Source organism: Hemiscyllium ocellatum, chromosome 34 (assembly GCF_020745735.1).
Source record: "Hemiscyllium ocellatum isolate sHemOce1 chromosome 34, sHemOce1.pat.X.cur, whole genome shotgun sequence".
Classification (NCBI taxonomy): domain Eukaryota; kingdom Metazoa; phylum Chordata; class Chondrichthyes; order Orectolobiformes; family Hemiscylliidae; genus Hemiscyllium; species Hemiscyllium ocellatum.
The window spans coordinates 23,717,067-23,834,849 of NC_083434.1; the positions used below are offsets into that span (position 1 = coordinate 23,717,067).

General features: G+C 41.1%; 1 protein-coding gene across 1 annotated transcript; it reads right to left on the minus strand.

Moving 5' to 3' along the window:
• Positions 1 to 1,094: 1,094 nt before the first annotated feature.
• LOC132832154 (collagen alpha-6(VI) chain-like) lies at positions 1,095 to 116,672 on the minus strand. The gene is made up of 34 exons (XM_060849903.1): positions 116,588 to 116,672; positions 105,738 to 106,355; positions 102,152 to 102,739; positions 94,940 to 95,560; positions 90,291 to 90,911; positions 86,552 to 87,112; positions 83,171 to 83,731; positions 82,043 to 82,618; positions 79,337 to 79,906; positions 75,452 to 75,810; positions 73,420 to 73,498; positions 72,282 to 72,427; positions 71,126 to 71,218; positions 67,334 to 67,387; positions 62,143 to 62,214; positions 62,026 to 62,052; positions 56,688 to 56,741; positions 55,515 to 55,577; positions 53,004 to 53,069; positions 49,252 to 49,305; positions 38,043 to 38,105; positions 35,738 to 35,800; positions 26,994 to 27,056; positions 22,642 to 22,704; positions 18,966 to 19,028; positions 15,318 to 15,353; positions 15,190 to 15,226; positions 14,516 to 14,530; positions 13,508 to 14,001; positions 8,511 to 8,610; positions 7,659 to 8,333; positions 5,064 to 5,166; positions 4,846 to 4,958; positions 1,095 to 1,676 (listed from the first exon to the last, which is right to left on the minus strand). The coding sequence occupies exons 1-34, from the start codon at positions 116,670 to 116,672 to the stop codon at positions 1,504 to 1,506; spliced, it is 7,929 nt and encodes a 2,642-aa protein (XP_060705886.1). The 3' UTR covers positions 1,095 to 1,503.
• Positions 116,673 to 117,783: the final 1,111 nt, after the last annotated feature.

Genomic DNA, 117,783 nt, shown 5'->3' on the forward strand with positions numbered 1-117,783 from the left:
CTTTCGATAGGAAGGAGACCAGAATTGTACACAATATTCCAAAAGTGACCAAACCAATGTCCTGTACAGCTGCAACATGACCTTCCAACTCCTATACTCAACGCTCTGACCAATAAAGGAAACCATACGACATGCCTTCTTCACTATCCTATCTACCTGCGACTTCACTTTCAAGGAAAAATATGAACTCCAACGTCTCTTTGTTCAGCAACACTCCCCAGGACCTTACCGTTATGTGCATATGTCCTGCCCTGATTTGCCTTACCAAAATGCAGCACCTCACATTCATTTAAATTAAACTCCATCGGCCACTCCTCAGCGCATTGGCCCATCTGATCATCTGACTATCCCATTGTTATCTGAGGTAACCTTCTTTACTCTCCGCTACATCTCCAACTTTGGTCTCATCTGCAAACTTACCAACTATACCTCTTATGTTCACAGCTGAATCATTGATGTAAATGATGAAAAGTAGTGGACCCAACATTGACCCTTTGTGGCACTCCACTGGTCACAGGCCTCCAGCCTGAAAAACATCCCCCCACCACCACCCTCTGACTTCTACTTTTGAGCCAATTCTGTATCCAAATGGCTAGTTTTCCCTGTATTCCATGTGATCTAACCTTGCTAACCAGTTTACCATGAGGAACCTTGTTGAATCCCTTACTGAAGCCCATATCGATCACGTCCATCACTGTAAGTTTATTTATATTCAAGTCAAAGTGTAATATCTTCACAACTGGAACAAATGTGCAGCAGAACTAGAGACAGAAAACATAATAAAGAAATCTAACAGTTCTCACCTTTCTCCTACAAAATACCTGTTTCTATGAAATGAGACTCACCCTTCCTATCTGAAATGCCCTCTCCTCATCCAATGTCAGATTCCACTTGTCTACAGAACATGTGACAAAGGGCACAGGTCAAGTTACATGGTGAAACATTTAGCTTTTCAAATGTTGAACACAAAAGACATTGCTCTCTTATTTTGAGTACCATGATAATAACACGTGTGATTTAATAAACAAGTCAGTGATATTTGCACAAATGACAATGCATATGCGTATATGTAATGCTTGGTAGATTTTATTTTCAACATCTTCACCTGATTTCCCCCCACCCACCTTTCCTGAACTTTCTGGGCAATGACCCCATATCCACTATTCATGTTTGAACTTCAAGTGTAAGTATAATGGGCTATTACAATACAGAAGATTTTACAGCCAAATAGGTTTCTTTCTTCACCAAAGCTCTAAGCAAACAGGCATTTAACAAAAGGTACTTTGTTATCGTTGTCTGGAAATTCCTGGCTGACTTATCACTCTGCAACTCAGGTGAGCCAAACCTCTACCAAAGGCCGAGTTGTAAATAAGATGTTTGCACAATTCAAATACACTGGCCAGGTCCGCAGAGCTCTTGGGTTTATTCATTATGATGAAGTAATCTCCCAGATATTTATTTTCAAAACCTGATTCTTGTTGAAGATCAGTCCTGTGGCATTTCCTAGCGTGATCTGGGGCATGAGGCTTCACATTCTTCCAGGGTGTCGAACCGATTCTTGTTTCCTCCACATCCGCCGTACCAGAACTGTCGACAGCCCTGCTGCTCTTGGTCAAAGTACCATTTCACGGCATAATTCTGACAGATCCCTCCATCTCGATCAAGCGAGCACATGTCTGGAAAAGAACAAGGAAACAAAATTTATTGCTGGAAGAGTGAATCATTATAATGACTCAGAATTTGTGCCAAACAAATGCACCAAAAAGGAACAAGCCACTCGGCCCTTTGAGTCTGCCCCCCTCCCCACCCCATTCAATAAGATCATGACTGATTCCTGAACTCCATCACAGATTTTCTATTGGCTTTTGCAGTATTGCAATTGTACCAGCCTCCACCACTTCCTCTGGCAGCTCATTTCATACACGTACCAACCTCTGTCTGGAAACGTTGCCCCTTAGATCCCTCACAAATCTTTCCCCTCTCAACCTAAACCTATGTCTTCTAGTTTTGGACTTGCCTCCCCTTACCCAGGGGAAAAGGCATAATAGAATATGCAGTAATTCAAAACAATAGAGTGTTCTGAATAAAGTGATCAGAGACCTGTACAAACCTGACGAAAGGGAGCTGTAACCTAAAGCAGGAAGTATAAGCAAAAATGTTTAATTCATGATTATATCATAAATGGCAAATTAAATAATGAGAGATAAAGGTGGGATTAAAATAAATAAATAAAAGTAATGATTAATATGATAAGGTTAAACATCCCCAACTTTAAGTAAAATATGAAGGAATGATACTTCACACCTGTAAAAATTCATTTTCAGTATCCGATAGGTTGCTTGGCAGTATTAGAGTCATTTAGTCACATCGTGTAGAAACAGGCTCTTCAGCTCACTATGTCTATGCCAAATAACAAACACCTACTACATGAATGCCATTTACCTGGTCAATAGCCTATTACACCCTGGCTTTTATAAGCACTCATCCAGATGCTTCTTAAACGTTGCAAGAATATCTGCCTCACCACCCTATCAGAGCGTGTTCCATATTTCTACCATCTCTAAGTGCAAAAGTTCTGTCTCAGATCTCCTCTAAGCCACTTGCCCTCTGGTCTTAGGCACATCTGCCATGAGGAAGAGATTCTCACAATCTACTTTGTCTATATCTTCCTTTATTTTGTAAACCTCAATCACATCCCCTTCAGCTTCCTCTGCTCCAAGGAAAACTAACCCAGCCTATCCAGTCTCTCCTCATAATGGAGACTTTTCATCCCAGGCAACATCTCAGGAATCTCCTCTGCACCCTTTCCAGTGCAATCACTTTCTTCAGAAAGTGTAGCGACAAGAACTGCACACAGTGTGACCTAACCAATGTTTTATAAAGTTGTAGCAAGACTTCCTTGCTCCTATGTTCTACGCCCCGTTCTGTATGCCTTCTTCACCACCTTGTCTACTTGTGCTAATACCTTCAGGGATCTATGGGCAGGTACATGGCAGTCCATTTGTTTCTCAGTACTACCTAGACACCAACCATCCATTGTGTGTCCTATTATTAGACATGCAAAAATGCATTACCTCACAATTATCGGGATTAAATTCCACCTGCCACTGTTCTGCTCAATTTAACCAACTAATCAATATCAGACTGTAGCCTGAGACCAGCAACAACATCACCAACTTATGTATCATCTGCAAACTTACTGATTATACCTTCTATATTCACATCTGAGTCATTAACACAAATAACAAACAGCAAGAACCCCAGCACTGAACCCCATAGTTCACCACTGGTCACAGATTTACAATTACAAAAATAACCATTTACTATTTCTTTTACCTCCATTTGTAAGCCAGTTTTCGATCCAGTTTGCCAACTTGCATCAGATCTCATGGGCTCTTACTTATTAGATCAGCATTCCACGTGGGATCTCATCAAAGACCTGAGTGCAGTCCATGTAAACCATATCAACTGCACTGCCCTCAATATATTTCACCAGCCTTTGAAGTAACTCAATTAAATTAGGAAGATAGGATCTCCCTTTAACAAACCCATGCTGACCATCCCTAATCAACACCTGCTTATTCAAGTAATGATTAATCTTGTCTTTCAAAACATTTTCCAATAATTCCCACCACTGACGTCAGATTAACTGGTCTGTAATTACCTGGCCTATTTATTCAACATAGGAACCACATTAGCTGTTCTCTGCTGTGGCCAGCGAACTATTAAATGTTTCAGCCAGGGCCACAGAATCTCCTCTCTTGGCTCCCAAAGCAGGTTGGGAAACATCTCATCAGGCCCTGGAGATGTATGCACACTTATGTTCACTAAAACGTTTAATACCTCCTCTTTGTTAATCTTAACATGTTCTATGACCACACCATCCCAACTGAAATCCTCAGCTAAAACGTCTTTCTCCTCTCTGAATACAGATGAGAAATATTCATTTAAGATCTCACCCATATCCATTGTCTCCAAAACAAGAGAAAAAAAATGATCAAATTTAACAAAAGTTTTGTTTGGTTTGAAGAGAAAAATATACATTTGCATTGCACTTTTCACAATTTCAAGGGATCCCAAAATGTTTCCAGCCAGTGTTGAATTTCTTTGAGGTGCAGTAACTTTGTTATAAGGAAACAAGGTAGTCAATTTGTGAACAGCAAGTCCCAACAACAGCAGTGAGCATCTCTTGGACGCGTTGGTAGAGGGATAAATTCTGGACAAAACTCTGGAGGAAAGGTTCCTGCGCCTCTTCACAATGATGTCACGTGATTTTCTATTTCCACATGAGAGGGTGGACAGGCCCTCAATTTAATATCCCATTCAAAAGACAAATCCTCCAACAGTATAGCACAGCCCCAGCATTTGACTGAAAATCAGATGTTGTTCTCCAATCCCTGTTGTAAGCCTTGAAACTATGCCCTTCTTACTTGAAAAATGAAAATGATTCTTTAAAATCAAGATGACTTTAGTCAGAACATTCACATATACTTGTTGAAGGAAGCTCAGCAAAAGGGAATTAATGGCAGTATAATGGAAGTAATCATGACCTCCCTTGTGAGGGAGGCTCCCCATTCACTTGGGTATAGATCTAAATGACTATTCACGATGACGGGGAATCATGGATCCGGAAGCTCATCACATACACACACCCATTCAACGGATGATAAACGCCAGAATAGAAAAGTCTTATACATTAACTTCCAGTAATTGGGACACTCACGCAAGTAAAACTGCTGTAATGCTATGATTCTCATTTCAGGACCGTGTACACAAAATCATGCACAGTAAATGGATTTAGTTCTTTTTTTAAAGCACTGTGCAGCAATGTCCCATCACGCCTACCATAAATCATGTCTGTTGTACTCTCAGCTTCTGCTCCTCCTGGGAATTCTATCCCTTCTTCAAATTCTTCCTCCTCTACAGGTTGTATGGTTTCTGGTCCCCCTACACTTGCACTGCAAAAGAACCGCAAGTTAAATCATATGCACATAAATCAATGAAAAAGTACTGAAAATTTATTGAAAATATAATCCAAAAAGGTTTTGCCAATGAAAACATACGCTCCTTCTAAAGGTTGTGGAGTTACTTCCGGCCTAAACCGAACTAGTGCTGCTCTCTGACATTCTCTCTGTAAAGCTGGATATGGGTATCTGTTGATTCTAACTGTAAAATATAAATTGTAATTAAATCACCATGGTCCACACACTTCAAAGCTGCCAAAAATTATTTCTGCATGCATCAAGAACCAGCAGTAATAATTTCACAAGTTCAATAAATTTCATTCAGTAATTTATTTTTCAGTTTTCAAATGTGATGGCCTTATCTATCTCAATTTAATTTAAATAGCACCTTTCACAACTCAGGATATAGCCATACATAACACAGCCAAGGTATTCTGAAGTGTACTGAATTGTCAGAAACACCCATTTGTGCACAGTGCAATGTGACAGCACAAAGCTTGGTAGTATTTGTTGATGGGTTAACTCTGGCCAGGACTCTAGGACACCAAATCGTGCCCTGGGATTTTTTCAACCCAGGGTGTGGCATAATTTTGTATTCTAAAAACATTACTTCTAACAATATACCACTCCCCCTATAAATAAATTGTTGTGGTTCTGTTCGCCGAACTGGGAATTTGTATTGCAGATGTTTCATCCCCTGTCTAGATGACATCCTCAGTGTTTGGGAGTCTCCTGAGAAGCGCTTCTGTGATCTTTCCTCCGGCGTTTGTAGTGGTTTGAATCTGCCGCTTCCGGTTTGTCAGTTCTAGCTGTCCGTTGCAGTGGCCGATATATTGGGTCCAGGTCGATGTGCTTATTGATTGAATCTGTGGATGAGTGCCATGCCTCTAGGAATTCCCTGGCTGTTCTCTGTTTGGCTTGTCCTATAATAGTAGTGTTGTCCCAGTCGGATTCATGTTGCTTGTCATCTGCATGTGTAGCTACTAAGGTCTCATTCGATGTAACGGCAGTGTTCACCTCTATTGACAAAACCCTAGCCAGAGACACAATAGCCAACCTGCTGGACATACAGAACAGACAACAGGACGTTGAACCTATCAACAAAGACTGCATTCTCAAACTACTGGACCTGTGCCTCACAACACATTTCACATTCAACAACCAAATATATGAACAAATCAACGGCACACCCGTGGGCTCACCCATCTCTGGACTCAGAGCAGAAGCGATAATGCAAAGATTAGAACAAACAGTCTTACCGCAAATTCAACCCTAACTCTGGGTCAGATATGTGGATGACATCTTTGTAATCATTAAAAACACAGAAACAGAGAACACACACCGGATCATCAACGCCACACTCGCAGGAATCAGATTCACTAGAGAGGAAGAAAAGGACAACCAACTCCCATTCCTAGACATGATGGTACAGAAAACACCAAACGGAGAATTCACCACAAAGGTATACAGGAAATCCACACACACAGACTAAGTCCTAAACTACGAAAGCAACCACCCCAACACACACAAAAGAAGTTGCATCAAGACACTATTCAAAAGGGCCACAACACACTGCAATACACCAGAACTGCAAAAAGAGGAAGAAGAACACCTATACAACGTATTCGTCAAAAATGGATACCCGTGCAATTTCATCAACAGATGCCTAAGGGAAAGACAACGGAATGAGGACATGCCACAACCCAAAGGACGAGCCACACTACCATACATCAAGAGCATTTCCGAACTGACAGCCAGATTACTGTGACAACTAGGATTCATAACAGCACACAAACCAACAGCCACTCTCAGACAACAACTCACCAGGACAAAGGACCCGATATCCAGCATGAGCAAAACCAACGTAGTGTACAAAATCTCATGCAAGGACTGCAGAAAACACTACATAGGACAGACAGGAAGACAGCTAACGATCCGTATCCATGAACACCAACTAGCCACGAAACGACATGACCAGCCATCCTTAGTAGCCACACATGCAGATTACAAGCAACATGAATTCGACTGGAACAACACTACTATTATAGGACAAGCCAAACAGAGAACAGCCAGGGAATTCCTAGAGGCATGGCACTCATCCACAGATTCAGTCAATAAGCACATCGACCTGGACGCAATATACTGACCACTGCAGTGGACAGCTGGAACTAACAACCGGAAGCAGCAGATTCAAACCACTACAAATGCCGGAGGAAAGATCACAGAAGCGCTTCACAGGAGGTTCCCAAGCAGTGAGGATGTCACCTAGATAGGGGACAAAACGTCTGCAACACAAATTCCCAGCTCGGCGAACAGAACCACAACAACGAGCACCCAAGCTACAAATCTTCTCGCAAACTCTGTAAATAAATCTCTGGAGTGGGAGGCTCAAGGGAGTGTGTACTATCAACTGAGCCATGACACCATGCCGTCAGCAGAATGTTGGGTTTCCCCAGTCCTTTTAGCAGATGGTCTCTGTGGTGGATTTAAAGGAAAATATAGCATTTGCAATATCCAGCAGGTTATATAGTTTAAAAAAAAATTTAGTGCATCCTGAAGTTTTGAAAGGCACTTAATTAATTAATTTTTCTTTAATATAATCTAGTTTACGTTAGAAAACCAGTCTCTGGAGAATATTTTCTGTCAAAGATATTTACACATATGTCGCTACTTTTTAAATCATGCATAACTTACGTGTGAGACTTTTCAGAAAGGCTCGTACAAACTTCTGGACGTATATCATTTCATGATTCAACAGAGGATCCAGGTGAATTAAATGTTGATCAGAAGGAGCACTAACAAGCTCCTGCAGATTAGTTCTAGGGGCATCCTTTCCAAGGAAGAATGCGAAGATCACAAAACCTCTACACTTAGCTTGTAATGACACAGCCCTTAGCTTCTCTATATCAAAGGCATTGGTTTCTCCTGCAAGTATTAAAAATATCACCTTATGTCGTCGTGGATTTGGAGCGCTTAAGAAAATGTTATTGAGCGTCCATTCAATGGCATGGCCAGTCCATGAAGAACCTTCTAACTTATTAAATGAATTCTCGATATATCTCTTCATCATGCTTTTGGTGCCATAGCTCAAGAATCCAAACTCCAGTTTGACTGGCATCTGGCCAGTTCTGGGCAGGTAACCTGCTGGTGAATACTGGACAAGGGCTACCCTAGCACGATTATCCAAAGTCTTTGGGTTTCTTGAGATCATAAAAGTGTCGAGCATTGAGCTGACGAAGTCCTTTATTCTCTCAAAGTCCATCATTCTCAGATTGCGTGAGCTGTCAACAATAAAAGCAATGTCCATCTGAATGGGGATTGGAGGTGGAGAGATGGCCTGTTGACACTGGGTATTTGGTTCACACCTATCTGTGAAGGAAAATTAAAGCCCAAAGTTGAAATGCTGTAAATGTAAAATACTCTGTTTAGCATGTATCTTCAATTTCACGACTAATTAAAGCCATTTTGCTGCTGCTTCATTTTAACTTCATTTTTGTAGATAATTTCTCATCTACAAAATTAAGGGAACACAGTTAAAATACGTACCAAAACAGAAAGTACATAACCGGATTTTGCGTAACTGTTCTTGTGCTTCTTGCTGTTGTCTTGACAATACAACCACTTGAAACATTCTTGTATCGTCAACCTTTTTCAGAGGAAAAGGAGGGAAATTTCCAAATTCAGTTACAAAAATTTAATAATGGATTTCAAAATGCTGTCAATATTGAATGTCCAGCTTAGTTAGATTCGAGGCCAGTGCTGCCTATCCAATGGGTTAATTAATTTAAAGCGTCAAGAGAGGAAGTGAGGTCATTAGATTTTTCCTCGAAGCACTGCAGGCAGAAATGTCAGATGCATATATTTAATTTCAATACATTAGAACATAGAGTTGTCTTGTTTCTTTGACAGCTGTGTTAATATTTGTTTTTCTCCACTTCCATGGGAAATCTATATACACACACATATACGTGAAAAAACAACACTAGTTTTTGCGTGAGTATCAAGCTTGCAGCTGTTATAATGGAAAGGAATGCTTGATTTATATGGCAACTTACACAGTCTAAATCAAGATGTCCTAAAGCATTTTACAGCTAACAAAGTACTTCTGAAATGTGTTCAATTATACAATAAAAGAAATATGGAAGCCAACACGCAGATAGGAAGGTTACACAAAATGAGCAGATGTTCTGATTTTCACAGGTTTTGTTTATGGAATATTGTCCAGGACATATACGAATATATGAAATAGGGGCAGGAATACACCCAGCAGCATAGTGAATCTATTCTGCTGTTTGTTAAGAATATGGTTGATTTGATTTACCTCCTCTTCTTTTTGACAACCTTATCAATTGCAAATTTTTCTAACAGAGTCATAAAAATATTGGAATCCCCTGCCTCCAGTGTTCCCTAGGAAAGAGAGAGAATTCCACAGAGCAAGAAACCTCAGAGGGAAAAATTGTCCTGATAGTCATCTTAAAGGGAAACCCCTCACTTCTAAGGTGCATCCCTTAGATCTACACACGAGGAAACATACTTGTGTCAATTCCCTCAGCATAAATGATTCAATAAATCACCTCTCAGTTTTCTAAACATATAGACTTGACCAGACCAAAAGTTTGTAACTGATAAGGAGGAGATATTAGGTAGGCAGTCTGCACTAAGAGTTGAAAAGGAACCACGACTGATTGAGGTGCATCCAAGGATCCAGATGGAAGTGGGAGTGGAAACTGCAGAAGCACTTCCAGATCTTCGGATTATAAACCCTTCCAATGATTGAGTTTCCTCCTCCTTTACCATGACCTGGATAAAGTCTTTTTCCTTATTAGAGACACCTTTTCACATCTATGCCTAGAGAATAATTTGGTATTCCCTCTTAATGTTATCTGCCGGTCTCATTTCATATTCTATATTGTTTCTCTTTGTCACCGCTGCTCTTCATTATTCAGCCTGATTTTAAAATTGTATTTTCCAGCTAACATCTATCATAAACACACTTTTCCTTTTATCAAAGTTTTTCAATTTTTATTAATCTCAGATGTGTTGTCAAAGGTCTAGAAATGTTCAAACACGATGCTCCTGTTCAAACAAAAGGTGTAAGAATAAGCAAAGCAACTACCAAGAAGGCAGTTTACCTTTGAAGAACTTTGGGAAACTTCTAGAAATAGTAACGAAGACAAAATTAACAGTCACATAGACAACTGTGGGTGAATTAAGGACAGCCTGCATAGTTTTCTAAAAGGAAAATAGTGTTTAGCTAAGTTGCAGGTGTTTTTGAAGAGGTGACAGAGAAAATTGAACTGGGCAATGCTGCTGACCTGGTATAGATGGACTTCCAGAAGGCATTTGATATAATGCCACTCAGCAGATCCAAGAGCAAAGCTGAACGTCATAGAATGAAAAGGACAGTAGCAACATGAGAGACAAAACTGCCGAGTAACAGGAATTAAAGAGTAATGGTTCATAGAAATTGTCTACGGTGGGCAAAAGTTAGTACAGGAGTCCCCCAGGAGTCAGTGCTAGGATCCTCATATATGTTAATGACCTAGACCTGGTTGTAGAGGGTACAACTTAAAAATTTGATAAGAAATTTAGAAGCATTGTGGACTGTGAGGAGAATGATGTAGAACTTCAGAAAGACATTTTTAAAAAGTGGAATAAAAACAGAAATTGCTGGAGAAACTCAGCAGGTCTGGCATCATCAGAACGTTATAAAGACGGGTCACTGGACCCGAAATGTTAACTTTCTCCCTGCAGATGCTGCCAGACCTGCTGAGTTTCTCCAGCAATTTCTGCTTTTGTTTCAGAGTCCCAGCATCTGCAAATCTTCGTCTTATCATAAACAGAGTTGGCAGACAAAGTTCAATACCGATAAGTCTGAGGTGATACATTTTGATAAAAACATAGAGAGAAAATTTAAAAGGGCAGAATTCAAAAAGGGGTGCAAGAACTAAAGGACCTAGGTGCATAAGTTATTAAAGCATACAGCACAGTTGAGAGCGTAGTTAATGAAATATACATTATCCGAGTCTTTATTCACAGAGTCATTGAATATAAGTGTAAGGAGGTAATGTGGATTGGATATAAGTATTTAGTCTGGCTACAGCTGCAGTATTGCATCCAGTTCTGAGTTCCACTTTAGGAAGGAATTGAAAAAGAGGGTCATGAGAATGGTTCAATGAATAAATTCAGTTAAGATGATGCATTGGAAAAGCTAGGACTATTTTTCTTTAGAAAGGAAGGCTCAGACAAGGTCTGTTTGAAGTATTTATAATCAGGAGACATTTAGGTAGGGTGAATAGGGAGAAAATATTCCCACTCAGGAACTGATTGAGAACAAGAGGGGATAGATTTAAAATAATTGATAAAAGCAGTAAAAATGATGGAGGAAAACATTTTTCAAGCAATGACTAGTTAAGCTGCAGTGTACCGCCTGACAATGATGGAGACAGGTTCCATCAAGGCATTCAAATGAGAAATAGATGATAATCTGCAAAGGGTCAATGTGCAGGGTTACAGACTGACAACAGAAGAATGGCACACAGTAACAGGTTCATACAGAGAGCTGGCTTGGACACAATGGACCGAATGGTCTCCTTCTGGCCTGTAACAACTTGGTGATTCGATGAGTGAACACAAAGAATCCAAGAGCTTACGTAACTTTTACTTGCATGAGGGCACCTCATGACACCATTCCCTCCCTTTCCTGCTGGACCGCTGTGCTCAGTCAATCATACTCTACAACCTAAATAACACACTTATTGCACAGCTTTCAATGGGCTCTTCATCCTTTTACTAAAAAATTGAACTGCTCAGAACAAATGAGTTTCTCTCCTTCAATGACGTAACAGAACAATCCAAACAAGTGAGGAAGTTACGTAGGGGAAAATACAATGTTGAACATCAAATTACTATTTAAGCCGAAGTGCTATTGATGAACTACACTTCCCCTTTAGGTACACCTTTCGTATTTTAAGTGACAAAGTATGAAAGTACTAGTCAACCTTCTGTTGTATTATACCAAGGGACTTGAACAATGTTGTTTTCATGTGAAGCAGGAGATAAATAAAAATGGAGTTTAATTCATTTAGTCACTATGTCAAAGACATACAGCACAATTTTCCCTTGACTGAAGGAGGCCAGGAAAGTTGCGAGAAGGGCAAATAATTGAATAATTTGGCCTTGCAGTGATATTCTTTTTTGTTTCCCCACTACAGTTGTGACATACTGGGAGAGACGTTTTAGTGGAGTCCCTCTCAACTCGCTCCAAGCAAAGTCCAAAAATGGTCGATTAAGAACCACGCAGATGACCTGGTTGGCATTTCCCTCAGTCTGGGGCCATTTGGGGCAGGGATGGGGGAAATGTAATGGTTACTGATTGCTGACCACTCATCCTGCACCCCCATGACACCCACCTCATGAGATATAAAAGAAAAAGGATCTAAAACTTCTCTTTGATCTCCTTATGTCTAAGCCTCAAGCAACAATCTTTAAGATGCAGAAGCTGCCAGCCTTTGACTGGTTGGTAGCTTCTTTGAAGGTGGGAGTCAATGTTTAAAAGACATTTGGGTAAGTACATGAATAGGAAAGGTTTGGAGGGATATGGGTCAGGAGTAGGCAGGTGGGACTAGTTTAGTTTAGGATTATAGGCAAAAGTGAGGACTGCAGATGCTGGACATTAGAGTGAGAGTGTGGTGCTGGAAAAGTACAGGAGGTCAAGCAGCATCCGAGGAGCAGGAAAATCGACGTTTTGGGCAAAAGCCCTTCATCAAAAATGCAGCTGGGACCCTCAGGGGTGGAGAGATAAATGGGGCTAGGGCAAAGGTAGCTGAGAGTGCAATAGGTGGATGGAGTTGAGGGTAAGGGTTATAGGTCGGAGGGGAGAGTGGTGCAGATAGGTGGGAAGGAAAATGGACAGGTGGGACAGTTCATGAGGGCGGTGCTGAGCTGGAAGGTTGGAACTGGGATAAGATGGGGGGAGGGGAAATGAGGAAACTGGTGAAATCCACATTGATGTCACGGAGTTGGAGGGTCCAAAGGCATAAGATGAGGCATTCTTCCACCAGGCACTGGGTGGTAAGTGGACTGGTTGGACTGAAGGGTCTGTTTCTATGCTGTATGATTCTATGTGGACCTGTGACTTATTGAGACGATCAGCAGTCAGCTCTTAACAAGTTGGTTGGAGCTCAATTCACCAAGTTCTCTCACTGTGGAGGGAGAGAGTCCATCATTACTGAAAATGCTCACCACCCCATATTTCGGCATGAAAGTCGAAAATCTCAACTTTAGAATTTAGCACCAGTTTTAAGCTGTTATAAATTGTTACATCCCAATTTATATTGAAACTGCCTCTGTAAATATGTCATGCTGTGGTTATACTTTGTCATATGTTGTGGAGCTATACAGTCTCCACCTGCAGGTGACAAAAACATGCAACACAAGGTTCATATTACTAATGCGGACATAGACATTCACAACAAGGTAAGTTGACAGAAGTGCACATAAGTGAAACATTTTTAAAATAATCAGACAGATAGGTCTCTTACCTCAAAGGCACGTTGAATTTCAGGGACATTACCAAAAGAAATGACAACTGGAGTGATATCCAAGGCACTGAACTCCAGGGCAGCAGTCGCCACCTCTGAGATTTCACGCGATGAGCCGTTAGTAATAAATACTGCCACCTTCCTGCCAAGAACACCACTGCGAACACGCTTGAAAGTATTTTTTGCAGCAAACCTCATTGCAGTCCCTACATTCCGCCTGCTGCTCGATCTCTCGAAAGCTAAATTCTGTAGCCCTTCGAGAAGTTTTTGCTTGCTTCTGAAGTCTGAAAATCGGATGAATGTTTTTGCCGAGGAACTGTAAGTAAGGATCGCCACACGGGCTCCCGTTGGACAGTTACTTTCAGTGATTTTAAGATCCTGCACAAAGTTAATGACTATTGTCTTCATTCGATTAAATATGGTTGGTGTGATATCTGAGGACATGTCCACAGCGAACACCAGCTCAGTTGGATATACAGGACATTCCATTCCTCCTGAAACAGGTCAAACAACCAGCAAATAAAAATTAAAATTAAAAAAGGAAAGATTTATGTGACACGATTCATAACCAAGATTCTACAGCCAATTAAATACTTTCGAAGTGTAGTCACCTTTGTAACTGTAGAAAACACAGGACCCAATTCACACACAGCATGCTCCAACAAGTAGGAATGTGAAATTGACCTAAGGATTATTTTTGTGGTGCCTGTTGATAAATAATGACCACGATACTAGGGAAGACTCTCTTGCCCATCTGGAAATAATATCATTTGGAGTTTTTTCTATGTGCAACTCTGAGGCCATGTGGAGTCTTGGTTTAATGTCTGTTTCACATGATGACACCTCTGACAAAGCAGCCCTCCCTCGGTGCTGCACCATGTGCTCTTGTCCCTAGAGTGGGATTTGAACCCACAGTCTGCTGACTAAATTGTGACAATGCTGAAATGGGGGGGACTGCTAACACCGATAAGTGTTATAAATAATCATAAATGAAGAAAAAATACTGACCTGATGAACAACAGGCTAAAAATTGAAGAGAAGGGAAAAGAATTATAAATATAGACACAAAAGTTTAAAAATTATGTAAGAATGTAGAGGTACATTTTGCCAACTTTACGACATGTCACATTTCTTGTTTTTATAAGAAGGGTTGTCTCTAGCGCAGTGCTTTGCAGTATAACTCACAGAGCAAACATTATGTTAATAAGGAAAGCAATAGATGCACAGGCTAAGATTTTATCTGTGAGACATATTCAATGAAATAAACTAAAGGATGTCTTCTAAGGAATCAGTTACAAAATAAATTTTCAGACTACTGGCAATTTGGTTTTCGGGACTTCAGTTAAGCCTGAGGAATTTGATCATCTGAGACTTTAGCCATGTGCAACACTGCTCCTTGGCATATAGGACAATTCGTCAATGGGAAGATTGATCATTTGGGAGTTTGCCCACCTGCAAGTCTGCTTCCAGGGGACATAAGTCATTTGGAGAAACTGCTTACCTAGGAGATTGGTTACCAGTCCAAATAATGTTTTGCAGTCTCAAACTCCAATGTACTAATTGTTCTGTACATCTTCCACAGATATCATTGTCATGGTTATCATCATGTGCTACAAGAACATATTAAGACTAACTGTTGTGGAGGAAATCATTGTGACTTAATGATGAAACAAACTACTTACAACATTTTTCTCTAACATATGACACAAGTTCACATGGCTGCAAAACAAAAATGGAGAATTCAAGTTCTAGTCACTGATGTTAAATTCTATGTTGATATGAAATCTCCATATACACAGATATAACTTACTTTCATAGGTAGGATCCCTGGTGGCCCTTTGAAACCCTGAAATGACAAAGCAAATGGAAAAATCCTCAGCAGTTTTGCGGATTGCGATTTCACATCGAGTCATAGAGATGTACAGCACGGAAACAGATCCTTGGGTCCAACTTGTCCATGACAACCAGATATCCCGACCCAATCTAGTCCCACCTGCCAGCACCTGGCCAATATCCCTCCAAACTCTTCCTATTCCTATACCCATCCAGATGCCTTTGCAATGTTGCAATCATATTAGCCTCCACTACTTCCTCTGGCAGCTCATTCCATACACATACCACTCTCTGCGTGAACATGTTGCCCCTTAGGTCTCTTTTATAACTTTCCCCTCTCACCTTAAACCTATGCCCTCTAGTTCTGGACTCTCCCACACCAGGGAAAAGACTTTGTCTATTAATCCTATCCATGTCCCTCATGATTCTATACACCTCTGTAAGGTCACCCCTCAGCCTCCAACACTCCAGGGAAAACAGCCCGAGCCTGTTCAACCTCTCCCTATAGCTCAAATCCTCCAAACCTGGCAACATCCTTGTAAACCTTTTCTGAACCCTTTCAAGTTTCACAACATCATTCAATAGGAAGGAGACCAGAATCTTGTCCCATTTGCCAGCATTTGGCCCATATCCCTCTAAACCTTGCCTATTCATATACCCATCCAGATGCCTTTAAATGCTATAATTGGACCAACTTCACCACTTCCTCTGGCAGCTCATTCCATACACAATCAACGTTGACAGTTGCGATTGAAGAATGCTCCAAATTGGGAGACTTCATTGAAAGCAAGCTTTGAGGTTGAGAGTTAGGGTGAGCTAATCATACAGTCATTGTTTCATCTAGGAGAAAGTGAGGACTGCAGATGCTGGAGATCTGAGCTGGAAAATGTGTTGCTGGAAAAGTGCAGCAGGTCAGGCAGCATCCAAGGAACAGTAGAATCAATGTCGATTCTCCTGCTCCTTGGATGCTGCCTGACCTGCTGTGCTTTTCCAGCAACACATTTTTCAGTTGTTGTTTCATTCACAACTCACACAGCACAAGGTTGATCCTCTATACACTGAATACAGTGGCCTGGAATTTAGTAAAGTTGGGATGAGTCAGGAGTCCTTTAAGAATGGCAGGCAGAAGCTTCACCTGAAGCACCATCTCAGTTTTAAAACTGTCATCCTTCCTTTTATATCCGTCTGAGATCTTGCTCCACTCTCTCTCTGGAATTTCACCCTACAACCTTCTGAGCTACTTTCGCTAAGTTCAGATTAGATTAGATTCCCCACAGTGTGGAAACAAGCCCTTCGGCCCAACCAGTTCCACACCTACCCTCCGAAGAGTAACCTACCCAGACCCATTTCCCCTCTGACAAATGCACCTAACACTATGGGCAATTTAGCATGGACAATTCACCAGATCTGCACATCTTTGTGACTGTAGGAGGAAACCGGAGCACCAGGAGGAAACCCACGCAGGCACCGGGAGAATGTGCAGACTCCACACAGACAGTCGCCCGAACCTGGGACCCTGGTGCTGTGAGGCAACAGTGCTAACCACTGAGCCACCATGCCGCCCCAGTGCTTTAGCTAAGATCTTCGAGTAAAAAATGAGGTCTGCAGATGCTGGAGATCACAGCTGCAAATGTGTTGCTGGTCAAAGCACAGCAGGCCAGGCAGCATCTCAGGAATAGATCCTCCACCTTTGGTAGCCGTGCCTTCAGTTATACATGGCCTAAGCTCCAGAATTCCTTCTTCACTGAAGATATTCTTTATAGCCTACCTCTTTAGCCAAGTTTATCATTATCTGATCAAAAATCTCCTTATGCGCTTATTGTAATATATATATAGTACTGTACCAGTGAAGCACCTTGCGATGTGTTGTTACATTAAAAGCATACAAAAATATAAGTTGTTGCTCATGTTGAAATGCATATTCCCCCTCATCAGGGCTTAAGCATTATTTCAAGCTTGGAGTAAGTTTCAAATCACACCACTGCTCATGAAATGATCAGACAGACCCCAGCAAAATAAATCTGGCTGCTAACAATTGGCAAGGTTGGCCTCAAGAAAAACTGGTGCTGTCGGCATTATGTTAACTCTCTCACACTCTCTCTCTCTCAACGTATAAACGTTGCTGCTGCCAGTTCACTGTGTGAAGATTTCTCAGATGTTATTTTATCAAGATAATCTCTCATAAACTCATTCAGTAAGATTTCCACATAGCTAAATTTCTACGAATTCAAATGAGTGAAGATGTTTAAGAAAGGATTTTATAGACGATTGCCCTATTACCACAGTAGTGCAACAAAAATAAATCCTCTTTGTCCTCTGTTATTAATTTGATGACTCTATTCATTAGCTGACAGAATATTTTCTCTGTGGCTAATTGTGGCAGTTATGACAAGCCTGTTATCCAGCATTTCAATATCACTAAAGTCGCATTCAGCTTGTTATGCTCTGTAACCCTACAATGAAATTCTTCAAGGTCATTTATTCTATCAAGTAAACATGAGTGGTGATGAATCATCCAAACTTTAATCTTGCCATAGTCAAGTTGAGGGTTTTCCTTTTCAGAATAAAATTCTCATTTGTTACTCCCATGATATTTCACTCTCAGTCAGATATTGCGTACGTTGTGTTAGAGGTCTCTGTTTGACTAAGATTTTTAAAAGATATGAAATCAAGGCAGACAAAGTGAACTAAGATACAATTCAGCTGTGACCTGATGGAACAGCGGAATAAGTTCAAGGAAGTCTCCAATGTCCCTACGTGGTTAAAATTTATTATTCTGCAGAATCATTCCACACCCCTATGTCATTTCTGTTGTAACACGTACAGATTTCACTAATATTGCTCTTCTCTTTATCGATGAGCTTCAAATATTTCTTGGTAGGGTAAGCTTTGCGCGATGAGCAAAGGAGTATAGTACTGAAATAAAGGACTGCAATCCCAGGGCCTGAGAACCTGAGGTAGACAGCACAGCAGTCAGACCTCCTGTGGTTGAAGAACACTAACATTTGCGTTTGATGTTTTTGAGAGAAAGGCCAGAGGGAGGTTGCCTGATCGTGGAGGCTGGATCAGTGGTGCTGGAAGAGCACAGCAGTTCAGCCAGCATCCAACGAGCAGCGAAATCGACATTTCGGGCAAAAGCCCTTCATCAGGAATAAAGCTGCTCGTTGGATGCTGCCTGAACTGCTGTGCTCTTCCAGCACCACTGATCCAGAATCTGGTTTCCAGCATCTGCAGTCATTGTTTTTACCTGATTGTGGAGGCTTCTCAGTCAGGTAGCTTGATCCAAAGTCACTTAACTTAGGAATCACCAAATCCTCAACTGACCAGTGAAGCTGCTGGGTATCCCAATGTCCTGAAAACCTAGTCAGCAGCAGCTAACATTAGAAAACGTCATGATTGTAAGTCTCACAGTGTCATTATTATACTTACAGAGACAACCATCAAGCTGCAGTTAAAACCAGACCTAGTGCATCAGAAACAAGTTTAGTTCAGGATAATTACTCTTCATACTTTCAAGTCACCACCATCCCAAATCCATGTTTACTTCAGGTTAAAAGTTCAGCAGTATGTTAAAAAAAATCAATCACTGGAGATAATCCAGAACCACGTTCATTAGGCACCTTACCCTTACTCCTGGAAATCCTCCTTCTCCTGGGTTTCCTCGATCACCAGAAAGGCCAGAGTCGCCCTCAAACAGAAAAGATTAAGCAACAGTCATTTGAAACACTGAAGACATCTCATTTTCTTGAAACATTTAGTGGATGTAATGGCTAATGCAAGCTGGGATATTCCAAATTCATATATTAATGAGAGACCTTTCATTATAGTTCAGCTAAATTTGCCCAACTTTAGGATCTGGAATGGATTTGTTCACGATCTTTGTGAGGTTTGGAGTATATTGTGATGTTCAGCAGCGTCACCTTTTAAAGCTTGTCCTTTAGGATCATGGTCTTAAATGTGCGAAATCCAGGAGAAAAATGGCTCAGATCCACCAGAGGGCAATGGCAATTTTTTTTTAATACCTTCACAGAATGTCGATGCTGCTAATCCTTTTTTGGCTTTGAGATGGTGGTGGTGAATGTTTCCCTTGACCATTGCACTTAATGTGGTATAGTTATCCCCACAGTGATTTTAGGGAGGACATTCTATGATATTGATCTTGCAATGAAGAAGCAAGTTTAGTTGAAATAAAAAACAACTTAAAAATATTTCCAAATTAGTATGATTTGTGGTTCAGAGAGGAACTTGCAGGTGATAATGCTCTTATATGCTTCTAAGTGGCAGAAAGTTGGGTTTGGAAAGTGCTATCAAAGGTGAGCAAAGCTTTTTTGAATTTCAGTAATACACCTTGGAGATGATCCACACTGATAGCACTGTTCAGCAGTGACTGAGGAACTGAACATTCAAGATGTATTGTAACACGTCCAAAGAAGTTGATTAATAAAAAGGACAAACTGCAATAAAATGGGGATGTTTTGCAGTTACGCACATGAAACTGGGTTGTAAAATCTGGACTGTTGTTTTGTTGTGCTGTATTTATGTTCTTGGCCATAACTAGGTAAGTCACTCTCCTTTGTAACTGACAATATATTAATCTGCTAAGGGAAAGCTGTATCATTTTAGAAGTGCTGCAATTGAGCACTTGGGGCTTACAATCAGCATGGACAGAGTCAAAATGTGTGGCGCTGGGAAAGCACAGTAGGTGAGGCAGCATCCAAGGAGCAGGAGAGTCAAAGTTTCAAGCATAAGCCTGATGAAGGGCTTATGCCTAAAGCATTGACTCTCCTACTTGTCACATGCTGCCTGACCTGCTGTGCGTTTCCAGCACCACACCTTTCAACTCTGATCTCCAGCATCTGCAGTCCTCACTTTCTCTCAATCAGCGTGAACAGACATATTCTGCCAGAATTACCTTTTGGAGCAGGGAAGGATCTGGTTATGACTGACATAGACATCAACAGTTCAGAAGTAAGCTTATATTTCCAGGAAGTACGATCAGCAGAGCCCCAATTCAGCACATAAACTTCAGGCATTTAATACAAAGTGGCCAACAAGGAACAAGTTTCTCAATTGTTTGATGAGTTTTACAGCATTTCCTAGACACTACTGTGAATGATAACTAGTTCATTATTATGGGATTCTTGCATTAAAATTGCAACTTCTATCTTTAAACTTTCAACTAGGAGGAAAACCAAATAACATCACATAAAAGTGATACAATTTCATTGATACCTATGGATGGCTCTCACTCTTGTTGTTTGATGATAACCTGTTATACAACTCTCAACACTATTGTAGTCAGTTCTGCTATAACGTGCATTTCTTCAATGCAAATTGACTTTAACACGATTGAAGAATTTAGACTGTTATTTATAGAATGCGAAATTTCCTTACCTGTATTGGCTATAACGCGACTCAGTTCACTTGGATTTAAATGGTGCTGCTATTACGTGATTCTCCTATAACCCAAGATCACACAGGAACGGAACTGTCATGTTATATCAGAACAGGCTACACTTGGAATTGCTACTCAGGTCAACTCTGCTAGAGCTAGAGCTAATCAGCATGGCACTGAGTTACCCCAACTGTCATCAATTGAAATCAAATTAACCAAACAAAAATAGATAAGTTAAAAACTCTATAAATAAAAGCGAAGAATCTGATCACCTTGAATCAAAACCCCAAATAAGCCGCACTAACAGGGAGGCTGCCAGAACTTGCTGCTATTTTTAGATAAAAGTGATGGCAACTCTGGCTTCCATAAATGCTCTTTAAAATAGAAATCTGGATGTTGTTGTCAATGAGAATGAAATCTCCGCAGAAAATCACTGCCAAAGCAAGAGCCTAACTGAGTATTATTACACCACACATAAGAACTAAGAGCAGGAATTCCAGCCCCTCAAGCCTGCTAGGCCATTCAATATGATTATGACTGATCTCACCTCAGCCTCATTTCCCCTGCCCACTCTCCATAACCCTTCAACCCAATACTAGCTAAAGGTCTATCTGTTGATCTCCACCTTATATGCATTCAGTGGCATTCACTGCATTCTGGGGTAGTGAATTTCACAGATTCATGGCCCCCTTCAGAGTGATGATTCCTCCTCATCATGCTCTTAAATCTGCTGAACCATAGCCTAAACCAATGACCTCTCATTCTAGATGGGCCCACAAGGGGAACATTCACTCCATGTCTGCTTTGTCAATCCTCTTTCACCTGTCATACACCTCAATTAGATATCTTCTCAAACTTCTAAACTCGAGCAAGTACAGGCCTAAACTGATCAAACTCTCCTCATAAAACAATTGTTTAATCTCTGGGATTAATCTAGTAACTTTCTCTAACTGTCTCCAATGCAATTACATCCCCCCTCAATTAAGAGGGGCCAAATCTGTAGGAAGTACTCCAAACGCAGTCTCACCAATGCTTTGCGTAGTTGCAACAACACTTCCCTAATTTTACACTCGATTCCTTTGGCAATAAAGGCTGAAATTCTATTTGCCCTCTTTATTACCTGCTATACCTGTATGCTAGCCGTTTGCAGTTCATGCACGTGGAGGACCAATGAAAATCTTCAGTCTTGTTCAATGAGGAATAACGGAGGTGTGTAAAGCAAACTAAGTCATATTCACTTATTAACTAGATTCCTGTATCTGAAAAATTAACTATAAAAATGTGGAGTCTTATTCCAACAGGAGAAAATTAATTATCCAGATCTTTCTCCACAAAATTGGCCATTAAGCATTTGTGCTCTTATATACAAGTTTCTCCCTTAATCCTGTGTGTGTACCCCAAACCCAATTGATTTTCTCTGCAATTATTTAAATGTATTTTATATTTCCTATCTTTGACTTTCTTCCTTGGTGATTTATAAGAATTCGACAATATGATTGGTAAATCCTGCTACTTGCCTTGTACACACATTCTATGGGTCCCCTATAGAGGACACCACATTCAAAATAACACTGAAAAAGAAGAACTCTGTGCTCTCCAGCCTATTAAAACCCAATAGGCAGTTTACTCAACCTGAGCTGTGAGCAATATGCTTCCACTGCTAGCTCTAAAATCTGAGCCAATGGTGTCAACAATGCACTGTAGTCTCATATTTCACAATACGCCACAAAATGCAACTCCTTTTGAAATTCGGGGTTTCCCGTAAACTTCAGTACTTGTAAATTTTGTCAAAGAGAAGGGAATTTCTACGATCTTTCATTTGCCAGAAGAGCTAGATTACCTTATTAAATCATGAATGGATGATCCACAGGTTCAAAATATTTAATGAACTCAATAAATATCATACCCTGCGTCCTCTTATTCCTTTGGGTCCTTTTCTGCCCTCGATTCCAGAAGGACCATCTACTCCCTAAAATTTCAGAACACAACGTACACAATAACTGTTAATGTCTTTTAATTGAAAAACAATCGCCGAAATGTGGACATATTTTTACAAATGTAGCCAATACCTGCTGACCAGGATAACCAGGGGGTCCCTGTATTCCCTTGAATCATAACAAGAGAGAAGAAATTAGACATCTTTGTTGCAGACATTGGCATTGTAATCATCACAGCTTAGCTCCTGCTTAAATTTGAAGTGTTTTCTTCAAAAAGGAAGCCATTTATCTGGCACCTATAATGATGTTACAAGGTACTTCACGAAATTTGCCTCTGAATAATGAGGAGGTAGGAGGTCAGATAGTCAAAACCTTGATCAAAAGGTCCTAAAGATATGGGCAGACATGTGCCTAAGTTTCTGGTTACAATCTCTGGATAGGGAGCATCAAAAGCAAAAATAAACTCCCCACTTACTGTGAGAGTAATAGAATAGTGAAAGCATGCAATTGTTGAATTTTGCTCATCACCTTTTGTCCTTTTGATCCAGGCCTTCCAGTGCTGTCATACCCATCCAAACCCTGTGTGACATCAAACAGAATTCACGTCCTTCAACATCTTTAAATTTCTCAGTGCCTCGAGCGATTAATTAATAAATTTATTTGCGCAACATTTTGGTGGTGCACATTACCAAGAATCCATAACTTGTGGAATTAGCTCATCATGTACAGAAAGCAACAAAACACCTCAATCTTCATTTTCTGAGTGATACTCGAAAGCATGGATGGAAAGTCAAGACCACTGTAATTGATGGCATTGAGCTCTTTTCAGATTCCCCTTCCAGGCTCAAGTCAAGTATGATCCTAACACTGAATGCATAATCTTCATGATTGTACCACGTCTATTACGCACAGACATACATACATATAAACACTAGCTAACAAGTAACTTGTCTTCCTAACTATTCTAGGTCTCTGTCTTTTCTGCTTCTTGAAGTGAGATTGCTAATCCATCTGAAGTATTTTAAAAAGATGTGAAAATTCACTGGGGATAATTTTGGTTGTGTGCTGTAATATGGAGAGCAGCAGAGAGGATTGGGTTAGGAGGCATGAAGGCTACTAAAATGGTATGGAAAGGAGTCAGTTTACATGCCAGGCACATTCCTGGGCCATTCTATTTTGCCAGTTCCCCGAGTAAGCTGGTGGGCCATTGTAGGAGCCCAGAGGAGTCAGGCAGGTGGCTACTTCTACTCTTCTCCACCAACATTTTACAAACAGTAAGGGCATGTGACAACACCACCTGGTAAATTCTGGGACCTTCCCATGCTTCAGTAAATAGGTGGAGTCCTTTTTTCTCGAATCCCTACAGTGTGGAAACAGGCCCTTTGGCCCAACAAGTTCACACAGACCCTCTGAAGAGTAACCCACCCAGACACATTCCCCTCGCTACTTTCCTATATTTACCCCTGACTAATGTATCTAACCTACACATCCCTGAACACTATGGGCAATTTAGCATGGCCAATTCACCTAACCTGCACATCTTTGGACTGTGGGAGGAAACTGGAGCACCCAGAGGAAACCCACCCAGACACGGGGAGAATGTGCAAACTCCACGCAGACAGGTACCTAAGGTTGGAATCGAACCCAGGTTCCTGGCACTGTGTATTTTAAAAAGATTCATAACTTGAAAGAGGAGTCCATTTTCAAAAGGAGTTCCTGCTTATTAATGTGTAAGTGACAACACTACATTTTTTAGTCAGCTTCAATCAGCTGCACCACAGTAACTCAGACAGCAATATGCAAACCATCCATAATCCACAACTGACTTAACAACGTCCCAGAATCATTCCAGGCACTGAGCTAACAGCACAATAGAAATAGATCAATCATTTCCCTTGCCAATTTCCTGGCAGTTATCGAAGCCTTCTAGTGCCTCAAATGCATGTAAATATAGTCTTGAATATGTAAGATATGACTTTGGTTTGTTTGGATAGAGTCAAACTCCAATTTTTGTTTCCTTGATATGGTACTGTAGAAAACCGAATATATACACACACATACACAAAGATGTTTTTTATGAATAATGCATATTTATGAAATAAAAAAGAATTCCATGCAGTCCAAGAATTGAAGTAACACATCATAGAATCACTGAATCCCTATATGTGTACAACAGCCACTTGGTCCATCAAGTCTGCACTGATCCCACTTTGACCCATTCATTTAACCATAGCTAAATCACCTAACTTGCACAACCCTGGACTAAGGGGGAATTTTTAGCATGGGGCCAGTCCACCTAATCTGCACATTTTTCTACTGAGAGAGCAAACTAGAGCATCAGAGGTAACCCACGTAAACATGGGGAGATTGTGCAAACTCATCTTGATCTATATATCATTCTGACCTTTTGCCCCATGTTCAATCAGCTTTCTCTTTGTAGAGCACTATGTTATCAAAGTCTGAACCTCAGTTAACACAAACCTATTGTTGACAAGAAACTGTACCAACCTGTGGTCCACGAGGTCCAACTGTTCCAGATTCTCCTTTCTCACCCATATCTCCAGTTACACCCTTCAGACAATTTCAAAGTGGCAATAAATGGCAAGTAAGAACAATTGTCAACATGATTTTTACTTGCTAATATTGTTTAGCACTATTGATGCAATAAATAATTCAGATCCACAAACATTGCTAGATTAACTAAAGTTCCTTTAACAATTATAGAAAGACTGCCATTTGTGCGTGACAATTTTCACGACCTCAATATATCCAAAAGCCCTTTGCAATTAATGAAGTATTTTCGAAGTGTAGTCACTGTTGTAACGTCATAAACATTCCAATCAAGTTTTGCACAGCAGTTCCTCACAATTAGCCATGTGATAATCGATGAGATGAATTATTTTAGTGGCATTGATTGAGGAATAAATATTGTCCAGGACACCTTTAACTGAATGAGCAGGTATGGCCCTGGTTTAATGTCTTATCCTGAAATCAGCACTGTGACACTGTCCTGAGAATTGCATTGAAATGGCAGCCTAGATGACATGCTCAAATCACAACAATTAAATAAACAAAATGGAGTGAACTATTTTTGAGAAAAAAGAAAATAAGGAAGTTTGGTACAATTGGTGGAGACATGTAAGCAATAATTGAGATGTTTTGCCGGCACGTCCACCAACAAATGTGGTGGGTTGAATAAACTTACAGCTTCACCAGAAACTATGCAAAGCACTTGCTTTCACATAGCATATCATAAAATCTACTCAAAGTGCTTCACAATAATTCAACGATGTAGCAATTTGTAATTATGTGCCACGTTTGTCAATCTTGGTTTCTCTTCAAATAGTCTCATTAAGCAGACAGCCTCAGTTTCACTCCTGACTCTGATGTACTTAGGTCCTGAGGTGGGTCTTGAATCTGCAATCTGACTCAGGAGAAAATGACAATGACTGAGTCAAACAGGCCAGAGAAAATCTATTATTTGTTTATAATATAATGATATCAGCAACAGGAGGGAATCTGTCAAAAACTTCTAGAACTTTGATCTGAGCTAAAAATTAAATATTACATTGTGAACATAAATAGTACCCTGAAAATTAAAATCAATGTGCCCAAGAAAATATGTGACAGCTTTAAGTACGTCATGTACACACACACTCAAGAATCCAAGATTCTACTTACGTCAGTATGTTAAAGCTTGAAAAGTGAAAACTTCCAGCTTGAACATGTTTATGATAAAATTAGCTGGACGTTCAAGGACGCAAGCAACTCAATTAGCATTATATTAAATCATAAACACACACAGATTCCATATTTAGTTTATCGGTTCACAAACCTTACCATGCTCTTAGCACCCCCTGTGACTACCAGCAGTATTGCAACTGTTCTATCCATTTGCCTGCAGCAACCAAAGGCAGTGCCTGTGCAGCAAACTGGTTCCATTCAGAATGTAGGCTCAGTAGTTGTACACAAGTCTGAATGCAAGACCAGACTGTGTAAAACAGTTGTTTGTCAAGTACAGGAAATTTTTTATACATCATGTCTTTAGAATTGCACCCCTGTATGGGATCACGTTCGTAAATACAAGCATTCATAACTCGGAAGTTCACAAATTGGAGACCCTCTGTACTTTGTAAATACAAAAAGCAATTCCAGTAAAACTCATAAAAGGGATTGTTACTTCAGATTTGGTTAAGTGACCTACATCAGAAGGTGAGTTTTGATTCAGGGGAAATTGTTCCTTCTGAGTTTTTCAGTTGACCTGTTTAGAAGCTCCATTTTACTAAGTATCAATTAACAGCTAAGAGATTGTTCCACATACCCTTCGCCCTTGGAGCCCTTGGCTGCCTTTGGCACCCCTGAAGCCAAGCAATCCGGGTGTACCCTGAAACACAAGGAAATAACGCTAAAAATAAATCAACTGTTGGTCAACCAGGCATCAACAATTAGAATTTATATAAAACCTTTCATTTGGCAAAACACCCCAAAGTGCTTCACAGGAACATAATCAAATTGAAATGTGAGACTGAATCACAAAGACATATTGGGACAATTTACTAAAATAATTGGTTAAAGGGTTGGATTTAAAGGAGTATCTTAAAGGATTAAACAGAGAGAGATCTAGGGACAGAATTCCAGTGCCTTAGGCCTTAGCAGCTTAAGAACTTGAACAAATGGTTAAATAATTAAGCTCAGCACTGAAAGAGTAAGGAGATGTATCTTGGAGGTCAAGAGATTACGGTAATAGGGAAGGGGAAGAACATGGAGGAATTTGAAAAGAAGGATGAGCATTTTAAAATGGTAGCTTTGCCAGTGTAGCTCAGTGAGTGATGGGTGAGCTGGACTCAGTGCCAGTTAGCACAGGGGTGGCAGAGTTTTCTACGATGTGAAGTGTTCAGAGAAGGTTAAAATTGAGACACTGTCCAGGAATAAGATGGAATCAGCAAGTTTAAAAATGACAAAAGAATCAGTGAGGGTTTCAGTAGATTCAATCAAACCATAAGATACAGGAGTGGAAGCAAGGCCATTTGGCCCATCGAGTCCACTCCACCATCATGGCTGATGAGTATTTCAATTCCACTTACCTGCACTCTTCCTGTAGCCCTTAATTCTTTGTGAGATCAAGAATTTATCAATCCACTGTGCTCCGTGGCAATGAATTCCACAGGCCCACCACTCTCTGGCTGAACAAATGTCTCTTCATTTCCATTCTAAATTGGCACCCTCTAATTTTAAGGCTGTGCCCATGGGTCCTTGTCTCCCTGCCTAAGGAAACAACAGATGAGCTGCAGCAGGGTCAAACTCCGAGTTGTTAAGGTGCTGAAGAGAGGCCATCATAATGATGATGGTTTGTCTATGGGATCACAAAGTCACCTTGACGGCAAATGTAACACAAGCTTACGAACATTCTAGGTTCATCTCATACACTTGCCACGTTGAGGGATGAAGTCAGTAGGCTTGGATTGAAGATTGCGCCTGGAAACAAATGGCTCCAGTCTGCCCAATTTTCACAGTGATTTTCTGCTCATCCAGAGTTAGATGTCATATGAGCAGTCTAATAACATGGCAATAATGGAGGAGTGAGATGGTTTTGTGGTGTAGCTGAGTGCCTTCAGCATACAGGTGCAAACTGATGCCACATTTTCAGTTGATGGCATCGAATCAACCTTTAGATGAGAAAGAAGAGGGCACCAATGGGAGATATTTGAGGCACTCCAGAGGTAATGGCACAAGAATACGAAAAGCTGTTGCAGGTGATTCTCTTACAAAGAATGGAACAAAGTAAGGGAAGTTCTTCCCACCACGCCAATAAAGATGTAGCATTAGAAATGGTCAATTTTGTCAAAGATAAATGAAGAAGGGTATGGTGGGATAGCAAAGACTGTCATTTGTGCCTTTAGTAATGACCAATTTCCATACTGTGCAAGGGCTAGACACTACTCTGCAAATATTCCATTATTTGGGCCATTTGCATTTGACAGAAACAGCAGCATACATTTTTAATAACAGGCCTGTCAATTAAATAATTATTTTTTTGCCTGGGGCCTCAGTAGTATTGAAGGGAACTGAGAGGAGAGTAGTGTAGTTCGGGAGACCTGTTGTCATTTTCCCCCACTACTGGCTGCAGAGTAAAAATTTAGAAGTTACAGATTGAGGCAGATTGAGTGCAATCTTGAACAAAGTGCAGGAGGTCAGATGAGTGAGGGTTATCTTAATTTCTTTGTTATTTAATTGTTTTTACATTTCACATTCAACTGAGATCTGCTACTTAACTTCTAAATTTTATCCAGGCTTAAGCAAAGGAATGTAACTCTTCACCGAAGATCAGTTCAGTTAGTTATAAAGTCATAGAGATGTACAGCACGGAAACAGACCCTTTGGTCTATCACATCCATGCAGACCAGATATCCTAAATTAATCTATTTGCCATTCTATCCCTCTAAACCCTTGCTATTCATATACCTGTCCGAACGCCTTTTAAATATTGAAATTGTGCTAGCCTCCACTACTTTCTCTGGCAGCTCATTCCATACACGCACCACCCTCAGTGTGAAAACGTTACCCCTTAGGTCCCTTTTAAAGCTTTGCCCTGGTACACTAAACCTATGTCTCCAGTTGTGGACTCCCCACCCCAGGGAAAAGACCATATTAATTAAAGAAATTAACTTAAACCTTTTCTTTTTGTACTTGGGGTTGAGCTAAGTTGAGTATATGAATACAGAGCCCTCAGTGACCTTAGCACTGAGTGTGACTTTAAACACTGTTCTGAGGTTTGGGTAAAGATTTAGAGGAAGGAAATGCTTTGTTTTTTACTAGTTAATTTCCTCTGTAAGAATTGCCTTTTGCCCTACTACAAGGGAAAAATCAACCTCACAAGAGTTTATAACCAAACTCTGATCCTAAAAGTTTACATTGTACGGGAAAGGTGGCAAGGTTAATTGGAATAAAAATAGAATGGTTGATTATAAAAAATTAAGGATGCCAAGACAGGTGATATATCACGGCTGCAGCATGTTGGAGCCCATTTGCCTGTATGATCCAGACCTGCAGTTAAGTGGTTCAAAAAGTTCAACTCAGAGCTATTGAGTTGAAGGACAAGCTGCAGATCATCAACACAAGCAATACATCAGAGTGAGGGTTATCTAGCTATTTGGTACCAGGAGGTAGTCACACTCCTTAGGTTAGATTTGGAGATGCTGGTGTTGGACTGGGTTGTACAAAGTTAAAAATCACACAACACCAGGTTATAGTCCAACAGGTTTAATTGGAAGCACTAGCTCCACTTGATGAAGGAGTGGCGCTCCGAAAGCTAGTGCTTCCAATTAATCTTTAGGATAGGATCTTCTGTGCAGGTACTGAGGGATTGTGTCTGCAGCTAAAGGAAACCAGAAGGCAGGAGTACAGCTGTCTCAGCCTTTGTAACTGCTCAATAGGTTTAAGGTTCTTTCAACTTGTTGGGAGGAGAATGTGGGCTGTGGGCTGGAATGGTTAACTGACTGTGGCACCACAACACAGAAAGCCACACAGGTTGGCGGTGGGAAGATCGAAAAGGAACATCATTGACTGGAGGATAATACAGTGTTGACACCATACTCTGCAGCAAAGAGCTGAGACTGTATTGTCGCTGCCAGGGTTCATGACACCTGCTTAGGGCTGGACAGCAACTAATAACCGAAGGGTGAGCATCCAATTGTTATGGTCCATCGAGGTGCCAATGACAAAGCAAGAACTTCTGCGACAGCAAGAATCAAGAAGCAAAACTCTGAAGTGATGATCTCTGGCTTATTACCTGAGCCACGTGCAAATTGGCATTAGGCAAATAGGATCAGAAATAAATGCATGTCTGGGAGGGTAGAAGTGTGTTCCACATCATAAGGTGCTGGTACTAGGACCAGGGAAAGTGGAGATTGTACCATTGCAATGTCCTACACTTGAACCATGCTGGGACCAGTATTCTAACAAGCCGCATGAGCAAAATAAAAAGGGTTTAAGTTAAACAGCCAGGAGATGAGGAATCATAATTTTGAAAGATGTGCTAAATCAAAGAAACTCCTGTCCCAGCTGGATTCTTGGAGATCTTGACATGGTAGATACAGGGAGGTTGTTGCCCCTGGTGACAGAGTCTAGGACAAGAAACCATACACTTGGTGTAAAGGGTCACCCAGTTAGAACAGATATGAGGATGAATTTCTTCCATTGCAGATTAATGAATCTGTAGAACTCTTTACCACAAAGGGCTGTAAAGGTTGGATCATTGTATATATATTCAAGGTTAAGATAAAACAAATTTTGAGTTAGTACGGGAACCAAGAGTAATGGGAAAAGGCAAGAAAGAAGAGTTGAAGATTATAAGATTAGCCTCATGGAATGGCAGAGCAGACTCGATGGGCCAAACAGCCTAGTTCAGCTTGTACGTCGCAGTCTTGTGATCTTAACAGCACATTGTAATGACAACCAGACAGCAGGCCATACTAGACTGGCAGAATGCGACAAATTGGAGAAAAATAGAGATAATATTTCAGATCTGGTATGGCTTTTCTTCAGAATTAGCTGACTAGTGAAGAGATAGTGACTAGTTCAGAAGAAGAGTCATACTGCACTCGAAATGTTAACTCTATTTCTCTCTCTTCTCTGCAGATGCTGTCAGAAATGCTGAATTTCTCCAGCATGCTCTACTGTTCCAGCTTCCCAGCATCCACAGCATATCGCTTTTATTCAGGTGAGATAGTTGATGTGTTGGGGTCTTAATTTTTCAAGTTTTACCTGATTCAGAGAAGGTTCCATCAATTACAAAGAAGTAAATGGAACATTTTATTAAGAGAAGGGACACAGAAAACAGAATTCTTCAGTTTAAATACCTTAACATCTATTATCAGGAAAATATTAGATGTCTTAATTAAAGAAGCTACAGCATTTGGAAATGGCATTTAGAAAAACTCAAAAGTAATCAGACATATCCAAATTGTTTTCGTCAATGGTAAATAATGTTTGACTAATTTATTGAAGCTCTTGGAAGAAGTAACAAGTGCTATGGATAAAGGGGCACTGTGCAATTAACAGACTAAGATTTCCAGAAGACATTTAATAAGGGGTCACATCAAAGAGTTATTATGGAAAATAAAATCTTATGGTATTGGTAGCAACATTTTACTAGAGTAGGAGGGGGAGTTAAAGTGTTCAGCCACAGGGCAGTAGGGTTGGTTGGTGCAGGAGTCCCAAATATGTTCTCTGAAAAGATCTGAAATGTTTATCGGGGTGGGGAGGGAAATATATCCCTATGGGTGGGGTCTGCTTGTAGGTGGTGGAAGTGGTGGAGGATGATGCAATGTATATTGAGGTTGGTGGGGCGGAAGGTGACGACCGTTGGGTTCCATCCTTGTTGCATTGTTGCATTGAGGCAGGTGTGATTCTAGGGGGGAGGTACAGGAAGTGGAGGAGATGCGCTGGAGGGCATCATCAACCACATGGGATGGGAAAATGTGGTCTTTGAAGGCGGCCATCTGGCATGTGCTATGGTAGAACTGATCATCTTCGAACAGATGCAATGAGGCAGAGGAATTGGGAATAAGGGATGGCATGTTTACAGGGGCAAGGCGGGAGGAGGTGTCGTCCAGGTAGCTGAGGGAGTCAGTGGGTTTGTAGTAGATATCCGTGGTCAGTCAGCCACTGGAGATGGAGATGGAGAGGTCCAGGAAAGGGAAGGAGGTGTCCAAGATGGTCCAGGTGAATTTGACTTTGGGATGAATGGTGCTAGTGAAGTTGATGAATTCTTCAACCTCCTCGCGGGAGCATGAGGTGGCGCGGATACAGCCATCGATTTAGCAGAGGAAAAGGTGGGGAATGGTACTGGTGTAGCACCTGGAGGAGGAATATCTCATCTTCCGCTTTGAGACCCTGCAACCACATGGGTTAATGTGGATATCACCAGTTTCCCCATTTCCCCTTGCCCCACCTTATCCCAGACCCAACCTTCCAACTCAGCACTGCCGTCTTGATCATCCTTCCCATCCATCTACTCCAACCTCCTCTCCAATCTATCAATCATCTTCTCCTCTACCTTCATCTACCTATCGCATTCTCAGCTACCTTGTCCCCAGCCCCACCCCCCTCCCATTTATCTCTCAGCCCCCCTGACCCACAAGCCTCATTCCTGATGAAGGGCTTTTGCCTGAAACGTTGATTCTCCTGCTCCTCGGATGCTGCCAGACCTGCTGTGCTTTTCCAACACCATAATCTTGACTCTGATCTCCAGTCCTCACTTTCTCCTAGTAGGCATAAATGGCTATTTTGTTTTCTGATTGGCATGATGTAACATGTGGTGTGCCATAGGGATCAGTCCCCTGTCCTTGAGTTTTTAACAATATCTACAAATTACTTTGATAAAGGGACCAAAGATAGTATGGATAGATAATTTAATGATGACACCAAGATAGCTAAGACAGCAAAACTGTAAAGAAGTTACAAAAGACATACAGTTGGATTAAACGAATAGGCAAACATTTAGCAAATGTAGTATAATGTGGGGAAATGCGTAGTTGTCCACTTTGGACAATCATCCATTTTTAGGTGAGGTTGCACAAACTAAGTTTGTGTCCACTGGAGATTACAGCAATAAGAGTAGATGCATTGATCTGCAACATGCTGAGGAGTTTTGACAGCTCGATGTAGAAAGGAGATTTCCTCATGTGGGAAATCTAGACCTAGAGAAAACTGCTCAAAAATATGGAGTTGCCCATTTAAGACAAAGATGAGGATGCCATTTTTTACAAAGAGTGGTGAGAGCATTTGGAAGACTTCAACAAAAGATGATGGAAGCAGAATGTTTGAATATTGTTAAGGCAGAAGTAGACAGATTCTTGTTTAGCAAGGGGGTGAAAGGCAGTTTGGGATATCTCGTCATCAGATCAGCTTTAAGCCTGGTGAATGACAGAGCAAGCTCAAGTGGCCTACTCCTGCTCCTAATTCACAAGTTCATGTGTCAGTACGTTCATAAAAGTCATAAATATTAACATTATCATGATAGAATATATCTGTTGTTAACAAGTGCTTCTGGCAGATCCTTTCAGTGAGGGTCTGCCAACAGCTACTATTTCAAGGAATCTTTGTCCAAAACCAATAAAACACTGCCTTCTGGGACAATATTACTTCAGATGTCAAGTTAGAGTCAACATGGCATTGTCATTTTAAAATGACAAAGAGCATCTGTTCTTTCAGATTCTTTTTCTTTCTTTCCATAATTCTCCACATCCGTCCAAAAAAGAAATTACTGACACTTAAATACTTTGACCAATAACTTCACCAGTTATCTGAAAAGGAAGTAGGTGTTAACAACAGAATGGCTGTAAATAAATTTCAATCAAAGATTTACTGCTGATGAAAAGAACATTTTTGTTCTCACACTTGGGAATCTCGGGCTTGGCAGGAAAGGATCAGACAACTGTCTCACACTATGCCAGATTTTATTCTTGGATGAAGTCAGTAGAAGTCTGAAATAAACACAGAAAATGCAGGAGAAACTCAGGAGTTCTAGCAGCATCTGTGGAGAGAGAAACAGAGTTAACATTTCATACCCAGTATGCCTCTTCATTGCTGATTGACTGTTATCCACCCCTTATTTACTGCATCCATTGCTCTCGATGTAGTCTTCTCTACATCAGGAAACCAAGTGCCAAGGTTCAGGGAACGCACCAAAAAACCCCACTGCCCTGTGGCCGACCCACTTCAACTTCCCCTCACACTCCCCCAAGTACATGCAAATCCTGGCACTCTTCCACCATCAAATCAAAGCCACCTGCCAAGTGGAGGGAGAACGCCTCATCTTCCACCTCAAGACCCTTCAACTACACAGCATCAACATTGACTTCACCAGTTTCCAAATCTCCCCTCCCCCTACCTCATCCCAGATCCAATCTTTCAACTCAGCACCGCTCTCTTGACCTGACCTGTCTAACTTCTTTCTCACCTATCTGCTCCACCCTCCCCACTGACCCATCACAATCACTTCCCACCTGCATCTACTTACCTCCTTCCGACCTACCTTCACCCCAGCCCCACCCCAACCCCTCTATTTATTTCTTAGCCCCCTTCCCCCTCCACATTCTTGATGAAGGGCTTATGTCCGAAATGTCGACTCTCCTGCTCCTCAGATGCTGCCTGACTGTGCTTTTCCAGCACCACACTTTTCGGCTCTTAAATACTTTGATAATGAATGTCACCAGTGATTTCCAAATAAAACAGTTCTTCTGAATGAGCTGTAAATAAATGCCTTTTCAATAAGTATCATTCTTCTTTCAGTTCTGACAAATCTTACCAGACTCAAATTTTTTCTCTCCACAGACCTGCTGAGTTTGTCCAGAATTCTGTGTTTGTTTGAAACTGGAATCAGGTCAGATGCAAAAATGTCACAATTACAGCTGCCTTTCCAGCCAAAGATGTGACAACTTTTCACTTTCATTGCCTCAACTTATATTAGTGAGCTACTTGCTGGATAACACTCTTGTTGATTAGGAGGTTGTGGGTTCAAGCCCCAATCCAGAAACTAAAGCATGAATGTCTAGGCTGACAATACAAACAGGACAGAGGGCCGTTGCTCATGTTGACGGTGCTCCATCTGTCCTCTCTGAAACAGTGTATTTGGCCATTTATCTCCGTACCTCTGCGACATCTGTACTTCACTTGTCATGTTTTGTGATGTGTAATACAGTAAAAGGTGCTCTAAAGTCTAAGTCCTTTACTTTCTCAGTAAGAAATAATCATTTAATCCATCGTACCCAGGTCAGTCACTACGATATATCAAAGTAACCTCACTCTCAAACATGTAATCTCAAGGAGGGTAAAAAGACCTCAACATAATCAAGGATAGGTTAATAAATTGTTGCCCAACTCTTGACAGCAACTAAGCCTCATTAACCCACTAAACCTACAATTCCTAGCTCTCAGGAAATTTGCTTTCTTTGACTTGAAATGCCTTGGGAATCAGTCCTGAAATTTTGAGAAATACAACGTTGAATCTAAAGCCACTAGACAGTGCAATCATATGTTGACACATTTAAAACTCTTACTAACCGGAATCCCTGGTAATCCTTGCTCTCCTTTTACTCCTTTCAATCCAACAGTTCCTGCAGATCCCTGGAAAATTATTAAAGGTGCTTAGTATATGAAGAAAACCAGTCAAAATCTAACCTATAGGTTATGACTCAGGTGGGGAAATGTTAGATTTCTCACATTGTTGGAAAACATCATACAACGTTAAATGAGACACCACTTCTCAGTCTCCTGACTTATCCTGTATCAATATTGTCCATTAATCAATAAAAATAAATACAGTGCCTACCTGTAAACCAAAAATAAAAATAACTGACTGAGAATTCACTAACATCAATATCAGCACTAACAAATGAGTTAATAAATGGAAACTATATTTAAACATTTTCACTACTAGTTTGGCTACTCCATTTTGTGATTATGAATGTTTCCAAGATTTGAGTCAGGAACAATTGCTCTGACATTGAAGTATTGCAAACTAAATGGTATAATTATAAACAGAGTTACTGCTGGAACAGAGATAAATCTTTTGAAGGAAACAGAACAAGTTCTAAAAGCTGTTTTAAAAACAAGCATATGGAATCATCAACTTTCTAAATCGAGACATGGGGAAGATCTATGGGCTCTGCCAAGGTCGAGAACAAAGAGAGGGTTCAAATATAGTCACACCAGCCAATGTACCAACCAATGTGCCAGTTTCCTGACCCCATTCTCAGTGTGAGTCCTTTTGATCGAGGGAGGTTCAGGATTCACAGGGCTGCCAATGTCAATTCTAAAACCTTTGTTAAAAAGGTGAGGAATGAAAGCTGAGGAGGAGCATCTGGTTGGTCCAAAGTTTTCCAACACAGTGGCACACGCCCAGCAACAGATCTCTTTTCCGACTGGGTGCAGCTCCAACCAAAGGCTGCCTTTACAAGAATTCCCCTGTGCACTTCCCCATGTAATGATGCTCCCCCCAACCCCCAATGCTGTTTTGTCCACCCCCAAGATTACAGATTTGAGGTAACTGGCAAAAGAATTAGAAGGGCAATTCAAACAGTAGAAATTGTAATGATCTGAAATGCATTGTGTAAAAGGGCAGCACAGTGGCTCAGTGGTTACCATTGTTGCCAGGGACCCGGCTTCCATTCCAGCCTCGGGTGACTTTAAAAACTCCACAGACATTCTCCCCATATCCAAGTGGTTTTCCTCTGGGTGCTCTGGTTTCCTCCCACAGTCCAAACGTGTGTAGTTTGGGTGGATTGGTCTTGCTAAGTTGCCCACAGTGTCCAGGGATGTGTAGATTAAGTGAATTAGCCATGGGAAATGCAGAGTTAGAGAGATAGGGCCGGGGGGAGGTGGATAGAGGTAGAGGTGGGTGGGTCTGGATGGGATGCTCTGTGGTGGGTCAGAGTGGACTCAATGACTGAATGGCGTGCTTCCACACTTTATGGATTTCATGATTGATTGATTCCACCAAGGCTGTTTGATAGTAGTTGTCATATTCAGGTGAAAAATACAGAGCTGTGAGGATTTTGTTTTTACAAAAATCTTGCGATCTTCGCTTGTGCAATTTTAATTAACAGCCAGATGGTGCTGTGTCTTTTGTGAAAACATAGGCAAATGTGAGTACTGCAGATTAGAGTCAAGAGTGTGGTGCTGGAAAAACACAGCAGGTCAGGCAGCATCGGAGGAGTGGGAAAATGGACATTTCGGGCAAAATCCCTTCATCAGTTCTTCTTGATGAAGGGCTTTTGCCCAAAATGTGGATTCCCCTGCTCCTCGGATGCTGCCTGATCTGCTGTGCTTTTCCAGCACCACACTCTCGACTCTTGTGAAAATATCCTGATTATCCTTTTAATTAAAGCAGTGAGAAAGAAAATGGAGAGGGAAATCAGATTGCAGGAAAAAAGCATGCCTCAACTCTTAATGTGAAACAATCTGACTATAATCCAAAGTCAACACCTTACTTCACCTGTGCTTTACTTCAGTTTGTTATTATATTAAAATTTTTCACTTGAATCAGGGACCAAATTACATTTTCATCACCTCAAATTTGATAACCAGGGAAACAAATAATATTCTTAAGCATCATAAATTGGAATTTCTGTAGTCAGGCCACTTCTGGACTCTATCCCACACTTAACCAATAGGAGTAAATGAAGAAACATGCTGACAAACAAAACAAAATACGATCCAACTTTAGAGGAACAGTTCAAGTCAGAATCACATCAATCTTAACTGATATAAAAGCCTCAGAGATTGAGACTTGCAAATTAGCTATTCAGTTCATACAAATCTAACCAAACAGCATTTCTAGAAGATACATTAGAAAATGCAAATATACCTGTTGGCCATGGAGTCCAGAGGGCCCAATGGATCCTGGGTAACCAGAAGGTCCCCTGACACCCTGTAGAAGGAAATTTAAATATTAATGAGGGGATTAAAAACTGTTTTCAATGAGATTCAAAGCCAGTGGAGAAGCTCAGATACGCTTCTTGGGAACTGCATTTATTGATATGGACTCAAATCGTATCAGCAAGAATTACCAGAGGATGGACTCTCATGGCCTTCTAGCTTGGAAGTTAGTGCCATACTCTGCTTCCTTGAGGAAGGGTCATAACCAAAACGTTGACTTCTCCTGCTCCTGATGTCACGTGGCTTGCTGTGTTCTTCCAGCCTCCTACCTGTCTAATTTGGATTCTAGCATCTGCAGATTTGTTTTGTCCATGTACTGTACAGATGGGTGGCCAGAAGTGCAATTTACATGCGCTTCTCTCAATTTTAGTTCTTAACATGCCAGTAAGAGCAATAATTGGTGATAACTTGATTCTACCACATTATACTTAACAGATTAATACTTACTTCCTCAAGCAAAATTTATCAAAGTTTCAGGTTAATATTGACCAGCTCAAAATTGACCTCTATCATTAAATCTTCATCGTCTCCTGAATAGCAGATATTCTCAGAGTAATAGCAGATATTCTCAGGGACGGCATGGTGGCTCAATGGTTAGCACTGCTGCCTTACAGTGCCAGGGTTCAATTCCCACCTCAGGCAACTGTCTGTGTGGTGTTTGCACATTCTCCCCCTGTCTGCGTGGGTTTCCTCCCACGGTCCAAAGATGTGCAGGTCAGGTGAATTGGTCTTGCTAAATTGCTCATAGACTTAGGTGCATTGGGAGGATCGGTGTGGATTCGTTGGGCCAAAAAGCCTGTTTCCACACTGCAGAGAATCTAATCTAATATTTTGCAATTCATTTCTTCAAATACTGATTCAATGCTGCAATATTTTGGTGAGGTAGTGGGGAAAGGGTTAAGTTTTATTAATCTGCCTCATGAAAAACTGATGCAACAAGATCAGCTGCTTGTTTTTCAGCTTGAAGATCTTACTTTCGTTTCAATACAGGTGTAAAATCAGGCAGCCACACTACTAAATTGTGGGCGGCATGGTGGCACAGTGGTTAGCACTGCTGCCTCACAGCACCTGAGACCCGGGTTCAATTCCCGCCTCAGGCGACTGACTGTGTGGAGTTTGCACGTTCTCCCCGTGTCTGCGTGGGTTTCCTCCGGGTGCTCCGGTTTCCTCCCACAGTCCAAAGATGTGCGGGTCAGGTGAATTGGCCATGCTAAGTTGCCCGTAGTGTTAGGTAAGGGGTAAATGTAGGGGTATGGGTGGGTTTCGCTTCGGCGGGTCGGTGTGGACTTGTTGGGCCGAAGGGCCTGTTTCCACACTGTAAATCTAATCTAATCTAAATCTAGATGGTCACGTTAAAACAACGATAGTTTTCAATGTGACAATCTTTCACCTACTTTTGACTTCAGTGGGGATAAAGACTTTGATTGATCTGAGTGCTTTCCTGATGCATCCACAGCACAATCTGTAATCTTATACTGGTTCCAGTTTTTGTGGACCAGGATGTGTTAAACTGCACAATGGTAATGTATGTTTTAGGCATGAGACAAAAAAGTTCTGTATTGAAGTAAATGTTTTAATGATAATCAGTTTATTTTAGTTTACTCATGGAATGTAGTTATATGGGTATCACTGGCTTGGCCAACACTTATTGCCCACCCTTAGTTGCCCTGGAGAAAGTGAACTGTCCTCGAGCCACTGCAGGCTAAGAGCAGAAATATGTGGTTATAAAAGATCCTGTCCACTTATTCAAAGAATGGGAGTGTTCTCCCTATTAGCCTGGCCATTATTTATTCCTCAAACAACAACTAAAACAGATGACCTGTTCATTATCTAATTCCTGTGGAACATTTCCAAGTCCAAATTGACTGGCCCATGTTCTGCCTTTTAACAGTGACTACACATCAAGAGTCACTCATTGACTGCATTGTACTGTGGATAAACTGGCGTCATCACAGACACTGTATATATACAAATTCTTTCTATTTCTTTTTACAGGTAAAGTAACAATGTCTTTAGTAGTCATCCGGAGTCAGGGTACATCTGGGTAAAGCACATTCTCACCAAGATTAGGGCACAGAAAAGCTGGAAATCATCTTCTAATCTAATCGAATTCTAATCCAATCAATACCCAACATCTCTCACCATATTATCTCCAATTATTAGGGCACTCCAGAAAGCCTGATTAAATGGGTTCCTTTTTAAAGATAAGTTCACTTCCTCTGGGAGAAAGGCATCTACAAAGGAATGGAATCTCTTTAAATTAATCGTGTTGTGGCCATTTGAGGGGAATGGAGAAAGGCAGCCAATTCATTTCTCCTAATTTGGGAGCACAGCAATTTGGCGAATCCCATCCCGAATCATACAAAATTGGTGTCTGGTTGCAGCACCCTGCATAGTGATTGCGGAGTGAACTTTGATGTCATGTTGTTCAGCTGTAGTGGATGACTCTAACCCGTTGCAAATATTCAAACTAAAATTACATGCTGCTCCCAATTCTCTTTCGATATGCCCATAACTAGAAAGTCTTCTCTCCTGGAATTTAGCCTATGTTGAAAATTCCAACCCCACCAATCACCAGGTCCCTGTGCTCTGCTCAGCTTGCTGAGCCGAGCGGAGCGAGGATGGCCCTGAAACTTTCAGCAGAGGCCTCGGCATCCTGAAAACTAGGAAAGAGCATGTAATTGTAATGCAGGTTTCATATAAAAGAATATATTGTCAGAGGGAGAGGGAGAGAGGAAAAGAGAAAGAGGGAGAGGTAGGTGGGGGAAAGGAGAGTGGGAGAGAGGGAGAGAGAGCAAGAGAGAGTGAGAGTGTAAGAGAGAGGAAGGGGAGTGGGGGAGAAGAGAAGGAGAGAAAGTGAGGGTGGGTGATGATGTGATGTTGATCAGGAAATGTTGTCATGGTATTAGCAACAGCTGTCCATCATCTTGAATCCAAACAAGCTGTCAGGTAACAAATCTTGTTATTTATCTTATTAAATGTTATTAAACTCAAGGAAGCTATCAACTCACCGTTTTACCCACAAGTCCTCTCCGGCCAGGTCGCCCCTTGAACAAAGCAAAAACCAATTTGTTTTTAGCTAGCTGACAACTTCTAATGGATTGAAATATAATCACATAATGAAAATGGCTAAAGGATGGAAGTGTTCCAATATATTGCAGTTTATCTAAAATCAAAAACATAATCAATACTCACAACTAATCCAAATTGAAAACTATCATAACTTTTCTCTGAAATTTCCATTGTTATTACCATTAAATTTCATCAGAGCCAATTTTGTTTGAAAGCCAGTAAAGACCAGGTTACAAATAATGAAGAGCATTAACTTCCAAACCACAGTGCCACGGAGCGTCTTAATTATCTGTTTCATTGCATCTCAACGAATTTGTGTTCAAAACTGGCAATACAATACTTCAATAAGCACCAGCCTCCATGCACAGTACTCAATGTTTTGAATGAAGGCTAACATATCACCAGGGAATACAGTTCATTGATAGACTGAGTGCTGAATGATATTTATTTTTGGCTAAGTCTGAATTGTATTGTGTTTTAATGGAGGGATTCCTGCCCATAGGATCTAGTGGGTTTCTTTTTATTCCGTAAACGATTTTGCCCATTAGCTATCTAACTTTCCCGCATAGTATTCCTCACATCCAATTCCCGCCCTATCTTTCCAAAAGCCATCCTCAGAACAACTTGTCACTTTGGATATACCAAAATTCACGTGTCACCTTTAAAAGGCCATTGGGCACCCAAACAAGTACAGGCCAAAACTGCCCTCCATGGCTCCCAACATTTATCATGGACATGACAGACAGGGGGATATTGGTAAACTATTTTATGGGCAGGAAGCTAGAGGTTCTGCTGGACAGCATGATGGAGAGGCAGGTCTTCCACTTCCCTTAGGATGAGCTGTAGAGGCCATGATACAAAACCATGCCAGCTGGATCGGAGGTTAACACACAGATCAGTGCAGGAAATAAGCTTGGGGGCGGGGTTACGTATGGTGGCGAACACCTCGGACACCCGGACCAACCAACCCAATCACCCCGTGGCTCAACACTTTAACTTTCCCTCCCACTCCACCGAGGACATGCAGGTCCTTGGACTCCTCCACCGGCAGAACATAACAACACGACGGCTGGAGGAGGAGCGCCTCATCTTCCGCCTGGGAACCCTCCAACCACAAGGGATGAACTCAGATTTCTCCAGTTTCCTCATTTCCCCTCCCCCCACCTTGTCTCAGTCAGTTCCCTCGAACTCAGCACCGCCCTCCTAACCTGCAATCTTCTTCCTGACCTCTCCGCCCCCACCCCACTCCGGCCTATCACCCTCACTTTGACCTCCTTCCACCTATCACATCTCCATCACCCCTCTCCCAAGTCCCTCCTCCCTACCTTTTATCTTAGCCTGCTTGGTACACTCTCCTCATTCCTGATGAAGGGCTTATGCCCGAAACGTCGAATTTCCTATTCCTTGGATGTTGCCTAACCTGCTGTGCTTTAACCAGCAACACATTTTCAACTGTGATCTCCAGCATCTGCAGACCTCATTTTTTACCCATCTGGTGAAATGCCCAGCATGGCAGGAAGGTCAATGACCTTCTACACTATGCCAGCTTACGTGCCATAACCTTCTCTCCGATACCTCCCACTCTCACCAAAGCTAATGCTCTCCTGCTCTCATTAATGCCTGCAATGTCTTCCCTCATTCATTGTCACCACTAATGCTGCATGCTGTCTGCACTACTCCCTCATTCACTCAGAACACCTCCCCATCTGCCCCAAAAACAACAGCCATGTCACTTTCATCTCCCTGAATACCTATGCTTCTCTTATTCCAGGAGGAAAGCAACTCCCAAAAAAGGCATAAAGAATCAAGACTGTTGGGGGCCATACAACATTCAACTGTCCACCCCTTATGTGAAGAGTACTCTGATTCTGACCACTCCAAGTGGCTAACTGATCATTTCCAAGCCCTTAATGATACCCAAGGTTGCCCTTGGCTCAATGAGTGAAAGTTGTCCTCTAGACTTGACTGAAACCTGGTGACAAGTTCCCTTCCTTTATGTGAGCACTAAATGGCAAATGTAAAGATGTAGGTAATATGGACCTGAAGTAGCAATGCCAAAATTCAACAAGAGAATGCAAGGATGAGTGAATGCTGTGAGAACAAACAAAGAACCTGGAGATGCAGCCAGTCCATCAAATTTGTCCATGTCTCTGAGTAGACAATATCTTTGCTGCAGCATTACAATCATTGGACAAGCCATTGTACCCTGAGGTGCAGCATTGCAATGTAGAGTGTCCAGTATGTGGCCAGAAAAATGTCAAGAGACTGACATATGTTGCATATCAATGTAGATGTGGCGTGCATCTGACCAGTGCCCATGTTGTGTGCTCTGAAATTTCTTGCCTGGTAACCAACATGAAGATCTTTTGGAGGAAGCAGCAAGCTGAATTCACTAGGGGCATGCTCTGTTTTCCATGCCAAGTTTACTCGTTATCAAAAATAGCATTTCAACTCCAGTGACCCTTCTTCAAAGCTGTTCTCTGATTAACCGTTAACTCTGATTTCTCTGCATAGATGATTGCAGAGCACTGAATTTTTCAAGCAATTTCTGTTTTTGTTTCAGGTTCTCAGCAACCTCAGTTTTTTCGGTTTTTCTTGTTGTCGAGTTTGTTTGGTGAGTTTGGTAAATTGGAATGCTGGATATTAAGATAGTGAAGTGATTCCACCAATAGGGTGTTTAACAAAATTTAATCGTCATTCACTGACAACTCACTGCTCCCTTGTGAGGATCTCACTATCCCACTTGTAAAAAGCATGGAGCGAGTTGCTCCCAATGTCAAGATGGGCCTTGCTGGATTTCTCATCCAATTTTGCCCTAAATCTTGCTTTAACCCACATCACTTAGGCCCTTATAAGCTTAGATTTGGTGCAGGTTGGTAGCATTTCACTGGCAACACTGCCCTGACTAGTCTGCAGGGAACTATCGGAAGGCAGAGCAGCGCAGAGTGAGTATTAAACTCACCTGAGGTGGAATTGAACCCAGGTCTCTGGCGCTGTGAGGCAGCAGTGCTATCCACTGTACTACCGTGCCACCAACTTAGGGAGTGAGTATAAAACTCACTGAGCTCGAAAGTGAGTATAAAACTCACTGAGCTCGAAAGTGAGTATAAAACTCACTGAGCTCGAAAGTGAGTATAAAACTCACTGAGCTCGGGGAGCGTGGCCTAGTCTGTGGGGAATGGTTGGAAGGCGGACCAGCAGCAGCAACAAGGAGTGAGTACAGAATAACCTCGATTATCTCAATGAGACAGACGGGGAATCTTTCGTTCAGATAAGGGATAACATTTTCACGGCACCTTGAGATCTTGTTCGGATAATCCAAAATTCAGATAATTCATGTTTCAATAACTGAGGTTGTTCTTTATAAAGCTCACTGAGTGCGACCTAGTCTGCTGGGAGAGGCCAGAGGGAGGAACAGTAGCAGCAGCAGCAGCACGGAGTGAATATAAAACCCACTGAGCTCAGGAGTGAGTATAAAACTCACTGAGCTCGGAAAGCGTGGCCTAGTCTGCTGGGAGCAATCGGAGGGACAAACAGTAACAGCAGTAACACAGAGTGAGCATAAAACACATTCTCACTGTTAATGACACTGGACTGACATCACATGAATGCAGTGACGTGATTGGCTGGTAGGAAATCTGCAGTAAGGTTGAAAAAGAGCATAGAAAAGAAGTATAAGAAATTAATTAACTCATAAATTTATACAAGTTAATAAAGTAACCAATTGAGTAGAAATGGCTGGGCAGGTGATGTGCTGGAGCTGTATGAAGTAGGAGCTGGCTGATCCCATTGTGAACGGCAGTGACCACATCTGCAGCAAGTGTTAGTTGCTGGAAGAACTCTGGCTCAAAACTGATGAGCTGGAATCTGAGCTTCAAACACTGAAGCACATCCAGGAAGGGGAGAGTTACCTGGCATTTTGTTTCAGGAAGCAGTCACGCCTGATAGATTAAGTAATTCAAATTCAGTCAGTGATCAGGGACCACAGGGTGTGATTGCAGGTGAGGCAGGTAGGGGGATCCTGAGTTCAGGAATGGAGAAGCCTCAGCTCTTGACCTTGTACAACAGGTATGAGGTACTTGCTTGCTATGTGAATGAGGGACAGGGCTGTGAGGAGGATGTGGCAGCTGACCACAGCACCATGGTGCAGGAGGCCACTCAAGAGGTGAGAGCAAAAAAAACAAGTGGTAGTTATAGGGGATTGTATAATTAGGGGCATAGATCATATCCTTTGCAAGCCGGATCGGGAGTCCTGCATTGTGTGTTGCCTGCCCAGTGCCAGGTTGCAGGACATCTCTGGAAAGGATATTGGAGCGGGAGGGGGAGGTTCCAGTTGTTGTGGTCCAGGTTTGGACAAACAGCATAGGCAAGGCTAGGAAGGAGGACCCATTTGGGGATTATCAAGCATTAGGAACGAAATTAAGGAACAGGTCCTCAAGGGTTATAATCTCTGGATAAGAAAATTAGGGAAGTAAGCATATGGCTAAGGGAGTGGTGTGAGAAACAGGGGTTCAATTTCATGGGGCATTGGCATCAGTTTTGAAACAGGAGGGATCTGTACCAAAGGGACAGAACCGTTCTGGAACCAGTGATCTAGCGAATAGGATAAAAACAGTGGTGATTAGGAGTGTGTGTGTGTGTGTGTGTGTGTGTGTGTGTGTGTGTGTGTGTGTGTGTGTGTGTGTGTGTGTGGCTGAGGTGAAGGGAAGGGAAAACAACAGGAAGTATGATGGTAAATAGAAAGGTTAGCATGTCTGCAGGAGAGTTTAACTACAAGACAGACTACGAAAGAAGTAAAAAGGAAGAAAAACTCAGGAGATATTATTACAGATGTTGGAAATCATGAGGTTATGAAAACTAGCATAAAGGCGCTTTAGCTGAGTGCTCCTAACATTCGTAATGAGGTTGATGAGTTAACTGCACAAATCATTGCAAATGATTATGATTTAGTAACCATTACAGGGACATGGTTACAGGGTGGTCACGACTGGGAGTTAAATACCCAGGGGTATCAGACAATCCAGAAGGACAGACAGGAAGGAAAGGGAAGTGGTATAGCTCTGACATTCAAGGACAACATTGGGGCAGTGCTGAGAGATGATATAGGTTCTATAGAGAATAAGGTTGAATCCATTTGGGTGGAAATTAGAAATTCTAAGAAGAAAAAGACACTGATAGGTGCAGTCTATAGGCCACCAAATAATAACACTATACACTGGGGAGGGCAACAAGCAAAGAAATAACTAATGCCAGTAAAAATGGTACGGCAATTATCGTGGGGGATTTTAATCTACATGTAGATTGGTCGAACCAGCTCAGTCAACGTAGCCTTGAGGAGGAATTCATTGAGTGTATCCGTGATAGTTTTCTTGAACAGTATGTAATGGAACTGACAAGGGAGCAAGCTATCCTGGATCTGGTCCTGCGTAATGAGACAGGAATAGTTAATGACATAGTTAGGGATCCTCTTGGAAGGAGTGATCACAGTATGATTGAATTTAGAATACAGCTGGATAGTGTGAAGGTAAAATCCAATACCAGGGCCCTGTGCTTAAACATGGGGGACTACAATAGGATGAGGTAGGAGCTGGCTAAAGTAGACTAGCAACAAAGACTTTATGATGGGACATTTGAGCAGTGGAGGACTTTCAAAGTAATTTTTTTAAAGTGCTCAGCAAAAGTATAATTCAGTGAAAATGAAGGACTTTAAGAAAAGGGGTAATCTGCCATGGGTGTCTAAGGAAATAAATATAAATTGAAAAAGAAGGCATAGATCAGCAAAAAACTAGAAAATTGGGAAAGATTTAAAGGTCAACAGAAAACCACAAAAAGAGCTATAAAGAAAAGTAAGATAGAACATGAGAAAAAACAGAACACAAAGACAGATAGCAAAAGTTTGTTTAAATATATTTAAAAAGTGGCTAAACATTGGTCCTTTAGAGGATGAAGTGGCACATTTAGTCATGGGATATGATGAAATGGTCGAGGCATCGAATAGGTATTTTGTGTAAGTCTTCACAGTGGAGGACACCAATAACATGCCAGTAATTGACAAAAATGAAAGTAGGTGAGGACTTGGGAACCATCATTAACATAGAAGAGGTCGTGTTGGGCAAGCTAATGGAGCTAAGGACCAACAAGTCTCCTGGCCCTGTTGGAATGCATCCCAGGGTACTAAAAGAGATGGCAGGAGAAATAGTGAGTACATTTGTGATAACTTTCCAAAGTTCGCTAGACTCTAGATTAGTTCTAGCAGATTGGAAAACAGCAAATGTGACACCACTGTTTAAAAAGGGAGGTAGACAAATGATGGGGAATTATAGACCGGTGCTTAACTTCTGTTGTGGAGAATATGCTTGAGTCTATTATCAAGGAAGAAATAACAAAGCATCTAGATAGAATTTGACCCTTTGGGCAGATTCGGGTATGGGTTCATGAAGGGCAGGTCATGCTTAACTAATCTTTTGGAATTCTATGAAGACATTATGAGCACAGTGGATAACTGGGATCTAGTAGATGTAGTATACCGAGATTTCCAAAAGGCCTTTGACAAGAGGCTGCTGCATAAGATAAAGATGCATGGCGTTAGGGGTAGAATATTAGTCTGGACAGAGGATTGGTTGACTAACAGGTAACAAAGAATGGGGCTGAACGAGTGCCATTCTGGCTGGCAATCAATAACTACTGGTATGCCTCAGGGATCAGTATTGGGACCACAGTTATTCACAATTTACCTAGGAGTGGGGGACCATGTGTAGTGTGTCAAAATTTGCAGAGATGAGTGGCAGAGCAAAGTGTACGGAGGACCGTGAAAGCTTGCAGAGGAACATAGATACTGTAAGTGAATGGGCAAAGGTCTGGCAGATGGAATACAATGTTAATAAATGTGAAGTCATCAATTTTGGTAGGAGTAACAGTAAAATGGACAATTACTTGAATGGTAAAAAGTTGCAGCATGCTGCTATGCAGACGGACCTGGGTGTCCTTGTGTATGAATCATAAAAGGTTGGTCTGCAGGTACAACAGGTAATTAGGAAGGCAAATAGAATTTTGTCCTTTGTTGCTAAAGGGATTGAGTTTCAAAGCAGGAAGATTATGTTGCAGCTGTATAGGGTGCTGGTAAGGCCACACCTGGAGTACTGTGTGCAGTTTCGGTCTCCTTACTTGAGAAAGGATGTACTGGCACTGGACGGGGTGCAGAGGATGTTCACTAGACTTATTCCAGAGTTGAGGGGGTTTGCTTATGAGGACAGACTGGGTACACTGGGATTATATTCATTGGAATTTAGAAGAATGAGTGGGGATCTTATAGAAATTATGATGGGAACAGATAAGATACACATGGAGAGGATGTTTCCACTGGTAGCTAAAAAGAGGTCCCAGCATCAAAATTAGGAGGGGGGAGGGGCTAGATTTAGGACTGAATTGAGAAGGGACTTCTTCACCCAGAGGGTTGTGAATCTATGGAATTCCCTGTCCAGAGAAGTAGTTGATGCTCCTTCGCTAAATTGTTTTAAAGCAAGAATCGATTTTTTTTTAACAATAAAGGATTTAAGGTTTATGGTGGGAGAGCAGATAAGTGGAGCTGAGTCCATGAAAAGATCAGCCATGATCTCATTGAATGGTGGAGCAGGTTCAAAAAGCCAGATGGCCTACTCCTGCTCCTTGTTCTTATGTGACATCACTACTCATGTCGTTCCTGTGGGAAAATGGGCCAAAGAAATCTGCAGTTGCATTTGAGGTCAATTAAGGCTGCTGTTTTGCTGGAAGTTTTCCAGCTCAATAATATTAAACAGTCCGTCTCCAGCTATCCGAGGTCACAGGCATTTAAACGAATTCTGTCACTGAATTGATTTATGAATTTCTGACAGAATTCATGGATTGGACTCAACATAAACAAAACTATCAAAGAAGCAGGAGAAATAATGCGCCCAGTATCTAATTTAAAACAAAATCAGCATTTGCATGACAATGTGAACACAAATATAAACACGAATTAGTGATAAAGAAAATAAAGGATTGGTGTCTACTCGGTGTAGCTGTTTGAATACATGAGCTATTCTTACATTATTTCCTTTACTACCACGGAAGCCTAGTGTGCCACTTCTTCCACGTTCGCCCTGTAGATTAAAAAAAACTGTCAATGTTATTCCAGTTTTTGTTTTCGCTTTTGCAGCCGCAGCCATTCCCACATATGGAATAGGATAAATGAGAGAGAAAGAGAGCTCATAATTACTGATGTGATTTCAAAAGGGATCAAAGCTTTCCAACTTTCCTTGGTTGATGCAGTGCTTGACTTTATTTACCTTATTTTTTTCATTATTTTCTCTTCCTGAACTAACAGCTGTTGAGGACACTACAGCCTCTCTCCAGCTCGGAAAGCTTAACAAACAAATTGGTTGAGGCACATATTACAGCTTTCAACCTCTGGTCTAACTTTTAGACAAGACTTGAGGATCTATTTAGCTCCATTGGCTCATGGTGAGCTTGTGCATCAAGTTAACATCGAAAGCGGCACAGTGGCTCAGTAGTTAGCACTGCTGCCTCAGGGTCCCAGGTTCGATTCCAGCCTCAGGTGACTGTCTGTGTGGAGTTTGCATATTCTCCCCGTGTCTGTATGGGTTTCCTCCCACAATCCAAAGATGTGCAGGTTAGGTAAATTGGCCATGCTAAATTGCCCATTAGGTGTTAGGTGCATTAGTCAGAGGAAAATGGGTCTGGGTGGGTTACTCTTCAGAGGGTCAGTGTGGACTTGGGCCGAAGGACCTGTTTCCACACTGTAGGGAATCTAATCTTAAAAAAAACAGAGTATAATTCCCATTCAGGCTGAGGTAGTGTCAGAGATAGTCTCAACTCTCAGTAGCAAAAGATCATGGCATTTTGCCAAGGTCTGATAAATAAAAGCTAAAAATGTGGCTGGAGAACTGAAGAGAATGACAAGACTTTATTATACAAGATTTAGGAATGATTGAACTGAGATACTTAAGGTAATTCAAGAATTAAATAGGGAACAACCTATATAGGTTAGGGGCAGAAGCATGCTATTTGTTCCCTCATGCCAGTTCCACATATAACAACAACATGGCTGATCTGATTATTCCACATCCCCTCTGACCCCAATAACATTTCACCCCAAAAAGAAATTGCTGGAGAAACTCAGCAGGACTGGCAACATTTGTGGAGAGGGGAAACAGAGTTAACATTTCATAGAGTCATACAGCATGGAAACAGACTATTCAGTCCAACTAGTCCAGTGAAGCATGTCATAACTAAACTAGTCCAATCTGCCTGTGCCTGATCCATATCCCTCTAAACCTTCTCCAATCCGGAAGGTTGAAAGTCTCGTCAGCTTTGTTAAGAATTCCAGTGCCGTTATCTAAGAAATCAGATTTCTCCGTGGAGTGATGCACAATGACAGACTGGATTTTGTTTTCAGGTTGGACTTTACTGAAGGAGATTTTGGAGAACTGGCTCATTTCCATTTGACTTGGAGGGGATGGAGTGGTCACTAAGGATTGTGGATTTAAGAACTTTACTGGGGAACCTTTTCCCATGTAAGATTACTGCATGGACTAGTAATTTTTGTTGTTATAATAATTGCATGTTGTGTATCAATAGCTTGCTTAGGTACTGGCAGTAAGATTCTTATGAAAGCTGGTAGACCCATCTAGGTAGTTATCATGGAATGATAAAAGGGAGGAATGTAGTATTAAAAGATTAAATATCTTTTAATATCTCTCTGGACATTGATGTAATATTAAAGAGTTAAACTGCACTGAGTGAACATTTTGAAAGTGGGTGGGGACAACATTCATGCAAAAATATGAACCACCCACCATCATTTACTACTACTCCCCTACTATTATCAATGTAAACCATCATTCAATCTCTTCCATTCAGAAATGCTTTCTATCCATCCCCCGAAGCTAGCACATATCAAACCTGCATTGTCTTGGGGAATCACTGAGTCAGGAAATCATTTGCATAATGATTCCCCAGGATTAGGGTATTAGCATTTGCATTATAATTTTTATCAGCAAAACAGTGGCTCAGTGGTTAGCACTGAGGGACCCGGGTTCGATTCCAGCCTTGGGCGACCGGCTGTGAAAGCTGGTTTGTATATTTTTCCCATGTCTGCTTGGGTTTCTTCCGGGTGCTCCAGTTTCCTCCCACAATCTAAAGATGTGCAGGTTAGGTGAATTGGCCATGCTAAATTGACCATAGTGTTCAGAGATGTGTAGGTTAGGGGCATTAGTCAAATGCAAGTGTCTGGGAGGGTACTCTTCAGAGGGTCGGTGTGGATTTGTTGGAACTGAACAACCTGTTTCCACGCTGTGGGAATTCTATTCTAATCATGTACTTCTTCAAATGTCTTTACCATACCTGCATCCAGCACATTCTCTAGCAATTCATTCGACACATGAACTACTCTGTGTGAAAAAAGGTTGCCCTTTTTCCTCTCACCATCAAAGTATGCCCCCTAGTTTTAAACACCCCTACCCTTGGGGAAAAAAAAGCCTTTGCTATTCACCTTATCTATGCCTCTCATGATTTCATAAACCTCTATAAGGTGACCCCTCAACTTCCTCAGGAAAACAGCTCTATCTGCTTTCTATAAAGGCCGTTCCCTCCGCGACTACCTCGTCAGGTCTATGCCCCCCTCGAACCCACCCTCCCCTCAGGCACCTTCCTCTGCCCCACAGGAATTGCAAAACCTGTACCGACACCTCCCCCCTCACCTTCATCCAAGGCCCCAAAGGAGCCTTACACATCTATCAAAGTTTCACCTGCACTTCCACATGTCATTGACTATATGCGTTGCTCCCAATGCAGTCTCCTCTACATTGAGGGGACAAGATGCCTACTCGCAGAGCACTTCAGAGAACATCTCCAGGACATCAACACCAACCAGTCCCACTGCCCCTTGGCTGAACACTTCAACTCCCCCTCCCACTTTGCCAAGGACATGCAGATCCTTGGCGTCCTCCATCACCACTCCCTTACCATCCGACATCTAGAGGAAGGATGCCTCATCTTCCCCCAGGGAATCTTCCATCCCCATGGCATCAATGTGGATTTCACCAGTTTCCTCATTTCCCTTCTCTCCACCTTATCCCAGTTTAAACCTTCCAGCTCAACACCATCCTCATGATCTGTCCTACTTGTCCATCTTCCTTCCCACCTATCCACTCCACCCTCCCCTCCAACCTATCACCTTTACCCCCACTTTCATCCACCTATTGCACTCTCAGCTGCCTTCCCCTGGCCCCGCCCCCTCCCATTTAGCTCTCCACCCCTGAGGCTCCCAGCCTCATTCCTGATGAAGGGCCTTTGCCCGAAACATCGATTTTCCAAGGGGTCCTTGGATGCTGTCTGACTTGCTGTGCTTTTCCAGCACCACACTCTCGACTCTAATCTCCAGCATCTGCAGTCCTCACTTGCGCCTGGAAAACAGCACCACTCTATCTTTATATCTGAAACTCAAGTTGGAAAGGGTTCAGAAAAGATTGGCCAGGATATTGCCAGGAATGAAGGAAACACAGCAGTAAAGTGTGCACAGAGATCTCCCACCAATAGTAATGAGGTAATGACTCGAAAAACTTCGTGACATTGAGAGAGCAGTTAGCCTAAGTTCCTACCCTATTCTCCAAAATACCACCAATAGATCTTCAGGCCAAGGCAGATGAAAAGCTTTGGTTTAACAATTCACATTGAAGACAGCACATGCTTTAAATAAGCTAAAAAGGGGTGAGCATACTAAAAATATAAGAATTTATTGCACAGGCAGTGTAGTTTACGCAGCAGGGAAGCAGCTTACCGGTACACCTGGATCTCCTCTTTGACCTGGATATCCTCTGACATAATTATCTCGACCAGGGGTACCCTGAAATAAAAAGCAGGTACCAAAATACAAAATTTTAAATGGAGTTTGGCGCTCAATTTTCAATTTTTCAACTGTCAGCAGAAAATGCGCTTTAAACCAACCTTTAAAAGAAACCAGCATTCCAACATAATTACTACCAATGATGGCAATAAGAAAGTACTTAAGAACCCATTTTAACTCCCTCCATCTGGTATGGCAATAATAAGCAAAACAAACGGTCATCAGTCATTTTCAGCCAAGTTTACAAATTGAACTTCCATCCTGAGCTGGACCCTAAGAGTATCTATGTTATTTAGGCAGCTCCTTGCAAAATGCAAATTGATTTCCTGATAAGACCTTGAGTGTAGGCTCCATAAGATCATTAGGCATAGGAGCAGAAATTTGGCCATTTAGCCCATTGAGTCAGTTCTGCCATTCAATTGTGGCGGATAGGTTTCTCAATCCCATTCTCCAGCTTTCTCCCTGTAACTCTTGCTCCCCTTGTAAATCAAGAACCTATCTATCTCCATCTTAAATACACTCAATGACCTGGCCTCCACAGCCTTTGATGAATTCCATAGATTCACCATTCTCTGACTGAAGAAGTTTTTCCATATCTCCATTCTCAAGGGTCTTCTTTTTATGTAAGGCTACTCCTAGTCTCTCCTGACAATGAAAACATCTTTCCAACATCTACCCTCTTCAGCTCATTCAGTATCCTGTAAGTTTCAATTAGATTCCCCCCGCCCATCTTTCTAAGCTCCGTCAAGTATAGACGCAAACGTTCCTCATATGTTAAGCTTTTCATTCCTGAGATCATTCTTGTGAACCTACTCGACCAGTCCAGGGCCAGTACATCCTTCCTGAGGTTTGGGGCCTGAAATTACTCCCAATACTCTAAATGTGATCTGTCCAGAGCTTCATAAAGCCTCAGAAGTACATCCCAGTGTTTATATTCTTGTCCTCTTGAAATAAATACCAATATTGTATTTGCCTTCCTAACTACCGACCTAACCTGCAAGTTTACCTTAAGAGAATCCTGGTCTAGAACTCTACAGTCCCATTTGCACTTCAGATTTCTGAATTTACTCCCCATTTGGAAAATAGTCCATGACTCTATTCTTCCTACCAAAGTGCATGACCTCACATTCCCACATTGTACTCCATCTGCCATTTCTTTGCTTACTCTCTTAACCTGTCTAAATCTTCCTGCAGCATCCCCTGCCTCCTCAATAAAACCTGCCGCTCTGCCTATCTTTGTATCATCTGCAACTTAGCCAGAATGCCCTCAATTCCTTCATCTAGATCATTAACGTATAAAGTGAAAAGTTGTGGTCCCAACACTGACCATTGTAGAATATCCAATTGTATTGTATGTCAGTGAATAGCCTTGTCAGAGCTGCTTAAAGGAGCTGCTTGAACCCTCTCAGAAGTAAAACACCCTCATACTCCTACTAGTTACTCTGGACTGCTATCAACCTCCATGGAGCCTTGCCTACCTACCTCACTACCTCGGAGATTGCCTTGCCGCCCTCTCCTCTCCCAGGCTCTGACTGTAAACAAATTCAGCACAAATGCAGCATATTCTCTCCTTCCCAGTCCACCCCAGCATCCGCTGCACTATAGCGCCTCTTTGGTTCCAGAACATTCTATTGGTGAGAAGAGGAAAGCAACAGACAACCTTTTCTCCACACACTCCACATTTGTATTTAGTGGAGACCCCAATCAACCCCTGCCCAGCAGTACAGCAGGGCTCTGGTTTATTTTTATTGGATGAGACGAGTTGTCTTGTGGCACACTGTACATGCATATCAAATGACCCCACCTTTTGCTGTGTCATGTGATTGGTTTATTATGATTGACTTGGCTATTTTGATCATCAGCAGGTCAGATGGTATCTTTGGAAAGATGCGAGTCAAGGTTTTGCATTTAGAGCCATTCTTGGGAACTGGGAGACTTAATACAGGAGCAGCATCAGAGGAGCAGGACAGTCCACATTTCGGGTGGTCCCACCAGACCATCGACTCTCCTGCTCCTCTGATGCTGCTTGACCTGTGTTTTTTCCAGCTCTACATGTTATCGACCAGAACTTTCCAGCATCTGCAGTCCTCACTATCTCCTTTATATAACAGCAGCATGTTCAGACTACTGGATGCCAGTTAGGCAAAACAATTCACTTAAAAGAGGTTATGGCTCCGACATGTAACCATTAGGTTTGAGCTCACTAAGAGGAAAGAAGCCAAAGTTATTTGCATATAGAAATATTATTGCGCAAATAAAATTGAGCATCATGTACACACCTCAATTCAAAATTCAGCATAGAGGATATGTGTAAATACCGAGTGCTGAACAGAATATGCATTTAAAATGATGCATTGCCAAGCTTCTGCAAATAAAACAACTATGCAATTAGTTTGAAACTAATTTGAAAGATGACGTATTATAAAATGACATTTTTCCACTTACAGGGTCACCTGGTATTCCAACATCTCCACGCTCACCTCTGTATCCGGTTGGGCCTTTAATTCCCTGAAAAAAAGTTAATATGACAGTTCAAAGTGAGATATTCATTAAAAACTGTGTTGTTTCAAGTTGCATCCAATAAGTCAGTGCTATTTATAAAGTGCCAAATGCTTTGACATAACAAATAAAGTACATTTATAAGTGACTGGATTCTAATGTCTGAATGGATCTTGGAATGTGTTCTTTTTGTCTTCATTACCAGGGTTAGCGCTCAAAGGAATTTTACTGCTGGTTGCAAGAGAAACAAAATTTTGAACCAGTGGGTGAAATAACTCCACAGAAGCTGGTATCCCATCACCAAGTCACCCTTTATTTACACATGGAAAGTCCTTGATAGTGGTCCAGCTCCCTCAAAGCCACCTCAGAATGTCAAAATATCTGACTCTCCTCTTTTGATCTGTCAGCCAGGGCTCCCTTATTAGACAAAATTAATATTATTCTATAAGGTCCGCCTGGCTGACCTTGTTACTATGATTGCCTTGGGTAAAGTTGATCAGGCTGTAGTAAAAATATATGGGATCACTGGCCTCAAGAAAAACATAGACTAAAATGTCAGGAAAGAACTGCCTGAAATTCTATAGTAATGTTTAAATGGAAACAGGGTGATACTCAACAAAGAAAAGGAATTTCTAAGCTATGGGGAAAGAATGAGGGACACAATCTAATGGATAGCTGGTTCGAAGAGTTGACACAATGAATGAGAGCTCACATGTGACAATAAATTTTTCTCTTTTGTGATATATGGTGATATGAGTCAATGGCTCTGGTGAGAACCTTTCAGATCATCATTTCTGTGTTGTGGCAGGTACGCATCAAACCAATTGTATAAATTTGTTTTTTGCCAGACTTTCCAATTTCAAGTGGTTATTAACATGCATCTGTAATGTTGTGGTCATCTTAGCTTTAACAGGCATTCATTGTTATACATTCAGTTTGCAAAATTCAAATTAATTTTCAAATTATCATAAATGGGGGAATAGAGAACTTGAAAATCATTAAGGTTTTGAATAATTTGTTAATGATGAAATAATATTTAAAATTAAACAGACATAATTGTCAAGTATATACAATGCACATATTTCAATAAATGCTTAAATAAAAAAAGTCTGTCTTTACAGTATTTCCATTATCCCCTTTTGGCCCAGCAACTCCATGGATTCCAGACTCCCCCTGTGAGAAGACAATATTCAGGATTAATTTGTCAAATAATATATACATATGAGCAAAAGACAGAAAAATCACAAAGTAAAAACAGGAGAAAATGACTTGGTTTTACATAGAATGTTTCACAACCTCAGAACCACCCAAGGTTTTTTACAATCAATATATTATGTTTTAAGTAATATAACAAATGTGACAGCCAAATTTCAAGACCCAACAAATAATTTTTTAATGGAATTTGTTGAGGGATAAATATCCATTTGGAAGCATTTCCTTACCCTTCAAAATAGTAACACGTGATCTTTTACATTCACTATTACCAATATTATTTGAGAGAGTCCAATGTATTATATCACATCTAACATGCAGCACTGCTGTACCTCAATGGGGATATTAATCTAGATTACATGTTTGCATGTGACTTGCACTCAACTTTCTGATTCTGAGACGACAGTCCTATTCACTGAGTCAAAGTTGACAGATTATACCCTTAAACAGGAATAAATGGATGCCGTCACTAAATATGTGCGAGGTAGAATTGACTGGAAATGTCCATGAGTTTATTTTTATTCATTCAGGGGATGTGAGCGCCTCTGGCTGGGCTAGCATTCATTACTCACCTCGAGAGTGGCATGGTGGCTCAGTGGTTGGTACTCCTGCCTCACAGCACCATGGAACCAGGTTCAATCCAACCTTGGGTGACTGTCTGTGTGAAGTTTGCACATTCTCCCAGTTTCTGCGTGGGTTTCCTCCCACAGTCCAAAGATGTGCAGGTCAGGTGAATTGGACATGCTCAATTGCCCATAGTGTTAGGTGCATTAGTCAGAGGGAAATTAGTCTGGGTGGGTTACTCATTGAGTCATAGAGATGTACAGCATGGAAACAAGCCCTTCAGTCCAACCTGTCCATGCTGACCAGATATCCCAAACCACCTGCCAGTACCCGGCCCATGTCCCTCCGTCCCTTCCTATTCATATACCTATGCAAATAGCTTTGAAATGTTGCAATTGTTCCAGCCACCACCACTTCCTCTGGCAGCTCATTCCATACACGTACCACACTCTGCATGAAAAGGTTGCCCCTTAGGTCTCTTTTATATCTTTCCCCTCTCACCCTAAACCTATGCCCTCTAGTTCTGGACTCCTCCACTCCAGAGAAAATAATTTATCTATGTATCCTATCGATGCCCCTCAAAATTTTGTAAACCTAGTTAAGGTCACCCCTCAGCCTCCGATGCTCCAGGGAAAAAAAGCCTCAGACTGTTCAGCCTCTCCCTATAGCTCAAATCCTGCAATATTCCAACAGTGGCCTAACCAATGTCCTGTACAGCTGCAATACGACCTCCCAACTCCTGTACTCAACACTCTGACCAATAAAGGAAAGCATACCAAACACCTTCTTCACTATCCTATCTACCTGTGACTCCACTTTCAAGGAGCTATGAACCTGCACTCCAAGGTCTCTTTGTTCAGCAACGCTCCCAAGGAGCTTACCATTAATTGTATAAGTTCTACTAAGATTTGCTTTCCCAAAATGCAGCACCTCGCATTTATCTGAATTAAACTCCACCTGCCACTTCTCAGCCCATTGGCCTATCTGGTACAGATCCTGTTGTAATCTGAGGTAACCTTCTTCGCTGTCCACTGCACCTCCAATTTTGGTGTCATCTGCAAACTTATTAACTGTACCTCTTATGCTCGCATCCAAATCATTTATGTAAATGACAAAAAGTAGAGGACCCAGCACTGATCCTTGTGGCACTCCACTGGTCACAGGCCTCCAGTCTGAAAAACAACCCTCCACCACCACCCTCTGTCTTCTACCTTTGAGCCAGTTCTGTATCCAAATGGCTAGTTCTCCCTGTACTCCGTGAAATCTAACCTTGCTAATCAGTCTCCCATGGGGAACCTTGTCGAACGCCTTACAGAAGTGCATATAGATCATATCTACCACTCTGCCCTCATCAATCCTCTTTATTACTTTTTCAAAAACCTCAATCAAGTTTGTGAGACATGATTTCCCACACACAAAGCCATGTTGACTATCCCTAATAAGTTCTTGCCTTTCCAAATACATGTAAATCCTGTCCCTCAGGATTCCCTCCAACAACTTGCCCACCATGGAGGTCAGGGTCACTGGTCTATAGCTCCCTGGCTTGTCTGTACCACCCTTCGTAAATAGTGGCACTACGCTGGCCAACCTCCAGTCTTCCGGCACCTCACCTGTGACTATCAATGATACAAATATCTCAGCAAGAGGCCCAGCAATCACTTCTCTAGTTTTCCAGAGAGTTCAAGGGTACACTTGATCAGACCCTGGGGATTTATCCACCTTTATGCATTTCAAGATGTCCAGTACTTCCTCCTCTGTAATATGGACATTTTGCAAGGTATCACCATCTATTTCCCTACAGTTTATATCTTCCATATACTTTTCCACAGTAAACTCTGATGCAAAATACTCGTTTAGTATCTCCCCCATTTTCTGCGGCACCACACAAAGGCCGTCTTGTTGATCTTTGAGGTGCCCTATTCTCTCCCTAGTTACCCTTTTGCCCTTAATGTATTTGTAAAAACACTTTGTATTCTCCTTAATTCTATTTACCAAAGCTACTTCATGTCCCCTTTTTGCCCTCCTGATTTCCCTCTTAAGTATACTCCTACTTTCTTTATACTCTAAGGATTCACTCAATCTAGCCTGTCTATACCTTACATATGCTTCCTTCTTTTTTCTTAACCAAAGCCTCAATTTCTTTAGTCATCCAGCATTCCTTATACCTACCGGCCTTTCCTTTCACCCTCACAGGAATATACTTTTTCTGGATTCTTGTTATCTCATTTCTGAAGGGTTCCCATTTTCCAGCCATCCCTTTACCTGCGAACATCTGCCCCTAATCAGTTTTTGAAAGTTCTTGCCTAATACCATCAAAATTGGCCTTTCTCCAATTTAAGACTTCAACTTGTAGATCTGGTCTATCCTTTTCCATCACTATTTTAAATCTAACAGAATTATGGTCGCTGGCCCCAAAGTGCTCCCCAACTGACACCTCAGTCACCTGCCCTGCCTTATTTCCTAAGAAGTAGGTCAAGTTTTGCACCTTCTCTTGTAGGTACATCCACATACTGAATCAGAAAGTTTTCTTGTACACACTTAAGAAATTCCTCTCCACCTAAACCCTTAACACTTATGGCAGTCCCAGTCTGTGTTTGGAAAGTTAAAATCTCCTACCATAACCACCCTATTATTCTTACAGACAGCTGAGATCTCCTTACAGGTTTGTTTCTCAATTTCCCTCTTACTATTAGGGGGTCTATAGTACAATTCCAATTAGGTAATCATCCCTTTCTTATTTCTCAGTTCCATGCAAATAACTTCCCTGGATGTATATCCGGGAATATCCTCCCTCAGCACAGCTGTAATGCTATCCCATATCAAAAATGTCACTCCCCCTCCTCTCTTGCCTCCCTTTCTATCCTTCCTATAGCATTTGTATCCTGGAACATTAAGCTGCCAGTCCTGCCCATCCCTGAGCCATGTTTCTGTAATTGCTATAATATCCCAGTCCCATGTTCCTAACCATGCCCTGTGTTCATCTGCCTTCCCTGTTAGGCCCCTTGCGTTGAAATAAATGCAGTTTAATTGATTAGTCCTATCTTGTCCCTGCCTGCCCTGATTGTTTGACTCACTTCTGTTCCCAACTGTACTAGTCTCAGATTGATCCCTTTCCTCACTATTTCCCTGGGTCCCACACCCCCACATTACTAGTTTAAATCCTCCTGAGCAGCTCTAGCAAATCTCCCTGCCAGTATATTAGTCCCCTTCCAGTTTAGGTGCTATCCGTCCTTCTTGTACAGGTCACTTCTACCCCAAAAGAGATTCCAATGATCCAAAAATGTGAATCCTTCTCCTATACACCAGCTCCTCAGCCATGCATTCATCTGCTCTATCCTCCTATTCCTGCCCTCATTACCTTGTAGCACCAGGAGTAATCCAGATATTACTATTCTCAAGGACCTCCTGTTTAAATTCCTGCCTAACTCTCTGTAATGTCCCTTCAGAATCTCAACCTTTTCCCTTCCTATGTCATTGGTTCCAATGTGGACCATGACCCTCTCCCCCTTGAAAACATTCTGCACCCTCTCTGAGACATCCTTGATCCTGGCACCAGGGAAGCAACACACCATTCTGATTTTTTGCTGCTGGCCACAGAAACGTCTGTCTGTAGCCAGGACTAGAGAATCGCCTAACACAATTGATCTCTTGTAACCCGACATACCCCTCATTGCATTAGAGCCAGTCTCAATACCAGAAAGTCAGCTCCATTGTTGCAGGTCTGGACTGACAAGTAGGTCACAACTGGTAAGAAGGGCAGGTTTCCTTCCCTAAGGAACATTCATGAATCAGATGGGTTTTTTTAGAGATATTTTCTGGTAATTCATGGTCAATACTCCAGAGCTTACAAGTGAACTGAAATTTCATCAACTGCTAGTGTAGGATTAATAGCCATGTTCTTCATTAGGTTCGGTCTCAGCTTTATTGGTGCAGTGACATTAAAACCACATCACCAATTCCCCCACTGCACCTCAGGCTATGGAAAAACCAGCTACAGATACTCCTCTCATTGGCTCTCCATCTGGAGAGACCATAAGACGACATTACATTAGGACAATACTGTACTTGCACTTGATGCTTTTCTGTGAGAGCATGGCCTTGCAATGCCCAATTTCAAGGCTTCATCTTGAAGCAGTCATTTGAGTGATGAGTTGTTGGATGACTGTGCCTTGGCACATTCAACAGGGATTGAGTGCAGAACACTGACAAAGAGATAAATCTCAACTAGTCTTCCACTTCTGACTGATGCAGGTGAAAATAGTAGCAAATGTGAGCTTCAAGTATGTTCAATTGCTAATTGGACCTTTTTTCTGGCATCCTAACAATCTTTCCAGTTCCTAGAAAATGGTCTAAATATACAATATAAATATACTGATAATTTGCATCTTAGCTTTGGACTTCTGGTGAAATACTACTGATAAACACCTGCTGTCTATAACTTACAATCTATCTAACCCAGACATGATGAATTGTCAGGAGCAGTCTCCCACACTGAGTTTGAATACTAGGGTACCTGCTCTCCATTTGTCCCAGGTGCACCATTCTCAGCTGCTTCACCCTGCCAAGGAAACATTAATCCATCAGTGAACCAGACAAAGAACAAAACAAAAATTAATACAACTGTAGCAAAATAAAGTATGTTTTGCAATTAAATATTCATCAAACCTGAAAATATATTTACCTTCTCTCCTCGATAGCCTCTTTCTCCCTGAATGACAAAATTTGCCAGTTAACAATAAAAGTATAAATCATCAAAAATAAATCATCCACAATTGACGTTTGCTCAATAAACACAAACCATGAAGCCCCTGCTGCCTTGACATCCTTCAATTCCTCGAGGTCCTGTAATGCCTGGAGGACCCCTATCACCCTAAGAAAGACCAAACAATAAATTAATGATTAAGTAAAAGGGCCTCTAGCATGATATCAGCATCAAAGTGCTCCCAGATACACCCAGGATTCAACAGCACACCGTGTTTGAAAGTAACAATCCCCATGCGTTGAATCAGGCAGCAAAATACTGTCAGAGATTATAAAGGTTTTATTGTAAATCTAAAGCTTAGAACAAACACATTCTGGACTCTCCTCCTGTCCAGAAACTAACTCCCCACTCGCATAAAATATGTTCTTTTTATTTTTGACTACATCACCGGCCAATCACCCACGCTACTGGTTAAACAATTAACAGTTAACTTGCACTGTTCAACAGTGACAGTACAGCAACAACAAAAAGGAAGTATAGGGCAAGGAGAAGGGAATTACATTAAATTGGAATTGGAAGGGAAATAATGTACTCCAATCCCACATTGCCCACCTGTGCAAAGTCTTTTTTATCTTTTTTTATCCTTTCTCTTAAATTTTATTTTCTTAGAGGTGCGACCCCTTCATTTTAAAGTGACCCCTCATTCTAGATATTTTTACTTAGTATGTGTTATAATACATTTCTGGAGCAGGTAGGACTTGAGCCTGTGCCTTCTGACTTAGAGGTAGTGTAGAGAACGTAGCTCTTTTTTTGTTCTTCTCTGTTCAAAGATGCTATTACACACCCGCTGAGCAGGAGGGACTCAAACCCCAGCAGCTCCTGGCAAAATCCAATGAACATCTCCTGCTTTCAACCAACTATTGAAATGTTAGGTATGAGCCTTCGATGGGCCTTTCTTACTCTGACATATCATGAATTTACCTCTGCCTTTTTCATTTGACCTCCCTTGAAGAAGGCAACACTCAAAGAAAAGTCTGAAACCAATGAAATTATTAGAATATTTATAATCTCATTCCCTTTTCTGTAACCTGAGTGGAAACTTGAATCAGATCTCATGGCAACTGGACAGATCATTTTCAACTTCACCTTTTCACGATCATCTGGATGCCACAACAGATAAAAATACTGCCAAAGGTAAGTAGCAAAGTTCCTGGGAACCACAGCAGCAATATAAGGCCTTCAGCCTGTTAAGCCATCATGTCACTCCAATTCAATCATGGCACATCTTAACTCCTCTCCTGTCTTGGTTCTGTGATCCTTCATGTCCTTATCTCACAAGAATCTAGTGATCTTCATTTTGAAAACATTGATTGAACTAGCCTTCATACCTTTTGAAGGGAGAGACATTCAGATTTCTACTGGTCTTTCTGTGAAGAACTGCTTCCTAATAATATCCTGAAATTCTGAGGTTTACTCCTTTTAGATTTATGTCTGGTTTATCCAGACAGCCACCACCAGAAGAAATAGCATTTTCAATCCTCTAATCATCTGAAAACATCCCTCTGAGCTTTTATAATTAAGAATCTAAAAAAACTAACCTCTACTGCTCCAGTGTCAGGATATTTTCTTCCCCAGCAACCCCACCAATCCCATCATAACAGCTTAAATTAAGTGAATCAGTCCTGATGCCAAGGGGGGTGGGGGGCATTGGGAAAACCATTGTCAATTTAATTCAGGATAAGAAGTGCCTGACACAGGATACACACTCTTCGGCAATGGGATCTGTACATGTGCATTATGAATAGAAGTAGGTTGTTCAGCTTCTCAAGCCTGCTCCACCAGTCAATAAGATTATGGCTGACTTGTTTGCATTTTGAATTCCACATTCCCATTTCCACCTCTCCATCGCCCTGATAATCTTCGATTCCTTTACCTAATGAGAATCTACTTATCTCTACTATAAAGATAATTTATAACCCTGACTCTCCACTCTCAGACATAGAAAGTTCCAAAGTTATAAAACAATCAGAGAAAAATAATTCCCTTCATCTCTTTCCAAAAGAAGAGCAATCCCTCTGGACTCATCTCTACATCTTCCTCATCAACACTGTTCAGGAGTGAACCAAATCATTCCTTGCTCTTCTAAACTACACTAAAACAAGCCCAGTCTGTCCAACTTTTCCTCTTAAGGCACTCCACTCATTCCAGGGATCAATCAAGTAAGCCTCTTCTGAATCACCTCCAAAACAGTTGCATCCTTCAATAAATAAGGACAGGCAAAACACCACGCAGGATTTAAAATGCCCTGGATAACAGACACACAACATCCTGACTTTTAACTTTAATTCCTCTCCTAATAATGGATAGCATTCCATTAGCTTTCTTGATTACTTGCTGTGCTGCATACTAATATTTTGTGACTTAAACACTAAATCCCTCTCTACCTCAGAATTCTGCAATCATTCTCCGTTTAGTAATTCTCTGCTTTTCATATTCTTCCTGCCAAAATGAGCAATTTCTCATTTTCCCATTTTAGGGGGGTGGCATGGTGGCTCAGTGGTTAGAACTGCTGACTCACAGCGCCAGGGACCCAGTTTAATTCCAATCTCGGGCGACTGTCTGATGGGATTGTTTCTTTCTTCCAGTGTCTGCATGGGTTTCCTTCGGGTGCTCCGCCTTCCTCCCACAGTCCAAAGATGCGCAGGTTAGTTGAAATGCCGATGCTAAATTGCCCATAGTGTTCAAGGATGTGTAGGTTAGGTGCATAGTCAGGGGAAATGTAGGGGAATGGGTCTGGATGGGAAACTCTGAGGGTCGGTATGGACTTGGTGGGCCAAATGGCCTGTTTTCACACTGCAAGGATTCTATGAGACTCAATCTGTCAGATTTCTGTGCACTCTGTCAACCTAAATCAGTCTGAATCCCCCGTTCATAACATTCTTGCTGCTTATTTTTGTGTCATTTGCATAATTAGCCAAAATGCCAATCAATCCCCTCATCCAAGACATTGATATAAATTTTAAAAATTCTAACCCCAGCACAGAATCCTGCAAGACACTACTCTTCACAACTTGCTAATGAGTAAAAGACTAGCCAATCCATCTTCTAACCATTCTAGTATGTGACCCCATTACCATATGCTGTTATTTTCTGCAGTAACCTTTTATATGATACTTTATTGAAATGCCTTCAGGAAATCAAATTTCAGTACATCAACAGGCTCCTCCTTATTCTTCAAGCACCTCCAATAAATTGGTTAAATATGATTTCCCTTTTACAAAGCCATATTGACTCTTCCTGATTATCTTGAGTTTTTCTATGTGCCTAACAATAACCTCCTTAATGATCAAGTTGAACACTCTATAACAGATGTCAAGTTAACTGGCCTATACATTCATGTTTTCTGACTCCCTCCCATTTTGAAGAGAACAGTTATATTTAGTTATTTCCAGTCTGATGGAGCCTTTCCAGAGTGCTTGAATATTAGCAACACCACATCTATGACCTATTTAGCAGCCTCATTTAAGTCCCAATGATGAAGTTCTTCTGGATCTGAAGATTTGTCAGTCAGCATCTTATTCATTTGCTTGTGACCATTGTCTTGGTGACTCTAACTGCAATGAGTCACTTTCTCCCTTTGAACTCCTGATTTAAAGCTAATACTGAGATTTTTTCTTTCTAACCATTATAGTTGAAATAACGCCACAGAGGCTGGTATGCTGCCAGCAAGTCATCCTTTATTTACAGTCACACAGTCAATGGACTCTGACCAGCTCGCTTACAGCCTGTCCCTAGAATGAGGAAAATCCCTCTGACTCCTGTTTGTACCAGATTAACAACTCCCAATCAGGGAACTCATACTCAATGAGATCCATGTGGCCAAACCCATTCCAATCACACAATAACATTGACAGAAGTAAAATATTTGTTCAGTTCGTCTATTTCCTTATTGTCTACTGTTAACAGTCCATTCTCATTCTCTAGAGAGTCATCATTTACTTTATTTACTCTTCTTTTTAGATACCTGTAGAAATTCATCCTGTTTATTTTACATTGCTAGCTAGCCTCCTGACATATTCTTTGTTTTTACTCTTGATTAGTCATTCTCTGTTGTTCTTTATAATCAGACCAACCATCAGTCCTAACGTTCCATTTTATGCAATTATCCGCCAATCACGTTAATCATTCAGCAATTTAAAGACTGTTATCCCTGAGCTCATTGTGTTAGTATTGGCTAAGGGGTTTAATGGGACTCAAGTAGGCCTCCTGTGGCTCCTGAAGGCTGTCCAGCAAAATGTGTCAGGCGTCCTCATAAGGTGGTTCCCTTATTGAAGGTACCTAGTCCTTGATTGAGAACCCAGTATCACGAAGAGTGAGGGGCAACTGAAAGTCATGCTCTTGCCATTGCAAATTCCCCTCTTCCTATTCATCACTGACCCTCTCCCATGTCCTCTCCTCATCCTGCTCCTTTGTCCAGAGATCCAGCATTAATCCTCAGGGCATTGCTGGCAGCAGCCACTGCTCCCAGTGACATTCCAGAAATGGAGAGTTTCTAATTGCTGACTGGCTGGCAGCCTTTGGGGGCAGTTTTTGCATCCTACAGCACCTGTAACAGGATGGGGTTTCCCAAGGTTAGCCAGTTAGATGCTTGAGTACACTTAAATTTGGGCCTCCTGCGCAGAAGACCTAAGTAGCTCCCAGTAATTCTTCAGCCGATGAAGTGACCCACATCACTGGAAATAAATTCCATCCATTCCAGTGTGGAAAGAGGCTGTTTCCCACACCCCCACCCTAACCCTACAATTACCATGGCTCATTTAAACATCCCTGGACACTAAGGGTCAGCTTAGCATGATGAATCCACCTAACCGGCATATCTTTGAACTGTGGGTGGAAACCAGAAAACTCAGCAGAAACCCAGGCAGACATGGAAAGAACATGCAAATTCCACACAGATACCCGAGGCTCGATTCGAGCTGGGACTCTGGCACTATGAAGCAGCAGTGTTAACCACTGAGCCACTGTGCTGCCCTATATCTCTTCTCCAAAGTGTCTCTTTTCTGTATGAGGTTTGGCAATCTGTACCAAATTGTAAGCCATCTCAACTCTTTTAAGGATGGTCTGATTGATGCAATTTCTGACACCATGCACTCATTTTATCCAATTGCAAAGTTTTGTTGACTCAATCAAAAATAATCCCTTTTTCTTTAAAAATGCCCAGAGTTCTTTCTCATTTCCATGCAAAACCTCATTCATCTCAACAAACATTTTCAGCTTGTCTACTTACCATACCTCCATCTTCACCTGCATAACCCAATGTTCCTGGTGGTCCTAGGATGCCCTGCAATAATATCAGTCACATAAATCGTAACCCAACAGGCATAGATTCAGAGAAGATCATTTCACTTCTAGGTGTTTTAATCTATTTCAATAGGTGTTTGAACTCATTAGTATGATCAAAAACCCATGCGCCAGGAAGGATTCAAGTTCAATTCTTGGTTTTGAAAGCACTCGGTCTTTGTTATCTGCTAGTTTGCTACTCATTGTCATGAGATTAGGATAAATTCAAAGTGGAGACTGGGGCCAATGTCTCATCAGATCTGCCTTAGTAAATATCGCAAGGCCCTTCACAGTACACAAGAGTTGTATCTGTGCCCTTATCCTTCATAGATAACAGGGACTCTGTTTTTAACTGAGTTCCTGCCAAGCTGAAAGACAGGACCATGCAATTGCCCTCAAAATCCTCTGTTCACAAAGCAAAGAAGAAAATATGATGTCTTCTCCATGTTTCAGTCCAGCAAAATATTCCATTTGACAAATTGCCTCAGACACGTTGGAGTCAAGAGTGTGGTGCTGGAAAAGCACAGCAGGTCAGGCAGAATCTGCAGAGCAGGAGAATTGGGCATAAGCTATTCATCAGACACTTTGGAGCCACCTTTCTGCTCCCCAAGCAGCCAATGCAATTTTACCAGGAGTGTGGTGGACCGATCAGAAAGTTGATAAGAATGCAGAGTTAGTGGATCCTCTGCTGCTGGTTGTTACTATGATAACAATATTGAGATAGATGCTTTTGTTGCTCTGGTATCAGTGGATGCCTTTGCCAATAGTAAGGTGTTTACTTATTTTTATCCCATATTACAATCAGAGGCCAGTACATAAAACAAAACAAGGTGTAAACATCCCTTTAGTGTAGCCCCACCTCGGTGCCATGGCCTGAAGTGTATACATTGGCCCCTCCTCCACATACTGGGGAAAAATCAGCTCATTCACAAAGGGGAACAATAAGTCCTTCAAAAACTGTCAATTATACATTGACTAAAAATGGACAGTTGACAAGAATTTCTTCATTCTTCATAGCCCATCAATAGCTGATATGTTGGTGTTCCATCAGTAACATTCAGATGATCAAACTGATCACCAATACTTTGACCAAGCTGGAAGGTTTAAGAGCAGACACTCCTGTTGATTGCTTCTAAGTCAGGATAAGAAGATGGGTTGGTTTACAGCCTTCACTGTCTAGGTTTGCCAGTGGAGGAGATTTTGTGAATGGGGCCCTGATGCCTAGATTTTGAGCCTTTAAGGAAAAGGCAGGAAAATAATTGGAGACAGGTTTTCCTAACTTTCTAATTTATCTCCCACCAATGCTCTCTCCTGCTCTGCCCTGAATACCTTGATGATCCTATGCTAATGTAAAGTTCCATGGATATCAGGTATCTTCTGACTCTCACCAATGAGAGTATAGACAGTGGGAGCTGAGGTACCATTTCACCACATGGAGTCTGACAGCCATTCTCAATCATGATTTTATTCATTTTCCATAAATAGGTGGCTCTCAGCCTTGGTTTCTATATAGCATCAGAAATCCTCTTCTTTCACAATTCATGGTTGTGTAATTAATTGAAATTAATTATTAGAGCTTGGTTGAGGTCAGCAAAATTAACACAGACCTAACACAAGCATAGATAGAAAACACACTGTGTCACAGTGGTAAACTCACTGAGCCACTCGATTGATGAGAAATGTTTTCTAATTTTATTATGCAGTGCTAATAGAGACTTTGTCCCCAACATCAGCATTGCTAGGCACCCACTGAAGAGTCCTCTTAGCAGCTCCGTCAAAATTAATGGGTCAAGAGGCAGTTCCCTTCATTTATCCAGCAATGCTCTCCCCCTGCACAATTCCTTTATAAGAACTGTAAACTATGGAACAAGCTGTAAGATCCACAAGGGGGTAATAATTTCATCTGCCAGTATCACAACTCACCTCTTCCATCAAGTGCCCCCACCGCCCAATCCCCTCTTTAGTATCCCCAAGAAAGTGGGAAATCCAAAATGGTGGATGGAAAAAAATCATAGCTGTAAGAGATGCTCCCTTTTTGAGATTTTTTTCAGCTGGAGCTGATGGCAACATTTGGAATACTGCATTTAATTCTGGTCTCCTTCCTAAAGGAAGGATGCTGTGAAACTTGAACGGGTGCAGAAAAGATTTACAAGGATGTTGCCAGGGTTTAAGGGTTTGAGCTACAAGGAGAGGCTGAAAAGGCTGGGGCTGTTCTCCCTTAAGTGTCAGAGGCTAAGAGGTGACCTTATAGAGGTTTATAAATTATGAGGGGAATGAATAGGGTGAACAGAGAAGTTTTTTTTCCAAGGGTAAGGGGAGTGCAAAACTAGAAGGCCTAGGTTTAAGGTGAGATGGAAAAGATTTAGAAGTAGCATCTTTTTCAGGCAGAGGCTGGTGCATGTATGGAATGACCTGCCAAAGGAAGTGGTGGAGACTGGTACAATAACAAAATTTACAAGACATCTGGATGGATATATGAATAGGAAGGGTTTAGAGGGAGATAGACCAAATGCTGGCAAATGAGACTAGATTCTTTTTGGATATCTGGTTAGCATGAACGAGTTGGACTGAAGGGTGTGTTTCTGTGCTGTACAACTCTAAAGAATTATCAGTCCAATTTGCAAGAGAGCCAGCATAGTTTTCTTGAATTTAACACTAAAGATCTGGTGCACCCCACCATTCAGCAGTCTGGTCTTGTTCATCAATCATCTACTCAGTGATTGGAAGACTAAGGAGAGAAGGAAAAGAAAGAAATTGTGTGCTTGTCTCTGGTTGCCTCCATGCCAATAAATCTTGGTTGGATTAATTTGATGTTAGTCATTACAAGACAAGCTGCAAACTCCCTTGTAAACTAAAAGTTGGAACACCAAGGTACATGTTATTTATATAGTCTCTCTCCCATATTCCCAGCAAAATTACAACAGAATTCCATTGGAACATTTGCCTCACAATTATAAAGAGATCTTCAGAGCCCAGCAGAGACCATTACAACATTCCCATCAACATTAAAGCTCATTAAATTGGTTTAGTGTTTTTTAAATGACAAATGGAAATTCTTAAAAATTGACATTGTATAAAAACACTGCAGAGACTTTTATTTCCTCATTGTTGCTGAAAATATTAAAATCATTTAAACATACGTTTAACATGGTTTGTACTGCCAAATTAAATCTTCTTTTTGAATTTTTTCTTGGGTTGAGGCCTATATTTATTTTTTAATCTCAAGTTACCCTTAATGTAACTAAGTGAATTGATAGGCCACTTCAAACAGCATCTACAAATTAATCACATTTGAAGAGGGGTTCTGCTGGACTTGAAACATTAACTCTGTTTTTCTCTCTCTACATAATTTCTATCAGGCCTGCTCAGTTTCTCCAGCACTCCCTGTTTTTATTTTAGATCTCGAGCATTTGCTGTACTTTGTTTTGCTATGCAATCAGAGTCATCTATTGGCCAGACCTCTTACAAGCCATAAACCACAGTAACAAAATAGGCCATTCAGCCCATTGAGTCTGCCGCAACATGCATGTTTGCTTCCCAATAGGACATTCATAAACCAGCTGGTTTCTGGAAAACTTTAACAACTTTGTGGTCATTGTCCTTGATGTATATATTTATTTTAAGCTGTGTTTATCTGGTGGGATTTGAATGGTATTTTCTGAGTACTAATAACCGTAACTGTACCTGAATTATTTTAACAAATCTCAATCCTAACAGTAACAGTCATATTTTGTCTTACTTTAACTCCTTGCTCTCCTTGTTGTCCATGTTTACCCGGTTGTCCTAAACACTTGCAAATTATATCACAGCATTCTCTTTCTGCAATTGTGTCCTGGAACAACATACAATTTTGAAAATATTTAACCAGGTTTAGCAACATTTTTTATGATTGACATATTATCCTGTCTTATTTTTGCATCCGTATAGGGTGAGGAACAATTAGCTTCATATAGCACCGCAATGAAGGAGTTTTATGGAACTGTCACATGCTCCCTTCAAAGTAAATATCAAATATTGTGTCTAGTTCTAACCTCCAAGACAGCAGGGAAGATCTTAATCAAAGTATCTAATTTCATGTTATTTTAGGATTGGAGATTGAAACTATACATGTAAACTAAGAGAAATATCTGGTTTGAGTGACTGATAAATAAACCAAAAGTCTTTGCAATTCAAAGTATAGCCAACATTTAACTAATACAGTTGAGACTTGGACATGAGAAAGCAAGAAACAATGGGTGGCCATTTTCAGAGTTTCTTGTTGGAGATGAGATGTCTACAATTGATTTCATAATAGGTTTAGATTATTTATATGGTTTCCCAGAACAAAGGGTGAATTTGAGGACAGAAGACAATTGGGGAATCTCAATCTGAGGCATCCCAATTTGTGCCATATAGCTGTGGGAATAGAATCCCTGTCCCTGACTTCCTCCCTCAATACTGATGCTGCCAAGGATGCAGCCCTGGTGCTAGACCTTACCTGTCCCAGGCAAACTTGAGAACAGGTTGGTGGCAGGCAGTTGGGCAGTGAGAACGCCATCCAGAGATTTCTCTTGAGCCCAAAAACACCAAATGAGGAACAAAAAAATTCTGTTCATGATGTTTTAGACAATATAAGCGATAACTATTAACTTCAGTATTTTTGAAGAGCTAGGTCTCCAAATGTAAGCTCTTGGCTGTCTTAACATACTATGAGCAATCGCATATTGAACTAATTATGCATTTGGCTGCACAGTTACTGACTATACTTTTGTCAGCTAATTCACTTCTCATCATTCAAAGTCTAATTGAGATCAGTTTAGAAAACAACAAATGACTAAATCAATGGATTGTTTTTGGAAATTAGTTTTTTCCTAAAACTTGTTCCTGATGTTAGGTTTTCTTTTAAAGTCACTTACAATCTCAGTGCGCAATGCATCCCCAATATCACGCATTCCAATGGCCAGTCGGCGTTTGTAGCCAAATCCTCTGCCAAACTCCAGTTCATGAAGCTCATCAACGTCGACAGTGTTTTCCATTGCAACTGTGATTAGGGCATTGACACCTGGTTGGAAAATTAAACATTGATTGCCCACTGTTAAAATCTGTCAGCATTGATCAGGTTATTAATCAGCGTGGTCCCAGTGTGGAATGACTCATTCATCTGCATTTTGGGTTCTAGCAATTGACAGGCATGCGAGATGAACTAAACATTCTGCCCTTTCATAATTTTTCTGCAACAAAAATGTATGTATTGGTAATTGCAGAACTCATTGCAATGATGTTCTGTTTTTTATATGCACTTCCTACAAAATTGCATTGGCAGATTGATTTATTGGGTTTCACATATCCTTCAATTCACATATTCTCTTGACAAATCTCTCCTCTGTTCTTTATTCCTAGTTATGATATGGGCAACATTTTGGATGAGCTCCACCACTCTCTTCTCTTGCCTTCTCGCCACAGAGGTATACACCGTTTCAATATGGAAAGGTTTAGTTTCTTGCCCAGCTTAAAAGTCCTGTTCTATTTGGCTTGGCAGTGGAAAACAGCATGAATTTGTTCTTTCCCATTTGTAACTAATTTAAAAAAAGTTCTCCATATCCTTCAGAATGTGACAAAACCAAAGGATCTATCAACACAAACATTCCAATCTTTCAAAATCTCAACCATTTTGCTGTCATTAAAAGCATGGCATTGTATAAGACAGAAATGGAAGAAATAGAATGTTTGAGTATCCAACAAATTGTCTGTTAAAATCTTGTCACGATGACGGAAATGGGCACAAATGTTTCTCATAACTTTGTTTTGATTTCAACAATGGAATCTCTTTGTTCTAAATGTCCCATAATGTTATGAAAATTGAAGGAGGATATCTATCATCATACCTAAGACAGAAATTAACATCTGTCCCAGATGTACTTGCCAAAACCCAATAGAAAATGTAATCCCTGAATGTTTTTTGATTAAATGTTATTGTTCAGTGCCAACATTCAATATAATCAGTATTCCCCACTGTTTTCAAAACATGCTCACAGATAACCCCCAGTTAGTTACCATTAAGCCGGAGTCTGTTTGATGCTTCCTTGAGTCTATTCATGCTATCCGCTATTCCGTTCGTAAACATCACTATCATCTAAAGAGACAGAGAGTTGTAAAAAAAAGTTAGAAACGGCAGATTGGAACATTCTGTAGTTTTGACTGAAGACAGTCTGTAATAACTGAGTACTTTGTCGGGTTTCATGAAGCATTAGCAATAGCGGACAAAGTAAAGCAGTCTTACAGAACAAATAAGGTATATTGCCACAAAGAATAGGAAGGCCAATTATGTTTTGGATTAGTCCAGATACTAGATGCAGATAATAATGTAACGTAAGGATTAAAGACAAGCAGAAGGAAGTTAAATGCACCATTATCATATTTGGTTAATACAGCACAAGTCAAAATTAGAACAGAAATAATGAAGGAATGAATCTCATGATTGCCCAAAGTACCGTTAATAGGCGTTTTGTGTGTAAGTTCAGCTAAAAGGCAGAGTACTAAACGTAATGAAAATAATGGAAGTTAATGATCAATCTAAATGAATTATACTCGTCATAAGAAGTTTAATGCCTATGATGAATGTGTTTACCATTGAGCAGGATTAGATATCATTTACGCTCCAACAATATGTCAAGGAGATTGGTTAAAATTTTACAAATACAGGGAATGCGGGAGAAACTCAGCAAGGTTAAAGAATGGTCAGGTTTTCTTCCTCGATGTTTGGGAATGACAGCACATCCATGTCACTATGGAAATTAATGTAACTTAGCTGCAATTTATCTCACCATGATCGGCATTTCAGTTGGATAGAATATTATTGTATCCCTTTAGCAACCCCTGATATTTCTCATCAGACTAGTATTGATTATGGTGATATTATATGATAAGTAATATCAGAATGAAATAAAATCCTAAAGTTGCTCACTGTCCATTAATGATTACAACTCTTATTAAAAATTCAAGTGTAGTTGTTGTGGAGCGTACAAGGTGAACATCGGTTGAAAATAAAATTAAAGGATAATGCAACATCCTGTCAGTTTTCCAGTGACACATGACTTTAATGAATTGTCAAGGACCTAAAGGTGGATGGAACAAATATAGAAACATCCAGAAGTTATAAATTCTACATGTTATAGACTCGACAACCAGATTTAATCTTTCTATGGTAATGCACCACAAGGATATAAGGGTTGCTGTAGATCAGCACTTCCCAAAACTTGGACTGTAATCATCATTGGGGTTGCAGAAGCAGTGAATGGGATCACAAACTCCATCACCATCAGCCAACGGGTATTTGCACTGGCCCTGCTACTTTCTCGATCTCCTTCCAAGTTTGCCTGTTGAAGGGGCAGCATTCGGAAAGTTTGTGATTACAAATAAACCTAAGGGACTATAGCCTTGTGTTGTGTAACTTTTGACCTTGTCCACCCTCTTCCAACACTGGCACCTCCACATCATCCTCACAAGTTGGAGCAGAGGGGAGCATTGCACCTGGTGAATGAATGGGGAGGTTCCACAGAGATTGCACAGGCCCCAAAGTCTTAATGAAAAGCTGCTTATCTCACTTTTGCAAATTGACAACTGCAAGGCATCTACCGGGTACGGGCCCAGGTTAACAGCCACCATCTTTATGCTTCAGGACACATGTATGGATGCTATCATTAAACAGGACAATGTACAGCAGGACAAATGCACGACCATCATCTTTATAGGAATTAATGTTCAGCAGGGATCAGCACACAGCATGAGAGTGGCTGAAGAGTCTTCAGCCATCAAAAAACATGGAGAATCTAGCTGAAATCTAGGTATTTGAACTAATTTCAATTTTACAATGGATATCTGGGATCACATTAATTTTCAAACGTTACACTGGGAAATGATTTGGAAGCTTCCAAAAGGACAAAATAGTGGAGAAATGGATAGGAACTGTGCAAAACAAAGAACACCAGAATAGCACATCTGCAAAAGTGGTCAGACGTTTTGCTACTATCCCATATCTGCTTACTTTCACTAAAAACAGATAACCTCACATAGAAAGGAATTTTACCTTCACATTTTTGCCCGACTCCTGCTCAAATTTGCTTGCAAACGACAGCAAATAATCAGCAGTCAAACTGATCTGGTCCATCGCTGACAGCAGAAATGATCTTGCCTTTCCCAAGACATCTAAATTATAGCTTTCGAAATTGGAGTCAAAGCGTGTCCTTCCAACTCTGTCAGTGATGTGAAATCCCGCCCTGACATTGAGACTGTAACCTGCTATGCAGCTGATGTTCTGTAAGTCCGTCATTCGTTGGATTAGGCTGTCCAGGTACTGCATCTGCAGGTTCAGCTGGCTGCGGGCTGTATTTGAGAAGCGTGCTTGACTAGGGAGGTCAACTCCCACAGCAACATCAATGGTACATCCTGAAAAAAAGAAGTAGCTTGTCTAATTAGGGCAGTGAAATTGGTAGCTCTAACGCCATCGTTGTTTCTACTTTGACAATAATAACAAGTGAGTCATACAGTGTAAGAATGCTGTATGACCAGATGATGCACAATGATCCTTTGCATCACAACTATAGGCAAGCAGTGGAATTATCCTCCCCAGATCCAACATCTGCACTTTGGTGGGATACAAAGCTGAAATGTCACAATGTTGTCCCATTTCCTATACCCCGGACAATCCCTATGTTAAAATATCTTCACCAAAAGTGATTGCTAGGACCAGAGATGGGTTAGGAAGCCGCAACTATGATTTTCCTTTCATTCCTTCTTGGGTTAAGTCATTGCTGGCCAAACCAGTGTTTTATTTTGACTGGCCTCTATCATCTGATATGGGAGGGGTAATAAACTTTTCATTTACTATGGGATGTAGGCATTGCTGGTTAGGCCAGCATTCATTCCATATTGAGAAGGCAGTGGAAAGCAACCTTCTTGAACCGTTGCAGTTCCATGTGGTGTAGATAGAACCATAATACCATTAGGGAGGGAATTCCAGGATTTGATTGAGGTTTTTGAAGAAGTAACAAAGATGATTGTTGAGGGCAGAGCAGTAGATGTGACCTATATGGACACTAAAGGAGCAGTGAAATACTTTCAAGTCATGGATGGGAAGTGGTTTGGAAGGGAACTTGCAGTGGATGGTGTTGCCATCTGTCTGCTGCCCTTGTCCATGAGGATCTTTGATGCATTTTTGTAATGCATCTTGTAGACAGTAAATGATACAACTTAAGCAACTGTTTTGCCTCAGGACCCTGTGATCTGGGCCCTTGTGACTCCTTGTGCCCACCTCCCTCCAGTAATTTTGCGGGAAGTTTACAATTCTGATGTCGGTTTCCCTCTGCCCAGGCTCACATACAATTCCCAATGAAACAGCCAGTTCCAAGCAAACATGCTCTATACGCACTTGACTTTTAACAGGGATTGATGGAAGTGAAGGTGACATGAGTAATGTTCGGGGCTGAAGGAGAGGTGAACATTGCCAATGCCCCCACCCCTGACAATCATTGTCAGGGGTGAGGTAGGAGTGAGCAATGCCTGGCGGGGTTGGGGGGGCTGGGAGGGGAGAATGAAAGGGAGTTGTGCAATGTCAGGTCTACAGGTTAGTTAATGAGCATCAGGGGTTGATATGTGAGTGAACATTGTCAGAGAGGATGTAGATGATGTGAGAAATGTTAGGGGAGTGAGGGAGAATTGAGAATTGCCAGGGATTCTTCAGGTATGGTCTTATAACAGCACTGCACAGTTACAATGTAACTTGCCTACTTTTATATTGATGATGAGGCTGAAGGAGATTCCAGATGTAGGCAGGGCTGAAGCCATGGAGCACTCACCATGGAGCAATACCTTCATCCCACAAATGAATGAAAAATACAGAACAGTAAGTTTCCTTCCCGAATGGGCATTAATAAACCCTAAGGATGTTTACAACAATCTGACAGCTTCATTGTTACTTTTACTCGGACAATGGAAGATATAGACTGTAGGGAAATAGATGGTGACATCTTGCAAAATGTCCAGATTACAGAGGAGGAAGTACTGGATGTCTTGAAATGGTTAAAAGTGGATAAATCCCCAGGACCATTTCAGGTGTGCCCGAGAATGTATCAACGATAGTCACAGATGAGGTGCCGGAAGACTTGAGGTTGGCAAACGTGGTGCCACTATTTAAGAAGGGTGGTAAAGACAAGCCATGGAACTATAGACCGGTGCACCTGACTTCGGTGGTGGGCAAGTTGTTGGAGGGAATTCTGAGGGACAGGATGTACATGCATTTGGAAAGGCAAGGACTGATTTGGGACAGTCAACAGGGCTTTGTGCGTGGGAAATCATGTCTCACAAACTTGATTGACTTTTTGAAGAAGTAACAAAGAAGATTTTTGAAGGCAGAGCAGTAGATGTGATCTAAATGGACTTCAGTAAGGTGTTCGACAAGGTTCCCCATGGGAGACTGATTAGCAAGGTTAGATTTCATGGAATACAGGGAGAACTAGCCATTTGGATACAAAACTGGCTCAAAGGTAGAAGACAGAGGGTGGTGGTGGAGGGTTGTTTTTCAGACTGGAGGCCTGTGACCAGTGGAATGCCACAAGAATCGGTGCTGGTCCCTCTACTTTTTGTCATTTACATAAATGATTTGGATGTGAGCATAAGAGGTACAGTTAGTAAGTTTGCAGATGACACCAAAATTGGAGGTGTAGTGGATAGCGAAGAGGGTTACCTCAGATTACAACAGGATCTGTACCAGATAGGCCAATAGGCTGGGAAGTGGCAGATGGAGTTTAATTCAGATAAATGTGAGGTGCTGCATTTTGGGAAAGCAGATCTTAGCAGGACTTATACACTTAATGGTAAGGTCCTAGGGAGTGTTGCTAAACAAAGAGACTTTGGAGTGCAGGTTCATAGCTCATTGAAAGTGGAGTCACAGGTAGATAGGATAGTGAAGAAGACGTTTGGTATGCTTTCCTTTATTGGTCAGAGTATTGAGTACAGGAGTTGGGAGGACATGTTGTGGTTGTACAGGACATTGGTTAGGCCACTATTAGAATATTGCGTGCAATTCTGGTCTTCTTCCTATCGGAAAGACGTTGTGAAACTTGAAAGGGTTCAGAAAGATTTACAAGGATGTTGCCAGGGTTTGAGGATCTGAGCTACAGGGAGAGGCTGAACAGGCTGGGGCTGTTTGCCCTGGAGCATCAGAGGCTGAGGGGTGACCTTATAGAGATTCACACAATTATGAGGGGCATGGATAGGATAAATAGACAAAGTCTTTTCCCTGGGGTCGGGGAGTTCAAAACTAGAGGGCATAGGTTTAGGGTCAGAGGGGAAAGATATAAAAGAGACCTAACGAGCAACTTTTTCATGCAGAGGGTAGTACGTGTATGGAATGTGCTGGAAGCTGGTACAATTTCAACATTTAAGAGGCATTTGGATATGTATATGAATAGGAAGGATTTGGAGGAATATGGGCTGGGTGCTGGCAGGTGGGCCTAGAGTGGGTTGAAATATCTGGTCGGCATGGACGGGTTGGACCGAAGAGTCTGTTTCTATGCTGTACATCTCTATGACTCTAGATTGCTAATTCCCAAATGCTATGATGGTGTTCAAACTCAGGTTTCTTGCATCATCAGGTCAGTAGTATAACTATGAAACTATCATACCCAGCTAGACTGCATTTGTCATTTTTAACAAGTTTGAGAAGATTTGTAGCTCAGGTTGAGGATCTGGATGTAAGTTTGCTCGCTGTGCTAGAAGGTTTGTTTTCAGTCACATCAGTGATGATGTTACCTAATATGGTGATGAAATGTCTGAAAACGAATCTTCCATGTCATCATTAAATCACTGCATCTGGAAGCTGGATGAGATACCTTTCTTTAATCTGGTGACCAAGATAGAGGGCAGTAAAAGCAGTGGCCAACTGAAGAAGAGAGAGAAAGAATCATTCACTCACCTGGAACTGGCTGATCCTTACAAAGACTGCGGGCAATCCTTTGTTTAATCTTGCCCAAATCTCGAAAACTGTCAACAAAATAGATCTTGTCCCGTGATCCGGAGATTTGGAGAAGCTGTTTCAGATCTGCCTGCCCTACCCCTACGGACAAAATTTGAATCCCGTTGCCCCTCAGGTTATCAGCTGGGCCTATCACATTCTCTTTCGACCTCCCATCAGTGATCACGATCAGGAACTGGGGCACGTTCAAAGCTTTCCGACTACCTGCCTCTCTCGTGAACAGCCTGGTCGCTTGCATCAGCGCTGATCCAATTTGAGTGCCTTGATTCAATTGAACCATTTTTTCAATCTCAGTCATCAACATCTTTCTGTCTGGGAAATCCTTCAGGTCAAATTCTTTTTGAAACGATGTACTGAATTGAGCCAGACCAAACTGGCACATACAGGGGACAATACTGAAAAAGCTAACCATGTTTTTCATGAAAGATTTAATGTAGCTGAAATCTTCAGCAATTATGCTCTCAGATCCATCGACTAGAAAGACAATGTCTGCTCGTTGAAGATCACAGACTATCAAAAGAAAAAAGTATCCAATTAAAGATTTGCACAAATTATCACATTTCTCTCTTCCCCTAATCTTCTCTTTTATGGAGGTGCTCATGTTCAGAGTGTGGTTCATATTTATTGTCAACTTACAATGGTATGTTGGGTAGTAATTTGCCCTGATATATAGTGTCCGCTTTTTAAATGTTTGGAAATTGTGTTCATTCTCCACCTCTTTACTTTCTGCTCTGTCTAATTGCTCCAGGGCTATTAAAACATTTGAATCAATCTATTCAGAGATGTTATGACATAGCTCTGGACCAAGTGAAATTTGAACCCAGGCTTCTGGCCTAGAGATATGGACACTACCACTGGCCTGGGTAGTAATCCAATCAGTTTCACCCCGGTCAGTTTTGCTCCAATAGCAGGTAAATGTTAATGGTAAGTAACAGTACCAGAACTTTTAATGTGGGTAGACAAAGCCCAAATCCACTCCAACTGAAATGAGAATTGAACTTTTTTTCTTTTAGCAGCAGTCAGATCCATACCAGCTATTCAGCCCCATTACCCTCTCAATTTTAAGCCTGACCTTCCACTCAAAGGCATTCTGTAACAAGACCTCCATATCACACTGTAACAGGGTGCAAATTGCTGCTGGAATTAGCCTTCTTAATAAGGTTCAGAACCACTTGGCCACAACAGACAACAACATGCGATAAGTGTAGACAATGTGAGAAGTGCTATTTGTGTCCCTTGATCCAACCATTCTCCATTCCAAATGTGCAAGGAATAAAGTGATCAGTCATCCATTGGTAGCATCATAGTGTTATAGAGTTATAGAGTCATGCAGCATGAAAACAGACCCTTCTTTCCAATTAGTCTATGGTGAACATGTTCCCAAATTGCATTTGGCCCATATCCCTCCAAAACATTCCTATTCATGTACTTATCCAAATGTCTTTTAAACGTTGTAATGGTATCTGCAACAATCACTTCCTCTGGAAGTTCATTTCACACATGAACCACGCCCTGTATAAAAATGTTGCCCCTCATGGCCTTTTTAAAGCTTTCCCCTCTCACCTTAAAAATATGCCCCCTTGTTTTGAACTCACCCACCCTAAGGAAAAGACCCTTGCAATGCACCTTATCTCTGCTTGTCATAATTTTAAGGTTCCCCCTCGATCTCCTATGCTCTGCTGAAAAAAAGACTCAGCCTTTACAGACTATATTTATAATTCAAATCTTACATTCCCAGCAACAATCTGGTAAATCTTTTCTGAATACTCGCCAATTTAACAATATCCTTCCTATAACAGGGTGACCAGACTGGACACAGTACTCCATAGAAAGTGTTACCCCTACCTGCCCTGATCAGACATCCAAATATTAAGCAGAAAATATATTATAGTGAACCACACACTGGAACCTTAGCCATGATTTCCTGTGGTGGGTATACATGACACTCCAAGTGATTACAGCCAGGGCCCCAAGATTAAACCTGGCATGTTCTTGGATATTCCAAGTAGTGTATTCTTCAATCATTAAGGAAGCTTTCATGCAGCTTGAAATTGTATTCTACATTTTTTCTATGCTGGAATTTTCAACCTAAGTCTGTTCTGCTTAGAAACAGTCAAAGTTTAGTCTTGTGAATTGAGGTCATTGTTTCTCAACACATTTGGTACATTCTATGTAATACAGGAGACAGGTGCCTGGGGTCTACATTGTACCTATAGTGCCCTGTACGCCACCTTGTGGAATAAAAATGCCAAAGGGAGCCTTGGCACATGTACAAAGCTCTTTAGCCATCACCCCCAAGAGATCTTCTTTAAATTAGCCACACCCCTCCCCACCAAAGTGTAATGTCTGTTTTTGATGGATATTTTTAGAGAGGTTGATTCAGAGTAAAGGCAAATTCCTGTCTCCTATGCTTGTTGCTGAACTGACAGCTTTAGTCTCTCACACCTGCCTTATGTTTGTTGGAAGGTGGTCTGCCCTATTTTAAACTGCATTGCTGACTGGATAGTAAAAAGCCTTCATGAGCCAAAATAGAGTGAGGTTACCTAACCCATACTCCCATTCTCAACTGATATGGAAAAGCACTATCAGACTTTTAACTCACATTTCTGCCCTGAACTCATCACTAGATTACAAATGTTCCTTTACCTGGATTTGTGTTTGTACAAACCAGCTGTGAGAAATCCCTCACTATGTTTTTCAAGGCGTCAAAGTCTTGAACATAAAGGTAGTTTTCCCTCGAGCCTCCGATGGCCTCGAGCTCTCTTTCATTGGCTCCTGCTACCCCCACAGCAAGGACAGTCACTCCATCCTCTCTGATGTCCTCCGCTGCCCCTGGTACCTCTGATGAATCCGCGGCTTCTTCATCAGTAATCACGACGACAAACTGCGAAACCCCAACCGTCTGCCGACTTCCTTTCTCGAGGGCTAAAAGTTCTTTGGCCTGTTGAAGAGCACGCGCAGTGAAGCTGGGTCCTTCTTTCATTTGCATTCGATTAATCGCCTGGCGGACCTCGTTTTTGCTCCCGAACTGGCTGAGCCGGAATTGAACGTCAGGGTCGTTATTGTAGAGTATGGCGCCAAACTGAACCTTGCTGGGGGACACATCTGAACTATTCACCAATGTCATCATGAATCTTTTCATCGTCTCAAAATCGTATGGCTGTATGTCGCCTGATCCATCGACCACAAAAAGAATATCTGCTGCTTCAGTTCTCAAGCAGACTAAGGGGGGATAAAGAACAGCAGGAGAATTATTGTTCAATCTTTACATGATTCGGAATACTCACATCCTACTGCTGAAACTAATCATTTTACAGCACTGACAGTTTAGCATCTGATTGCCTGAGAAAAGTCCACTTAAAACAATGTTATTTGCCAAAACAGCTTGTACCCCTTGGTGGATACTTATGGAAAAGACTAGTGTAACTCTTTCTTCTTGGTCTATGGGCATTTAGTATCTGACATGTCAACAATACAGAAATTCTAAGTGTAAGAGTTTCCAAACCCACCCTCAGCCGTGTGCTTTCCATGGATTTGTTGGTGACAGACAGAAGATCCAGTCCAAATAAAACTCTAAGGAATTTACAGATCCTGCCCTTTGTTCCGGACCTTTCCAAACAAGGAGGAAGTGGGGTGGTATCAGCAAGCCTTAGGAAATTTGACCTCAAAGACTTCAGTAAAGAGCCTGTTGAATATTAGTTACTGATGAAGAGTTACATCTTAAGGTTAATTTCTTGTTCTCCAATTCTCCAGTAATTATCCCACTGTGCTTACCTTCAGGCTGGCTGCAGATCTCCCAGAGGACCTGTTTTTCTGGAGTATCCAGCAGATCAAAGTTTTCCACATAGTGAACTTTATCCCAAGCTCCTCCAATTTCCAGAAGCTGCGTGCTGTTAGCATTGAATATGCCCACAGCAAACACGGTGACACCTTTATTCCTTATGGCTTTGGCAGGTTGAAGGACCTCATCCTGAGCCTCTCCATCAGTTATCACTATGAGGTACTGAGGAACATCAGGGCGACCTCCTTTAGCTTCATCAAAATAGTCCACTGCAAATCTCAGTGCATCACCTGTGAGAGTGCCCCCTCCCAGCTGCTGCATGTCATTAATCGCTGCAAGTAGATCAGCTTTCACTGAATGTACACTAAGTTCAAACTCTAGCTTGGGACTGGAGGCAAACTGTATCAGACCTATATGCACATTGTCTGCTTCAGTAAAGGTCTTGTTCACAATGGCATTCATAAATGTCTTCATTTTCCTGAAATCCTCAGGGTATATGCTTCCTGATCCATCAATTACGAAGATGATGTCAGCTATGTCCAGCTTCCTGCAGGCTGAGAGAAAGAAGACACATAATTTTGCCAGTTGTGCTTTTGAATATAAAAGTTCAAACTAGGTTTTTAAAAAAAAGCCCCTCTTTTCCTGCATTCCAGCTAACACTCTACATTGTAAGCAACATATGAATTGACAGAAAAACAGAAAGTGCTGGAGAAACTCAGCAGGTCTGGCAGCATCTGCAGAGAGAAAGCAGGATTAACATTTTGAGCCTATTGACCCTTCTTCAGGAATATGGACCCAGAAAGATCAAGGTTTATATAGTTTCCCTTCTACCACCCTCATATTTTCATTCTACAATAATAATGGAATTGTTGACAAATGCAACCAATATTGATCAAAACCCTGACATTAAATGAGGCAACTGGCAATAGTGGAAGCTTTGGAAATCATAGGTCCAAAGTTATCTTTTCCTCCCAAGCACTTTCCGCATGTCATGTTTCAAAATACTTATATACTGGAAAATATAATTTAAGAAATGTATTTGATGTATACCTTGTTCTGTGATATACCTCTGGTACAATGTGAGTAAGTCACAAAGTAGCATAAATCCTAGCCCATGATTTTGCATCTTTTAAAGTTTACAGACAAAAATTCCTGAGTTTAAATTGTGCAGTGTACACTGTCACATTGTACCACTAGTCCCTCGGGGAAGCACATCCATCTCACAGCTGGCAACAGACTGAGTCGGATAAACCGTACACTTTCAACTCATTTCCTGAAAAGACTTTGAAACAAAAATAAATATTAACCAAGCCAAGCCTCTCCTTCCATTGAGATTAGCGGGAAATAAAATTCAGGAGGTAAAGCATTTTTACATTAATATTATTGTTGTTTTTCTTTTATTAACACCTAAGCAAGAGAATGTAACAAAAAAATCCGGCAATTAATGCAATTAATGACAATATTGATCAAATTGTGTGGAGGATGAGATGTTTCATTTTGCCACATGACAAGATCCAATGTAAAGTCTTCGGTACCCAAATAAACAGTTCTTCATTACTGCCTAATTAGACACCTGAAGAGCGAGAAATTGCTCCCATTTATTACACTTGGCTAAAAGGGGAACATTATAGTACTTTTTCTTCAGTATTTATGAACGAGAGGGACCGTATCGTTGAAGAGGAGAGTGTGAAACGGACTGGTAAGCTAGAAGAGATACTTGTTAGGAAGGAAGATGTGTTGGACATTTTGAACAACTTGAGGATAGACAAGTCCCCCGGGCCTGACGGGATATATCCTAGGATTATGTGGGAAGCAAGAGAGGAAATTGCAGTACCGTTGGCAATGATCTTTTCGTCTTCACTGTCAACGGGGGTGGTACCAGGGGACTGGAGAGTAGCGAATGTTGTGCCCCTGTTCAAAAAAGGGAATAAGGATAACCCCGGGAATTACAGGCCAGTTAGTCTTACTTCTGTGGTAGGCAAAGTAATGGAAAGGGTACTGAGGGATAGGATTTATGAGTATCTGGAAAGACACTGCTTGATTAGGGACAGCCAGCACGGATTTGTGAAGGGTAGGTCTTGCCTTACAAGTCTTATTGAATTCTTTGAGGAGGTGACCAAGCATGTGGATGAGGGTAGAGCAGTGGATGTAGTGTACATGGATTTTAGTAAGGCATTTGATAAGGCTCCCCATGGTAGGCTTATGCGGAAAGTCAGGAAGCATGGGATAGAGGGAAACTTGGCCAATTGGATTGAAAACTGGCTAACCGGTCGAAGTCAGAGAGTGGTGGTAGATGGTAAATATTCAGCCTGGAGCCCAGTTACAAGTGGAGTTCCGCAGGGATCAGTTCTGCGTCCTCTGCTGTTTGTAATTTTTATTAATGACTTGGATGAGGGAGTCGAAGGGTGGGTCAGTAAATTTGCAGATGATACAAAGATTGGTGGAGTTGTGGACAGTGAGGAGGGCTGTTGTCGGCTGCAGAGGGACTTAGATATGATGCAGAGCTGGGCTGAGGAGTGGCAGATGGAGTTCAACCCTGCCAAGTGTGAGGTTGTCCATTTTGGAAGAACAAATAAGAATGCGGAATACAGGGTTAACGGTAGGGTCTCAGTCAGGTGGAGGAACAGAGGGATCTTGGGGTCTATGTACATAGATCTTTGAAAGTTGCCACTCAGGTGGATAGAGCTTGTAAGAAGGCCTATGGTGTATTAGCGTTCATTAGCAGAGGGTTTGAATTCAAGAGTCGTGAAGTGATGTTGCAGCTGTACAGGACTTTGGTTAGGCCACATTTGGAGTACTGTGTGCAGTTCTGGTCGCCTCACTTTAGGAAAGATGTGGAAGCTTTGGAAAGGGTGCAGAGAAGATTTACCAGTATGTTGTCTGGAATGGAGAATAGGTCGTACGAGGACAGGTTGAGAGTTCTCGGCCTTTTCTCGTTGGAACGGCGAAGGATGAGGGGTGACTTGATAGAGGTTTATAAGATGATCAGAGGAATAGATAGAGTAGACAGTCAGAAACTTTTTCCCCGGGTACAACAGAGTATTACAAGGGGACATAAATTTAAGGTGAAGAGTGGAAGGTATAGGGGAGATGTCAGGGGTGGGTTCTTTACCCAGAGAGTGGTGGGGGCATGGAATGCGCTGCCCGTGGCAGTGGTAGAGTCAGAATCATTGACGACCTTTAAGCGGCAATTGGATAGGTACATGGAAGGGTGCTTAATGTAGGATAGATGTTCGGCACAACATTGTGGGCCGAAGGGCCTGTTCTGTACTGTATTGTTCTATGTTCTATGTTCTATGTTCTACATAGACACCAAGGGACAAATGGAGGGGCTTCCAGTCAATTGTTAAGCAGTTCTGAAATCCAAAGCTTACCTCCTTCAGAACAGAGGTCCCATAAAATGTTATTCTTCACATCTTTCAAAGCATCAAAGTTGGTGACATAAAAAATTCTTCCTTTGATTCCTCCAATTTGCAGAAGTTCAGATTCATCTGCATTTCCCACTCCTATTGCATAAATATCTACTCCCTGTCTCCTCAGCTCTGCAGCAGGGCTTCTCACAGGATCATCTGATTGTCCACTTGTGATAATGATCAGGATATGTCGCACCCTCTCTCTACGACTTCTCACGGCATCACTGAAGAGATTCTTCATGTAGGTTAATGCCTGGCCAGTTGCCGTGCTTCCTCCCATTTGAAAGATTTGCTTAATTGCTCTTTCCAAATCTGATTGGCGGGTGTACTGAGTGATACCGAATTCAATTCGTGGACTATCTGCATACTGGACAACTCCCACACGAACCTTGTCTGCACCGATGCTGAATACATTCACTACATCTACCAGGAACCTTTTCATATCCATGAGTTTCTCAGGGAATATACTGTCAGATCCATCAACTAGGAAAAAGATATCAGCTTCTTCTGTTTCGGCACAGCCTGAGAAGAGAAAAGGGCATTGCTTCAGTTACGGGAATAAACAACAAGGTGATTTGACACTAAGGAGTGAAATTGATTCCTGCCTGCAGCACAAACTGGGCCCAAAGCAAAACAGGACAAGCTGAAAATATTGACAAGACATTTTATTTCAAACCAAGTAAAAGCAACAGCAAGACGAGGAAATGAGCTTCCAAACAGAGCCTTGAACTATTATTCTGCCATTCAGTGAAAAGAAAACCATTTACAGTGAAAAATCAGCTTCTGATTCACTATAAGCCCACTTTGCACCTCTAGTACACAGTAATATACTTGCATCATGTTTTTTTTTGCACTTTGTGTGGATCTACTAAACAGTCCAAATTAATGCATTTTTCTATAGTCTGCCAAAGTCTGAGAAAGGACATATTTTAATCTAACTTAAAATGCCAGTGAGGAAACTATCGAGGTTAGGTGCAATGCTGGTTTTAAACCTTGCCCGATTTGATTCTTCAATGAAGTCAAGTTAAAGGGTGAAAAATTGGTGTTTTACCAAAGCCTGTGGTTTTCCAACCCACTGGATTAAGTTAAAACAAAACTTTGCAATTAGATTTTCCAGGGGATGGTTCCTTACTTTGATGGGGCGGGTCAGCAGCGAAGATCAAGCAGATGCTCAGTGATAAACATTTTGTATGTGATAGAATTACAGACCATGATGGAGGATGCACTTTATATCCTCAAGAACTGTGGGCTGATTATTCCTACCAATGGTGCTGGGAACAGACGTAACAATTGGATTTCTGAAGATAAAACAAAACAAGACTTTCTCTATGGTTAGTTCTCTCACTACCTGTCACAGGCCTTGTCTTCATGACTCATCCAGCACCTTGGTATTAGTGTTAAAGTGTCATTCCTTGTGGCCAGCACTGAAGTCTCTAACCCAGAATGCATGCAGTGTTCGTGCTATCTATAGTGGTGTTCAAAGTGGAGCAGTGCTCCTCTATCAGTTCGGGGGTTGTAATTAGCAGGAGGTTTTCTTGATTATGTTTCTCCTGATTCTGTAAGACATTATAAGGTCTGGAGTCAATGTCGAAGACTCCCAGGCAACTCTAATTCTATACCAGCCTGTCATCACATCTATGTTGGGACTGTCCTGCTGATGAAACTGGACATAACAAAGACAGTAGTCGACGACCCAGAACTTTAACTGATAGTTATGATCCTGAGTATATCAGGTTGTGACTTGACTTGCTTGTGTCTCCCAATTTGCACATAAGTCCTCACATGTTAGAGAGGAGAACTAAGCAGCGTTGACTGCGCTGAGTAGGTCTTTGCCATGTTTGACACCTCAGTCAATGTTATTTGATTTTTCTTCTGGTTGTATTCTTACTAAACCCTTAGGGGGCTGTTTATACAACTGAGTGATATCTAGGATATTGCAAAGGGCAGTTCCAAGTCAATCATGTTGCACTGGGTCTGAAGACCAAACTTGGTTAGGACAACAGATTTTCTTCCATAAATAACATCTTTACAACAATCCAACATTTTCAAGACCTATTGCTGCTAATTTGGTGATATAATCACTATGCAGCAACATCCACAAACTACATTATTGAACTACATTCCACAATCCCTTTCCTACACCCCCCTTCTTGTGCATGTATAGATCCAATGGCAACACATCATCACTGTTATCATTGGTGATGTACTGTTAAACAAATCCTCTGCACCCTTCTACCATGAGCTTTCCAGATTGGAAGTTTCCCAGGTTGAGAAAAAAGCTGTGTCTATAACAAAGTTCTCCGCCAAACAATTACTGGAAGAACTGACATGACATCTGCAATAACTGAGCTTTTATTCAGGCTGGGCAATGACAAGTTTAAATACTCCAACTGCCTTTCACATTGTTGGTCAGTTTCCCAAGCTGTGCGGAAAGCATGCTCCCTAAATTTGGAGCCAAGCTAATAAGGTTTGATCAAGATCTCATTAACACTTCCTGAGGAGATCAATCATAATTGTAACTATTCACACAGCCACAGAGATTAAGGTCTGATTGTTCATCTACAGGAGTTTGGAAAATTCCAGCTTTCCAGAACCACCTGGGAGGAATTACCCACAAAGACCAGATTGCCATTGTTCAGGGCTGGGTCGGGGCTATGTGGAACCAGCTGATGTGGGACAAATGTAGGTTTTGGGAGATGCCAAGGAGGCCATTTTAAAACCCTTCTAGATACTGTGGGACTTTGTCCCAGTTGTAATGAAAAAGGCATAACCCTCGAGCCCTCACTTCTCACACTCCTTCACCTCGCATACACTGTCAATGTACCATCCATGCCATCTCATGCCACTATACCAATTCTCCCACACATCATATCCCCTGATAATCCATACAAGGCTGTGCCACTCCATCCACCCCTATCACAATTCCTATGCCAGCCTATGCCTCTTCATATCCCCTCATGGCAAATTATGTCTTTTTTGCCAACCCCATGCCTCTCCACTGACTTCCCATTATCTGTGTGCTAAACAAGAGCATTTCTGTACCTGTTGACCAACTGAACTAATGAACCCTAAAGGATTCATAATAAAAACTCTTCAAAAAATTATTCATTCATAACCCGCCTTTTACTACAGAGCAATGAAAGTGGTGATCATCAAGATGTAGTCAAGTACCAATCGAGGAAACTGTAAACACTTGAAACCTCATAATCTTGTAAAAAACATTGTTTAATTGGCAGCAGAGATTAGAGGGTAAGAGCTGTGAAACAACCAAGGCTCTTTCCAGGGCTCAGCTATTTCAACAGGCTAATGGATCTCTGGACACTCAGTCAAATCTCATAATGTGTATGAAAAGCTTGTTGCAATGTTTATAAAGTTTATATGCAGTCAAGACTAATTTATCTGAGGTATTTAAGGGTAAAGATCAAAGTCCAATAATTAGGGAGCACTGGAAATCAGAGATCTGAAGCAATATTGGCAAGTTTTGTTGAAGTCTGACAGAAATAGTAGAACAAAAGGACAAAAATGGGCCACTAAACAATTCAATAGCAACATTGGGCAATCGCTCATCCAGGATGGAAACATTATTCAGTGTATCAACCAGCTGCAGAAAAGCCTAATGGAAATGAATGAACATATAAAAACAAGGAATTAGGAATTATACCCATAATTTTAAGGGGGCATTTAACTTATTTCTCCAAACCTTGTTTGAGCCTTTCTATTTGGACAGACTGGACTGCAGTTTGTTCGATGATCTCATTACAAATCTTCTTCTGAAGCACCTCTTCAATGGTTGACAGCTGCGTGAAGTCCTGGACCATAGAAACGTAAGTCTTTGAAGGATGTGACGCAATTTTCTTCAGCTCGCTCTCAGTGGCATTTTGGATTCCTAAGGCATACACAGTAATGCCCAAACGGCGCAGAGTAGCTGCATTGTCCTTGACCGTATCCTGGGATTCTCCACTGGTGATGACTATCAGGATCTGAGGAATTCCTTTCCGAGCACGACTGCCTGCCTGCTCCGCGAAGTAATTCTTCCGCACAAAATCAATAGCGATGCCCGTGTTCCTGCCGCCTCCGCTGTAGCGTATCGATTTGATGTGGTCCAGGATGTCAGATTTTCTGCGGTACATTTTGAGATTGAAATCTTCCGATGCAATGGTGCTGTACTGAGCTAAACCAATGTGGACACTTTCAGCCTCCACTTCCAGCGCATTGATCATGTTGTGCAGGAAAACGCGAAGCAATTGGAAGTTTACAGCCCCGATGCTGTCCGATTGATCGACCAAGAAAACAATATCTGCAACTGTAGCAGACTGACACACTGTGAGAAACAAAAGACACATCAAAACTCATTAATGCACTGACACAGTTTGTTGCAAATTTTAGCCTGACTAAATTTAGAACAAATGTATTAATAGTGAAGCTTTCAGCTATTGCTGAATGTTGGCATACTCACCTCTGAACCAGTAAGTTGGTGGGATCTAAGCCTAACTTCAGAAACATAAGTAAATATTCTAGCTTGACACAACCAGTGCAGCATTAAAGGCATGTTCTTCTGTAAGAGCTATTGAAATACAATAAGGTGTGAAACCAAACCCTCATCTGCCTTTGAAATTGCTGGAAAGAGGTACCACAATACAATTCACAGAACTGTGGTGGAGGTCTCTCTAATGCCCTTGTCAATTGTCATGCCTTATACAATAATATCAATAAAACTGACTATCTGGTCATTGTCCCATTGATATTTGCTGGCAATTTACTGTGCATCTGCTGTTTGCTATTTGTCCTATTTTACAGAATCACAGAAGTGTTATGGTGCAGAAAGGTGCATTCATTCCATTGTGCTTGCACTGGCTCAGTAAATGAGCATCATTACCCTGTTTAAATTTCCTATCTATTCCCAAATACTCTTGCACATTATTTTGATCCAAATAATCATCCCATGCCTTCTTGAATGCTTCAATTTAACCTGTCTCCATCACTTCCCAGGCAGTCATTCCATACCCTAACTACTCACTGAGTGATAAAGGTTTTCCTCACTTCACCCTTGCTTCTCTGCAGATCACTTTAAATCTATGCCTTCTTGTTCTTTTTCCTTTTACAAGTGGGAAGTTTCTCCCTATGGGTCTGGGTGGATTGCTCTTCGGAGGGTCGGTGTGGACTTGTTGGGCCGAAGGGCCTGTTTCCACACTGTAAGTAAACTAATCTAATCTATCCAGTCCAGTCATGAACAGTTTCTCCCTATCCACTCCATCCAGTCCACTCATGATATCCACATGCCTTAAATTCCTTATCCACAGGGCCATTCTTTTAAACCTCTTCTGCACTCTCTCCAATGTGTTTGCATCCTTCTTATAACGTGGCACTTTAGAACTGTACACAGTATTCCAGCTGCAGTCTGACAAGTGCCTTATGCAGGTTCAACATCACCTCCTTCTTCAAGCAACTGAAAAATTCAGCAAATGTCTCATTTGCTGCACAAGGCTTTGTGGCATCCTGAAGTTGTGAATGATGTTCCATCACCCAGTTCTTAGTTTCTTCCAAACAAGATTACTCTGGGGATTAAAAGCATCAGAAGGAGGCATATGAATGAAATGTTTTTTCTCCAAAATTCGGGTTTCCAGAGTGCAAAGTAAAACACTCAGAGGATGCTTTACCATTAACTGTACCATTCTCCTTCAACAGCACATAACACCTTGCTTTGAACTTTTACAATCTGTGGATTTACATTTCCTTTTCTTCAAAGAAATACGATTACAGCAAAACTTGAGTACTATTGGATGCAATATGGAGCATTAAGGTCAATTCAAGAATCTAAGCACACTAACTCGGGCAATTCTTAAGCAAATCATTGAAGCAAAGTAATTTAAAAGGCAGTGGAGTTTATTGTGCTCATTATATCTGTATTGGTCTTTTATGGATCCTAAACCATCATCACTGCCCTGCTTACTCTCTTTCAAATATATTTGCTATTTTCCCTAAAGTACTCACTATGCTTGTATTCTTGCAACTCTGCATAAAGAAATTTCTCCCAACATTTATCCTCACACACTTTCTGAAATTTGTATTTGTTAAATTCATTACAGAGACAGTAGTCTTTCCCTATTCACTCCATTCAAATCCTTCATTTCCACTTTGCCATATATCCCTTTTTCTTCCAAATCTACTCTCTTCTGCTGCTAAGATCCCCTATATCTAACATTGGATGCACTTAAGCCCTGTTTGCAATCTGCTTATATAAACCAATAATGTTCTCTGTGGTTTTCTTAACGAGCTCTGTATCTTTTTATCAAATTTGGTTTTCAAATCCATCAACTTCTCTTGAAATCAACAGTACACTTTGCCACTGCATTATGATGAAAAACCCTGCATCTGTGTCTGATCTGCTGCTGTTTATATGTATAAGTAACTTTGATCAGTTGACCATCCTGTTCTGAAGAGACAATTGGATCAGGGCCCCTTCAGAGATGTGGAGAATACTTTAAATCTGACAGGTGCAAATCTGCAAATACAAATTCATCCCATAGACTTACATGTGTATATGCATGCATTTGCAGATGCATGTGAATTTACATTTGCAGATTTGTATTTGCAGATACATTATATTTTGTCAGCAGCCAGTCCATGTGACATTTTATAAATTCCTATTTGGGAAATAGAACCAGTCTAACTCAAGGTTGGAATATAGATAGACTCTAACCTCTAATGCACTGTTTGATCTGAGATGTCAGTTTTTTTTGTAAAACCTTAAGTTTTCTAGGAATGTGACTTGAAAGAAGTCTGGGATTTACATAGTAATGAATCAAAACTTGCAACTCCATTCTAAGTGACAAAAGACTTAACAGCAATCTAGGTTTGTTCAATACATCGCATCAGTTGTCTGATACTTTGATCTTTTACTATAAATTCTGTGTCATGTGATCCTGTCCCACAACCTACCTGAAGCTCTGAAAGCTTGTACATCCAAATAAACCTGTAGAACTATAACTTGGCATTGTGTGATTTTTAAAATGATTTCTTCACAGTGTTCCTCTTTGTTAAACTGCTAATCACTCATTTACTGAAACAGGAAGAAGACAGTTTTCCACAACTGTTTATTTGCTTAGTCGTTCATTACATATAGTTCATAGTTCAATATAAATACTAGTCAGCTCTATCTCTTTCCTAACAAACTCTCCTTACTCAGGAAGAGTCACCCTTCAAAGAGAAATCCTATGATCATTCACTGCTCTCTATGACCTCTTGAGTATATCCTTAAAGGAACAACTTTTTTCCAACAATGTCTACATTAGGTGCTGTGGGTAGTTTAATTATGCGAAAGGTATACAAGTTGCTATCATTGCTACTCTCAACATTCCAACCTCTGTACCCTTCCTCTTCCCATAGTTCCCTTTGCTAAAGTGAAAGGTGTCAGAAAATGGTCAGCAGTGTTTGCCTGCTCAGTGGAAAGAAAGATCAGACATGCTGAATAACACTTAGCTGATGTAAACCCACTTAATCTCTTTAAAATGTACCCAAAATATGGTCCCCTGCTGAAATATATTCTTTCCCAATATAATGGTAAAGTTTGGTTTTAAAAATCGATCTTCTACTTTCCCTAAGGGCTTCGGAGCTGGAGCCCAAATTAAAAATACACAAGTTGGGCTCTTGTCAGTTCACTTAGATGCAGCAGCACAGCATTGTAATCTGTCTCATTCCATCACCCAAACATAGAGGAATCCTGACCTTCTGAACAGAATAAAAAGTGAGAAGATATAGAAACAACAAGCATCAATTGCCTTTTTCTGTTTCCATGATGTGGAGGTGCTGGTGTTGGACTGAAGTAGACACGGACACAGGTCACAGGTTACAGTCCAACAGTTTCATTTGAAATCACAAGCTTTCGTTCAAGCTATGAAGGAGTAGCACTCAGAAAGCCTGTGATTTCAAATAAACCTGCTGGACTGACTGTAACCTGGTGTCATGTGAACTCTGAAGTTTTTCTATAAACTATACCTGGAATTAAATAAGTGCATCAGGAAGCTGGGCACGATCTGAATTTTTTTCTTCAAGAGCACAATCGACACTTAGATGTCACAGGATTCCATTTTACATACATTATCCCAAACTGGCAGGCACTCTAGTCACCCAACTCATGCTCCTACCTAACTAGGATGAGTAAGGGGGGTGTCAAGTGGCTAGTGACCCAGCTCCAATTACAAGTTGCTGCCTCACTGTTTTCAGCAAACAAGGCCAAGATAGCTCTTGAAAGTCAGTCTGATTTAGAAAGATCTTTGGTTTTGGGACAATGAAAGATACAGTACAGTGCAGGATCAAAAGTGGGTGAAAGGCAAAGGAATCAAACATTACCTGGTGGTCTTCTCGTTTCTCTGTATCGAAACTCTCTTCGTACTAACTGTCTGATTGCATTGGATATTTTATCAGATGACTGAATCACTGCATCCAAAGCACTAATCTGGAAAACAAATGGAAAATTAGGCTGAAAAGCCACACGCTGGAGATCGATCAAGACAGACCGTCTGACACCAACGGAGATAACTTTCACGCCTTCCTTCTTTAAGGCTCTGGCAGGTACAGTAATGTCATCCTGTGAAGAGGCTGAAGTAATCATGATCACTATCTGAGGAACGCCTTCCCCTTTCCGACTTCCAGCAGACTCTCTGAAAAACGTCCTGCGCAGGAAGTCAATGGCACGACCCATCGCTAACCCTGGTCCTCCCTGAAATGCAAAGCTGCGGTCACTCCTGATGTAATTTGCCACTTGAATCTTTGTTATGTAGGTATTCAATAAGAACTCAGTTCTTGCATTATTGTCATACTGGGCAAGACCAATTCGGTACTTATCTGCCCCAACATCAAGCTGAGTAACAATTCTGAAGATAAAGCTTCTGATCTGCTGAAATCCTGCAGCTCCCATGTTCTGAGAACCATCGACTAGAAAAACGATGTCAGCATAATTCACTGCAAAGGCTGCAAAGCAGAAGATAAAATGCTGAGTTAGTAAAAACAAAATGAATGGACCATAACCTTTTCAATATCTACTTTGATGAAGAGAATGCACGCGGGACAAATGGGACTTGATTTAAGACAAGAGAATTCCATAGAGGTAGACCACAGGCAGTAATAGACATTAGATAGTGGTGGCTAACGGATGGTGGGGGTGAATGGCTGGTGGAGATTAATAGGGCAGAGGTGAAGAAATGATAGGAAGGTAGAGAGAGATAGAGAGCAGAGCTGAAGGTGAGGCAGCGTTCTCCAATTATAGGGAATATACTTGAGAATTTTGTTCAGGATAGATTCAGTGTTGGTGGTAAATCTGAGCTCCCAGAGAGTGATCCATCAGGTTACAAGCGAACTTTGGGGAAAAGCTGGAGGATGTCAGAGAGAAACAAAATTTTAGAGATGGGACAGGATGGTCTTCTGTTGGTAACTTTGATGGCAGAAAGGTTCGGGGAGCAGGTGAAAGAAAGATCTGAGACAGGCAAGTCAGCAGTGCCTAGAGGATCTGGTGAGATGAACATGCCAAGACAAGCTGTCAGAGACACAGCTCGATTCGGCAGAGCTTAATGGGGAGTAATTTTAGTTTCAGCTATCTCTCATCTCTAGATTGATGTGAATGGTCTGAAAATAGACTTGAGCTGAAAAATGTGTTGCTGGAAAAGCGCAGCAGGTCAGGCAGCATCAAAGGAGCAGGAGAATCGACATCTCGGGCATAAGCCCTTCATCAGGAATGAGCTGAAGAATGAGCCTATTCCTGAAGAAGGGCTTATGCCCGAAACATCAATTCTCCTGCTCCTTGGATGCTGCCTGACTTGCTGCGCTTTTCCAGCAACACATTTTTCAGCTCTGATCTCTAGCATTGGCAGTCCTCACTTTCTCCTCCTTGAAAATAGACTTGAAGCAAGGTTGGACTGCACAGCTACCTGGAATGCACACCTTGTGACAGCTGGAGAGTTGGGGTCACTTCATGTGACCAAGACGACTACACGTGAGGGAAGTGCTTCCAGTTGCAAAAACTGGAGCTTGGGTTTTGGACCTTGAGAGGGAACTGGAATCATTGTGTTTCCATCTTCAAAATGGAGAACTCTTGTAGGTAGCATTCTTAGCAGAGTGTCATGCTGCAGACAGGCTAGCAAGGAGGGAATGGGAATGGAATTGGAAACTAATAAGAGTGATGGCTCTTCAGAGGGATGTAGAGAAAGCCAAACTTATGGCACCATAAGTGGTTTAACTGTACAGACAAAAGCAGTGTACAGGAGTAGTAGAATTATCAAATCCCTACAGTGTGGAAGCAGGCCATTCGGTCCATTGATTCCTCACGAATCTGCAAAGAACATCCTACCAAGACCCAACCCTCTACCCTGTAACCCAGCATTTCCAATGGCTAATACCCCCAACCTGCACATCTTTGGACTATGGGAAGAAATCTACATAGACACAGGGAGAACATGCAAACTCCACACAGACAGTCACCTGAGAGTGGAATCGAACCCAGGGCCCTGGCACTATGAGGCAGCAGTGTTAACCACTGAACCACTGTGCCAGCCATGGTTTAGTGATTTGATAGTTAAGACAGGTAGGCATTTCTGTTGCCCTAAACATGATTCTAAGCTGGAAAACTCACAGACCTTCTGCAAGATGTTCTTTTGAGGGAGGGTTAAGATCCAGAGGTTATGGTACACTGACATAGATAGAGGTCCTGAAAGTAGAATTTAGGGAGCTAGGAAAGAAATTGAAAAGCAGACCTCTAAGGCAATAATCAGAGAATTGTTCTCAGCACCAGGTACTAGAGAGTATAGAGATAAGAAGGTTAAATTAGTGAATGAACACATGACTGGAAAAACAGTGCATGTGGGAGGGAGGGCTTTAGTTTTCATGGGGATGGGAAAGGGGGACCTGTACAAGGAGGACAGGTTCCATCTTAATGGATCCGGGACTAATATCTACACAGAGAGGTTTGTGGGTTTTAGGGCTGGGAGTGGGTTTAAATTGGTTTGTCTGAGGCACGGGAACCGAAGAGATTTGAGATGGAATAAACGACAAAGTTAATTATGGGAAGTAGTAAAGCTGTAAATGAAAGAAGAAGTTAGCAGAAACAAAAGCCTAGAACCAACCCAGGTCAAATTACACAACAGCGTTAAAAAGGCAGAATCAAAATCTATCTGAATACACACAGCATTCACAACAAGATAGGTGAACTGTTGATGCTTGTGGAAGAGAAGGGGTGTGATTCAATTGCCATTATGGAGGCATAGCTGCAGAGTGACCAAAACTGGGAACTGAATATTAAAGCACTAAACAAATTAATAAATAAGAACTGTGCTATACATAAACTGAGTAAATCTAATGAGCATCAATGCTGCAGAGAATTGCTGGAATCTGTTGAAGAAAGTATTCTGCAGAAATATTTTGAGAATGCAATAGATTATTTAAAATATTCCACTACACAATGAGAAAAGGCTAATTAATAATTTTGATGGAAAAGAAACTTTCGGGAATAATGACGATAGTGTGATAGAATTTTTTGTTAGGTTCAAAAGCTGCAGTTCATCCAGAAACTGAGATCTTCAATCTTAATAAGCATAATTATGAAGGTATGGGGAGGGAGTTGGCTCTGGCTGATTGGGAGAATATGTTAAAAGTTTGGCCTTAGATGGGTAATGTCAAGTAGTTAAATAATTAGTGCTTGGCAAAAATATAAAGCATGACAAGTGAGGGTTTCATGTTTAAGGGTAAATTATAGGTCATCTCAGGTAAAAGGAGGAGATTTATAAAATTTCCAAAAAAATTGTACGGTGGAAGATTAGAGAATTTTAGAATTCAGCAAAGCAGAAGCAAGAAATTGACAAAGAATTAGAGAATAGAATATAAATGTAAAATAGCAAGAAATTTAAAAGGTTTCAATAGATGTAAAAAAAGAAAAATATTAATAGACAAATGACGGCTGGTCACTGTCCGACACAGGCAAATTTATAGTAGGAATAGAACAGTGGCAGAGAGGTTAAGTACTGTGTCTGTCTTTATAGAAGAAGGTATGAGGTTTCCCTGGTTAACTAAGGGAAATATTTCTTAATTAAGTATCTAATCAGGTTGTGGAACTAAAGAAATTATTGTAAGTAAAATCTTATTGGAGAAATTAATGGACTAAAGTTTTCAAATCCTCGGGACCCAGTGACCTTCATCTGAGAGTGCTGAAAGAGATGATTACAGAAATTGGTGATCATCTTTCAGAATTCCAGTGCAGTGGTGCCTGCTGATTGGAAGATTGCAGGTGTAGCCCCATCAGTTAAGAAAGGAGGGAAAGAGAAAACAGGGAACAACAGACCTGTTAGCCTAATGTAAGTAGTAGGGAAAATAATCTTGAATGTAATTACTGGGTATTTAGAAACTAACTGTCGGATAGGACTGACTCCAAATGGATTTCTGAAGGGAAATTACATTTGACAAAACTGTTGAATTATTTTTGAGGATGTTACTAACAGAGTCAATGGGGTAGAACCAATGGATGTAATGTACTTTAGACTTTCTGAAGGCTTTTGATAAAATTCCACACGGTTAGTTTGTAAACAAAATTAATGCTCATGCGATTCATGGTAATATGCGAGCACAGTCTGAAGATTGGTTGACAGGCAGAAAACAGAGAATGGGAATACATTTGTCATTCTGAGCTTGGCAGGTTTGAACATCAAGGATCAGTGCTTGGATCTCAGCTGGACATATTCCACATTAATGGTTTGGATATAGGGGCTAATTATAATATTTCCAGGTTTACAGATGATAGAATATTGTTGGCAAATGAGCTGTAAGGAAGATACAATGGGGATTCCAGGGGTTTAAACAGGTTGAGTGAGTGGACGAGAAGAGATGGAATATAATGTGATAAATATGTCTTGAAAGATTAATCAATAAGTAACTTCAAGACAGAGATTAATGAATTACCAATGACATCGAGGGAGATGGGAATGTTCTTTTCGGGAAATGATCATTATGATCTAGAAATGTAGCGTACGCCTAAGGGGTTGATTGGCCCCTACTTTCCTAAGCCTTCAACGGTGTCGGTAAGCACTGGACTAAGAAAAGGAAGTTCTATGGATAGGAAATGGGTTGAGAAGGAGTCAAGGGTGAAGGTCATAGAAGGATGAACTTGTTGAAATCAGGGAGATATGGTGATATACATAGTGGGAAGTAAGGGGAAAGCTAGAAAAGTTGGAGACAAAGAAGGAGCCAATCTAGCAGATAACTTTGACAATGAAAAGGTCTCTTCAACATTGCAGTTGGAGGGGAGGGTGAAATGTGGTGGAGGAATGGAGAGGCAGCAGGTTATGTCAATATATGATGTCTGGCAATAGCTCTATCTTTCAAGACCACTAGACCTTTGAAATGGAGATACAGCCATATTTGAAATGGCTCATTGGGATGTAGCAATGGTCAAGCTCATCAGTCAAATAAACAGCACTATCAAATAATCAGCATTGTCAAATAATTATCACTATCAAATAATCAACACTATCAAATAATCAGCATTGTCAAATAATCAGCACTGTCAAATCATCATCACTATCAAATAATCAGCACTGTCAAATAATCATCACTATTATCACTATCAAATAATCATCACTATCAAATAATCATCACTATCAAATAATCAGCACTATCAAGTTTGCGACCATCAAATTTTAATCACGTGAAGGGGCAACATCAACTGTGGGTTGGCAGTGGTGATGGAGGGAAGGGTGAAGGTGGTCAAGCACCTTGTGGTCAGGGTGAGAAAGCATGACAATTAATATGCATAAGGGTGATTAAGATTGAAAAAAGCTGAAATGGAGCAGTAGGATTATAGAGGCTTGGGGCTATAAGAATCATAATAATAACAAAAATGATTAAGAAATGGGATCTTCATATTAATTGGAGAACTTGTTGCTCAGTGGAGAAAGAAATAGCTTATGGTTTGGTGTTGCCTCATTAGCTATAGTGGAAAGCTGTTGATTCCACACTGAGATCCCCAGACCAATTGTCCACACACATCATGCTGGCTGGAACTATTGTATCTTCGGATGATCACTGAAGTTTGGAGTTACTGTTAAAGGTTGCTTTTTTGTTATATCAATCTAATTATTGCATATTACATCGTGTGAGCTGAATGTAAACATTTTCCCATTAAAACATCCTATGTTCATATTTATAATGGCCACCAATGGAGGTGCAAGTGTGCCATCAGTGTTAGGATGTTGTCAATACAATTTGGCCAGTATCCACAGGTAGCTTCCATTATACAGGGAGTTCCCAATTTACGAATGTCTGACTAATGAATGTTCATACTTACGAATGCAACCCCATACAGGGGCGTTATTTTAAAGACCTGGCATACAAACATTTCCTGTACTTAAGAACAATTACTTTACATTGTTTTGCATTGTGTTCCAACTTGCATACAAATCGACTTGCAAACAGAATCAAGAATGGAATCTGTCTGCAACCCGGGGACTGCCTGTAATTGTTGATGGAAGAAATTATAGCACAAACCTCACACTCAGGCCAGAAGGCATTACGGTAAAAAGAGAAACAAATCCACATGCAAGTTCTCTATTCTATCATTGTTACTGATCCCTCTAACTTTGGTGGATTCCTGAATTTCTTGTAGCTATTCCTGCCTCATTGCCACTGTTTTGCTGGTGGAAATCCACAGAAAAGTCACAGTTGAAGAACAGGAATGGCTGTGTGGAGGTTTGCAGGCAGTGTATTTAACTTTTCATGTGCAATGGCACAAGAGGGATATGTTTGCTTTCAAAATACCCTTCTTTCATCCAACGGTAATTGCTGATCTTGTATGGCTTATTGTAAAGATTTCCTTCCAAATTAATGTTCTAAAGATGTAAGGAACATTAATGAATATTACTTACAGCAAATGTAATAAATTGGAAAAAAATTCATATTTATAGCACCTTTCATGACTTCACAATGTCGTTGTTTTACAATCAATTAAATATTTTTGAATTCATTATTGCTCCAATGTAGAAAACGCAGCAATTAATTTGTGTAGAACAGGATAGTACAAGCAGCAATAAGATTGGATTCCCTACTAAAGAAAACAGGCCCTTCAGCCCAACAAGTCCACACCAACCTTCTGAGGAGTAACCCATCCAGACCCATTCCCCAACCCTATATTTACCCCTGACTAACACAATAGGCAATTTAGCATGGCCAATTCACCTGACCTGTACATCTTTGGATTGTGGGAGGAAACCCACATAGGGAGAACATGCAAACTCCACACAAACAGGTGCCCAAGGTAAGACTTGATCCTGGGTCCCTGGTACTGTGAGGCAGCAGTGCTAACCACTGAGCCACCATGCCAAGGCAATGAGCAAATAATCTTCTCCTACATTGTGCTACAGGATGTTTTTTTTTATTCCTGTTAAAGCCACAGGGGCATCAGTTTAAAGTTTCAACACAAAAGGCAGACTGTACAGGACTCCCTCAGGTGAGACGGTAACTAGGCCAAGATCAGCAATTATCATAAACATTAAAATTTGAGTCATGAACATAGCTAATTGCACCAACCTTGGATGTGGGCTTCAACTGTCTTGCACACAGACTCTAAGATTTTATTTGAAATTTCTTTCATTCCAAGAAAGTTTGCAACATGATAAGCATATCTCCGAACTGGTCTGCTGGAAATATCTTGAAATTCCTTCTTTCCTTGGATATTAATTCCGATGACATAAATCGTGACTCCGCTATTTCTCAGTCTGTTGGCAGCATCGTCCACCTCAGTGATGGAGTCACCGTCGGTGATCAGGATGACAATCTGCTGCACATTTTCTGCTGCCCTGCTCCCTGCTGCAGGAACAAAGTGTTGGTTCTGCAGGAACTCCAGAGTCCTTCTAGTATCAGTCCGGCCTCTCTTCTGTTGCAACCTCTGTAGGTAGTTCAGAACGTCACTCTTGGATGGATATTGATTCAGCAGGAATTCTGTCTTTGGATCGTCACTGTACTGAACCAGTCCAATCCTTACTTTGTTTTCTGCAATATCTAGGCCATTAACGAAGGTGCTCAGAAACTCCCTCACTTCTTCGAAATTCTCATCACTTACACTGGTTGAACCATCCACCACAAGAACGATATCAGCAAGTGTGGCTTTTCTACAAGCTGAAAACACAAAAAGTCACAATTTCTCATAAAACGCTTTTAGGTAACTCTAGTGGTCAGCAGTGTTCACAATGTACCTTTATGCAATCACTACCAATCCCAGCCCCATCCTCAACTTGAGGGTTTAGAATAAAAAGTAACACTTGCTGAATACTTCATTCTTTGAACAAGAAAATTCTAACTATTTACACTTTATCTCTCTCTCTCTCCATCAATCATAACAAAGGAATCATTATGTAAGGCAGTAACATATCAATCCTGCTGACTAGTTGAGGCAATTCATTCAGTCCTCATCCTATACTTACAGAGTCATAGAGATGTACAGCATGGAAACAGACCCTTTGGTCCAACCCGTCCATGCCAACCAGGTATCCAAACCCATTCTAGTCCCACCTGCCAGCACCCAGCCCATATCCCTCCAAACCCTTCCTATTCATATACCCATCCAAACTCCTTTTAAATGTTGCAATTGCACCAGCCTCCATCACTTCCTCTGGCAGCTCATTCCATACACATACCACCCTCTGCATGAAACAGTTACCCCTTAGGTCTCTTATATCTTTCCTTCTCACCCTAAACCTATGCTCTCTAGTTCTGGACTCCCCGACCCCAAGGAAAAGACTTTGTCTGTTTATCCTATCCATGCCGCTCACGATTTTATAAACTTCTATAAGGTCACCCCTCAACCTCCGACGCTCCAGGGAAAACAGCCCCAGCCTGTTCAGCCTCTACCTGTAGTTCAAAGCCTCCAACCCCGGCAACATCCTTGTAAATTTTTTCTGAACCCTTTCAAGTTTCACAACATCTTTCCGATAGGAAGGAGACCAGAATTACATGCAATATCCCAACAGCAGCCTAACCAATGTTCTGTACAGCTGCAACATGACCTCCCGACTCCTGTACTCATACTCTGACCAATAAAGGAAAGCATACCAAATGCCTTTTTCATTATCCTATCTACCAGTGACTCTACTTTAAAGGACTTATGAACCTGCACTCCAAGGTCTCTTTGTTCAGCACAATTGTTTGAAACTTTTGCTGATTTCGGCGAAATTGGGCCATCTGTAAAGATGGTGGCTGTGTGGTTATCTTACTCGTAGTTCTGTCGTTCAATGATGGTGAACAAGTGATTCACATGGTAATGGTCAGACATACATCAAATACCCATGGGAGTAGGCAGCACTGCAGGCCATTAGGATATCAATATCTGGTCAACCAATTGACCGTAAGCTTCTTTATAATCCAATGAAACTGCACGGAAGGAAGTATGATAGGTCTATAACAAGTCACTAACCATTACCATTATACCTACTTTGAGATGGCCACAATGAAGTACTGTAAAAGAATTCAGTAAAGGAATCACTGCAGACCTATGCCACCTGCTGGATAGACTGGTGTGACTACCCTGAAGCACAAAGCTTGCACATGCAGGGTGACTAGTGTTAAACTATGGTCTGTACATTCTTCACATGACTGATAGTTGTAGTGAGAATCATTTTAGGTAAAATTCCTTCTCACAACTATTTAATGTCTTGACTTCAGCATCAGCCAAAGAAGACACCAATTGCTGAACTCCAGCCTTCCTGGCCTGCAGACTCATTACTACATGTGAGGATCCATTTCTCTTCACACTGACCACGCTTATATTTGTGCACCCAAAGAGTTAATGATTCACTTTGAAAGTTCACCAGAAGATATGACCCTCTCCTCATGCTGTTTTTTTTTCATTTGCCCTCAATTCTCATTATGCTTGCATGCATGCAATTTTCGTCTTTATTGGTCTTGCCTTCCCTCGGCCCATCCGTTATCAGCCCCAGCCTGGGTTGTAACTGGAAAGCGTGACTAAGCTTTGACTGGAGAATTAAGTGCCTTTAACACTTGGGATTCAGTTAAAAAGAGAACCGGCCAAACTAAAAACTGACTAGATTTGAAGGTGAAAACTGAATACTAAGTGATTTCGTTGATAACATTACAAGAGTCCTGGACAATGAATGAAAATAAGATAGAATTCTGACTCCAGTCAATTTGCAATTGGAGTTATGTTCGTGTGCAATGTGTCTAGTGGATGCTGTGACACCTCTGTTTTTACCAACAAACACAGGAAGGTGGAAACTATGAAAGATCAGTAAGATTTAAAGATCCATTTACAAAAATCTTTAAAATCCAATGGACAACACTTAGAATAATTAAACCAACTTTGTAATGTTAACCCTTATGTCAAAGGGGCTGGCAAACAAAGGGGAGACAAATATTCTATTGTGATGTAAAGCTCTGGTTAGACCAGATCTGAAGGACTGCAGTCAGTTTTAAGCACTTCTGTCAGAAAACATACTTTGGATAGATATAGCACAGAATAAATTAGCAACTTTAGTTTTATTATGCGGGGCTGGTTGTAAAAACTTGCCTTTCCTTAAGAATGCGTTTGGGATGATTAAGATGAATTAAGGATCTAATAAGTAAATAGACGAAAAAAAAATAATCTGCTGGAAGACTCCAAAACAATAGAAATAATCTAAGTTTAGTTATGACATCAGGACAAATACCTTCATGAATAACATTTTGGAAATCGAGAACCTCTCCTGCAAAAAGCTGCTATGACCACTTCAATTGAAAACATTGAAACTCAGTTAACAGCAGTAAAGTAGTAAATGGTGGGCAAATGAAGTTAGTTAGTACGCACATCAGCCACGAACTAATTGAATAGGCAATTTGAGTGACTGAATGGTCTTCCTATTTTCCATCATGCTGAAAGGTAAATAAGTCTTGACATTTTCCACAGTCCACTACTTTCAAGATTACATCTTGTGTCTGTTGTTGGGATCCAGCAAGAAAGGGAAATGGGATGAGACACAAAGAGAAAGGTAGAAAATCTGTCTAGAAAAGGGGTTAAATATAACTAGACACTGCATGAATATCAAATTTAAAGAATAATAAAAGATAAACATTTCAGGCGCAATATGTAAAATTGACGAACTGGATGGCTTCTGAGATACAATACCTGGGGAAACTTGTGAGACCTGAGATAAATTACGAGTCACCTCTTCCACCCTGGTACAAACGAATTGGATGACAGCCTGTGAAATTCCCCTTAGGGCTGCAAAGTCTGCCACGTTGTACACGTAGTTGCTAGCTGGCTTACTGGCGATTTCCTCCAGCTCTTTCTCCACAGCATCTTTGATGCCAATGGCATAGACGGTGACCCCTCGGTCCCGCAGCGCTTTTGCTGGTGGTCCAACACTATCCTGGGATTGCCCATCAGTGATTACAATGGCCACTTGCGGTACTCCCATCGATGCCCTGCTGCCCGCTGACTCCACAAAGTGTTTGTTCAGCATGAACTTCAGGCCCAGCCCAGTTCTTGTTCCTCCTCCTTTGTATGGCAGCTGCTGTAGATACTGCAGAATCTCATTCTTATCACTATAGGAATTCAAGAAAAACTCAGTGCGAGGAGTTCCACTGTACTGGATGAGGCCTATCCGAACTTTGTCCAGCCCAACATCAAATCCATTCACAAGGGTGTAGAGAAACTCTTGAATCGTTTTGAAGTTCTGGATCCCGATACTCCATGATCCATCCACCAGGAATACGAGATCCGCAATAGAGGACTCACTGCAGGCTTCAAAAGCAGAAGAAGCTACAGTTATTGTTACAATCAATACAGGTTAATATTCATTAGGCTTATTGTAATTCATTATGAAACTGAGGCCCACATCAATAATCTGTTTCTACACCCATGCTTTGTTAATAGTGAGCATGCAAAGTATAAATTAGGAATGTCTTTATAGACTCCAGTTCTGGGAGAAAGTGAGGTCTGCAGATGCTGGAGATCAGAGCTGAAAATGTGTTGCTGGAAAAGCGCAGCAGGTCAGGCAGCATCCAAGGAACAGGAGATTCGACGTTTTGGGCATAAGTCCTTCTTCCTGATGCTGCCTGACCTGCTGCGCTTTTCCAGAAACTCATTTTCAGACTCCAGTTCTAACCCAGTAAATCACCTGGATTTGTATGAAAACCTGACAAAGTTACAGTGGGAGCTGATGCAAGGAAATTCCGAGTGTCAATTAGTTCTAATATTGGAAAATCTCAGAGTGACAAGTGTCTTCCAATAACCTTGCACTTCTATGTTCTATATTTGTTGTCATACTTCATTCTCATTGCAGTGAAAAGTATTTCCAACACAAAGGATAAAGTGCTTAAGTTACAGAACAGCTCCTTGATGAGGATGGGTGCCAGTACAAGTTTCAAAATTGAAGTAAATCTGATTGCAGTTAGTTGACAGAGAATTGAGATTTCTCCAGTTCTGATTTGGAGATGCTGGTGTTGAACTGGGGTGTACAAAATTAAAAATTACACAACACCAGCTTATAGTCCAACAGGTTTACTTGGAAGCACTAACTTTTGGAGTGCTGCTCCTTCATCAGGTGGTTGTGGAGTATAAGATCGTAAGACACAGAATTTACAGCAAAAGTTTACAAAGTGATGTAACTGAAATTATATATTGAAAAAGACCAGGATTGTTTGTTAAGTCGCTCATCTTTTAGAGTGAGCATGTTGGTTTCAGCTTACCTCAGTTCAGATCTCTCAAATCTGATTATCCTTCACAATTGAATAAAGTAATAGTATCTACGTGAAATGAGGAGTGCATATAGAGGGAAAGGATAGGGATAAAATGTCCCTACTGACAGCCACATTGCTCTTATGTCCATTTCCTACAACCATTCCTTACAAATTCCTGCATCAGCCTCAAGGTGACTCAAGATTGTTGTGAATTAATGGTTACTTACTGCTGCCTTCAGCACTATTTCACTATTTCATGGGTCAGAAAAAAAAGCAAACATCGCTGGAAAAGCTCAGCAAGTCTGGCAGAATCTGAAAAAAGAATCGGAGTAAACATTTTAGGTCTGGTGATCCTTCTTCAGAACTGATGAGGCTCAACTTAACAGCGATCTAGGTTTGTTCAATACATCGCATCACTTTGATCTTTTACTATAAATTCTGTGTCCCATGATCCTGCCCCATTAGCTACCTGACAAAGGAGCAGCGCTCCAAAAGCTAGTGCTTCCAAATAACCCTGTACCACTATAACCATGAGTTGTGTGATTTTTAATCCCATTACTCAAATCCTTGAAGGGTCACGATGGATTTTACATCTCGCCTCACACTTTGCTATCTCCAACCTTATATTCAGCATTTCAGAATTATGATATAATATTTTGGCCTGGAGCATCGACACATTGCATTGAATTTTTCAATGCAATTTCTTTGCTTTCAGCCCAAAAGATTGCAGGATTTTAAGCACAAAATTCCTTCAATGAAAATCAAGTTTCTGCACATCATCCTGGGATCCAGCCCACAAAACCTGCCATGTTTGCAGGGTGAATTAATCACTAAAGGGCATTTCCATTATTTACAAATTTTCAAGGAGGCTCCAAATATTAAAACTGTATGTTTTATTGTGCTCTGAGGAAGGGTCACTGGACTCAAAATGCTAATTCTGATTTCTCTGTACAGATGCTGCCAGACCAGCTGCATTTTTCCAGTTATTTTTGTTTTTGTTTTGATTAAACTGAAAACTTTTGGATATAAAGACCTTCTGTAAAGGTCTTTTCTTTTTTCTTTTTTTTTAATTTGCTCAGGAACTGATCAAAATAACCTATTTTCAGGTATTGTAGTAAGAATCTTCGACTCTTCATCCTTAACAGAGAGAGATAGTGCTGAAGTCTAAGATAACCTTTTTAAGATCACTGTTGATAAGATTATTGTCTATACAACATTCTGTAAACTACTTACGCTCTTACTCATGAACAGTGCCTTCTGGGAGACCATTAGATTGAGGATAGTGAGCAGAGCACCTTCTCTGCTCAACACCCCACATCCTGCACATAGAGTCATAGAGATGGACAGCATGGAAACAGACCCTTCGGTCCAACTCATCCATGCTGATTAGATATCCTAAATTGATGTAGTCTCATTTGCCAACATTGGCCCACATCCTTCTAAACCATTCCTATTCATCTTTCCATCCAGATGCTTTTCAAATGTTGTAATTGTACCAGCCTCCACCACTTCCTCTGGCAGTTTCTGCCCTCTGCATGAAAAGAGTTGCCCTTTTGGTCCCTTTTACATCTTTCCTCCAACCTTAAACCTGTACCCTCTTGTTTTGGATATCTCATCAGTCTCTCCATCATGTGATCTCTTACATCACAATTGATGTACATTACTTTTACATATTTGAGGATTAACCCTTTAACCCTTTACAAAAAGCTGATAGCAATCCTCTCAGGTTGCTCTCTTTATATGGTCCCTGATCTGTCTCCAAAGTCTCACAGGAATAAACATTGTAGCAAGTTTTACCAGTCTCTCTGATCTCATTCATAGTTTGGTGGTTGAGGAACTGTTCTTCAAGTTTTCATTTGAAAATATCAGCTCTTTGTTCATATTGTCTTCCTGGCTGACTGGATAGCTGATCCATCTTAATAATGCTTTCTTTTCCCATTAAAACTAATGTTCTTCTGCTTCATCTTCTTCTTCACTTCTCTTTCTGCCAGAATGGAAGGGGTTTGTTGTGTGAGCACGTTTTCACCCCTTGGCACTTTTCTTCATTTGCCTAGTTTCCTGCATTTTTGTGACGGCTGCTGGCAAGTTCTTGGTCATCAAGGAAGTGAATGCCTTTACCTCTCCTGTGCTCTGTGTGATTTTCTATATGTTAGCCCATGTAATAAATATCACTGAGAGATGGCTTCTCATTGAGTCTTACATTTAGACGTTTATTAACCATTAACTATATATCTTAATATGTCATCTCAAATGTTTATGCACACTCTGCTTACTTAGATTACTGTATTTATATACAAAGCTGACTGCTAACTAATTGACTGACTAGCAGGACTAGCGGCAGAGCATAAGACCACTTATCCTGAGAGGTCACATGTTGTGATGCCATCAAACTTGCCTTTTTGGAATCTAAGCAATTATATAATTTCATCTTCTTTCCCTTTGAAGAATAGAAATCCATTCTGAGAAGCTTCTACAAGAATATACATCAGTAATTGTCTTTGTACATTATGACAATGCTTTGGTCATAGAGTCATATGGGTCACAGAAAAAAGGCTCTCTGGCATCAAGTCTGTGCTAGTCAAAAACTAGGACCTCGTTATTCTAATCCTTATCTATCATTTGGCCCATAGTATGCCGTGGTATTACAAGTGCATATCTAAATACTTCTTAAATGCCATGAGTGTTTCTGCCTTGACTACTCTTACAGGCAGTGAGTTCCAGATTCCCACTACCCTCTGGGTGAAAATAAATATTCTTCACATGCCTTCAAAATGTCTGACCCTTACCAGAAATCTATGCCCCAGTCATCAATCCCTCCACCATGGGGAAAGATTGCTTTCTGACTACCCTATCTATGCCTCTAACAGTTTTATACATCTCAGTCATGTTCCTCCTCAATCTCCTCTGCTCAAGGAAACCAGCCCCAGTCTCTCCAAACTTTTTTTATAACTGAAGCTCTGCAGGCCAGGCAATGTACTGGTAAACGTGCTCAATATGACCAGATCTAATCCTTGTATATTCACCATGACTCACCTGTGTAGCCTCATTATATGATGTGTTTCTTGATGGGTATACATCATGCATTATGGATATCTGGTTACTGTCTGACATTATGCATTCATAAGCAGAGACATTTTCTTGAATGATGGGCACTTAGTCATATACAACTCAGCTGTTTTGCTGTTGGATTCAACCATTATTTGTGAAAACATTGTATGACCTCTTCTATACTCAATGTATTGTAGTATATTTCCATGGACCTATGTGTCTGGTCAAAGATCTTGAATTCTGATGCTATGTCTCGGTCAGTATGGGCTAACAGTCTGCTCTTGTGATATACCTTTGTACCATTTCCATTCTCCTATTCAACAATGTGTCATATACATGTGGTTGGGTGGTAAAAGTAGGTGATACAAGGGCTAGGTAGATCTGTCATCCAAACATGAGAACTGCTGGTGGGGGCAAACCCTTTCCTTGTGGAGTAGAACAAAGATTTCATATAGTTATCCAAATATTTGCTTTGTATTTAATGATCATAGGCTTCACTGTATGAACAATGCCTCCTGGGAGACCATTAGATTGAGGATAGTGAGCAGAGCACCTTCTCTGTTAATCACCCCACTTCCTGCACATAGAGTCATAGAGATGTACAGCCCTTCGGTCCAACTCATCCAGATGAAGGGCTTTTGCCTGAAACGTTGATTTCGCTGCTCCTTGGATGCTGCCTGAACTGCTGTGCTCTTCCAGCACCACTAATTCAGTATCCTAAATTAATGTAAACCCATTTGCCAACATTTGACCCACATCCCTCTAAACCATTCCTATTCATCCTTCCATTCAGAAGCCTTTCAAATGTTGTAATTGTACCAGCCTCCACCACTTCCTTTGACAGCTCCTACCCTCTGCATGAAAAGAGTTGCTCCTTAGATCCTTCTTATATCTTTCCCCTCATCTTAAACACGTGCCCTCTAGTTTTGGACTCTCCTATCCTGGGAAAATACCTTGACAATTCACCCAATCCATGCAACTTGTGGTTTTATAAACTACTGTAACGTCACCCCTCAGCTTCCAGTGTTCCAGGGAAAATAGCCCAGCCTATTCAGCCTCTCCCTATAGCTTGTAGATGTTATGCAATGCATCTTGTAGATATATGCAATGCTGCTCCTTGAATGTTGGTGGTAGAGGGAATGGATTCTTGTGGATGTGATTGGTTTAGATTACATTATCTACAGTATGGAAACAGGTCCTTTGGCCCAACAAGTCCACACCGACCCACCGAAGAGTAACCCACCCAGACCCATTCCCCTACCTATGCTTATCTCTAACTAATGCACCTAACACTTTGGGCAATTTAGCATGGCCAATTCACCTGATCTACACACCCTTGGATCGTGGGAAGAAACTGGAGTATCCAGAGGAAACCCACACCGACATGGGGAGAATGTGCAAACTTCACACAGACAGTCGCCCAAGGCTGGAATCAAACCCAGGTCCCTGGTGCTGTGAGGCAGCAGTGCTAACCACTGAGCTACCATGCTGCGCCATGTGGTGCCAGACAAGTGGGCTGCTTTGTCCTCGATGGTGTCAAGCTACTTATGTGTTGTTGGAGCTGCACCCATCCAGACAAGTGGGAAGTATTCTATCATACTTCTGATTTGTGCCGAGGAGATAACGGACAGGCTTTGGGGAGACAGGGGGTGAGTGACTTGCCATGGTATTCCTAGCCTCTGACCTGCTCTTGTAGCCACTGTGTTTATGAGGTGGACCCAGTTAAATTTTTGTCAACGGTGACCCCAAAGATGTTGATAGTGGGAGATTCAGTGATGGTAACACCATTGAACATCAAGGAGCAGTGGTTAGATTGTCTCTTATTGGTGATAGTCATTATTTAGCATTACGTGACCTATGCTGTGGACTGTTGTCAGCCACTAGACATTTGAACATAAAAAAAACAGCAGCAGGAATAGGCCATCAAGCCTGCTTTGCCATTCAATTAGATCATGGCTGATCTTTTTAGTGGACTCAGTTTCACTTCCCCATCTGCTCACCATAACCCTTAATTCCTTTACTGTTCAAGAGTCTATCTATCTTTGCCTTAAAGACATTCAATGAGGTAGCCTCAGCTGTTTCACTGGACAGTGAATCCCACAGATTCACAGCCCTTTGGGTGAAGTTCCTCTTCAGCTCAGTCCTAATTCAGCCCCACCTTATTGTGAGGCCATGCCCCCGATTGTATTTTCACCTGCCCGTGGAAACAACCTCCCAGCTTCCATCTTATCTCTTTCCTTCATAATTTTAGATGTTGCTTCTAAATTCTAATAAATATAGTCCTGGTCTACTCAATTTCTGCTCATAAGCCAACCCTCTCAAATCCGGAATTAACCTAATGAACTTCCACTGCACCCCTTCCAATGCCAGTACATCCTTTCTCAAGTAACTGGTTTGGCCTCACCAGAATCCTGTACAGCTGAAGCATAATCTCCCTGGTTTTAAACACCATCCCTTTGCAATGAAGGATTATATTCCATTTGCCTTCTTAAATACCTGCTGCAACTGCAAACCAATATTTTGTGATTCATGCACATGGACACCCAGGTCCCTCTGGATAGCAGCATGCTGCAATTTTGCACCAATTAAATAATAGTCCATTTTGTTGCTGTTTCTACCACAATGGATGACCTCACATTTATCAACATTGTACCCCATCTGCCAGATCCTTATCCACTCACTTAACCTATCCAAATCCCTCTGCAGATGTTGTGTCCTCTGCACACTTTGCTCTACCACTCATCTTAGTGGCATCTGCAAAATCACCTATATAAATTGTAAACAATTGCAGTACTAATACTGATCCCTGAGGCATACCACTGACCATGGATCTCCATCCAGAAAAAGACCCATTTTTCCCCACTTCTTGCATTCTCTTAGTTAACCAAGCCTCTATCCATGCTAATACGTTATCAGTAACATCGTGCATCTTTACCTTATGTTTTACCTAGTGTTTTGTGCAGCATCTTGTCAAATGCCTTCTGGAAATCCAAATACACATCCATTGGTTCCCCACTGTGCTCATAATGTCTTCAAAGAACTCCAGTAAATTAGCTAAACATGACTTGCCTTTCCTGAAGCCATGCTGCAAATGTCCGATGAGACAATTTCTATCCAGATGTTGTTGTTTCTTCCTTCATGATAGACTCAAGCATTTTCATCACCAAATAAACTCAATATGAACATTAATTTGTCAGAAAATATTGCAATAGTGGGACTTTTGATTTTTTTTTTCATAAAAGAGAATTTGGTGAAATAGTCAGTCATCCGGTTGTGATTGTATCCTTGGTTGTGGAAAATATTGGTCATGATTTGGAAATCTGCTAAGAGCATCAGAAACCATCATGTGTGGGCCTTATACTTTGTATCATACTTTGAAATTGTGCTCTTGGATCTTTAGAAGTCAACATTAATGCACTTATGTGAAGCTTTAAAGAGACCATTTCCAACAGTTTGTTGTCAGTATGAACAATGAAATGATTGTTGTAAGGCATTTTTGCATTCCAAAAACTAAAGTGAGAGTATCCATTTCTATATTGCCGCACTTTGTCTGCACTGACCTAAGAATGTTAGAACCAAATATAATTAGCTTGTGTCATTCTGAAATGGAGATGATTCAGATGCCTTTCTGGGATACATCTACTTCCAGTGTGCTAAACTTAATGGAGTCATAATTTTGGAGAATATATTTACTGTAAGTCGGAATATTTTTGATGGATCAAAAAATGTACTGATGATCCCCCTTGCCAAATCTTTGTGGAGATCCTTGTGAAAGCAAAGATATTTTGCTGTAATTTCCAGAACTTACAAAGTTAAGAAGTTGAAGAAACTGAAAAACCTTTGTAAGTTACCTTTGTCTTATGATATAGGCATCTTCTGTATATGTTCTCTTTTGGGAAGGCCAAATACTGTTTGATCTGGTTCACGTTGATTTGACATCTTTTGCTATTGAAAACAAAGCCTTGTTTTCTTGCTGCTTCCTTGAGCTGATCCAGGTTTGTGTCATGCTAACATTTAGTTTTCTTGTGAACTGCAATGCCATCTTTCATACTGAGACAACCTGGTAGATTTTGACCGATACAATTTGAGTGTTGTTGGAATAGATTGGCTAATGGACAATCTAAATATTAATCTGAGAGTACAGCATATAAAAAAAGTGTTCAAAATGTTGTAAGTTCCTGTGATCCTGGGGAAAGGTACATGAGCCAATATTAATTCATGGCATAAGATTTGGAAAAAGTGTTTTGTTGTTTTAAAATGAAAAGCCTTAACCGAGATAAATAGTCCTCAGTTTTGGTGGTACAATCTTTGTGCTGATGTGGCCTCTCTCTCTCCACATTGACCACACTGTCCTTTCTTCACAATTCCCTGGCTTCAGCTTTGGAATATTGCCACCTTTATCATTAAGATATGAACTGCCTCAACCTTTTTCTCTACAGAACTTCTCTATCACCTCCAATAAAAACTCTTTTGTTTCCTTGTTTTAGCATGTTTTCACCAAAGTCAAGTCTTCCCTGCACCATAAGAAATCAAATGGGGGTTCCTCCAAAATTTCAATAATTATCCAATCTCTGATTAGGTCATTTTTTTAAATGTCCTGTGTTCACAGATATCTGCTAAGTAATATAGGCCTTTAATAAATGAATTATTGCTCTTTTCAAGATTTTGTTTCCATCTCTCTCTCTTTCTATGATTATAATTTCCTGAAGACCAAAGTACATATCAACATAACCTTGTCATATTTAATCTCGTTGTTGCTAACTCTTTCTTCATTCAACCGGTCTTGCTAAATAATCCACCAGAATGTTGCCAATTATAAGGAATATAACACTGATTTGACCCTCATTTGATTTGATGGTTAACCCTGAAGTATTCCTGTATCCAATGAATAGCCAGTGCTAGTTCTGCCACTTGAGAGCTCGTTAACGGCTGTCTACATGCTCAAAAGAGTGTGGTAGTAGTTGGGCCTGTTCTGCAGCTTCTCCTCATTATAACTTGTTTCCCACGCTGCTGTGTTTTTTTCATAGTTGCTGTGCTACTGGCAGCTTCTCAACCATTGAGCTGTTTCTTTAGTTAAGCTCAGTGGTCCATCCTGTCGCTGGGCCTCTCATTCTCTGTCGTCATCTGATATTATGGTTGTAGTATTGGAAGAGCTTGCTATATATCACTTAAGAAAAGTAGGCAAAGAGTTTTAAAGATTATTTTTCATCCTGATTATTTATCGGTACTGTGATCGAGTGGTCTAAGGCTCTGGATTAAGGCAGTAATCTGTTTGGAAGAATGGGTTTGAATCCAACATTATCAAGTTACTTAGTAGATGGCCCAGTGGTTAGCACTGCTGCCTCACAGCGCCATGGAGCCGGGTTTGATTCTACCCTCAGGTGACTGTCTGTGTGGAGTTTGCACATTCTCCCAATGGAGAATGGAGGCTTGGCATGGATTCAGTGAGCTGAACTGCCTGCTTCCATACTGTAGAGATTCTATGATTCCATGATTCTATGGATGCTTTACACTCTTAAACTTAACATAAAGTTGCATCTCCATGCATCGTGTCTTCACTATATGACCTCTGACGTAGCTAACTGTTTGTACAGTTGAGTGTTAGACCTTTACAAAATAATCCACCAGAAAATAATTTGTATATTCTTTTAAAAATAGTTTTCATTCATTAAAATCAGGTTACTCCATTAAAATTGGGTTACTTACATATGATTAGTACTATGGTTTAAATGCTAATTTTTTCTTGAAATTATTTTGATCAAACTTCGCTACTGTTAAATATATCGAGAAATATTTTGAAAGCAATTTATTATTCCATATATTTTTAAATTGTGGCTCATGGCAGATTTTGCCTACAGCAATATGTAAATAATTTTCAGCAGATGTTCTGAGAAAACACTTTTTTATATATGCACTGACAATGATATAAAGCAGACTTTAGTTAAAACCATTTTGAGTCAGAATCGCTAATTTCAACCAAAGTGGGAAGTGTGCTTAATTGTCTTACAGATACTTAATCCCATAGGAGTCAGGTTTGTAGCTAGTCCTGCATAATATTTTCTGTTTGTCCCATTGTAAGAATAAAATTCTGGCACAATTTAATTAAGGTATCTTTGCAAAGAATTATTTTTGTTTGCTTGTATTAGGAGGCTTTCCTGGGTTTGTAACTAATTATGGACTAAGGAGTTACTTCCTTGAGATTCCACACTTAAAAAGAATCCGTATTTTAATTCGAAAGCACTATACCAGGCTGCTGAGCGACAGTCGAGGTCAAACTTGTGAAAAGGAGGCCAATCATTATGACTTCAAACTGAGCCATGTTGAAAGACATTCTGACGATTTCCCTACAAAAGCAAAGAAAGAAAACACAGTAGTTACATGTATTTGTTTGATGTTAGCACTGCTGCCTGTATCAAAACTGGATCTCTTGCTCTTTTAGATTAGATTAGATTACTTACAGTGTGGAAACAGGCCCTTTGGCCCAACAAGTCCACACCAATCCGCCGAAGCACAACCCACCAATACCCCTTACCTAACACTACGGGCAGTTTAGCATGGCCAATTCACCTGACCCGCACATCTTTGGACTGTGGGAGGAAACCGGAGCACCTGGAGGAAACCCACGCAGACATGGGGAGAACGTGCAAACTCCACACAGTCAGTCGCCTGAGGCGGGAATAGAACCCAGGTCCCTGGCGCTGTGACGCAGCAGTGCTAACCACTGTGCCACCGTGCTCTCTGTTGCAACTGGACTTATTGATTATCAGGAAATTCCATGTAACGATCGACACCTCAACTCTCCAGAATCTTATGGTCAATTACATAGCAAATGCAACTCCTTTCCTGGATTTGACAACACCACAGTTCTATCAATGTGATTCCAAAGAAGAATCTTTCATTTAGGATATAATGTATAATGTTTCACATTTTTCGCCCCCATAGCTCTATTCACACAATTGTATATTTCAAGTAATTTACTTGGCTATTTTCATGGGATTAACCGCAATAAATAGTATGTTCACATACTCGTTCAGCTGTTGGGTATTGTCTTAACAATATAATTAGCACCATTAACTGCCCAACAATGTAACTTCCAACACACATACAATGAGTGTGCAAAGCCCACAATAGCTTGACATTCACCATGTAAAGAGAAAGGGCTTCAGGAATATATCACGTGCATAGATAGATGTTGGTCATACTGAGATATGATTTTCCAAAAGTTCTTTTGGACAAGACTAAGATAATCTCCCAAAAATGAGCCCCAACTTCATTTGGTTATATTGTTGTATCTATTGGGGTGGCACGGTGGCACAGTGGTTAGCACTGCTGCCTCACAGCGCCAGGGACCTGGGTTCAATTCCCGCCTCAGGCGACTGACTGTGTGGAGTTTGCACGTTCTCCCCGTGTCTGCGTGGGTTTCCTCCGGGTGCTCCGGTTTC

Excerpts from the sequence above, each read along its gene's own strand:
- LOC132832154 (XM_060849903.1), bottom strand. The coding sequence starts at position 116,672 with ATGTCTTTCAACATGGCTCAGTTTGAAGTCATAATGATTGGCCTCCTT. Across the intron at positions 22,705-26,993 it reads AAGGGCTCCAAGGGCGAAGG|GGAGTAGATGGTCCTTCTGG; the intron begins GTATGTGGAACA and ends CTGAAATTTTAG. Across the intron at positions 4,959-5,063 it reads CCACAACCTTTAGAAGGAGC|TGCAAGTGTAGGGGGACCAG; the intron begins GTATGTTTTCAT and ends GTTCTTTTGCAG.